The sequence below is a fragment of the Numida meleagris genome, chromosome 4, assembly GCF_002078875.1.
Source record: "Numida meleagris isolate 19003 breed g44 Domestic line chromosome 4, NumMel1.0, whole genome shotgun sequence".
In the NCBI taxonomy this organism is placed as follows: Eukaryota; Metazoa; Chordata; class Aves; order Galliformes; family Numididae; genus Numida; species Numida meleagris.
The window spans coordinates 1,251,129-1,393,021 of NC_034412.1; the positions used below are offsets into that span (position 1 = coordinate 1,251,129).

General features: G+C 48.2%; 4 protein-coding genes and 1 long non-coding RNA gene across 32 annotated transcripts in view; 3 read left to right on the forward strand and 2 right to left on the reverse strand.

Moving 5' to 3' along the window:
* The window catches only part of CCNL1 (cyclin L1), a 12,517-nt gene extending 3,644 nt beyond the window's left edge, over window positions 1-8,873 (reverse strand). Inside the window, exons 1-8 of one of the 4 annotated variants that reach the window (XR_002438097.1) lie at window positions 8,562-8,873; window positions 8,369-8,443; window positions 8,153-8,262; window positions 2,214-2,334; window positions 1,757-1,821; window positions 1,525-1,538; window positions 312-411; window positions 175-194 (exon numbers count right to left, since the gene is read on the reverse strand). Coding sequence is in view for 3 of the 4 variants with exons in the window: in XM_021395015.1 (XP_021250690.1) it covers window positions 90-194; window positions 312-411; window positions 1,757-1,821; window positions 2,214-2,334; window positions 8,153-8,262; window positions 8,369-8,443; window positions 8,562-8,858 (873 nt within the window). In the remaining variant the exon portion in view is untranslated. Of the gene's footprint in view, window positions 1-89; window positions 214-311; window positions 412-1,294; window positions 1,539-1,756; window positions 1,822-2,213; window positions 2,335-8,152; window positions 8,263-8,368; window positions 8,444-8,561 lie in introns of those variants that run through there. The other 3 variants (XM_021395015.1, XM_021395016.1, XM_021395017.1) reach the window with 3 other exon arrangements.
* On the forward strand, window positions 9,025-15,014 carry LOC110397942. 2 transcript variants are annotated; one of them, XR_002438099.1, is made up of 3 exons: window positions 9,025-11,907; window positions 12,327-12,460; window positions 13,387-15,014. It is a non-coding gene; the product is annotated as an uncharacterized LOC110397942 (long non-coding RNA). The 2 variants fall into 2 exon arrangements; XR_002438098.1 differs by having other exon boundaries at window positions 9,031-12,460.
* On the reverse strand, window positions 24,424-88,917 carry VEPH1 (ventricular zone expressed PH domain containing 1). Of its 11 annotated transcripts, none has more exons than XM_021395789.1 (15): window positions 88,769-88,917; window positions 81,216-81,271; window positions 77,184-77,479; window positions 75,765-75,980; window positions 72,252-72,426; window positions 60,341-60,507; window positions 58,611-58,820; window positions 53,562-53,782; window positions 48,635-48,844; window positions 47,505-47,899; window positions 41,895-42,034; window positions 39,239-39,373; window positions 35,064-35,181; window positions 28,172-28,308; window positions 24,424-25,228 (listed from the first exon to the last, which is right to left on the reverse strand). In XM_021395789.1, exons 3-15 carry the CDS (start codon window positions 77,319-77,321, stop codon window positions 24,992-24,994), a joined length of 2,499 nt encoding a protein of 832 aa, XP_021251464.1. In that variant the 5' UTR covers window positions 77,322-77,479; window positions 81,216-81,271; window positions 88,769-88,917; the 3' UTR covers window positions 24,424-24,991. The 11 variants fall into 11 exon arrangements, 10 of the variants coding, with proteins under 10 accessions (XP_021251464.1, XP_021251463.1, XP_021251468.1 ...); XM_021395788.1 differs by lacking the exon at window positions 88,769-88,917 and adding an exon at window positions 83,781-83,995 and having other exon boundaries at window positions 24,424-25,224; XM_021395790.1 differs by lacking the exon at window positions 24,424-25,228 and adding an exon at window positions 25,310-27,323.
* PTX3 (pentraxin 3) lies at window positions 64,134-70,145 on the forward strand. Its single transcript, XM_021395799.1, has 3 exons — window positions 64,134-64,948; window positions 65,307-65,846; window positions 68,831-70,145. The coding sequence occupies exons 1-3, from the start codon at window positions 64,801-64,803 to the stop codon at window positions 69,442-69,444; spliced, it is 1,302 nt and encodes a 433-aa protein (XP_021251474.1). The 5' UTR covers window positions 64,134-64,800; the 3' UTR covers window positions 69,445-70,145.
* Window positions 92,088-113,612, forward strand: PQLC2L (PQ loop repeat containing 2 like). 14 transcript variants are annotated; one of them, XM_021395993.1, is made up of 12 exons: window positions 92,088-92,291; window positions 94,498-94,625; window positions 95,282-95,391; window positions 95,491-95,626; window positions 96,855-96,984; window positions 97,561-97,814; window positions 98,056-98,146; window positions 99,471-99,595; window positions 100,450-100,545; window positions 101,474-101,659; window positions 105,802-105,942; window positions 106,075-106,304. In XM_021395993.1, the coding sequence occupies exons 4-11, from the start codon at window positions 95,522-95,524 to the stop codon at window positions 105,931-105,933; spliced, it is 1,119 nt and encodes a 372-aa protein (XP_021251668.1). In that variant the 5' UTR covers window positions 92,088-92,291; window positions 94,498-94,625; window positions 95,282-95,391; window positions 95,491-95,521; the 3' UTR covers window positions 105,934-105,942; window positions 106,075-106,304. The 14 variants fall into 14 exon arrangements, with proteins under 14 accessions (XP_021251668.1, XP_021251670.1, XP_021251669.1 ...); XM_021395995.1 differs by having other exon boundaries at window positions 95,282-95,364; XM_021395994.1 differs by lacking the exon at window positions 106,075-106,304 and adding an exon at window positions 111,029-113,612 and having other exon boundaries at window positions 95,282-95,626.

Genomic DNA, 141,893 nt, shown 5'->3' on the forward strand with positions numbered 1-141,893 from the left:
GCGTGGAGATGCGCCCCAGCATTCCCAGCTGTGAGACAGCTCACGCGACAACCAACACGGAACCGAACACAAACGGGTCGTGAAGTTACCTTCTTTCTGGTGTAGAGCTTAAGGGTCGTTAGGCATATCTCCTGGATCTCCTCCTCCGTAGTGCCAAAGAGCAAGAACCAGTGCGGGCGGGTAGGGAGCGGAATCTGGAAATAAAGAACAAACCTGAACTAGAGATCACAGGTCACGTCTGAAGCATTTTCACCACCTTGAAATCAAATTTCCAGCAATAAAAGTCCATAGGAAGGCAGAAGAGCACTCACCTGCAGAGCTCGAGCAGCAAGATAAATGCAAGCACATGCTATAGTCTCTGGCTGAAAGCGAACAAACACATTTGTTCGCAGGCTGTCATTCATGTAATTCCTAAAAAACAGAATTTAGGCAAGGTTGGACCTTAGGGTTACGTCTTTTTATTTAGAGGATAACAATACTGGAGACTCAATTGACTTTATTATTTTTTCTGTTATTATATTAAATACTTTTGTTTCTTTAGTTACTGTATCTGATGTTCACAGTTCTTAGTTCTATTAAAGAAGTCTGCACCATTCCCATTGTTTTGAAAAGCCAATGCAAGTAACACTATGTAACAGCTTCTTCCCTGCAAGTTACATTGCACCATGAAGTGTCCACTGAGCAGCAAACCAGCGAGTATTTTTCATCCCTCCATTGCTTTAAACACCAATGTTCTTGCATTTCAAAATCAATTTGCTCAAGACTCAAATGCAAGCATGAAAATAGAGCGTTTTTTTTAACCTACCATTTTCCAGAGGCTAGATGCAACCTATAAAGTTCACAGAACATTGCATTTAGATCTTAGGTGTGCTTTGATTAACACCAATTTCATCCCGAAGGAGAAGCATCCAATTTGCTCGCTGCGTTTAAAACCTTCATGTTAAGACAGACCTACAAGTTAGCAACGGATCTCCTGCTTCACTAGGCTACTTCTCTTGCAGCATGGCAGCACTGCCAAGCAAGACATGCCCAGAGATCCGTTATAACTGCAGAGATCTCCATCATTTTTAAAGTTTGAGCTACGGGAGAGAAACGAACAGCAGTCAGCAAGTATTGACTCTACAGAACAGTGCCCATACGGATACTAAGTGAACATGCTTCATGCACTAATTTATTACGAAACACAAAAAAAAAAACCAACCCTTGAGTCTAGCCAAGTGTTAAATCAACTCAATTTACGCTGGCCATCTCCCCAACGTGTCCACGGGCCCTTTAAATAAACTGCAGCATACAGTAGCTAGGCAACAAATACATTTAGAAACATTTTGAACAGGTACTTCTCAAAGCAAATATACAAATCCTTTCGACACCCAGACAGAACTAGAAGATGTTGCCCGATGGATATGGACCACTTCAGTGAATCTCGGATGAGAGCTTGCACTGGGTTGGCTGGAGAGAAGGGCAGCCAAACAGGCCATCCCCAGGTCATGGGCTGAGGTGCGAGGGCAGAGCTCTATGACTTACCATCAGGGACTACCCTTTAATTAAAGAGTAGAAAAAAGAACAAAGTTAAATTGAGTTCTCCATCACAGAGTGGAATCAAGCCATGAAAATAGTAAGCAGAAACAAGCACTATCGTATTTGAGAGTAAATAATTATGTAATAACTTACATCTCATTGCTTTGCATATGGATCATCAGGCTTATTATTTCTGCTACTATTTTCCTGGCTAGGAAGAGAACAGAAAATAACTTACCAGGCTGTCTGTACCAGGGTTTGGTTACGTTCACACTCTAAGACTTGTAAATACATAACAATGATCTGAGGGTAAAGGGAAAGAAAGAAAAAGACTCAGTTTTAACATACAAAGCAACAGGAAAGAAGAAACTACCTATAAGCAAACAGTACTGCAAAACATCGGGGCCTCCTCCTTTTCTAACTGTGCACTCTAAGCCCATGCATCAGCGGCCACGTGCAGACATTGCTCTGCTCCTTGTGATTTTCAAATCCAGCCACCTCTAACGTTTCCCAGGGAAGTAACTTCAGTATGGCTATTTGCTCAAGCACTTATGCAAAAGCATCCCTGACAACAGCTAAGGAATAAGCAGATGAAGTCTGATCATTTTTACATCTGCCTCTGTTGTCTCACAGCCCACAACAGCACTGTCAGGGTAGGACACTACTTACAAGTTACATTATTTTTGATAACTCACCTTATGTGGATGCTTGACATGAACACAAAATCCCAACTCCTTCAGTACCCTCCTTTCTGCTTTGATTACTTGATTTTTGGTGTTTATGTAGTTCTGATCAAGTATCAGGGGGCTTGGAGTCCTATAGTTTGCAAGAAATAAAATCAAAACTGTTTTGCATATCCAAAAAAAAAATAGCGGCATCTCTGTTTTCCCTTCCAACCAACTAATGGCAACAGAAAACGGTTTGCAACTCCTGCAAGCAAGTTTAAGCATTAATCTTGTGCTGTCCAAGTTTAGATAAACTAGTTTAGTTTCTGCTTTTCACTGCCTATGGATTAGATGGCCAAGAGAAAAAATCCTTTCCTATTGTGTACGCAAACTATGCTGCTCCAGCTACTGGAAGGAAGTTGGCTTTATAGCAAAGATCTCAGAGAACCTTCACACTTCATGATGGAGGCGGGGAGAAGGAGCACGATGCTGTTACCTTTGCTAGGCAGGACTTCAGAACAAAAGCTAGGAGAGCTTTCACAAGGGTTTTACTCATGGTAACGTAGCAAGCTTGTGCTTTCTAAGTTGCAGTTTCCTGTGCACCAGAAGGCGAAATTATTCAGATCTTGACAGAAAGACAGCCCTACCGTGATGTACAAGTCTAACACAGCTAAGAATTTAAGCTTTAAAACTCTGTGGTTCTGCAGCACTGCAGCCATCCATCAGTATCTGTATAGCAATCACTCATTTGGCAAGGCAGAATTCCAAAGTCCAGTACTATCAAGTCAACTCCTAAATCCTTCCAAATCCCAAACCTGAACTCTTCAGAGCTTTTTCCTTTTTTTTGAATTTCAGCTGAAATAACGTGCTATGTGGTTCAGGCACAAGTGTCATGCCCCAATTTGTATTCTTTCCTTTATCTTTGCTTGGGCTTCATCTGTCATCACTCCCCATGCTGTACCCACTGCCTCAGAAAAAGATGCTTTCCTGTTTGCAATGTGCCTTACACACCCCATATGCTTTCCAGTGCAGAAAATAGTTTGGCAACTAGTTACACCCAGGTAAACCACAGCTGCTTACCCCACAACTCTAGTTCACCCCAAGCACCAGTGACAATTTTACCTCAAAAAGAAAATAGTATTGCAAAGTAGATTCAAAATATTTCATGTTTCACTACTAAATTGGCTGGAGTCAACACAAGTTCCACAAGTTGATCACGCTGCTTTTTCCACCATCAGAGTGCAGCAAACACTCAAAACCCCCTAGGCTCCCATCCCAGGAAGGAAGGGTCAACTCAATTACAAGGGTAACCAGAATGCTCCCCAGCTGCAGCAAACGTGGCTTTAAGACAGGAAGGGTTTCTGCAGTCCCCTGGCAGGATGACCATGACCACTGGTCAATGCATACACGTAGCCATGCTCTCCACTAATAAAAACACTGCGCTGCATCTCCATGCACCTGAAGCACGAAGCTCCCCCAGCTCTTACCCAGGGGCTGAGGAACAGCTCCCAGCAGCTTCGTGCAGCCAGGAAGGGCTCCCAGCTCCAGCAGGAGCAGTACTGCTGCTGTCAGTGCCCTCCGTGCCACGTAACAGCACTTCTCTCATTAACCCTCACTCAGAGCGAGTTTCTGAGGCTTGTGATTACAGATAATTTAAATGCAACTCAGTCAAAGTGTGTCGTTTTTCAGAAAGTAACTGGAGGACGTGAAGTTTCCTTAAGGTGACCTGATCCATGGAGAAGTTACAATTTTACCAAACACTGCACGTGCAGTTTGAACATAGTGCTCAGAGCGGGAAGGACTGCTTCAGAGAACCAGCTACAAGCTCTTCCAATCAGCTGGAGCCAGTTCACTTCCAATTGGTGAGTTCTCTAACAGCGTTTGTACCATTTTATCTAGAGATCACTGATGTACCAGGATCTGAAGGGCATCACTGAGAGCAGGAACAAGTTTAGGTTCACTAGCAGAACACTTCAGAGGTGTCAGACCTAGAGGAAACAGCTCGAGCAGCTCTGACTTAACTGCCACAGAGCTCAACAGGGAGCCCACGGCTACATGGACTCATTGAACATCCCGCAGTGGGGTCACCTCCTTCCATAAGGGTCTGCTCTCTCTAAAAGCCATTTCTAAAAGTCAGGAAAATGAGAACGAGTGCAAGAGGAAAGGCTGCCAGCTTTACTGCACACCAAGTTTCGCTGTCATTCTGTAGGGCAAAAGCATCAGCACAAGCACTTTGTATGTGTTTGACAGCTGAGTGCCAGGAAACTTCACGTTGCTGTACACCTGGAAGCGTGCTTGACTCTGAGTGCCCTGAGTTACTACCCTGGTCACCTATGAGACAAGTTCCAGAGATCTGCAGACCTAAGGAAGCCACAAAAATAACAGTTGATTCAAATATTTCTAGAAATAGATAAATGCAGCCTTTTATCTGCAGGAGAATTCACTCCATCTTACTGCAGGCAACAGTTAAGTTCCCCATCAGGTAAGATCTATCAACTTAGCACTTTTGTCAGCAACTCCATAGTGTGGGGATGGGAAATTATTTACGCATTGTGGGCCTCAGAGATTTCCCTGTGCAAAACGTTTTAGCATCCCCACTGAAAGGCAAGGAGAGGAACTGGGATACTGCATTTGCTGCCCTTCCTTCTCAGAAGCAGGAATAAATCAGTTTGGGGTCCAAGTAACAAGTCAGAAGCTTTTAAATAATTTTTCTACAGAAAACATGAGCTTCAATCCCCATCCAGCAAAGCAGTATTAAAAATTCCTACTTTCTATCTGTTCTTATAAACCAGAAGTAGCACTCCGGACAGGACTTCATACTTAAGAGCAGCATCCAGTGCCCGTTCTGGTAAATCAGTCCAACAGCCACAAAACTGAATGTGGATTTAGACACAGCCCAGCAACTCGGAAGGATAAGCACGCTGCAATGCATTTGTAACAGAATAAATTAAACATGCTTTTTTAAAATCCCTCTGACAAACAGGAGCTGTGTGCTCGACAGAACTACAGCTTCATCAGATGCAATGTTCAAGTTTGACACCTTAGGAACAGGCAGTAAGTTGGAGGACAAGCTCCCTGCGTGTGCTTTGGTCTGAAATGCAACAAGTACTTCTGAGCAGCGCAGCGGAACGTCAGCATCTCGTTTCAAAGAGCACATCTCTCTTACACCAGCCAGTACCAGATGAAACAGAGTTCTACATTCGTCCCCAGCATTGCAAATACAAGCACTGTAGATTCATAGGACAGTTATGAACACCAGTGTGAATTAATACAGGCCACCTGAGCACAAGTGTGGGAACTGTCTGACTGCTGCAACAGAAGCGAGGAGCAGCCGACCACGCGTCTCACAGCAACACTTGTGAGGGTACAATGACAGCAGTCACACTTGGTGGAAGCCTCATCAAGACTCGCTGCAGCTTTCAGGCACATTTAAGAGAAGGAAAAATGGACTTCAAACTACATTCCGCATATTAAACATTAGTAATGCTTGTCTGAGAACAGAGAGATTTCAGCACACAAGTTTGTTTAAAAGCAGCATTTTCATCATGTGACTTTTCTTCATGCACACAAACATTTCACATGCAATACTACATGACATACGCTTGTGAGAGATTCAAAAGACAACATGCTTGCCCAAAACACTTCTTTCAAAGTTTTTTCTTATTTCCCCGCATTAGAAATACCACCTAGCAGTAACTCAGAGTTGACTACATGACTTACAAAAGGGAATCCCAATGCATTTCCCACTTCTGCAAACACACACATAAGGGCTGCTTACATAGTCGTTTATATAAATAGCTTTACAAATGCAAGACTTCTGCACCCTTGGGATGAAGGCACGTTTTACTACGAATTCAAACTGCACTTATACAGATCCACAAAGTGGAACTAAGAACCCAAAACTGTTTAAGAAAGCAAGTCTACTCAAACTCGACGTGTGGGTTAAGAGCTTTAGTTAATGGAAAAAAAACTAGACTACAGGCAGAAAGAAAGTACAGCAGCCTAACCATTCGTCCCAGCTCTGGGTTGGGTGTGAGAAACTAACTACAGCCTAAGTGTTAGCTTCAGATAAAAGAAGATTAAGCTAGTATTCTAAAAACCTGGACAGCAAAGAAAAAAGCTTATAACAAGATACAGGAGTTCTTCCAAATGGTTCACCATCGGCCAACCTGTTAGTCCCCCGATTCCAGTGACCTATTCTCAGAGCACTGGCTTCTCCTTGGGGATTTTCGATACTTCACTCACTGTTGCCATGACGACAGCTTCATCTTTATGTACCACTCCACATCACCCAGGCTTTGGTAAATGTAGCTGGTCGCTGTATAGTCGGTTGCAAGGGAAAAAAGAGTTGAAGTTAATAACATGTACAGATCATGTACTGGTAATCTTGTAAAAAGTACAGAAAAACGTTTACATCCTGTTTAAAAAAAAAAAAAGCAAGCCTGAATGTCAGACTTGAGCGTTTTAAGATTAATTTCATGCAGATTCACTCAGAATCTCAGACCAACAATAGCCATTTTTCCAGAAAATAACGGGTAGAAGTGCATGACTTCTCGACACGATGCATTTAAGGCACCATGTAACATGCGTAAGTGACATTCTGATTTGGAACAGGCTAGCTGGAAGGACTTAAGTTCACAGGTTAAGTTCAACTTCTGATCCTTTGTACAGCACAAAAGCAACTAATCTGTGTTCTCCTTACAAAAAAAACCAACGCTGCATACAATTAATCAGGCTTCCATACCCAGATGGAGGCCAAAATATTAGGAATGACTGCATCAGGTTCAGTAATCCAACAACCACTCCCTCGCCATAAAGGAAACCACCACAGAATCCATATTCTGCATGACTTCACAGAACTCTCTCTGGGCCATTGGGGACAACAACTTCAGGTGGAAATGGAAAAAAAAAACCCCACAACAAAACTAAGCTCCGTGTGAACTTCAACACTGAATGATTCTTCTTTTATCTGAAGCTAACTCCAAAGACATGAGCACAAGGCAGTAAGAGCAGAGGTTTTAGATGCCACAGAAGCACAACCAGGATAAACGTCCCAAGGAACAGCTGGCCTCCCTAAGTGATCTCTACTCCTTCAAGAAGGTAACACAAGGCTCACTTTGAACTCCTGCTGTGACCTGGTGATACAAAGCGATACAAGAAAATGTGAAGTCAAAAGCCTAGCCGAAAACTAACCCTACCTTCAGAACGATGGATCATCTTAAGTAATCAGACTCCAGAAGCAAAGCTACTACATCAAAGCTGAAGCCTCCCACCTCAGTCTGTAATGCTGCTGCACAACATACTTAAACAAATGGCGTGTTTAACGGGAACTCTCCTTCCCTTTACCCATTCCTTTCCCCTCTTCACCACACGCTGTTAATCTGCGTTACACGTGAAAACAGACATCGCTTTCCACACACGAAAAAAAAAGCAGAATTAGGCACTCACAACTGAAAACAGCTCCGCAGCTACGGTTACCCAGATCCGCACGCAGATCAGGTGAGCTTACACTCCAACTCCAATGACTTACGCAAGCACACAGTACCGTAAAAGACAAGCCTCGCTTTTTGCAATTAGAGATACCTCCAGTTTCCCAGGCTCAATCACACTTCCTCCTGGTTGAGGTGCTGTCATTACAGCTGTACGCACCGTAGGCCAAACCACGCTCTGTTCAGATTCTTTCCCCCCAAAAAATCACCGTTTTTAAGAGAGCGACAGCGCTACCACTAGAAGCTCAGCTTTCACCTTCTGCCAACTGACACTTGGCCGTCACCACAACCACAGACTACCGGGAGAAAGGCAGCAGGACTGACGAATACTGAAGGCTGAAGAACGGAGGCTCAGCGGCTCATCGTACCTAAGGCCGCGTCCCCAGAGCTAGCAGCCGTCAGGGAGCGAGCAGGGCCCTACAAACAGCGCCGGGCCCGGGCGGTGGCACAGCGCGGACAAGGAGCCGGAGGCGGCCTTACCTTTTGGCTCTGAGCTGCCTCAAGTGGTGGAACACGTTGATCACGTCCCTTATCCGCCGAGGCGCCTCTTCGATTTTAGACGCGAGGTTAATGCACGCCATGGCGACGATCTGCAGGGAAGGCCGGCTCCGTCAGACCCTCGGAAAACCCCGACAAAACGCGCCGAGCGCCGCCCCCTCCCCTCCCCTCCCCTCCCCTCCCCCCGGCCCCGCTCACCTCGAAGCTGTGCTTGACGAAGGACTTGGAGTAGAAGAAGCGGTGGAACAGCACCTGCCCGGTCGCCATCGCCACCTGTGAGGGCAGAGAGGAGGCGGCCGTCAGCGCGCGCGCCCGCCGCCATTTTGTGTCAGGCGCCGCCGCCCCCCGCCACAATGGCGGCCCCCCCCGGCCCGGCCCGGCCCGGCCCCACCTGCGGCAGGCGCAGCAGGATGCCGGCCGCCTGGATCAGCTCGCAGCCCAGGATCCGCAGGTCGGTCTCGCACTGCAGGTCCAGGCCGTCCTGCATGGACGGGGTGGGCGAGAGGCGCTCCTCGGGGATGAGCGAGTGGTCGATGGTGAGCGACACCTCCGAGTACAGCCGGTCGCCGATCAGGATGCCCGGGGCGGCGGCGGCGGCGGCGGGGGGCGGCGGCGGAACGGCGGACGCGGCGGCGGAGGCCGGGGCGGCGGCGGGCGGGGGGGCCGGGTGCGCGGCGGCGGAGGCCATGATGGCGGCCGCTCCGCTCCGCAGCCACGCACGGACTGGCGCGGCCCGGCGCTGTGACGCAGCACTCGGCGGCCGCGCGCGCGGCGCGGCGGGAAAAAAGAGTCCGCCCGAAGAGTCCGCCCGCGCCGGCCCCGCCCTGAGCGGCTGAGGGGACTGCGGGCCGCGGCGGGGCAGCGGGATGGGGCCGCGCGCTCCGCGCCTCCTTTTCCGCTGTTGGCGTGACGGGCCCTGCGTCACACAGCGGTCGGAGCTGCGAGGTCTTTTCTAGCCGTAAAGATTCCGTGACTCTGTGGTTTGCGCTCCGCCAGGCGACTCAGTTTCTAGCCTAAGTCATTCTAAACCACTCGGAAGAATCGCTCCGAGACGTGAAACTGTGGCCCCCCGCGTCAGCGTGTGCGTTCCGTCTCCTGGGGGGTTCTCTCCTTCGGGCGCTCTTGTAGGGAAATGACCCGTTAAAGCAGGAAAGCGAGCACTTCAGCGAAGCCGGCGGGGCGGGGAGCAGTGCTGCCGGGCTGCGGGCGAGCGGAGCTCCGCTGCGTTACGCGAACCGCAGCGACCACAGCACCGGGCGTTATTTACAACCGCCCCTCCACCGCGGCAGAGCTCCGAGGGCCCCTGCCCGCCGGGGAAGGACACAACGCCGCGGTGTCGCAACCGTCCCGCACCGCAGAGTCGGGGAAATTCCGCCCGCTTGCATCATTTCTCGGAACGGCCGCACCGCGCCCGTATCGCTGCGCGCCGCCGCCGGAACTACCTCCCCGCAGCTGGCGGAAAGCCCCGCCCCTCCGGGCAGCTCAGGAATCCGATTGGCTCCCTCGGCTTGATTGACACCGGTAGCCGTCCGCCATGTTGTTTGCGGGAGCCGTGTCCCCGCGTGGCCCCGGGGCTTTGCGGCGCCGCGTCCCTTCAGCCGCGGTTTCACTGGGTTCTGAGGGCAGGAGAAGGGCGCCCCGGTGCGGAGAGTGGGGCTGCGGACTTCCTGTGGATTGACGGCTGTGCTGTGGGCAGGGGACCGGTTAGGAGGAGAGCGTGGGGCCGGGTTTCCTTAGGGCAGCCCTCTCTCATGCCAGCGGCTCTGAGCCCTCGTCCCGCAGCTCAGCCGAGCGCCGTGGGGGTGTGGAGCAGGGAAAGCGTGCTCCAGCAGGGAGCCCTTCAGCAAGGCAGGCCCACAGCACCGCCAGCGGGTCGTGCTCTCATAGCTGGCGGGTGTGTGCCTGTGGGACCTGTCAGCCAGGCGTGCCCAGCACTGGAAAGTTGTTATTTTCCCTTCATTGCTGAGGAAGAGCAAACCTGAGGGCTCACGGAGCAGGGCCGGGTTGTAGCATCATCCTTAACTGAGCAAAGAGCCAGCGCCGCTCCTTGCTGCCAGGGCTCCTTGTGCTGGTACGGGTGGGAAGGAGCATTTGTGGGGAGATACAAATCCAAGATGCTGGTCCATCAGTTTGATCAGGGCAGTGTTGCCAGGCTGTGGCAGGAGGGCTGTGCCGAGGAGCTGGCGGTGCACGAGGCCTGGGTACCATCAAGGGCAGCAAAGGAGGTGAGAGCAGCCGGGTGCGGCACTGGGCTCTGTGTCATGGTCAGGGTGAGGCTTTACAAACAAGGCTTTCAGAGTCCACAGTCCACAGTGCTTGTTTGTCAGTCTCCCCTTCCGTTTGTATTTGGGGTTTGAGAGCCAGTCTGTAACTATCGCTGAAATAGTGCCTTTTCAGAAGGATTTAATTGCTTTTCCCGTTTCCCCCAGTGCTGGGTGGTGCTGCAGTTTGTGGCTCAGCAGGGGTTTGGTTAGCTGGAAGGGTTCTGTACCCACCCTATTTCCTGGCCCTTTCACAACTTCCTTCCCTTTAGCCGCACACTGCACAGCCACTGAGATTTTAAAAACAATTTTACATAGATTTAAGAAGCCCACCATCAACCTGGAGGGTCGGAGATCTTTCGTTTTAGAAACTTCCAGCAGCTCTGTTTGGTGCGTTGCACAGCCAGTGAACACACAATGCTCGTGCTAAGCATCTCTGCAACGGCGAAAGCCATTTACAGATCACCAAAAGTACTGCAGATTAAAGAAGTAATAAAGGGGAGCTGGGTAAAGAAATCCAACAGTTGTATTGATTCTCTAACCCCCAAGTGCTGAAGGTGAGGATATCAGGTTCCTGCTATTTGCAGGGGGTGAGCAGCTCTTTCCATTTCCATGCAGTGAGCAGAAGGTGCCAAAAGGCTGGGAAGAAGGAAGAGCAAGAGTCATGCAAGCAGCAGGTGTCTGTCATCACTGTGCAACTTGCCTGCCCATTTGTTTTTCCCTTCCTGCACACAGCCTTGGTCTATTGGTTTGAATTTGTGCTGGTTTTCCATGTTGTACTTTGATGGTTTAAAAACTGAAGAGAAGAAGATTTGCTTTACTAGACGCCTTGATCTGCTTGTACTGTTCTTAAAGATTCTTCTCATTTTGGAGCATATATTTTTCAAATCAGTAAAGTTGAGCAATGATGTTGTCATCATTGACGTTGTCCCCATTGCTGTTGTGCAACTGAAAGTCTTAGCAGCACCACAAAGTTTGGTGGTAGCATCTTTAAAAAAAAAAAAAAAAAAAGGGAGCAAACAGACTGCAACACCTGATGAGCTGGTACCTGATGCCTCCACGCTGGTAGAGTGGAGCTACATTAATACATCATAGAATGTCTTAGGTTGGAAGAGAACTTAAATGTAATCTAGTTCCAACCCACCTGCCGTGGGCTGGCTGCCCAGGGCCCCATCCAGCCTGGCCCTGAGCACCCCCAGGGACAGGGCACCCACTGCTCTCTGGCCTCACCACCCTCCAAGTAAAGAATTTCTTCCTAACTTCTAATTAAATCTTTAATCTAATGCTTTATTTTGTAACACCATCCACAGGAGGTAGAGCCCCTGTGGTCACCTTGCTGTAGAACCATACCCAGATGCATGCTGTAGACAGCTTAAACTGATTAGCACAGCAGTTAATAAGTTCATGCGTTTTGCCAGGAACCAATGCGTTGCTGGAAAACAGTGGCAATCAGTAACTGCTGGCTGAATCATGGAGGTGAGTACATTAATGAGTCTGATGTGCCCTTTGGCCTGGAGTCATATTTGGAAGCTCTTTAAGTTGACTATGTGTACATAACTACTGGCATCAATGTGAACACTAAAATACCCGTCTTTGGTTTCAAAAGTTCACGCAACAGGCTGCAATCATGTACAGCATTTGCAACACCCATGCCCAAGCACCGGGCTGCCAGGAGGCATCGTCAGAGCCCCCACCAGCCCCACTGCTGGCTGTGGATTTGGGGCAGGATGAGTCTCTAACTCACCTGAGCAAAGCGAATAGTCCTGGGATACGGCTGCAGCATTGTATGGCACCTCCCAAATCTGTAGTGTCTGTCCTGCTCCCCTTTGGTATCCACACCCTTGCACGCTTCTGCAGCACCTTGCGATGCTGTTGCATTTTTCCCTTCTGTGCAGGTTCAGACTCCAAAGCTGAGCAGTGAGCTGCACTGGCAGAGGATGGGCAAAGCTGAAAAGAAGGTGACACCAGTTTCCGAGTGAACCTCGTGGGAAAGGAGCTGCAGGGTATCCAGAAACCTCCATCCCAGTGGGTAAGTGGACCACCTCCATCCTGAGCATCCCCTGAGGATTTTACAGGTTTGTCAGCAAATTTTTCACTGAAGGAAACACAAGAGTAGGTTTTTGGAAAAGAACTGCAAATTGAGGCATGCAGATACCTTCATAGGATAGAAAGGATTTGTTGGGGAAAATGAGAATCTGTGATGGCAGAAACATCTAATTTCCTTTGAGAATGAGGTCAGTATATAAGAAGACAATGTGACAGGCGATTAAGCAGTAAAATGTTTTGACATTAGGTGATATCTGAAAGTTTCTGCTGTCATATCGAATAAATCAGTTCGAGAGAATGGAGAATGTTACTAAATTAATTTACCCAATGCTTTCAAATAATTTTTTATTTCAGAGATTTTGGATTTTTTTTAGTCAAATCTTTTAGGAGATTGATTTCTCTTCTGCAAATCAAATCCGATAAATTAACAAAGAATCTATAAGAGTTATAGGCAGAACCTGTATTATAGAACCTGGCTGCAGGAACACTTGCAGTGTGGATCAAATACCAGGTTGGCATCAATATGAAAGAGCTTGTCACCAAAGGACGTGGCAACACAGTTTACTCAGACTGGAGAAATAAAGCTTTACTCTGTCAAATTAAGACTTTATAAAGAATTAGGTAGGTACTTCTATAAAAGATTTATAGAGACTGCAAGTTTGGACTCTAAATTAACAGTTCAGAGAAACAACAAAGGTTATTTGAAATGGTCCCTAGATAGTGGTTACATTGGACTCTTACTAGCTTTGAAGGGGAAAAGAAGAATTCAGCAGTTGCACCCTGCAACTTTTACCATAAATAACTTGGTACAAAACCAAAAGCGTAATTATGATCGCAGCCATTTATACGAGCATTTCTGTTTCAGATTAATTGATTCTTTACCTTCCATTCTCATTTTGTTGGTTTCAGTGCATTCCTCGTTTCTTGCCGGTGGAGCCACTGCTGGTGTCTGGCTTAAAGTCCTTAAAGTCTATCAAGAAAAGATTCCAATCAGCAAGCATTTCCTACCATCTGATCTCGAGCAGCTCACGTATTGGCAAACAGTAGTTTGGTGCATTTTCAAACTGGACACCGTGCTTAGCGTCCTTTTGGTTCAAACCTGTGTTCCAGCACATTTAAAACTCACGCCTGTTTTTCCCATGGACTCACATCAGTACTCAAGGCAAAGCGAGTGGAATTTATCAGATCTTACCATCAACAGACAACGATGTGGAGGCAGCAGGCATTCAGATGCAGATCAGCGAGCACGTTTCATCTTTGTGCACGTTTTGTGGCTGAAGTGAACTGGTTTGAGAACTGTCATTGAATGTGTCCAGCTAATACCAACCCTGGCACTTAGTGCACCGGCCTTTGAACTGCAGCAGGCAGCTTCTGAGGAAGGGCAGGGCTGGTGGCAGCGCCATCACTGCAGTTTGCTCATGCAGCTCTGAGTGCTAAGTCACGTCTGGTTTTTGGGGAAGGCAGCTAGCTGGGCAAGGACACCTTAAACCACTGTAGATAGTCACCCAAAACGTGGGACTGTGGTACAGTGCCTCTGCTGCCAAGCTGGCTCTGAGCAGCAGCTTCTGTTGCACCCAGGCTCTGACTCAGCCCCTTCCAAAGGCCAGCAGTGCCACCTACCAGCTTTTGGAGTGGGGAAATGAGCAACCAGGCTTGGTGTTATCCACACTGACTGATCACAGCGTGCTTTAAAACAGCAATATGCTCTGCACATGTGCTTGCACACGCATCTGCCTTGGCTTCGTCTTGGGAACATTACCATCACCGATAGCATTTCCATCTGGAAGTAAGAAAACTGGGACAGTGTCAAATGGAAGAATGTGACATTGAGCTTGGGAGAGGTGCCCTGAGCTCACAGCATGGCCCTGTGCTTTGGCGAGAGGCTCTTGCACCCGGTGCCATCAGCAGAAGACCTGAGCAGTTCATTCTTTACACCGCGCACCTCTCCAGAGCCGATGCTCCGTGTGCAGATGCGCTTCTCACAGATTATCACCACCGAGCAATCTGTAGCTGCAGGCATGCGAGCAAAAAGGCAAAGGGTCAAAGCTTCAGCCTGGAACAAATCACAGCGAGCCACCAGCACGGAGCGCGAAGAGAAGTGAGCAACAGGGGAGATGGAAAAGAACAGGCTGTGTCCTGACAGGCAGACCTCAGCAAGACAGATTTAGCTCGCGTTCAGACAGGAGGATATTTGTCACTGCGAGGACAGGCCTAAATTATTTTTAGTGGATGCATCATGAGTCCGCAGCTTTAAAGGACAGTGAAAGAAAGATCAGCTTGTCTAGTGAGAGCTTATCCTGTTCTCTTCGAGTATATGCAGCCCTGGGAAGCTGAGGAATGTGTCAGTACATGCAAGACACCATGTGCTGCTTCAAGTACAATGTCTGCTTTTATTGCTGCTGGTTGTGTGACACTAGCAATCAGCAAACCCTGACATCACACGTGCTGTCCTTACCCTGGGCCACGCACACAGCAGCACGCCTGCAGGCTGAGCCCAACGGAGCATTTCCCAATAAAACCCCCTGGAGTTTGAAAAAGATTGTCTTGTTTTCTATCAGTCCAGCTGGCTCCAGCTGTGACAAGACACCCCGCCCTGCAGTCACCTTGCTGCACAGCAGGAGAGGTGATTCCCTCCTATTGCTGCCAGCACCCTGTGCTGTAGCCACGCACCAGGCAGGGCAAGGCCATGCTTCTGGGTGCCTACTGTGAGCTCAGCGAGGCTCCGTGCCGTGATGGGAGCCCCAGAACCACATCCTGCACGGGGCCTGAGCAGTATCTGATAGACACGCTGCACCAGCGTGAAAGCATCTCAGTGCAATCAGTGAGCAGCTTTGCCAGGTGTTTCCCCTGCAGACAGATGCAGTCAGCGCCGAGATGCTTCATCTCACGTAAACATCAAGCAAATCTGTCAGCACTTTGTCCATTTGCATATTGGGATTCCTGTTAGCGGGGGGTGCTGTGCTCTCTCCTGACCTGCAGCTGCTTGTTTGCAGCAGGAGCTCCCCTCTGCATCAGGCTGGGAGCAGCCCTCTGTGCCGGCTGCTTTTTGTATCGCACCAATTGCTGAAGGCGCAGAGCAGGGAGGGGCAGTGCTGGGGTGAGCTGCACCCATCATCCCTGCTCCTTTTTCACCGTAGGAATTGTTGCCGCAGCCCGTGGAGCTGTTCAAGCAGTTCTTCATATCTTTACAATCTGATACTGCCCTTTGAGCATTCTGGAGTGTCTCATTAACCTCAGGTGAGACGCTGTACCCTTTTTTTTTTTTTTTTTTTTGTCCCCCTTCTCTGGAAGAGGGTTCAAAGAAGAAAGAGCAGCTCCATCAGGCCCTTCCCTCCTCACCTCCGCTCCCCCACCAGGGACATTATTTCTCTTCCAGTGACATCCCCGCAGAGCTCTGAGGCTGCAGCACGAGGCCCTCGGGCTGCAGAGAGAGCAGAGCAAAAGAGCAAAGCTGCAGACAGTTTGTACAGCGCCGTCCCAAGAGCAGCTCCCTGGGTAGAGAGTCACCTTCAGCAGAAAGACACCTTTAGCGCTCTGACTACGAGAGCGCATTAAACACGCTCCTCTTCTCACGACCTGAGCTACGCAAGAGCTTGAGGTGTAGCTCATGGTGCGAAAAGGCCTCGATAACGCGCCCTGCTGCTGGGCAGCAGTTGCTGTGCACCCAGCTGCGGCCGCCAGCAGAAGCCGAATTCCCTCGGCTGTTACCGGCGGCCGCGGCCACCTGGGAGCGCGTCCCTGCGCTTTTGAATGGGCAGTGCGCCACCTAGCGGGCAGGCCCCGCGCTGCAGGGGGTGCCGTGCCGCGGAGCATCGCCAGCCGAGGGACGGGCAAATCAAAGCGCTGACACACGGGCAGCGTGTTTCTTTCCGCTGAGATGACCAACTGCGGGATTCGCCACACGCAGACATCGCCTCTGATTGAGCGCGAGCCGTCTGCAAATAAAAGGAGCTGCCAACAACGAGCTGTCTGTCCCTGCAGCGCTGGGAAAACTGGCGCATAAATGCAGGCAGGGTGCACAATGGGAATATGGGATATAGCACACCAATAGCCACGACTATTTCCAGTACCAGCTAGCTAGAAAGAGGGGAAGATCTGAAAGTCATGCTAGCAGGTCATTTGTGAGCTACACTGCTTTTTCCATAATTGACATTAATAGGGATTCCTGCTTTTGTAGTTCCTTCATACTGTACAGTGCAGTAAGTCAGAGTCAGGATTGTGCTTCACATAATTCAAATAATTCTGTTATTTCTGGAACAGAACATAGACTGAACTACCAGATTCTTAGAGATGCTCGAAACCTCGTTTAAGTACTGGGAAGACCCACAATACCATAGGCTAATATTTCCCTAAATAGATTTAAAAAAAAAAAAAGAAAAATCAACCAACCAAAAATACAGATTTTGGCAGGTACTCACTTGCCATTCATTTCGTACTGCTTGGGTATGAAATGCAATCAGGGAACCCCCTCCAGAGCTCTTACCCCTCATCCTCATCCCTCATCCCAAACTTCAAGTGCAAAACACTTAATGATAACTTACTGCAGACAAGCTTTGTTACAGATCCTTTTACCCAGCAGGAGGCAGCACTTTGATACAGAAAAAAATAACAACCCACAGCCAAAATTGGGAAAGTTTTGCTGATTACTCAGCCTGTCTCAGCAGCTGTGCAAAGCCTGTCTGGTTTTAGGTTCAAATACAAAATTATTATCGTTAGGGTTGGAAAAAAAGACTTTTTCATTTCATCCTGAAACTGAACTCATGCTGCCTCAGAAGGCACCTGAATTTTGCTTCAGTGTTACAACGTAATCAATAGAAGTGATCAGCAAGGTCAATTAACTTCTTTTAAGCCGCCTTGTGTCCATCCTCACATACAAAAAAAAGTATCCTTCCTTAATGCAGCCACTGGTCCGGGTGCCCTGAGTGCAGCCCCGCATTTCAGTGCCCCCAGCAGCCCACCACTGCCCATGGTGGGTTTCCAAAGGTCCAGGAGCAAGGCAGGCCACGCAGCAGCTCTCTCCAGGTGGCTGCCCAGCTTTCAGCAAACATATCCCTCACAGTCTGGGTGTGACAGCCTTACATCAAGGGGAACTTGACCTGTTGGACATTTCCAGCTTTTGAGTCCACGTGGAGGTTCATCTTCCAAAATACCACATAAGAAGGAGAACCAGCAACCCCAAGCAGAAACCCCAAGCTGCTGCCTGTGCTCCAGCTGTAGGTTTGATAGCTCAGCCAGCTGCAGCTCGTTAGCCAGATCCCTCCATTGGCTCAGGCACTCGCTCCTTGTACCTACCCTGAGTCAGGCTGCTCCTTGAGAGCTGGGAAAAGCTATTTTGCTCTCTCATTAACTGGAAATTTCAAGAAGGTTTTGGCGAAGTCCATCTGACCGCTCTGCAATGCCTTTTTTACCAAGTCACGATTTGGGATGCAGCTATGATTAATGGGGAGTGCATTGTGTTAGCTCATGTGTCAGGCCAAATAAATGAAGGGTGTCCCCAGTGGGCCATCCCTGGCCTGTCACATCTCAGCCTGTCTGAGCAGCCTGTTAGCATTCAGCAGGCTGCTGAAACCCGCTGGTGAGCAAGGGGCGTTCCTGGCACGTTGGGACTTCCCATCAAGATGTGTTCGTTAATCCAAATTGGCAGAGCCAAAACAACAGGCACACAGCTGGAACTATCCTAAAATGAATGGCTCCCGTGGGAAATGCATGCACCCGCGGTGTTGGCGTTCCATGCAGCAGGCCCTTGCTGCACTGTCTGCACTGGTACATGGGAATAACATGAAGATCCATGGCAGCTCTTCCTTCCTTCCTATCTCCTTACGGTATTTCACAGAATCACAGATCCAATGTTCCAGTTTGTGCCCGTTGCCCCTTGTCCTGTTGCTGGGCAGCACTGAAAAGAGCCTGGCCCCATCCACTTGACTCCTGCTCTTCATATACTTACAAGTATTGATAAGATCCATTTTTCAGTCTTCTCTTCCCCAGGCTGAGCAGTGCCAGTGCTCTCTGCCTTTCCCCACCAGGAGGTGCTCCAGGCCCCCAGTCATCTCTGCAGCCCTCCAATGGACTGTCCCCAGCAGTTCCCTGCCTGCCTTGAACTGGGGAGCCCAGAACTGGGCCCAGTGCCCCAGATGCAGCCAGAGCAAAGGGGAGAAAAACCTCCCTCACCCTGCTGGCCACACTCTTTGTAATGCACCCAGGACACCACTGGCCTTCTTGGCCACAAGGGCACGTAGCTGGCTCATGGTCAACCATTGGTCAACCGTTGGTCAACCATTGGTCAACCACTGGTCAACCAGGACCTCCAGGTCCTCCTCCACAGAGCTCCTTTCCAACAGCTTAGCCCCCAACCTGTACTAGTGTGTGGTTATTCCTCCCCAGGAATAGGACTCTACCCTTGCCCTTGTTGAAGCTCATCAGGTTCCTCTCCACCAAACTCTCCCATCTGTCCACGTCTTGCTGAATGGAAGCACAGCCTTCCGGTGCCTCAGCAACCTCTGCCGGCTTCATATCAACAACAAACTTGCTGAGAGTGAACTCTATCCCTTCATCCAGGTCACTGATAAAGATATTGAGCAAAACTGGGCCCAGTACCAACCCCTGGGAGACACTGCTAGCTGCAGGCCACCCAGACTCCGCTCCCCAGGCGCTCCAGTAGCCTAGTGCTGCACACAGGGCTGCTGGCACCGTGTGACACTGTTCATCGCTCACTGCCAGTGTCCTGGCAGCCATCCGCCTGCTGCTGATGCCTTCTGAATATTCACGCCTGTCCCAGAGAGCCTCCCTGCCAAGCGAATGGGATGCAGATGGCTGTCTCTGCCAGCAGCTCTGCTGTTACCCGCCCAGTGTTCCCAGAGCAAACAGGTCACCTCTGCCTGCACCTCAGTGCCAGCGCCCAGGTGCTCGCCTCTCTGCTGCCTCCATTAATCACAGTGCAATCTCCTAGGTGGGAAGGCAAGGGCTAAACTTTTCAAAGAAAAAAACGAAAAGAGGAGTAGAGTAGAGAAAGTGACTAATACAGGTCACGCTGCATAGATATTACAGCTGTAGATGTAAAGGGAGGGAGCTGTGAAGGTTTTGGAGGCCCTCTGTCTTCTTTGGGACGGGAGGAAATACCTGTTTTGTTCCTTTTTCATCAGGCTTGTGCTCTGTGTGAGTATTACAGCAGGTGATAATGGGGCTCTGTGCTGCTCATTGTGGCTGAAGGAGTCAGAAGAATGGATGAGAGGATGTCCTGGGGAGCCTTTTGATGAACTTTAAGGTCCCTTCCAACCCAAGCCATTCTGTGAGTCTCTCATTCTATGAACTTGTTGCATTGCAATGCTTAGCTACAACTTTCAGGTAAAAGGCTTGGGCAAAATCCTGCTGTTAGGCACGGCATCCTCTCCATCACAGCCTCTCCCAACAGCTCTATGGGCTTCAGAGCTTTGTACCAACACTGAAATCTGGCACATGGCTTTTATTTCTCTTTTCATCGTGGTATGTACAGCAGGCTAAGAATAAAACCATTGTGTTCCCCATCATCCTTCCTGTCCCACTGCATTGCCCATGTTGGAGGTGACTGGAGCAGCAGGAGGCTGCTGTGAGCAGGGAGCTGCCATGGGTGTGGGGAGCTAATGGGGGACAGAAGGGGAACCCAAACTGAGCTCAGCTTTCTGAAGAGGGCGGCTGCTTTTCCCTTGGGCTCTCGTTAGTGATTACATGGGCCGGGATGCAACCAGATGTGATGCACTCAACACAGCTGAAACCATTTGCGAGAATAGTTCTGAGCACTCAGCTTCCATTCAATTTGCTGCTTTTTGTTTGGCCAAAGAGAAAAAAAAAAAAGATCTCTGGAGGGCTGCAAGGTGTTTACCAAGCCACTGATGAATTCCGGCTGGAGTAACTTTACGCAAGACAAATGGTTCTCCCCGGCCAGCATTTACTGTCTCTTTTCTCCTGCCTGTAAACTTCAGCTGCTCTGCTGGGAAGCAGAGGTGGCCAATGGCCTGTGAGGCAAAGTGAGCAATTTCAGGTCTATTATCCACAAAGGTTACGAGGTGGTTGCAGCTGCTCTGCAGAGATCTCTCAGCAATTTCTCCCACACACCTGTGCTTTGTCACCCAGGTGCCTTTGGCTGATGCAATGAGGTGAAGCCACGGTCCTGAGGTCCCTCCTGGAGCTCCCATGCAGGGGGCAGAAAGGTGCTCCCCAGCATTGTGTTGTTGCCCCACGGAGCGTCCTGGGGCTCACACAGCCCCAGCATTAAGCCAGCAGTGCCCCTGCGTGGTGTGCAGTGAGCTCTGCAGAAGGCACAGCACTCAGCCTTGCTGCTTGGGAGCAATCCTGGTGAGAGGGTGGCTGTGTGCCTGTCTGTTGGTGGTGTCCCATGTCCTGCACAGCTCCGGTCCCAGCAGTCCCAGCCCCATCTGAAGAGCAACCATACTGATTGCTGGAGGGCTGCCGGAGAGCAGGGCGCTCACGCAGCTTCGCTTCTCAAATAACATCCCACCTTTCCACAGCAGGTCTTCTGAGCTCTGCCCTTGTTCAGCAGCCTCCATCCTATCCCTAACCCTGACCTCAACACGAGTGCTCCAGCCCAGGACTCGAAGAGTGGCTGGGGCCATGGTTCCACAGTGTCAGAGCTCAGGCACAGCCACGGACAGCTGGAAAAACATCTTCTGCTGTTGCCTAAACACCACCTGCACCGAAGCAAAGGATCATCACACTCACGCTCTTCAAAGGGAAAACAACAGCACTCATCACGAGTGTTTTCACTTGGGCTGGAGCCCCAAGCCACAGCCAACGTCAGGTCTTTGGTTATGGATCCACACAGCGCCTTGTGACACATGGCCTCCTACTGCTGTGTGCTCTTGGACAAAGTCACCGCATCAGATACACGTGTGCACCCACTGACAAGTGTTACCTGCTTATGTAAAGTTATTCTGTCACAAAAAAAAAGCACGAAAACAAAGAGCCCTCTTACAGACACACACATTTTCCACATGCAACTGCCAGGAACCAGCGAATGGCTTTTTTTGCTCATGACCCGGAGATGTTATGGTGCCTTCTGTTACAGAGCTGTCCGTGGGGACGTTGCTCCAAGCTCCAGGCTGAACCCAGCATGGCCTGGAGGGCTCCCAGATGGGTGTTTTGTTTTCCAGTCTCTTGGAAGGGAGCTTGGTATGCTCGTTGCTGGTAACAAAAGGCATTGTTTGATTTGTGATGGCCCCCCCCCCCCCGATTCCAATTTCCTCATGCTTTGCCCACAGGACACACAGGACGTGTGCCTCCATGTGATTCCCTTGCTGGGGAAGAGGCAGAAGAAGAGGAGGGCAAAGGTGGAGGGCAGAGAGCAGCAGGCAAAGCTGGCCCTGAAACAACAGCTATCGCTCAGCGGAACAGCACTTCTGAACCACCACGATCTCAGCTGGCAATGAACGCCACGCGTGATCAAGTGCCAGGATCACCTCGTGAGTGCTTTGTGTCCGCAGAAAATGGAGAGGGCACTGAGAATCACAGAACCGTTATGGTCAGAAAAGACCTCTGAGATCCCCAGCCCAGCTGCCCCCCACCCCACCATGCCACAGCCCACAGCCCTCAGTGCCTCATCCCTGTGGTTCTGGAGCACCTCCAGGGATGGTGACCTCCCATCCTGGGCAGCTGTGCCAATACTAGACACTCTCTTGGAAGACAAATTTCCCCTTATATCCAACTTAGGAAGCTCCGTGTCATTTCAGTGAAGCAGTGAAATGGGTCAGGTCTGAATCTGCTCCTTTCTTCGCCAGTGGGGAGGTGTATGGTGTCACTGGGGCAGCTCTACCACGCAGTCATTTGACATCTAATCCATTGCTGCCTGCAGGTGCAGCCTGAATGGGAGTTCTTCCCTTCCTACAGCCCGGTGCCAGGCAGAGACCCGCAGTGGTGAGAGGATGCTTTAAAGGTAACACTGAGACAGGTGATGACCACAGCAAAGCTCTGCCCTATGGGAGTTAACCAGTTTGGCTTTTGACCTCAGTGGGGCTGCAGGTTTCATCCTCATTTCATCCTTCATCCTCGAAGCACTGGCTGTGAGCACTGGGACGAGCTGGCTGAGCTGGCAGCAGCTGGGAGGCGAGAGGATCCCTGTGGGATCAGAAATGCTGGGAGCTCTGAGAGTGAGCGAAAGGTCCAGCGTGTTCCGCTTACACCCACAGTGCCTGCAATACCTACACATTTATCACCTATAGAGGTGCATGCCAGCTCGTGGCAGACCCATCAGCTCATTCTCTTTGTCATCAGTGATGCCCGGTGCTCTTCATGCAGCCCATGGGAGCTGCTGGAAATAGTTGTTGTAGCTCCCTGCAGGAGCAGGGCTGCTTCCCTTCACCGCACATTGCCTGAGCACTGCACCCTTCAGCAGAGGTCAGCTCGGCCAGCAACAGGGTGAGAACCATTCTCCTGCACCAAGCACTGTGCAAATCCCTCCTGGAAGGGCAGCAACACCCCCTGCCGCCAGGGGGAATGCAGCCAAAGGCAGCAGGAGTTTGTCTTTGTCCCCATCCCCATCCCTGTCCCCATCCCTGACTCATTCCCCATCCCTATTCCTGCCTCTGTCCCCATTTCTGTCTTCCCATCCCCATCCCTGTCCCCATCCCAGGATGGCTCCTGCTGGGGACATTGCACGGCCAGGAAGTGAGGAGTGCCCTCTGCTCCCCGCTCAGAACACAACACTACTCAAATTTAGAAAACTCCAATGCACACCATTTTAAAAAAAGAAACAGGAAGGACTATTTATGTATTTGCTCAAGAAGAAAATTTGCAACAGCGCAATTTGCAATTATTTCTTTCATTTTTATTTTTGCATCTCCCCGCTCTCATCACAGCTAGATGGATGATTTCTGCGTTACCCCTTTTAGGAGGTTGACTAGAATAAGCTGCCAGCTGAATTTCCCTTTTATTTTCTTCCAAGTTTTAATTTAAGACAGGAGAAGTGTGGCGAAGCTTCTTATTCTATGTAATCATTTCTTGGCATGAAGCAGGGCCACTAATGACCTGAATGGGTTGTACTGCTCCAAGCACGCCGAGGTCGCAGGGCAGTGCGTGGGGGCTGGCAGCAGCAGTGCTGGTGATGAGCTGTGGCCTGGCCAGTGACAAGCCACAGCCCAAGAGGTGACACGGCCACAGCCCAAGAGGTGACACGGCCACAGCCCAAGAGGTGACACGGCCACAGCCCGGCCCATGCCTGGGTGCTGCACTTGGACATGGAAACCTGTCGGTGCTGTAAGTAGGTCAGAAAAGGCGTCTGAGATCCCCAACCCAACCCAACCACACCCCTCCATGCCCATCACCACGGCCCTCAGTGCCACATCCCCGTGGTTCTGCACACCTCCATGGGCGGTGACCCCACTGCGCCCTGAGCAGCTGTGCCAGTATAACTCTGGACATGAAGACTGCAGATTTACACCCACTAATTAACTTCATCCCCATCCAACTCAATGGTGCATCCTACCTGGGTAAAGGAAGGATTTGCTGGTCCCAAGCAAATGGCTGAGAGCTCAGGCTGTGGAAATCCCCACTGTGTCCCTCAGGCTCGGATCTGACTTTGTGATTTCGAGGCATGAAGTGTCACAGAAGCTGCAAGTACTAAAACAGCCTATTACTAAGATGCTTTTTTTGAGCATCAGTTCTAGTCAAATTGGAAAATATTATATTTTATGTCTACCCCATCTTGGCCTCCCGGTCAATTTTTTCACCCACAGGTTTCTCACTCACTTTTCCTCACCTTTCCTCCTTTTGTTTTCAATCTTTTCTGTGCTATTTCCTCCTCTTCGGAATCATTTGAGAGTAACAACAACAAAAAAATACAAATAAAAAAAATAACCAAAAAAAAAAAAAAAAAAACAGCGCCCCAGACCTGGAAATGATCCCATTTCGGAGCCATTTTGAAAGCTTACAGAACAGTGAAGACAAGGAATTAAAAAAAAAAAAAGAAAGGAAAACATTTTTTTTTTACTTATGTTTGGTTACAAATGGGGGCAAGGCAGGAGAAGGCGGCAAAAAAACCAAAACATTTAAATATTTAAATGCATTTTTCTGCACTGTCACATCTTTAAAATCGCCCCATCTCTGACCTGAAGGGAGAAGCAATTATGATTTGTAGCGACAGGAAAAAGGTGAGGGAGGTTGGGGTTGAATAAGGAGCAAGACGATCATTTTGCAGACAGACGGAGGAGGAGCGCAGGAAGCCCTGGCACATGGGGTGCACCCAGCAGTGCTGGGGCCATGGACACCTGCAGCTCCCAGGAGCCGTGGGATGGACCTGGGCTGCTCTCCAGCCATGTCTCCCAGCTTTGAGGCCATCAGGCTGAAGGAAAAGCTGCATTTTGCAGTGGATGGGGCAGCTCTGTCTCTACCAGCATGCGGACAGCAGCACTGGGTCCCCCAGCAGTGTTACAGCCAACGTGCAGCTGCCCCACAGCCTCCCACGTCCCAGCAGCTGCCCACCAGCCCGGGCAGCCCACAGAGGGTGCAGAGCAGCGGGGTGCTCGGTGCCCTACAGGTAGGTGGTGGTCTCTCTGCTCTCCCTCTCCTTGGCCTGCGCGACGGCGACGTTGATGCACTGCAGCCACTCCTCCGTGCTCTTCTCGTCCTTGGCCTTGAAGACGTAGGTCTTGTTGTCGGTGAAGATCTCGAAGGCCCGGGGCAGGCTGCGGTCCCGGCGCTTCTTGGCCACCACTTTGACGCTCTGCACCTTGCTGAGCTCAATGGGGCAGTCGTCGGGGTCGTCTTTCTGAAACACAGGGTGGGGAAGGCAAACAGAACCAAGTTCACGCACCGAGGCTTCCCCCCAGAAGGGAAGCAGCCACTCCTCGTGTTGGTTTGGAAAACAGAACAGATATTTCGTGTCTGACCCTGGAATGAGAGGGAAGCCACGGCAGTTTTCAATGGGGAATGGAGAGTGTGGCACAGCTCAGTTGTACTGCGGTTTGAAAACAGACAGAGCAGCACATCTGTGAAACCTTAGCATCACTGTAAGAGCGGGGATGGGATGCAGAGAGCAGCAGAGATGGCTGTGCAGAGTCACAGGAGTTTCCTGTGGGAGATTGGTGAGCTCACCAAACAGACACGAGCTGTGGTCTCCAGATGAGCCACATGAGCCCCGATCCCCCAGCGCCGTGTATGTTTCTCCTGTTGAGATCTTTCTAGCAAGAGGAGTAAGGCAGGTTTTGCAAAAGCTTTCTGCTCCGACCACGCAGATTCCCTGTGCATGAGCACAACACCAACTCCGGCTCAGGCTCTATGGACAGCAGCAAGCTGCTCTGCACTGAAATTGGACCCACGTTAAACGCTGAGAATTTTATCGCAGCAAATGCAGAACAACAAGCAGCTCAGGAGGAAAGCTGTGCACCCCGCGAGCCAGACCTGCCAACACGTATTGAGCAAAAGCACCGTGTTCCCTTCGTGGGACGCCGTGTACGCACTGCGTTCGCCCTCAAGTTGCTAAAGAAAGCTGATTGTACCCTAGGCACGGTTCTGTGAAAGCTGCTTACCACAATTTTCCAGGGCTGTGGGATGTGGCTCATTGTGAACCTCTTCTGTTTTGGTTTGCTCCTGCCCCCCCCCCCTTCGCCCGCTGGCAATCCCATTGCTTACTCAGAGCAAACAGCACCCACGTGGGTACTTCTGTGGGGGGAAGGTTGGCGGTGGGGCTGGGGAAGAGGCACGCACAGCCAGCTGGCCACCCCACCGTGCCTCCTCTGTGCTGCTTTGCATTGCCAGGCCAGCAGCACGACAGTCCCAGCACCCACGTGTGCCCGTCCCTGTGCAGCAGTGCCAGATCTGCTGCACAGCTGGAGCAGAGCTGTCCCGCTCAGCCATGCTGCACCAGGCCCCAAGACAAGCACCAGATGGGGCAGAACGTCTCTCCTCCTTTCTAAATGCAGAGCTATTTACCAGCCCTCGTGGCCACGGTGCTACCGGCGCATCCCGCTGCCTGTGACACCTCCCTCCTGCTGCTCGCTGCCCCAGCACAGCATCCTGCTGCCCGCTCCTGGTCCCACGCTGGCCAGACTTTGTGGCACTGAGAGCAAAGTGTCCCGTCCCAGCAGACAAAGATGTAGAACAGGAGAGCACCATGCACAGCCAGGCAAGCCCCCCTGCCGTTGCACACAGCAGCCAGCCCCAGGCCTGCATGCAATGCAGGCTGCAGGGCACGGGGAGGTTCCTGGGCTGCGGCCCAGGCAATGGTTAATGTCTCAACTCTCTATTTTAAGCAAAAAATGTAGTGGTAACAGGATATAAGGCAGCAGCTTGGAGGACTGGTTGCCCAGGCACAACCACCGCAGTCCCTGGGGGCTGGACGCCAGCCTGCTCCTCTAGGAGCCAGATACTTGTGTTCAGCTTGAGAGGGGGGGAAACAAAGAAGCTTGGAGTCTGCCAGCTAAGAAAGGGAAGTTAACCTACGTGAATTCTGCCATTTTGCAAAATCTGCTGTCTGACAATCTGATCTGCCAGCTCCAGCCGGTGGCAAAATATTCAGCACCCCTCACATGAACCAGGAGAGCACCGAGAGCACAGTGCCACTGCTCCGCACCAATCGCATCCCAGGGGGAACCAAGGTGTTCCGGTGTGGAGAAATGACATTTATTCTGGTGCTGCAAGAAGTGAACCTCAACCAGTCCCGAACTGAAGCTGAGGCACGGTATGGATGGAAATGTCTTCAGAATCTCGGTGAAGAAGTCACCAGAAAGTAAAGTCAAGTCAAGGCTGCTCTGTGAGGGAGGACGTGCTCCTCCTCGGCTGCAGCCGATGCCCTCCCTGCTGCACTCCTCGGGGGAAAGGGCTCAGGAAGCCATTTCAGAGGCTTAAGGAGCTTTGCTGAGTTTCTGCAATGAAAAAGATTATTTACCAGAAATATTAAGGCTTGCCTGCAGCTGGAGGATGCTGCTATTTTTGGCTTACCGAAGAGAGTGCTGTTGCAACAAAAATGAAAGGCCTGTTTTGTGCCATGTTTGATAATCCTCATTGTGAATGGCTGAGGAAGGTTAGTTTCTACTAACTGGCAAGTAATAACTAATGAGGGCTGGATTTAATTACCTGCTCGTCCATGCCCAGCAATGAACTTGTCTCTGAGTCACCCTGTTGTCACTTCCCAGTGATTTCATAGAAATTTCAGCAGAGTTGCCCTGAATTTAGATGAGGGCAGAAGTGAAAGACAACACTTGGTTCCTTTGGGAGAGGAGCACTTTGGCATCACCTCGCCTTAAACAAACCTGTATTTCCTGCACAAACAACGCCGGCTATGGGAACACTCTGCAAGGGGGAAAATATATTTATCTAAGGGGAGTTTATTGAAATGGTGTTTATGCAGTGAAATAATCGCTGGGCAGGACGGACAGACAGATTTACATGGCCATTCCATCGGTGATGGATGCACTCGTGGTGCTGGCGTGCCCTGGCTTCAGCTGCGAAAGAGCTGGTTGTCTTTACTCTGTGTGTGTGTGTGATGCCATTTGCCCCGTGTTAGCTGAGCACCAGCACCGCCAGCCCTGGTGCAAGCCTCATGCTCCTCGTCCAGAGAGAACAACACCAGCAGGCACCAGGAGCAAAGGCTCGGCCGGAGGCGGCCGGGTGGAGCACGAGGTCCATGGAAAAAGCCACATGGTGGAAGCCCTGGGAATGGTGATGAGGAGCAGGGAAACACGGGAGGCGAGCCAACATGCCCCGTACTTACAGATTTCCCTTTCCGAAAGAGCAGCTGGTTGCCAGCGAGGGTGAAGTAGCGAGTTTTCCACCTCTTGATGAACTTCCAGCGGACCTGCTTCTCCTTCAGCTTGCCTTCCATCAGCGGCTGCCCGTCCTGGTTCACCTCTGGGGGGGCGAACATAGAGCAGGGGTTATCTCTGCTCTCTTTCAGGCAGGGCAGGCTCTGCTGCGGTGCTGAACATCCGCAGTTTGGCTGCCAGCATTGCTCCTGACCCCAGCGCCCGGCCTTACTCATACATGGTCTGGGAGGCCTGGCAGCTGGAGCAGGCTGCAATTCTTCCTTCAGTCCCTTGTTCATTGCATACTTATCCCCAGCATCATGCCTCCCAATTGTTCCTCAGCCCTGCAAGAATTTATTACTTTGTGCAATTGGAAACCAGCACTTATGCTGTCTCTATGGCTTCACGCCACGCTGCAGAGTTCAGCACAGAGTTCTGCTCCTGCTCTGCAGTGCTATGGGCAGGTTACCTCGCTCCCCACTCACTGCCATGTGCCCACCAGCACAACCCGCCTGTGCTTCCAGCTGCACAGACACAATTTTACCCTTTTGCAGCAAAACTTGCTTACTTATCATCAACCAACACCGCGGCCTTTCTGCTTCCCTGAGTGGTAACAGCAAAAACAGCACCTGTGCAATGCGTGGGTGAATGCCATCTGTATGGAGCATGTGTTAAACGAAAGACAGGGTAGCTCTGCCCAGGTCAGTGAGGAGGAAGAGAGGGAGAGACACAACAACTTCTGCCCTCACCAACTGCAGTACGGTGCTGCCTGCAGCTAGAGCAGAAGGCAGTGGCAGATGCACGGTGTGCAGCACAGCTCTCAGGGCACAGCAGGAGCATGCATGGCACACTCAGCCCCACTGTCATTCTGCAAAGTGACCTCAGCCTGCCGCAGAAAAATAGTTCGAGTCTGTCAGCACGGAAATAAAAGTCCTTAAGAAGGGAGATGAAACTCTTATTTCCCTCCGTGAGGAAACAGCGCTGTATTCAGAACCCCTTTGAGAACTTAAAGCCCTGCAGGAACACCAGGAAGTGCTTTTACTGATGTGTTTGTAGAGATGGGGCCACCTCCACGTGCAGAAGTGTGCAAGGCTTCGGGGCGTGGAAGAACATTCCCAAATCTGGTGTGCAGGAAGGCATCTCCCAGCGTGGGGAAGACCAAGGGCATCAGATGGGCTTCAAAACACTGCCCTGGAGCAACCTCTTCACATATGGAGCAAGCAAGAGTGATTCTTCCTTGCCCACTGTCCTCTGTGCAGGGCCTTGCAGAGCTCAGACTGCAGAAGGGCAGCGTGATGCTGAGGATGCAAGGTGACGGGGCCATGGGCAGCACTGGTGGTGCTGGGAAGAGCCTCAGCTGGGGACTCGAGCTGCGTGGCTCTGGGACACGCGGCTCCCTGCACTGTGTCCTCCCTGGGAGCAGGAAACAACCTCAGTACGATGCAGCAGGTTTGGATCAGGAATGTGGTTTTTTCCCCAGCGCTGTTTACATTGGCAGAAGCACATGCTTTGGGGGTCTTCAGTGTGTACTGCTTCAATTTCCTCATGAAAGACCGTAAATATTTCTGTCTCTGGAAGGAGATACACTGAATGAAAAGGGGGGTGGCCAAGTTTCAGCCACAACAGGGAACCATGCCCACGATTTCTGTGATAAAGAGAGGTTGTTCTGCACGCCTCGCAGCCCCGATCCTCCATCATTCCCATTATTTGCCATTCACGTGTGCAGCCTCTTGGTGGAGGGTGCATTATCACCGTGAGACTATGCAGGAAATACCTCCTCAGTAGCGATAACCACAGGGCACGGTGCCACGCCATCTCCCAGGATGAGGTGCCAGGACTGCTGTGATGAAGGCCACGCGGTGACAGACAGAGCAAAAAGTCGTGACTCTGAGAAACACCGGCAGCAGCAAGCAGCACGCCTTCCCAGAGCGTGCAGGAAACAGGGAGAACTTCCCTTTAATAAAAAAGGACGAAGATAGGACAGGAATAGAGCCTTTACTTCTAAATGAGAACTCTAAATAACTCATTACGTGCACATTAACTTTCAGACATTGATGTTGGATGTATAAACATCTGGATAGAGCTAAAGAAAGATTTGATATGGGAAGATAGTTGCTCAAGGGTTAGGCCTTGTGCAGCAATGCTGATTTCAGGGCAGTAGGAACACGTTTTAAGCCAAACTAAGAAGCTTTAAGGCACAAAACATTTGGGCACTGAGATGGTTGGTGGTCAGGAAAGCAACATGGGAAAGGAAGTTAATGTGCAATTTTGGCCTAAAGTGGATTTTCATGGCCAAAGTCTTTCCCAAACAGGATTTACTAAAGAAATGCTGGTCTGTCTTCAAGCACTCGGGGCTGGAACCAATGATAACAGAGCACTTCTCGCCTACATCCACTAAGAGGTCTGTGGGGAATTCTGATGTCAGCTTCCAAAGTCGTCATAACGAAGCAGATGCCAGTATGTCTGAGGGTCTGATTAGAAGAAAAAGATTCATGAAAGATAAGAACGAAGCCCTTTTCCAATATTTTTCTAAGTCCTTTCGCTTGTTTTGATTGCAGTTAACTTCACAGAGAGACAGAATAATTCAGCTGGAAGGGAACTTGAGGGGCTTCTCATCCCACCTCCTGCTCACAGCAAGGTCGGCTCTAGGGTCGGACTAGGTTGCTCAAGGATTTATTGACCTGGGACGTGAAAATCTCAGCGACCTCTCCAGGCAAGCTGCCCCAATGACTGACCATCCCCGTGGTGGGAAAGCTGCCACTTGCAGCCGATCTGAACTTCTCTTATTCCAATAGATGCCTCTCACCTCCTGTCCTCGTGCCACGTGGCCCCACAAAGATCCTGGCTGCATCTTCCCAGTGCCCTCTTGCAGGGTGGGCAGGCTGCTGTCGGGTCCCTCCAGATTGAACCAGCCCCAAACCTCCCAGGGCCACCTGCCCCAGTCCTTACTGGGATTTTACTCAGCCACCGCTGCAGCCGCTGAGCGCACATTGTGTGCAAAGCAGGATTGGATGCATGGGGCTGTGCTGGCGCAGGGCAGCGGGAGAGGATCCACACTGCCCCGGGAAGGCACAGATTTACTCTTTGGGTCTTGCCAGACCCAAACTCAGTTGCTGGTGACCCCGTGGCTTACCATACAGAGCATCGTTATATGGAAGAAGCATCTGCATTTTTACTGCAGTTAGAAGGATTAAAAAGATGCGCTCAGCTGCCAGGTGTTGCGTATGCATTCCCTCCACACACACCGATCACCGGAATGTTGTGTCTCCTTTTGGTTTGTTCACCTCTAGGCAAACTGAGAATTCTTCAGCAGAGCGATACAAAAATGTCTGAAGGCTCATGTCATGGGAAACGGAGTGCATTCTCTTCAGTTTCGCAAGCAAAGATCGAGATGTGACGTGATAAAGCCCACACAGAGCCACTTTCCTCATAACAGGGAAGGGCACCGTGAGCTCCAGAGCTCAGAGACAGGGCAGAAATAATCCCACGTTTGAGCAGGAGGTTGATTTACCTAAGCAACAACTCATCAGTTCTCCTTCTCTTACTTTTAAAGAACAGGTTTGGTCATCTTTAGAGAAATACACTAACGTGATGATACTGACCAAAGAGGAAAGATTTCCTTGACATAAGCATTACTGGAGTGGGTTCTTGGCTATTGTTTTACAGAGGGTCAGACTGGGCGGCCACGCGGTCTCTGGGGCTGGAAGCACCGTGCAGTGGTTTATTGACGTTCCATGAGCTCTTTCACTCAAAGAAAGGAGGGAAGGACTCAAAATGTTGTATCTACCACATATTTTTCACTACATTTTTTTTTTTCCAAAGAACACCCGAGAGGCTAAAAATGCTAAAAATAGTACCCTGAAACTAGAAATGATTTTTTTTCCTACTATAGTATCCATTGCTTCCTAAACCGTCTCAGTGGAGAGAGACTAACTCCAAAATCAGTTCAACCTTGAATAATACCCACTCATGTAAGCGTCCGCCATGAGGTAAGCTGGAATTATTTTCTATTACTTCCATCTTGCTTTCTTTGCAGAATTACAATGTGCCAAACTCCGAGTTGTTTGGGTACTGAACAAAAGTAATAAAACAAAACAAAACCTGAAACTCTTCCAAGATGAACTCAAGAAAAAAGCAAAGCATTAAATCTTCTGTTTGATGAAACGAAGCCATCCACAAAAATTCAGTCCGATCATGAATGATCTCAATGATAATAAGCCCCTCTTAACTTGAAAGAATGGAATGTGTGGGTGGCAAGCAGAAGATAAATGCAATTAACCTAAGGGAATATGGATTGGCTCTCCTTCATTAATCATCGCATTTGGTTTTGTTGAAAACCTGGAAAGGACACGTTACTGAATGCCACATTTTATAATTTTCAAGCAAGCATTACAGCGGGGATATTTCGGTTCACCAGATAATCACCACTGCTCGCAAAAGATAAATGCATTCAGAACTTAACACGGTGTGGGCTCTCCTGAGCGAATTGCTTTTTTAAGGAGGAATTCATCAAAAGCCCTCAGTTTTACCCGAATCATTGCCCATGGGCACAGTGTCTCTTCTGCAGCCCACGGGGATTACTGCCATGTCTTTGTAAGCTCCCAGAACAAGGCATGCACTGCAATTCCCTCGCAGGCTATCAAGTGGTTTTACTGAATTTTTGGTGTGCGAGGGCTTGCGAGCCAACTGTCAGCGCAGGAGGTTATGTTGAAATGAGGCTCTTAAAAGCCAGCTTTTCCCAACGAGAGGCACGCAGTGCTTACTAACATCTCTAATGCCTCGCATCCACGCTCGAATGGTTATTGTTTAAAAAAAATAAGAACAGAAAATAGTGCAGTTTGGTTCTCCTAGCTCTGGGACCAGCAACAGAGCCAGTGCGTGTACGTGTACGTGGGCAGATGAGTCGGGCTTGCAGGAATGCTCTCTCCCTCCTTGGCTCAGGGATATCGGGAACAAAACAATTCAGGACGATTTAGCAGCACTTCTGGAAGAGTGCGGTTGTCTAAGCCATGCTTTAAAGTGTGAAGAATGCGTGTGAAATGGTCAAACTTTCTCTGGGCTAACTGCTGCTTTGGGTACATCCACCGCATTGCTGAAGCACAACGATCAGAGCCGCATCTGCAAGCAGCATCACGGAGCTGGCGTCCCGCAGCAAGATCCAGGCTTCAGGGCATAATCCTTCCCTAAGACCCCAGGATAAATGGCATCTTGCAACACGGCATCCAAAAAAAAAATGTCACAAAACCCAACATTAGCAGAAAACAAAAGAAAATAATGGAAAAAGAATTTGCCTCTGAATTCCTGCTTTAAGAACCGGGTTGCTAAACAGCATTGCTAAGAGGGAGAAGTGACTTTCTTGTCTTTCAAAAGTACTTGAGATTTCAAAAGGGTGCATCCCAGTGCAGAACGAAGATAAAAGATGTGCCACAGCCCTTACAGTCCTCACCCATTCCAGGAGCCCTTTTTTCTTCCTCATCTCACAAACCCCCAAAGACCCCCGAGTGCCTCCCACTCTGACCCAGCTCTTCCCATAGCTCCACATCCCCGTTTCAGGAACGTGCCATTTACCTGCAGGTTTTCACCCATTAACCCATTCACCCATTCACTTCCTTCCTCTCGTGCATCTGAGCTGTATTGCCACTAAGCCATTCATTTGCTTGGACTTCTCAGGGCGTTTAGAACCGAGGAGGAAGCTGTGGTATTCACTATGTGCCTGATCTTTTATATTTTTATTATTATTTTTTAAGCAAAACCAGAATTGGCTTATAAAAAGGGCTGTCATATTCCAGAAATATTCTGTGCTCGCTTCTTCCTGCTCCTGGCCATCCCCAAAGGCATCCCATACTTTGCAGCCCTGGCTCCAAAACAAAGGGTAAATGCTCCTTTTTTTTTTTTTTTTCTTTTTTTTTTTGAATTTTCAGGCATTTAATGTGTCAAAACAAAGCCATTCTCATAAGCTTTGGCATTTTAAACAAGGTGGACCTATTTTCCTCATGGCTTGGCATCCATCTCATTCTAACATGATGGACAAAGCAGGGAAAGGCCACTGGAGCGAGGTGAAGTTTTGGCTCAGAGCATGACTTCTCCTGTGGTAGATGAGCCCCACATTAGAGCTGTGGAAGGAGGAAGATTGGGGATGCCCCATGGAACGAGTGCAGGTGCTGCCCTGATGGGACTTCATAAGCTCTGGGCCAACCAACTATAGAGAGAGGGCAGCTGCCCGAGCAGATATCTGAAGCAGCGAGTTATTCAAAGGCTTGGCCAAACTGTTCATAATTCCCAGCCAGAGCTGAGCATGCTGTCAAGTTGCGACAAAACTCCTCCAAGGAAAAGGCCATCCCTCGCCAGAATCTTTTACCTGGGACGAAGTCCATTTCCCCTCACCCTGTTTTCTAACGTAGTTGAAGCATTACAGCTGTCCTGAAGCACTGCCTTGCTCTTAAGACACGCACTACAGACACAGCGATGCTAAAGGAAGTAACACAGTCACCCTGGCCACCCTCCCTCGATGCCCTGGCAGAGGACTTGGGTTGGGTGCAGTATCAGTGCCAATGTCCCCCCAGGGGTGGCACCTGGGATGCGGCCCAGCAGAGGCAGCCCCATTATCTGGGTGCTGCAGGATGGGCGCAGAGCCCTCCCCCTCCCCAGGCATTAGCAGCCATGCAACCTTCCAAATCTCACCGGGAACATTGAGACAAGAGGAGTTTCACGGAGAGCTGCAGTGGAAACAGACAGCGTCTCTGCTATGCTGGGGGGTTAGCTTTACTTTTTGCACAGCTGCTGCCACCAGCAGCACTCCTGCACAGTGCAGAGCCACAGTGTTACGCAGCCCCGGCTGCAGCCCGCCCGCAGAGCACTCACCTGTTGCCTTCTCAGGGTTATTGCACATGAAGCACTGCCAGGCTCCCGCTTCCTCGCTGTAGCCAAATAAATCAAAGAACCTCACTTCTTCCAGGTGCATCTGCACGTGGTCCAGATCCTGGGCCAATAAGGAGAGAAACCAAACCCCCTTACACCTCGGGACCCCATGTCACAGCGGGCACCAACAAGTGCACTCTTTCACTCATCTCATGCTGACAAACAGGCTGCCTGGGTGAACTGCTAAGCAGGGCACCTCCCTCTGCCTTTGGCATTGCCCATTATACCAGCTCTCTGGAAGCAGAGGACAGGGCTGGGTGCTTTCTGCCTCCCTTCCCCCAGTGCCCACAGCCGAGCCCCTCCTTCCCTCCAGCCCTCAGAGTGTTCTTCAGGACCCCCAGGGCAGTGGTCCCACGTGCTGGGGGCCTCCTCCTGTCTGACAGCAGGTCACGTCTGTCCCACGGGTCCCCAGCTCAGCCAGGGGGAGTGGCTGTTCTTTTTCTTTATCTGTTCTCTTTTTTCGTTGTTGTTTGTAAAGAAAGAAGTTCCGAAACCACCACCCTGCAAGAAGCACTGATGAGAATGTTTTAAAATGTTAATGTGAATGTTTCCAAAAATGAAGCAACAACAAGATGGATTAATCTTGCACAAAACACATCCAGGTACATGCGGTGCTGTCCTTCCACTGAGAGCAGCCAGGAAAGTAAGGGCTGGGCGTCTGCAAGGCAATGTCATGTCTGATTCAATGAAAGGCCTACAGAAGGCACAGCTGCAGCTCCCAAGAGGAGCTGGGAGATGCTCTGTCTGAGGCAATTAAAACACAGTGTAATTTGTTGTCATTTAAACCCCACCATTTAATTTTTATAAAGATGGTGATCTCGCATTCAAACAATCGTGGGCTTTGGATAACACGCTGCTCCCTGAGCAGAAGGAATTGCCAGGAAGGCTCAGAAAAACCCATTCCAGCTTATTTCCTTGGGGCCATCACTGGTATGCAGCGCAGCCCAAAGAAAACAGAAATTCACATGGTGGATGGGAACAAAACCTTCCATTGCCAGGGACACGGGCTTATCCCGAGCAAGGAGGAGCTGTCTGATTCTCACCTTTTCCATCTGCTGGGGCAGGAAGGGCCACAAGCCTCCTCCAGCAAGAGGAGCTTCATGCACTCCAGTGCGGCTTGCTGCCGTGCTGTGCAATGGGAGAGGTCCCAAGCCTTCCTCCCACCCACCTGGGGGCTGTGGGGTGGACAAAGCACATGGGGCACTGCTCCCAGTGGGTCTGTGCAGGGCACTGTGAGGATGGGGCTGAACAACAAGGCCAGGATCCTGCGGGAAACCTTCCGGTGTCTGCAGTGAGCCATGTGAAAGAGGAAAATGTCGGAGAAATACCAAGGCAGCCGTTGTCCTTTTCCACACTGTACTCCTTGTACGCCGAAACAAGGAGCTGATTTTAGGAGACGACGCATGGGGAAAAAAAGCCTAATTGGAGAGGAGAGAAGCATCTCACGCTGCCCTCCATCATCTGGGAAACGTCAGTGACCGCACCGTGAGAACGCGGCACCTCATTCTGCTGCGCAAAGGGAGATAGCAAACAAAGAGCAGGGAAGGACGGAGCCAACAGTGGCTTAAAACTGTGAATGATTCTCTCGCAAGGCAGCTCAGCAAGAGGCTCTCAGAGGGAATCACACGGCTGCTCTGACACGCCACGAGGCAACACAGCGCGCTGCAGAGCTGCAACCAGCACAGCCTTCCTACTGCAGCCGTGCACACTCGGGGAGAGAACGGTGAAGCAACGGAATGGAGATCTGTAGGGATGCACATCTGGAAGCACTTTACTCCCGGCACGTTTTAAGCTGTGTTGAATCAATATTTTTTTGTGGCACCGTCCCGTTGTCCATTTGGCTTTCGAGAACGCCGCTGCCCAGCGGTGCGGGCGTTCTCGCTGTCAGGCATTCGCTGCAACTCCTTGCATCCACAGCTTGGCCTGGTTCCGCATTCTGACAGCGAGGTAAAGCTGGAAATATTTCCCAGAATTTACTTCGGGATAAATCACTGACGCAGTAGATTTTCCTCCTGGTTTGCAACACTCTTTCGAGTACACATCGAGGAAATGTCTGTGTTGATTTATAGCGGAGCAGAGGTCTCAGCATTGGCTTTGCTGGGCTCCCGCTGGCTGCCGGCCCGCAGCATTCCCCAGCTCTTCCACATCGGCGGTATTCCCGATTCTGGCACGGCCATTCAAGCAGTGCTGTAACACGGGGTTCAGGACTTGGGTAGAGAACACGGCGTTCGTTCTGCGGCAGATTCCCAACGTCATCGAGAGATTTCAAAACATTTTAAAGGAAAGCATCCAGAAATCTGCTTTCCACGCTACTGGAAGAGGAGTAAGATGAACGGCAGCGATCGTTCTGTCAAATCATTCGCTATGTTTGGAGTCCATTGGTGACAGGAAGAACTTTGGACACCAAAACATCAGGTTTTTGGGAAGCTCGGCCTGCCGGGCAGAGCGATGGCTAGGTCACATCACGAGTGCTCCCATCAGGTTTTTGGCAGGTTGAGGTCAAAGGAACCTTCCTTCCAGCAGGTCCAGGTCGTGCTCCCTGAGAGCTCCGTCGAACTTCTCTCAGTTGCTCAACAGAAACGTCACCAAACCCAAATTCAGATTCTATGTCATACTCAAAACAAAACCGGAAGCAGTAGGTGCAGCGGCACGCTGTGGGGAGCACCACTGAAGTTCAAGCCTTTCCCCTCTCAGTCGCATTACGTCCAGAGCACTTCCCATAACCTGTGGCTTCCAGAGCTCCCGCTGCCCATCCACGCCTCGGTCGTTACATCGGTGAAGATCGGTATCTCGTTTTCCAGCCCCACTGCTTTGGGAACTGGGAGATACTCTTCCTGTCGGGCAGCAACGGGAGTTCCCCAAATAGGCCGAGTGCCTCTCTGACAGCAGCAGGATTGTGCAACCGATGCACTGGGGACTAATCACATTTCGAGGCTGTTGGACACATTCTTCAGAATGGGAGCACACGGCACACTACACCTAAATCTAATGAAAGCACGCTCTTTTCTAAGCCCTCTATTCACCCCAAACCCTCCTGCTCTCCACCAGCTCCAACCTGACAAATGGCATGGAGCCAAGTCAAGCAGCTACCGGACAGAAGGACACCCCTAATGGCTCTGCATGACTCTGCCTGGGGTTTCCAAGCAGCTAACAGGCCAAGCTGAGCCTATGTCCAAGTGGCCCATAAGCTGCGACCCACTGCTCTCACACCACGGTGGCAGCTCCCCCCTCCACACATAGATAGCTTGGGGGTTCAGAAGGTGTTTCTAATGAAACTTCTGCTTTTAAACCGCCCATAACTTTTGTAAATTCATCTTATTCTTTCAGACTATTTATGCCTCAAACGTCCGGAGAGAGAGTGTTTTAAAACCATGTTTGACAGCGCATTTCATCCCATTTCACTGCATGGAGATGTTTGGGGATAAATAGATACTTGTTTCACAATCCTATAGCGTCCTTTTCCAAGAAGCCCGATTAATAGCTTTGAAATAGCATTCCCCGAAATCCTGGAGACAGTAAACAGCTTTCAAAGAGTAATCTTTTGTACCGGTGGGGGTAACCAATGGTGCATGTGAAAATGATCATCTTCATAAAACCAAGTCTGCATTTAAGGAGGCGAATTTCCCGGCGGCTGCCAAGCAGCCCGTAATGGCAGCTCACTTAAATCCAGAGTTTTAAACAGTGAGCAGGAAAGAATCCATACGCAGTATCAATAGCTTCCATCACTTTGGGAACCATCCACGCAAAGTGTGCAGGAGGGGCTGCAGAACAAGGCTGGGGACCCTTCAAAGCAAGGAACGAAGTAACGCTGCAGACCCTCTGCAGAGAAAACAGAGCCTGGGGAGGGCTTCCCCTGCCCCCCGAGCTGAGTGCTGCCTGTACAAGGGCAGCCAGAGGCACGCTCTAGGAGCTGCCATATGCTTAGCCACTGTTGGTTGGCAACTACTGGATGGTGACTCCACCACCTCCCTGCACTTCCTAATTTGCAGAACTTTAGATGGATGGGAAGGGAAGAAGGAAGGGGAAAAGGCTTGTTTTTCACAACTGGAGCACAGCAAAAACCCGTTAGAGCTGTTTTAAAGCTTTTTTTTTTTCCCTCAGAGGAAAAGCACACTCACCTTTTGGTGTGGGAACGTGGACTGGATCATGGCAGTTTCAAAACTGTGCGTCCCCTTGAGCTGTGTCTTCTCCCACAGGGCCTTGAGGACTTGCACTGGACTACTCTGTATTGACAAAGGTTCTGCAAACAGGCTCTGAAAAAAAGTTGGAAACTGCATTTTGAGTATTTTTGGCTCGGCCATTAACCAAGAGCATCTTGTTCTTTTTTCTTACTGGGGCAGCCATGCAGGTAACCAGCAACTAGTTCATTTCCCTTTGAGGAGTTACAATGGGTCTACATGCACACCATTAGATGAATGCCCACAGGTTTCACTTGCTTCCGGGGCTTTTTTCTCGTACATAATGCCTTTAGGATCCTTGGCTCATTATTACTATGCGTAGCAATCTGCATGCCGTGCTGGTATGCAAATGCTCATCTATTAAAACATATGGTTGGCTTCTGGAGACACGCATCTCAGCAATGGGCGCCTTTTTGGAGCTGGCAGGGAGCTGCCATTCAGCAGGGCCCATCAGCACTACCACAGCCTGCACAGGCTTTGTCCTTGTGCTTTGCAGGGCTGCAGCACAGCACACCATTGCACTGAGCAGACAGGGGGACGTGCTGAGTGCAGGAACCACCATCCTCTCCACGCCCAGTGCATGCAAAGGAGCAGCACGTGATGAAAGCTGTCAGGTTGGGTGCTATCACCTCCAGGGCCACCTGCTTCAATGGAGTGGGATGCGACCCAACCCTGCCTTGAATTATTCTAATGGTGCAGTGCTATTAGGCTCTTCACTGTTTGAACTGCACACAAAGCCAACATTAAAAAAGTGGTTATGAGAGCTTAGCATTATTCCTCTACTATATCTATGATGCGATCTCGTAAATAGAAAATGCATTTGCATGCAGGAGCCAAGGTAAGAGCACACAAGCAAATCCAATGTTCATTGTGCAATGTGATTGCACAACATGTGCAACCCAGCTGGATCGCTCTGCCCAAATTAGAGCTGAGAAACAAAGCACCTGGCGCTGCTGCCAGGCATGAGGAGCCTGCAGCCCATTAGCTGGGGTTTGGCCCATCTATGAGGGGCTGCCAGGGGGTGCTGGGGAGGGCTGGGTATGGTGTGACACTGCACACCAGTGGGAGAAACCAACCCAAAGTCCTACAGCAGTAAGGGATGATTTTAATGATTGAATCCAAGAAATCAAGCACCTCCTCTATCACATACCCCTGTTCTCATTTTCTTCCTTTTGTTAGTTATCATTCTTCTGTCTGACAATCAGCTCTGCACTGAAATGCGCTGCCCTTCCCTCTGACTGAGAGCTGCCCAGTTGAGAAAACAGCAGTATGTGAGTTTCACAACTTCCATCTGAGGGGTTTGAAACACGATACAGCTACCCATTAAAATTTCTGCAATTCAATAAAAAGCAGAGCCTTGACATTGAGGATCTATTCTGGAGACCTGATTGAAAAACTACTTCTTGCTTCTACTGCTGCAGAGTCCAACAGAACACAGTGCAACCGGCAGACAACGAACAGAAACGCGGTGACTGGTGTGGAAATCTGCAGACACTGTGAATTAGATGTCTGTGGGCCCGCAACTACTCTGCTGAAAGCTGTTTGAATCACCAGTCTTCCATTTAACTCATTATTAATGCACTATAAAAATATCTTATGCCAAATCTGGAACACAATTCTTTTAATCTCTCCAGGTTCTGTTCAACCTCTCCCATCAGGTTTTCGTTTACGGAGCCACTCACTGCCTTTACTTTCTCCTTCCATATTGCTGTCCCATTACTGGCTCTGTCACTGCCCTTTTCTGCTTCCTTTCCTCCGACCTTTCCATCCTGTTGTGCACTGCCCATGCATCACAGCCACGCTGCATTGTTATTTTTCCTGACCATTTCTGTACTTGTTTCTAGGAGCAAACAGAGGGAGGAGTGACCTGACCTGCAAACTTCACAGCATCACTCACCGTACGAGCTCCGCATTCCAGAGAAATCCTTTGTATTTCGGAGGGCACAGTAGGGTGGGGCGAATAGCAATGGTCAACGCTACGTAGGTTAAAAAAACGGAACCCAGTTGTTTTACAATAAGTTCATCCTGAACTGTGAACGTGAGGCATTGTTTTACCACTTTGTACCATTTGTAACCTACTAGGAAATCCCACGTATGTCCAAATAATGGGCCGTATTTGAAACACTGTGAAAGGCAAGACAGTGGCTTAGGGTCGGTAGAACAGCGCTGATCTGATTTGCAAATCCTGCTCAGACAAAAATTTCACTTCCCAGAGGGCGCTGCCCCTTGAACCTCACCTACAGTCTCTGGGTCGATTCTGCTCCCATACCAACCCACTGCATTTCCCCTGTTCATTTCTGAGGTGGGAGGGTGGCAGCTGGGACTTGCTGCAAGCTTCGTTTGAAGCAGGACAACAGGGTTTTGTGCTTTTCAGGGTTTGCAATCATTACAGAGAGTTGGAATTTGTAGTCATTAATAGAAATCCTTACAAACTGCAAAACCATTTCAATCTGCTATGATGTACCCTCAGTGGTGAGCAGTCACTGAGGTCAGGAATGCTCAACCAGCGGGTTAGGAGCTTATTCCGACAGATTAACCCTTAAAACATCGTTCCAAGCACACCGTTAGAGAGGTGCTGCTGGTGCCCCGCACACACCTGCTGGAAGAGGAACATGATGTGGATCCACAGCGGAGGCTGCGAGCTGAGCAGCGTGAAGCTGGATTTGCTGTACAGGCAGTAGTGGCCCTTCAGGGGACAGCTGAAGAACAGCTTTGCTACGCAGCTTCTCACGGTATCTGAAAGTAAATAAAAAGAATATGAAAGTCAGCTGCGTACCAGAGGCGTAGCTGCCTCCTAGCTGGGCTCTGCCCCACGTGGGGATGGCTCCGGTGCAGAGCAGCTCCAGTGCACACAGTGCTCAGTGCCTGTGCACTGTTTCCTTTTGAAGGGAAAGGTTGTTCCCTTCAAGTTTCCTTTTCCCTTCATTTTGGGTTATAGATAGGGATGCAAAGAACAACCCTAGGAGAAAAGGGTAAAGGTTGGAGCAGTCAGCTTCAGGAAACGATCACCTTTGGGAGCACTGCCAGCTGCGCACGCACGTGGCTCAGTGCAGCTGGTGTTACCAGCAGCAGGGCACACGCGCTGTCATGCAGACAGCACAATGGTGATGGGCACTGGGCAGCCCCTGCAATGCCATCAGGACAGAGCTCAAATCTGGGCGGCAGAAGCCACATTTGGGAGCACACAGATTTGCTCAAACTTCATACAGTTCTCCGCCTTCCTTCCCTTCGCCGTCAGGGTCATGATGCACCTGGGAGGGTGACCTCATGCACCTGCACCGAGCGCTGCTCGCTGCTGCCTGGGGCCGGGATGGGGCCAATCCCATGGCTATGCCCCCTGGCTTCTGCAGGAGGGGATAGCAAACCCCAGTGAGAGGCTGCTACCACCGGGTAAACAATGTCCGGAGATTGGCCCACAGGAGGTCTGTGCAGCCACAAGCACCTCCACCTTCCTGCTGCACTACCCTCTGCCCTGGGGACTTCTCCGCAGATCCTGCATGCACAAGGGCTATTCCATGCCTTCGCACTTCCATTTTCACTGCTCACCCCACTTTTGGGTTGAATCCGAGTGTCCACAGCAGCTCGGTTGGATAGAATCCCCACCGGTATTTCTCCAGCCCAGCAGAGCAGAGCCCTGGCAGCACCCAGGGCCCCGTGGTCACACTGGGGCCGCAGCTGCTCCCAATCAGCGTGGAAGCACCAGGCTGCAGCGGAGGCGAGCGCTGCAGGGGAGCTGTGAGCTTTTCCATCGCCTCCGTTGTATGGTACCAATTACACCTCGGCACAACAGAACGCTTAACAACAACCAGATTGAGGACCAGCGGGCTGCAACCTGCTTCCCTGCTGCCTCCTCCTTTATCAGCTCTCTCATGTGCGTGTATGGTTCCTCCTGCAGAGCAACACGGAGCTGGGAGCAGCCCATTATACCCAGGGGCTGCGATGTTGTTCATCGAATTCAGCTTCAGTGCCCAAGAACTGAATGATGCATTGTGTCTTCTTGGTCTCCGCTCTTCTAATGCAGAGATGTGCCTCCACTACCTCCTCTGTGCACATTACCAAGTGTTTCTTTCCAGTGGCTCACCCAGCACTGAACACTAGGTACTAATGGTGACGTTTTATCTCAATCAACTAGTCTCAAGAAGATGGAGCCCACCAACTCCAAGCAGGAGGAACTGGGGATAAACCAGGTAGAAGAGTTGATTTAGGCCTCAGCTGGATACCAGCTCCAGATGGTCACAGCACAGCGTGGCCCAATGCAGAATGCAGTTTCTTTCTCTCAGTCACTGGAAGCCCAGTGGCACCGAGGTCCTGACCAGCACATGCTGAAAAGCAGCAACAAAACTGGGGAAGAGTTCAGGAAATTACAGCTGCATGACTCCAGGCTGCTGCCATCAGCAGGATCCCAGAGGTACCAATGTGACATAAGATCACAAACCGCCTGGAAATGTACAGGCTGATGAAAAATGCTTAGCTCCATGGAAGTCAAGGAGTTTGACCTGGAAAAGGTCCACGGGTTGAAGAGGTTTAAAGTGATGAGCATGATATAGAAGAACATCTCAAGCCATTTAAAGCACAGCAGAGATGTGAATCTCCTCAAGGTGGTTCTAACTAAGTGGGAACTGAACCAGACCATCAGCCCCAAGCTGAAACAACCTAAAGGAAAAAGATTGATATAGCTCCAGTGCCTTCTTTCTGCCACATTTCTGCATCTCCTATTAAACTGCAGCGTTAGTTCCAGAAGATTGGTTTATGCACACGCATACACAGGTCCGGTAAGCTGTTGCATCTTGTCTCTTCTTCAAAACATTATTTTCTTGAGCATTTCCTTAGCGTAAGACATTCTGTCCAACAGCCTGATCTTAACCCTGCGTGTCCTGTAACATAAGCATCCCACCCACACCTTCACATTCACCATCACAGATGGACTGTCGGCGTTACAGAATTCCCCCAGTCAGTGTGGCATCAGAATAGCAAGCTTTTTTAATAGCAAGTTCTCTGAATAGCTAGTTCTCCTTATTGTGTTTTACACACACCTTATATATCCTTCACTTGTAAGCAGTAAATCCACTCACGGTTAATTATCCTAAAGTTCTTCACAACAACGTAGATAACAAACAAAGGGTTGCTTAACTGTCCCAGAAGTGACCACATTAGCTGTGCGTACTAAAGACTATTCTGTTTACACCTTAGCCCTGTCTCCAGACTCCGGAGGCCTCATAGAGATAAGATCTACCAGAGTCTGTTGGGCTCTTTGTTGTTAAATCACCCCCACAATAGACCACAAATCCACTCGTGCAGTTTTTAACTAGTTTCCCTAAAGAATGGTAAAATCTGCCACTCGAGTCAATACTACATGCTTTTTGGCCATGGTATACATTTGAAGGAGCTTATAAATTGACCAAGAGTCTGAAAAATGCACCCTGCAAAGGAAAAATATTTTGCTACGGCTCTGAAATACGCATGAATGGACAGAATGGGCAAGAATGCATGAATGGACAGAAGAAAAAAGCAAATACGTTGAACAGAGGAGAGATGCAACCAAAACACGCAGGGGAACTCGTGCAGCCACCAGATCTGCCCCGTACCCACCCCGGGGTGCAGCCTGTGGCACTGGGGCTCCAGGATGCAGCAAGGCAGGGTTCAGAGGTAGTAAATCCTTGTGTTAAACTGACAGATGGATGTGGAAGAAACAGGAATGGTGGAGGAGACACCAACCTTTCTTCAGATGTGACCAACCCAAAGCCTCTTCTATGCCAGATCAGGTTTTGGACTGTGGACTTTTGGAAGTCCTCCACAACCGTCAGGGGAAGGATCATTGTGATAACGTCTGAGTGGCTCTCGGCCAGGAATTCACCTAATCACTTTTGAAAGCAGGTACCCTTTCAGTATAATTCATGCACTGTAGCAATCAGTTCTGCCACGAAATGACATGCGGCTAATTATGTAGTGAGAGGCACCTATTTTGTATATGTTGAATTTGCTTTACATCTTCTCTCATACACGTATTAGGACAGACAGTGAGCACCACTCCCAGCAAATCTCCTGTCATCTGTGATTGACAGAGCCCTGTCAGCTGGCTCCTTTCCGGACCGCACAGTCCCAGGTCAGTTCTGCATTTAGGGGCTCTGATGATCCCCATACTCCTCCTCCAGGTCTGCATTGTCATTCAAGATTCAGACTGTAATCAATGTAGACAATCACTTAATGATGTCATCATGATGTGTCTGTTTTTCTTAATAATTCTTCTCTGCTCCATTTGCTTTTCAGCCCGCAGAGGACATTCAGTTACACCATACGTGGAAAACCTTCAATATGTCCCAGCTAACGGAAGCTGATGCTCTTGGTACTGGTGTCCCATAGCTGGCAGGAGCTCTAAACTCTAATTCTGTGCCTTTCCAAAAGTGCATGAGCATCTCCTGCCCCAGCCAGCATGCCCTAGGCAATGCTTTGGGGGATGGTGTCCGGGCTGAGCGCTGAGGAACTCCCCACGGCGGCAGACAGCTTGGACACCTGCACTCAAAGTACAGGCATGGTTCTGAATCCTGCTGAAGTGAGCAGAGTTTGGCCTGTCGTTAATGAGGAGTTCTTACAACCAACACTGAGTGAGCTGCCGCCAGAGAGCCCAGGAAAAGCATGACTTGCAAAGCGGCGTCTGGGAGATCTGCACTCCCCAGTATGTGCCAACTGCAGCACTATTTGGTTACAGCACAGACTGCCACTACTTCCTGCAAACGCTCTCTTTCACAATGTGACACCGCTCTGAACTGCCTGTATTGTATGTTTTCTCTCTTTTGTATACTACATTTCCAGCCCAGCAAATTCTGACGTGGCCAACATTAGCCAACTGTGCATATTTAGAAACGTGTTAATATTTGCTAAACATTTTACTTAGAAAGTGTAACAGACATGCTTGAATGAGCCCTTATACTGTGCGGGGATCACGCAAGCCCACGATCTGCCAGGTTTTTGATGGAGTGGTTTGTGTAATATCCGAAATATGAACAAAGTTGTCCCCTGTGTAAGGAGCCAGACATTTCTTTGAGCGTATTTCGAATGAGTCACATAAATCTCCTGTTCTGCACATGTGCCCCTGCTCAAGGAATTTCCCTAAGAATGCTAGATGTGGATTTCCAGGAAATTACAATAGTTTGAATGAATTTTGAAATAGTCACATGCTTAGAACATATCATAATAGGTACTTCAGAAAGGAAATGGAGCAATATATTTTAGAATATTCAGTGTCTTGCGTTTGATTAATGTGAGGTTGCAGCCTTCAGCACTTCCAGCCAGATTGCTCCCTCTCACCTTTCCATTCTGATTCTATGAAACATAAGTTTCATCAAGAATAATAGCAATTTCAAATAGAGGACCTGTCATTTTTGCCCTTCTTTAGAAATTCCTGCAGAAATATAGGCTTTTATAATATATAGGTGCGTCTCTTTTAGGAGTGGAGACTTGTTAACTTACTGACCAGAGAAAAAGTAAGCAAACAGCTGGTGAGATATTTGATGGAAGTTAAAATGTCATCTTCTAATTTGCTGTAAGAGACTTCAAATTCAAATTAGGTGTTCGATGCGGGTGGTTCGATGCACACCTCCTTGTGTCCCAGTAACCAACAGCTGCTCAGTGTGAGCAGAGGCTTACAGCCCAACCTCCATCACTTTCCTTCAAGGAGCATCAAGGACATGTTTAGCAGCACACTGCAACCCACCCCCACCTCCACGCGGCCTCACAAAAGCAGCTCTCTCACACTCCAAGACAAATATCCTCCCTTGAGGAAGGCAGGAACCATTAAAAAAGACAAGGGATGTGGTGAGGTAGAATCCAGCCCAAAACAAAGCACCCGGACCTTATGCTGTTGCTTTCAAGCAGCGTTTTTTGAGGACAGAACGTGGCAGCCCAGCTCCACAGCTCATGCTGTCACAGGCCATACACTTTCTGGAGAGCTCACGTTTTGTTCCCTGTAGCACAGCCAGGGGCAACTCTCCCACTAACGTTCCTGGGAGCCCGCTAGGCAAGAGCAGCATCACAGCCCCATCCAGCCTGGCCTTGAATGCCTCCAGGGTTGGGGCATCCACAGCATCTCTGGGCAGCCTGTTCCAGTGCAGTCCTGCTCCTTTTCCATGCGCTGCCCACTTGCTCAGACCCTGCGATGACACTGTGCTGTGTCAAAGCTGCCGTAACCAGAAAGGCTCAGGCCTCTTACCTTCGATAACACACTGGTCGGGGACAGGGATCCTCCTCCCCATCTCCATGACGTATGCTTTCACTTTACCCAAGTTTTCCTTCAAGTGCAGGTAGAGCTTGTCGTGGCACTCTGCAGGGCCTTTCCCCACCTCCACGCTTCCTTCCTGGGCCTCTTCTCCCTCAGGTGCTGGAGAACATTCCGATTCTGCGCAATCCATACTTTGGTGTGAAACCAGGGAATTTCCCAGTTGCATTTCTTCATCATCAACAGTAAAAGGCATCTTGCCATTTTCTTGGCCGATGTAGATCTCAGTGAAGGAGATCCCAGCAGTTACGTCCCCGTTCTCCTCTTCTTGTCCACTGTCTGTGTTCACCCCCTTCATGCGGACTGCATGCAAAGCCAGGCTCTTGGACCTGGAATGCAATTAGGGAGAAGTGTTTAGGAATGGAGCACCATGTGGTGAGCATTGAGAAAGGACTCATTTGAACACGTGCTCTTCTGAGTCAGCCCCATGCAGCCAGCTCTGTGAGCGGAGCACGGGGCTTGCTTAGCCAAGGGAAATACCTTCCATAAATATGCATTTCAAAAGCAAATGCAAGGCAGTTTTAATAAGCAAATGAAACCAAGCCATAAACATATATCACAACATCTGCATGCCGTAGAAGGAGCCAATCGACCTATCTGCAAGGATCTTATGACCCCGGCTCTGCAGTGTGTGCTTTATTGATCACATCATAAAGATACCATCCAAAAGCGATTTAACTGAACCAAACCTGAACCACAACTCAGCCTCCAGTTCTGCATTACCCACACCTATACACTGAGCACAGAACTAAGGTCTCCATAAGAACAAGGAGGCTGGAAGGGAAGTGCCTGAAAGCGTTCACAGAGCTGATGCATGTTCATATTTTCTTTTCCACGGTCATCTGTGAACATTTTCCATCCTCCCTGCTATTTCAGAGTGCAGAACAGATTCAATAAATAACTCGGACATTTTTTGTCAGCCTTTAAATTCGTGGATGTGAGACTTGTTTCAAACTCCTTACAGTGCCCACAGGTATCACAGATCCATTTCTCAATATTTGGATAACGTTTTATTACAAAACTGATAATCCTGAAAACCACTCATGCGTTTAATAGAACCGTACCTGTTAAATCTCATGTCCTTCCTTTCTTCTTTAGAAACCTGGCCTAAGCTGTATCTTCTCACTGAGCCAGGGGTACTGCCGTCGATATTTATTTTTTCTTCAAAAGCCTGTATTTTCTCTTGAAGCCTTTCGTCTTCTTCATTTCCATTCACAACAGCTTTTAAATCACCCAGTGGTACAGGAGATTCCATGTCGGTATTGTTTTCTGTCCTGGGGAAACAGAAAGCAGAGATTTAGCTCCAGCACACTTAGCTCCTCGTGATGCTGGCGCTGCATTTCCACCCTCGACCCACGTTATGTGCCTGGGGAAATAATTATGTTTCAGCAGAGATTTGCCTAGAGGTTGATTAATCGTATTCAGAAACATCTTCCAGATCAACGTCTCTGTCAGATGGATCAGAAATACTGAACATCTCTGACAACATTGGATTAGAAACTGTGTGCGCTGTATCTGCACAAGCAAAAAAACTCTTTTCCTGATAGTCCCATTGGGAAAAGTTTTTCAGCTGAACTTAAACCATTCCCTCAAGCTTGCTAAACAGGGACTTCTTACACTATTCTCATAAACCAAAAGCAGAGCTAATTGCAGGGTTTATAGAAGTCTGTGGTTTCGACAGTTTGACGAAAGCACATGCAGTTGGTACTAACTTAATGTACTCTGAGTAAGAAAAACATGTCTTGGAACTCAGCACGTGGAAAGAAATGGGATCAGGAGAAGTTCTAAATAACTCTACCCGGAGTTCTGAAACAAGCTCACGTTGCTTCTGGTCCCCCTGGCTTCCTTCTCCACCTTAGGAGCAAACATCCGAGTGGCGCAATCCGTGAAACGCAGATACAGGAAAGCCACAAACGAGGATTTTAACACACCATTTGCAAAGCAACAGCGTCTCAACATGTCACGCTCCCAGCTGGGAAGCCCCTCAACAAGTCCCAAGCACTGCAAATCAGCAGTTGTGGAAACCAAACGTGCCTGAAGAAAACAACTGCGAGGACTGCATCACAGAACGCGCTTTCTATTGGTTTCGATAAAGGCAGCTCAGGATATTTCTCAGGGGACTTAGCCGGTTTTGTCCCGTTTTGTTGCTAATTCGGGCAGTAACACATTAACACTGCAGAGCATTTTTGACAACAAGTATTCTAATGACGATTTGCGGTATGACCTTTGCTAAGGAACCCTTCTGGAGATGCAGGACAGGATGGGGAGCTGGATGGGACGACCTTTTAAGGTCCCTTCCAACTCATCCAATTCTATGATTCATTTGAAAGCTGCCCCCCCAGCAGCTCTCTCAACATTGCCCTCGCTGTTGTTGCTGAGCACTGAGGAAAGCTTCATGCACATACATATGTGTATACAAAGCCCCAAGTGGGGATGGAGGAACTGGTGGCTTTGTGAACAATGCAGCCAGGCCAGCAAGCCTTGATGATGGCTGGAAGTAAGAGCACGCTTTCATTACAGCACCTTTCTTTTCCAGCATTCCCCAGCTGAGCCCTGATGGCCTTGTGATGGAAACACAAGAGAATGCTTCCGCTAAAGAGAGGCATCAATGAAGCAGTAGGTTAATAAGTACAGAGCTCCTCATGGGAGCTCGCACCCACCTCAGCCCTGACCTGGCTGATACCAGGATCTCCAGCAACCACTTGCTCTCATCCACGTACCAGCTCTACCCAGCATCCCAGGAAGCCAAAAGCATATATCTCAGGAGAAGTGTGCAGCAAACCCCTGCCCTGTGCCCAACGGGGCGCTGGCAGCCCTTCCTGCCGGCCTCCCCTTGCAGCAGCAGTAAAATAAACTATTGTTTGAAATCTTGGCAAAAGGCATTCGGTACATTGCTGAGGTTGCTGGAGCGGGATCAGCTTACACCAAAGCTCGGACTGGTTTCAAGAGGAAAAGGATGCACAGACCTACCATGGGTCACAAGGACCTTGCTTGCAAAACCTTCAATGCTGCTGTGCTCCTCATTGTTTCACTGCTTTTAGGTTCTCTTTAGACAGCTTTAGAAAGCCACCTAACTACACAGCTCAGCAATCAAGAGTGATATGTTAATTTAAAGAGTGTCTCTCCAGATCACCGTCACCATTATCAACATCATCCCTCTTGTGCTTAGAGTAGGCAGAAGAGTGCCCACAAATAGAAATTACTAAAAATACACCGGGATGGGATGGCTTCCAGATCCAGCTGTGCTTGGGAGCAGCATGGACGGATGGAGGGCAGGTCCTTGTGACACATTAACGGACAGCTTGGAAGGCAGGGGGGGGATGGTATGGGGCAGGCAAGGAGAGGCTGCAGCTCAAAGCCTGCCTCCACTCACAGGGAGGAAGCTATCAGGAGCTTCCAAATATTGCCAGAAACCAGTTACGGAAACAGAATCAGCCAGATAACGTTGGAGGGGGTGAGGTGCTACGTGGGGCTGGAGCCTCCATCCTCCTGCACTCATGGGGGTTAATGGTGGGGTTTAAACATGTTTTAGAAGCTACACAGCTCTCTTCATCACCAGAAGGGTTGACTTAAGGACAAACGCCGCAGAAAACAAGGCAAATGAACGGTAAATGAACAATGCCATGTGCTCGAGCTATCCTCTCCTTGAGGGAGGAAAGGTACCTCCAGCTGCTGCTGAGCTGAGCAGCACTGCTGCCACCTCTTACCCCCACTCCTTACCCAGAACGATGGCTTGGAAACATTAATTTTTCTTCCCAACTAGTCCTGCCTACTTTTAATTGACTGTGCTACACTTGTTGGTTGGATCCGCCCGTTGAGACTCTGTATGTGTTCCTCAAAAGCCCCTCTGAGAAGGAATAACTTGCAGTGGAGCATCACATGGTTTTCATTACACTCTCCGCTAAATGCACGTAAAATTCCCAGCGTCAAACAACTCCAAGCAAGCCGTCATTCCGAAGAAATCGGTTTCCCCTTATGTAAACACACGATTCTGGAAGGAATGGTTACAATCCAGCCACACATTTTAAAACCCTGATTTCTTTCCACAGCACAAATGCTCTGGACTGCTGCTCCTTGAAGCACGGCAGCAGTGACAGCAGCAGCGCTGCAGCTGGCACAGATTGCCATGGATCCTGATCGTTCCCACTGAACATCAGTGCAAACCAGAAGCAGCTCTGTGTAAATCAGTGGAGATCCCTCAATTTCAGCCTTAATTTGCTGCTCAATACTTGTCTGACTTAGCTGATGCCACGCTTGATATAGGCCTGAAATTGTATTTTAATTTCCTTCCACCGCAGACACAACTCTGCCCTCCCCTCTCCTCCCTCAGCTCCACACACAGTGCAGTATTTTGCATCTGTAGCCACTCTCACACACACACACCAAGCAGCTTCTATCTTCAGCAAAGCATGTCCCTAACAAAGTGGTGTCTTATAGAGAAATGGGGCAAGAACATTTTAACAAAAACCTTTTCCTGTACTTTGGACAAATGTTACGTGCAGAAGATAATAAGGCATAGAAAATCACTGCATTTTAGCAAACAACGTAAGTTTTCTACCATAAATCAAGAGAGCAATCCCAGGCTGCAGGCATAATCCTTGTGCTTTGCCACTGAAGCCCCAGCTCCCGTCCTGTTGCATCACAGCTTCCATAACACAGGACACGTTTCTGCTCTCCTTCCCTGTGACAACCTGCACGCTCTGTTGTCCTGGAACCCCCCTAGTTAGAAGTGCACACATCACTTTGTTACTTCCCCTTAAGCTTTTTTTGCTGCCCTCAGAGGAACGTTTCCCAAAGGCAGTTTGGAGGGCTCAGTCCCAGCAGATCTCTGCCTCCAGGTGAAGTGTGTTCCCCACAGCCCTGTGAAATGAGCAGCGCCAGCAGGGTTCCTCTCCTCTCTGGTTTCTAACTCTCCGGGATACCAATTAGTTGTTTCTCAAATGACCTCGATGTTTTGGCTGCGGCCCTACGTCTGTCTCCAAGGCTGTCCTTCATGGTTATGAGTTTTCTGACATCTGTTACGTTTTACATCGCAGCATTACTATCCCTTTGTGCCCTCTTGACCTACGTCAGTGTACACAATGCCAATAATAAGTCTCTCCCTAATTAAAAGCGACTACTACCAGATATCTAGGTAGCACCTATATCTTTATTGTGACAAACGCAGCAGCACTCCGTATGCTTTAATCTTCAGATGCAGATTCGGAGGAGCTGATTGCTATGACAGTGGGTACAAGTTAAGGATATTTACTCAGAGCTCTTTAGCAAGCCCTTGTCACGGAGCTGTGCCAGTCATTGTTCTTCTGAGCCTCGGTGGTTATCTCCTACAGTAAACCCGCCGATAGCTGCACAGCCTGACTTCACTGGTTTATTTTTAACAGAAGCTTTGCAGATTGCCCATGTCTACTGATCTGGGACGCTGCTCTCTTTCAGTGCTTTTGGAAGCACTCGGACTTGAACAGCTTCTTTGTTCCCCAGTGCCAACGACACAGCTGCTGCTGTGTGATGTGCAGAGGCCGCCCTGCATGGGAGCGGGCAGCTGGCATTGCAGGCACCTGGGGATCATCCTCACAGCCGCACGTGGAATGGGTGCCTCAGGTTCCTTCTCCAAGCAGAGGTGCTGTCTGTTAGGTGTAAAGGTGATCTTGCACACGGACCTGACCCTATAACCAATGCAATCCAACAGCTGAGTGAGCATAAACTAGAACAAACCACGAGGGATCATAGAATCATAGAATGGCCTGGGTTGAAAAGGACCATAATGATCACCTAGTTCCAACCCTCCTGCTGTGTGCAGGGTCGCCAACCACTAGACCAGGCTGCCCAGAGCCACGTCCAGCCTGGCCTTGAATGCCTCCAGGGATGCGGCATCCATAACCTCCTTGGGCAACCTGTTCCAGGATACTGAGATCAATCTGCAAACAGCAACATAGCAGCTCCCAGGAGCTCCCAGTGCCTTGCACAGCCCCCTGTCACACCCACCGGCTCTACCTGGCTGCTGGCACGCTGCTGCTCTCCAGCTGTCGCACCAGGAGCTTGGCTATGGCAGTGAAGCTGTTGCTCATGCGGTAGATGTCTCTGCTCTGGGTGCCCAAGATGCCGGAGAACGCGTCGGTGAGACTCTTAATTTCCAGCAAAAGGGTGTGGTGAAAAGAGTGCTCCATGTTGGCCAGCTGGTTCACCAAATACATCAGGCACCTCCTGGCTTGCTCCTGGATGACACAAGGAGACAAAAAGAAACAGCTCTAAACAAATTCAATGTTTGCTCATGCAAGGCAGGCTGTGTACGTGCTGCTGATGAAAGCATTGTCATTGGGAAATGGTGGTACCCCACGAGGCCAAGGGCAGGCACACGCTGTGCTCATGTGCCCCCAGCTGAGTGGGGAGCAGACCCTGTGCCAAGGGCTGTGCTGCACAGCTCGTAGCTGGTTCCATCTTTGTGTCTTGTGGCCCCATTTCATGAGCGGGCTTGTGTCCAGGTTGCCACCGCATTCCCCTCCACAGCTGCAGGCACTCTAGAGAGACCAGGCAGCTACAGCCAGCTCCGTGCATGCCACCAGCGGCCAATCTCTCTTTTTCCAGAGCACAAATATATTTCCTGATCACAGCTTCCCTTCTGGATCCACTGGGTGTTGCTGCACATAGCAGTGCCCCCAGGACCAGCCTTCAGCAGCACTCCCAGCCCCAGCAGGGCTCAGCGATGCAGAGTCCTGGGGACCACCACAGCTCCCCCAGGTGTGGGGCTGACAGCGAGGGGTGTGAGCACCCTGTACACCGCAGCAGCTCTCCTTGCACTGCAGTGCAACGCTCAGATGAGACTAACACTGCAGCAAAGAGGAGTTTAAAATGAGATTTCATCGTAAGATCTCAGCACCGGCTGTAAGCTGCTGCCTGGCGGCCCTACCAGTCATGCCACACACTGCAATCTGATATGCCCTCTGTAGCCAAAGCTCTGCCAGGCAATTTATCCACAAGATCACATCCCTGCCAATTAGGATGAAAGGTGCTGCTTCAGATCCTAATCTAAAAAAGCACAGACATTTTCTAACAAAGATACCTTATCTCTGCTTGGCAAGTGCACACAAATCCATTTCCAACTATTTCTGTACGCACACGTGCAAGTTCTCATACTAAAATACAAACCCTGAAGGTAAAGAGATGCGTGGGGGTTTCTGTGTTTTATTATAATTGTCCTAAGCATATTGGGTGCCACAGTCCTGAGAGCACCTGAGTGGCAGAAGCAGCAGCAGAGAGTGAAGCCAGTAGCTCAGCAGCTCGTATTGGATCCAGTGGGACAGCAGGGCATGGGCCCAGGGCAAACCCCGTCCAACCCAGCAGATCCTTACAGAATCTGGGAGAAGCTTTGCTGTTAGAACCTGTGCCAAAATGCAAGCAAAGGCACTTCGGGAAAATAAAGCATTCTCATCTTCTTCCCAAGCATTAGCAGCTAAGGGGTGGAAGCAGCACGTCACATGCAGCCTCCCTACGCTGCAGGGCAAGAGCACTATTGCCTCGGATTTCAGAAGAAACGTCGCATTCTTCTGGGATCGTGTAACAGGAGAGAAAGCACTGCTGAAGGTTGGGTTCCAAGTACAGCAGGGCCATAAAAGCACACGGGAGGCTTTGGCAGGATGTCGCCCGAGCGCTGCAAGTGAGACACGTTGTGAGAAAAAGTCAACTGGTCCCAAACAAAGGGAGAGCAGCTACCCCGTGTCACGGCACAGAGGAGCAGTGCAGCAACTAGAGGAGCTGCTGCCCTTCATCCCCACGCAGAACCAGTGCAGGCACCATGGGGTGGGCTGAGCGCTGCGGCAGAGCCATTTTCTCAATGGCTTGAAGGAGGCTGGCTTTCGGGTAAATATTCCCTAGCTTATTTGGAAGACATTCCCCCCCTGCAAGAGATAAACACGGGCTCAATTAACATTTAAAACACATTTCTGTTTCCTAAACAAACGGCGCAGCAGACGTAACTGGAAGAGAAGTTCTGACCGTTGTCGCGTTGCTTTGATCCAGCTGGAGCGCCTCCAGCCCGCTGCAATGCTGCTGCTCGCCTGGAGCGAGCTGAAAGAACAATAAACTCCTCCAGTCATGTCATGGGTAACTGTTAAACAAAACAGAGCCACGGCAAAACAGCTCGACATGAAAGCCGTTATTATCTCCGCCGCAATATTTTATCCCCCCCCCCCCCCAAAATAAAAAAGAATTCAGAAAGCCTGTTTGGACGTACAGAGCCCATTGTTGTTGTTGTTGCAGTGGGTGTTTTCTGTTTTCGTGTGTTTTATCGCAGGCATCGCTCGCGTTTCATGGCGCTCTGTCTGCCAGGAGGTGAGGATCCAAACCATGTGGCGAGGTGTGGCCAAGCTGTACCTGAAAACAGGGCTCGTGAGGCCACCAAAGAGATCACAGGGATGGCAGAAGGAACTCCGGTTTCCAGCCGGTTCAAAACAAACACTGATTGGAAGAATGAAGCTGAAATACCCAGCTGACCTGTGCCCCGAGGTGGGGTTTTGCTTTGCACAAATGTAGGGCCAAGGAGCCAGGACTGATTTCAGCTTCACGTGCTGGACCCTCTGCTCGTGTTTGCAGCCCGTATCATAAAGGGCCAGCCCTCAATCCTTGCCACTTCTTTTCGCCAAGTGAACCTCCCCGTGAAATCAAATATCAACAAATAAAACTCCAGCCCTACCAATATCGTTTCATTTCTCACTCGCTTTGCTTGGCTGGGAAGGGGCTGCTGGTGGGGGCTCACGTCTGTAACCCCATCACTGGGGCAGGATGAGGGGAGCAGCAGAGGTGTTCCAAAAGGCATTGCCATGGTGTCTGGTGTAGGAGATGGCCATCCGGGCCCACTCCACTGCTCACAGACCCCGTTGGACCCAACCTACGCAAGCTAGCTGGCAGCAGTGATGCCTGGAACCCAGCAGTTCCGCTTAAGTCAGAGTAGAACTTCAATACTTTCTTGTGGTGCGCTCATTTTTATCAGCTGAACCTTTAAGGCCGGTCCAGCTCTCGTGACGCCAGACGTGCTTCTGCTTATCTTGTTGCAGGCTGAGTGCCTGTGCTGCAGTGAGCAATGCCCAATAGAGCAGTGAAATCAGTGCTTTTTCCCCTTCTTTCAAGGTGCCCAATCTGCACAGCAGTGCCCAGAGACACCTCTCCCTTTGCTTACAATGAGTGGGGGCAAAATCCACAAAAGGAAAAGAGTGTTTTTAATTCCTACAAGACAAATTTCCTATTAGATGAATACAAAGCTCAGGATCAGTTGAAATAGCAAGTATGGGCTCTTCCCACACTGCATCCAGCAACCAGACACCTTCTAAGCAGCCTTACTGCAGCAGGGGAAAACCAAAGAGAGAAGTGAGCTCGGATGCGTATTTAATTCTGTTCTTTATCAGCTGAAAGAGACATCTTTAGCACGAAATGTTCTGAAGAACACAGAGACACCACCTGTATTATCTTCTCTGGAGATCCTCTGATGACCACTATCATCACCAAGATCACATTGGTATCTGCACCTCATCAGCAGTAAGCAGAACCACCATCCTGAGGGCAGAAGTACGTGGAGAGTTTTCCCCTACAGAGCAGAACAATACCATTTTTCTGCCCCACTCCCTCCCAAGCTGCCCGTGGCAGAGCCAAAGGAAGGAGGAAGGACAACCAGAGGTCTGGCTCAGACGAAGCTTTACCCAGCAACGACTCAATAACCCTGATATGATAATAACAAGCCCCCAGGCAGGACCCCACCTCCGAGGGGAGTCTTTAAAACCTTGAAGACAGTGACTGGGCCCAGTCTATACACACAGGACTGTGTCCTCCAGCCTATATGGAGATAAACTCCTGTTGATTTGGTGCAAGGATCACAAAGTCCAGGGGGACAGCGGGATTCAGCTCTGCTGAAATTAATTATCCAGGTCACTGCGTGGCAAGCATCAGTGTCACACTCCACAAATGGTCTGATTTACTACATACCACTCATTCTCTGCCTGCATAGCCAAGTTTTATCACGGCCATAAAAGACTGACTTATTTAGCCAGACCTCTCTGATTTCAGAGCATTAGTTTTGCCTTCATAGGACTGTGATTTGAGGCAGGAGGAGAACATCTATTACTAGCAGTGAAAGACAGTAAACTTGTAACTGGGAATGAAACCCCAAATCTCATTATAAGCCGGGTATGTCATACATGAGCCAGGACAGCGTGGTGCCTTTGGGACACCCAGGAGTTTGGTCTCTGGGCCCGGGCTGCCCAGCAGTGCTGACCACGCTCCGAGCCTGTTTGCATCACTTGGCTCAGGTGGACATCACTTCCACGTCCACACTGCACACTTATGGCAGAAGCAAGAAGTCCACTGCAAATTCATTACTCTGTCCCAAGGGTCACAAAACAGCTTTTAGGAGTTTGCCACTGCGCGTCATTTTACAGCACAGTGTTCCCACGAGGTCAGACCCCAAACCCAGTTAACATGAAGATGTTCCTGTGATGAGGTTAAGCCCAGCACTGCCGCTGGGCACTTTCATTATAAAGACATTTGTCAGAAGTATTCAATTAACTCTGGCTACAAATCCAAAATAGCTGGATTACATGATATTAGGATATTAGGAAGTTCGTATATCAGCGCATGATTACAATGTTCCTGAAGGCTATATGCATTTAAAATTCAATATCATACCAAGGAGTTGCAACATATTTCTTTGCCTTTCATTTCTCTTACTGTAGATACTGCAGTGTAACTGAGCTAAGCCGCTGGGATAATGACAATTGTGTGCATTTATCAAACAGGAGCTTTAGCCATTCCATAAAAGACAATAGAAAGTATTCACACAGAGAATGGATGCACAGTTAATTAGGAGAGCTCCTTGCTCTCCTAGCCATAATGGTATTACAGTTTAGACATCCCGTCCTCTTACAAACCGTGGAGATATTTCTGGTAGGGTGCTCTGGTTACTCCAGAATATTTAGTACGAAGTTTAACAAAAGCAGCAAATGAACAAGAAAACACACACTGAACCAACCAGCCCGTTCCTTTAGTTTTCCAGCTCACCTCATCAACGTGTCCAACAGCTCCAAAGATCTTTGCCGTTTGCCCAATCAAATGTGGGAAACTCTCACCAATTTCTTTTAGCTCTGGAAGAAAAGCAGCCAAGGCTGTTGGGTCATAGCCAGATACTTCTATCAGTATGTTCAGGATAATGTCACTGTGGTTGGGGTCTCTTAAGTGTCCCAATAGACACGGAATACACTCTTTCAGCACCTATTTAAACAAAAAAAAGAAGAAAACGGTGAATATATTTGTGAATGGTGAATACACACAACCAAAAGAGATACTGTACACTGGAGGGTTAGAAACAGAACGTCAGACTTTGATTCAGTAAAACAGCTTTTCACCCTCGCTGACCTCCGCACATAGCTATTTGCTGGGGTCAACAGAAGTTCAGCTCAACATATGGAATAAGGGTAAGCTGTAGCCTTGAAATATTACAGTTATGCATATAAAGTAAGAAAATACTCATCTGTTAAAAAAAAAGGCAAAAAAAAAAAAACCCTCAACCCCCTCACCAAACATTTCCCTTGCTTTAGGCCTGTTCTATACTCAAAGGATTAAAACAGCATAGGTCTTAGTCATCCCTAACGATACAGTAAATTAAAGTACTAGTAAAAAATGTTTCGTTTCCTCCAGAAACCAAACAGCATGACAAGGTTAATAGTGGGCACGGAGCTAAAATTAAAGGGCAGCCCCTTGCTGCACAGAAAATGCTGCGGGCAAGCTGGCATTCCTTGTAACAACACAATTTTCAAGAGGCTGAGGGTCTAGACCTTAAAACGTCTTACAAGCAGGATGGAGCACATTCAGCTATCTACTAAAGGATTCTTTTGCACCTATACTACCAGATCTCTACATGTGTGCTAATACACCTCTGGGTCAGGGAAAGTGATGCACGCACATAGAGCACATTTCAGAACAGACTGGTGAGACTTTCCACCAACTTCCCAGGGCCTGGGAGTGGGTTCCATGCGCTCCCTTGGCTCAGACACCAACGTTCCAGCGGGGCAGCAGCCCCTATGCCCCAGCCAGGACCTGCCAGTGGCACACAGTGGCCTCAGACACGCTGGCTCCAGCGGAGCCCCACCATGGCCACGTGGGGCTCTTTGGGCTCTTGCTTCCAAAGGCAGCTCTATTTCATCTGAGACAGCGCATTATGATAAAGCTTCCTCGGCTGTCTGGAGGAAGATATTAACCACTGCTGGGTCTTCTTTTCCAAAGGTTTTGTAGATTTAATAAACTTACAAATCTTTGTCTTATTCAAATGAGCTGGATGCTGTCGATGTCATGCTATTTTCAAAGCTGTAAGCAGAACGTTTTCATACTTTTTGCCTTAATTAATCTCCAGCTCGCTCTTAATCAGCTCCTAACTTATTCTGGTTTTCCTTGATACATTCGTACAGTTCTAACAGGAATGTAGTGATGGGAATTAATACTCAGGTGACAGAGGAAGAGCCAAAAAAGTAGAACACAGTCCTGGTTTATAACAACAACGACTGCCGGCCCACAACGGTTACTTTCTCTTTATGATCGGATGGAGAATTTGGAATGGAATTAAAGAATGGAATTAAAGAAACTCATAGGCAAATCACAGGAAAGCACCGTTGTGCATGCTGTGGGACTCCAACCACGAGAGCCACCGGCAGCTGGACCTAGCCAAGCCATCTGAAAGAAATAAACCCCCCCAAAGGAGGTGGAGCACGGAGCAGCTCGTCCACGCGCAGCCTTACCCCGAGCTCTTTCCTCCGTGCCACGAGCTGGAGCAGGCGCAGGAGGTGGTGCTGCTCGGCTGGCTGCAGGTGGCCCATCAGCGCCAGCAGCTCGGGCAGGCGGCGTGCCATCGGCCGCGGCTGCTTCTCGTACAGGGCGGGCAGGACGCGCAGCAGCAGCGAGTTCCCTGCCAACAGAGCAGAGGAGAGCGTGGTGCGTTACCGCACGGCAGTGCCATGCAGCTGGGGAGCAGCCCAGCCCATCGGCATCCACCTGCAGACAGCAGCTTTGAAGAGTCATCGGCGCAAAACTGAGGAGGTGTGGAATTCACTGTAGGGAATTGTGGACCGGGCCAACGGGCCCAGAACATGGCCCAGATAGAGTGAGTCACAGCAGGGAGAACAACGTATGCATATAAAGATATTTCCTATTCATTACAGTTTTCATTCCCAGCACAATGCCGTGAGAGGGCTGCTTACAAGCTTTCAGATTTGGATCATACTCCACTGAGCCCTACACTCAACACTTGTGATTTAAATCACTTTAAAAAAAAAAAGGCCAGAAAACACATACAAGCTTTATTTCTCCTTCGCTGAGATTCAGACTTTCAAATTAAATAAGCAGCATATTGAAGGAATAATTGGTTATTAAGAGAGCTAAATGTGCATGACAGTAAATTTGAACATAAATAGTTAAGGATGCCATTTCCAGGAATAGAAAGGAGCCAGAGAAAGTCAACTGCAGACAGATGCAGATATGCAAAACCCTCTCTCACACATTTTCTTAAGATGTCTGCGCATAATTCAGTTTGAAGCCCGGGTTCATACCATAATATATAACTTCACATCGCTGTACATGCCTGCCTCAATATATTTAAGTCTCACTCGAACAACATATGGAAAACATCTGCCTATTGCAATGTAGCATGGCTTCTTTTTGTACACGCTTGCGAGTCCTTAAGGTCTCCTTGAATTTGCTTTCCAATAGGAACTAGCACTCTGGCCTGCTGCTTTTTCTCCCACTTAAACCCAAGCCCTGTAATTTTGCAAGAGAAGCAGGTCAGTTCCCAGGTGGCAGAAAGAGGACCTATGCGTCAGACTTGACCACACCACACTCGTGCCAGATACACAGAGAGCAACCCAAGGCACTGCCTTGCAACACCACCTCTGAGCCAAGTAACTGAAATGCAATTAACTGCAGGCTCTGAAAATGTCCAGGCAGAGCCTTTCAGGGGTCCTCAGCCCTGTGAGAGCCTCTGCACTGCTCAGCCTCTACCTGCACCCAAGCCCAAAGCATTTGTTCTGCTCCTAGAGCTGCTGGCTTCTCCCTGAGCCCTGCATACAACACTGTGGTGCTAACGGCAAGGACCAGCCCAGCTCTGTCCCCAGGGCTGTGGGGGATTCCTGTCCTGTTCTGTTCCACGAATGAAGCACAAAGCCAGCTGCAAATGAAGGAGATTTGCTGGTGGTTACCCCAGCAGGTCAGCGAGCAGCTCCGTTCTGGCCGCTCTCCCCATACCTTTGTGCCCATCTCTCCCCGACACTCCAAGTGGGGCTGCACAATAATTAAGGGGCACAAGTGGCACTGACTTACCATGGGATCAGTGCTCCTAAGTCACAGAGGTCCCTTCGAAAGTGCCTCTTTAACTCGTATATTCGACATGGATTTGTTGTGCTGTCTTTTCTTTTTTAACTAACCAGAAAAAGTAACCCAAACTAACCAAAAGTAACCAGCAAAGCACCAAAGTTGGAATTCAGGTTTTCTAGATTCTCATATGAGTCCGAAATTGAGCAATTTTGTAATCAAATGCACTGAAAATTATTTTCTTCTCTGGATAATTTTGTGTTTGCAGAATTAAGCCTTCTTGGCACTTGCACATGTTTAGTTTCCACTGGAAGGTTTCTGTCCATGTAGAACAGATGCCTTAAGCACCAGTCACATTCCAGCAAAAGACAAAATTCCCTCATTCCTAGACAGGGAAAGTTCTTAGCTATAGAAGCATGTAGGGAAATTCAACAGAGAAGAACAAGAAGCAGCATCTCAGACGTGCTACTGCCTGTGATGGGACATCGTGGGTAGGAAGACATCTGGAAACTCAGGCTAACTCTTCAACCTGAGAAAAACACCAATTTAACTATCGGATGTACCAGAGGGGAAACGTAATTTGGCATGACACAGCGTGGTGGATTGCAGCCACTTGTGCTAGAATACTTGGTACCAAAGCAAACTGGGTAGCTTGTCCAGTCACTATTCAACAAATGTTACTGGGTTTGCAGTCATTAACCAGGATGAACGAAAGGCAAGGGCAGACTGCAGGCAACCCCATCGCTTTGGAGCGGTATTTCAGTGACCTCACTGACATGGAATTCTTTTTAATTGGATAACCTGTATATACAAACCTGTAAACAACCCAAGCAGAAACCACAGTTTGTGCCTGTTCTTTGTACAACTTCAGAAGGGTCACGAAGCACGACCCTGTCCCCCACATTTTCGTGTTTGTGTGTTGCCTGTCAGCTCCAGCACGCCCCACCAGCTGCCATCCCTTCCCAGCTTCCACGTGACTCACCCACCAACCCTCTGCCTCCTCAGAGCTCAGCCATCGGAGGTGACACCCTGCCCAGTCCCAAGCAACTCCTTCCATTCCATCCTGCCTCATCTGGCTCAGCCTAAACAAAGAGCCTGAGACGTACATTTGCTGTCTGAGAATGGAAAAATGCGATACTCAGTTCCTCAATTATCTTCTCTCCCTCTTCCTCCCCTACCACCATTATCCCCAATGCTTTCCAGATTAGACTTTCACAGGCGTTCCAGGCAGACCACACACTGGGAGTTATGCAATTCCAGCACAAACCAATGTACAGTTGGGGACATCTGATGGCTGAGCCCTGCTGGCTGCCAGTCAGGTGGGGCAGAAGCACCAATGACAGAACACAGCCCAGGACCACGTTGTACGCACACAGCTGATCTATCTGCACGTACAAAAAGCTACAAAGATTGGATGTTAGGAAAGATTTCTTCTCCAAAAGAGCAGTGATGCGCTGGCACTGCTACCCAGGGAGTGCTGGGGTCACCGTCCCTGGGGGTGCTCAGAACCGTGGGGATGTGGCACTGAGGGATGTGGGCAGTGGGCACGGTGGGGTGTGCTGGGGCTGGGGATCTCAGAGGTTTTTTCCATCCATAATGATTCTATGAAAGGCTCTGTGCGCTGCCTCTGCTCTGCCCCATCCATAGCCCAGCCCTGCAGCACAGAGCCTGTAGGAGGATGAGCCCCATAGCGCTCTGTGGATATGGTGTGGGCAGAGCTGTACAGCAGCAAGTGGTCTTAGAATCACAAAATGGCTTGGGTTGGAAAGGACCTCAAAGATCATTTAGTTCCAGACTTTCAAACTCAAGGGGCAATGGCTGAGGCCATGAGCACCTCTGCTACCCCTTCTGCAGCCACATGTCCCACTCTCATGCCACCACCTGTGGTACTGGAGCAGGGCAAGCAAGCACTACAGGAAGCACTGGCCCCTCCTGAAGATTCTAACCAGAAAGGGAACACGGATTGCAAATGAGACGCAGTTCTGTTTACTTTTGTATCCTGTTCTCTGAATACTTTGTGGCCAATATGTAACTTGTACCGTCAGTGTGTTACCCTTAATCTCAATTCTGGAATAACCGAAGGCCCATTAAACTGATAAGATCTCCAGCACTTAAAAGCGATCAACACCAAAAACAGTAGGATTTGGCACTAGATTAACACCTAACCCAAGAGTCTCTCCTTTTGTTTTTCTCCACATTAACAGACACAACTCCAATCCTGCAGCTGTAGGCTCCCCAAAGAAGAAACTAGACAGAATACATTACCCGCCTGGCTACAAAGTTGCTATTGGCAATTCGGGCTGGAGAAGTAAAAACCCAACAAGCTGCCTTTATTTCACAAGTTCTCCTTCGCAGCTCAAACCACTAGCATAGCAGAAGTTGTTCAACAAAACAGCCCCGAAAGCCACAGTATGGAGGTTAAACCAGACACGCACACCCAAACCAGCTCCAGGTAGACGTGTTTTCCTGCCAGCCCCCTCCGGAGCCGCAGCACATACCAACTGCAGACAGAGTTTGCACAAAGAACACGGAACAGCCCAAGCGATGCAGCTCAGGCAGCAATCCCCTCTCCCCGCTCCCACCCCACGGCGCTGTGCATTTCTGGCACTCTGCTCTGGGGGAAGCGGCAGCGTACAGAGCAGCTCTCCCCGTCCCCCCCCCTTTTCTCGCAGACCTGGGGGCTGACATTGAGCAAGCTGCACGCCCCTTGCTCCTGGCTGCCAAAACCAACAACCAGAAGTGCTCCTATTACAGCGCTGGCACTCGCAGAGCTCATTCATTCAAGCTGAGACACTCGGAGCATTTATTAGGGGGCTGCCCCTGGCTCCTCACAGTCCCGTCCCCGCTGCGGTCCCACTCCGGCCCGGCCCAGCTATTCGCAGGGAGCAGCTGCAGAATGCTGCCTCGAGGAGTGCTTACTCTGCTCACGCTGTTCTGTGTTTTCAGGGCTTCTGCTTCTGTGCTGGATGAAGACGACGACTACGATCTCATGTATGTGAATCTGGACAATGAAATCGAAGGTCCGGTTCTGGGCACTGAGGAATGTGAGTAGATATCGTCTACGTTCCTGTTAAGCGCAGCACTGCATTCTTTGTTGCTTAGCTCTTGTAACAACCACAAGCATTATTTTAAGAGGAACCGTGCGCTTGTAGCAGTAGGTTATTGCAGACGGCAATGCTCCGGTGCTTGGATGGCGTGCTGCAGAGTTTGCTGTGCACCATTTTTCTGCTTTCCTGCAGCAGGCGGCGGGTGCCACTTGGTTTTAGAGCTGCTGTACTGAACACTGCTTTGCCTTCTGCTTTGACACAGAAATAAATGCGGGGCAGGCTGAAGCCTTGCACAGAGGCAGATTTTGGGAAACACCCCTTCTGTTTAAATCTATATCTGTGCCTTGCCTTCCAGCTGCCTCGTGTGACTGCCAGCGGGAGCACACGGAGTGGGACAAGCTCTTCATCATGCTGGAGAACTCGCAGATGAAGGAGAACATGATGCTGCAGGCGCTGGAGGACGGGCTGAAGGCGGACGTGCAGGCGCTCAGAGCGGAGCTGAGCCAGCTCACCGCTGGCCTTGCCGGCACCTTCAGCTCGGCGGTGCAGCAGGTCACCTCCCATGCCTTGGCCCAGCTGCAGCAGGCACTGCAAAGGAGCAGAGACCAACCTGAGGATGCCGAGAGGCTCTGCGAGTCCCAGCAGGGCAAGGTTCTGGAGCATGTCCTGCTGCTGAGCCACAACGTGTCCGCCAGGCTGGGCCGGCTGGAGAACTCCTGGCTGAGATGGGCTGAGGGGGAGGCCCAAGAAACAGCTTTCCAGCTCCAGCGGGACAAGCTCGGCCCCAGCAGAGAGGACAGCCTCCTCTTGAACACCTTATGGAAGGAGCTCCAGCAGACCAGAGCCGAGCTGAAGGCATCACAGAAGTGGGCCACCCAGCACCTACTGCCAGCAGGTGAGTGCAGCGCGGGGCATTTCCCAGTTGGCTCTTCAGGGTCCTGTGAACACTTTCCTCCTCGTAGGGCTCCAAAGCAGCCTTATGAGCAGCCCGGAGGCCCTAAGCAGGCTGTAGATACAGGGGAGCAATTCAGTAGGCGTTCTTGAAAAAGCAGCTCTGAGCTTCCCAAAAGTGGGATCAAAGAAAGATTTAATCAAAGCCCTCACGCAGGGCAAAGCAGCCACCCAGCCACCAGCCCACCTCCAGCAGCTCTCACAGATCCAAATGGCTGCCAAAGAGCAGCAAACGTATTTCAAGCATAGCAAAGCTATCCTCCCTGGCTGGTAACTCCTCCATGTGCTCATTGAGCTCTCCTGTCCCCCTCGATCACGTTCCTGCTCCTTCCTCCCCCTCCTCCCCAGCTCACAGGACAATGCAGCAGGGCATGGACCAGCTGCTGACACCCTGCCATGGCTACATTCACTTTTTTCTTTCTGAAACATCAGTGAGCAAGCGAGGTGCCCATAGAATGATGGGCACACTTGCAGATTTTGCACAGATTTCCTTGGGGTCCCCCTGTGCTCTGTAACAAGACGCCCAGCAGCAGCGACAGAACAGGGTATGGCAGAGCAGAGCCCAAGCTGAGGAAAGCACACACTGCTGCGTGCACAGCAGAACTGGGGGTCTGTGCAGCTCTGCCAGCCAGGTGACTACGGCTGCATATTTTCTGAATGCTGCCACGTCTTTAATGACTGCATTTTTCCACAAATAAAAGTTCCTGGAGATAAAAAAAAAAAAAATAAGGAAACCCCACAAACCTGCACTTGCATGGTCCTGCACATGTGCCAACGGGAAGGAGGAATGTGGTCACACCAGCATTGTCAGTGACTGCTCAGCAATGCCACCAGCTCTCACACAGCTGAGCAAGGGCACAAAGCTGTATTTTAATGGGGAACGTGAATTCACCCTTATGAATGCATTGCTTTTATCCCTTTATCTGCTGCAGCATTTTTAGTAAACCGCGTGTCCTGGGAGCAGACCTTCCAGCACATCCCTTTCCCCATCCCAAGCACATGGATCTTGCCTTCCAAAAGGCATGAGATCATTCCTTATCTCCCCCCGTGGCACAGCCAGCCTTGCACCAGTTACTGTGCGCTGCAGGAGAGTCAAATCTTGATCAGCATTAGAGACCTCAGCCTCGCCACTGGAAATTCAGAGTATTTCCACTGGTTGCAGCACAATTTTATAGAAAGCGTTCTTACTTTTTACTTTAAAATACACGTTTTAAGTAATCCCAGCGTCTCTCTCCCTGGAATTTCTTTTTCAAGGGAATTTTTAGCAACCGACTTTAGTTTCTCACATCTTGAACCGCTGCCAGACATCTCTTGAGGGATTTCCTAATCACACTTTTTGTTCTTCAGCGAGGCTGGATTTAATTTTGTTTAGCCCTTGATAACGAAGCCAGAAAGCTTGCTAATTAAAAGCTGCTTCGCAAAAATGTTCCTTCGCAGCTTCTTAAGGAGCATCCCCAGCAGTTGCTTGCTGCCTCTCAACTCTCCCAAAAGAGAGAATCCCAGAACCATACCATACGGGTTGGAAGGGACCTCTGCAGCTCCCAGCTGCCCCAGAGCAGGTCTCCTGCAGGATGTTATGCAGGGAAGCGTCCAGGTGGGTTTGGAACATCTCTGCCTCTGGAGATCCCACCACCTCTATGGGCTGCCTGTCCAGGGCTCCGTCACCCTCATGGGAAAGAAGTCTTGCCACATCACAAAATCTGCCCCAGGTTTGAAAGAAGCGGGCTGAAATAACACAGCAGCACAGTCCTGGAGGACACAGAGAGGCCTTCATTCACTAAAGCAGAAGTTTCCACACATTTAGACCTTCCAGATGCTCTAGCTGAAGAGGAAACGAGCCGGCATAATTGCAGGAGGGGGCTGCTTTTTCCCTATGTAACTTAGAACATCCACTTCTATATGAGGACCAGGGAACAGCACATAGGACAATAAGGATATTTCATGCTTAGTAATCATCCGGTACTTCTCTAAGCTTCATGAATTCCTGAGAGCAGCTTTAATAATCTAGTTCCTATTTCAACATATGATCAGTTGGTGATGGGAGAGGATCTGCCTTACAAATGTTTATATTCTCAGCACTTAGCCAGTGCACAGTTCCTGATGGCCCTTACAGACAGGGTCACAAAAGGGAGTCCTTCTAGGAGACCCACAGCTCAGTATGCTTCTGCCAGTACTCCCTGCTCCCAGTTTGGCTCCAGGTAGGCTCCTGCACCAGTAAATTGCGTTGCACAGAATGGATGTGCCCAGCCCTGCTGCTCAGAAGCTGTCAGTGACATCCAGCCCTGCAGGATGCTCTGCAGCTGCTCCTCACACAGAGATCCAGCAGCTCTGTCTCACTGCCTGCTGCAGCAGCTCCATGCTGCTATCCCAGGAATGCCACAGTATCTCAGGCTTCCGGAGGGATAGAGCAGCAAACCCATCTGCTTTCCACAACACTGTTGTTCCCACTGCATTATGAAGAGGGCATGGAGGCTAAAAACAACCTCCATGAGACAGAGCTGATGCTCCATTCACCTCTCAACACCAGACAGAACTGCCCAACGCGAAGTGCCCATCTCTCTGGGTGACCCATGCAGACCACAGGGTTCCCTGGTGCAGAGGGAATGCCAGCCATCCTGCACCAGGACAGGCAGCTATACCAAAGTATGATGTGTACAGGGCAGGAACATGCTTTTGTCGAGAAGGGAAAGCTGCGCCTTGTTCAAGCAGCGTGACTTGCCCCTAGGCTCATTGCCATAAAAACTGCAAAGCAAATTCATCCATCGGATCTGACAGCTTCTTCAAAGCGTGCTGCAGGTGGGTTCCTCCATCCTGCGGGATGAGCCGAGCTCACAGCCCTCTGAAAAGCCCAAAGTGAGCGTGAGCCAAGGGTCCTACCTGGGCATGTACCAACAACTTGTGCTGATGTAATCTAATTAACATTTTCAGGCTGCGAAACAGCGATTCTGTTCCCGATGCGTTCCAGAAAGATCTTCGGGAGCGTTCATCCGACCGCTGCCATGACCCTCTCCTCCTTCACCGTTTGTGTCTGGGTCAAAGCGACAGAGGTTTTGGACAAAACCATCGTCCTCTCCTACGGAACGAAATTCAATCCCTATGAGATTCAGCTGTACCTGAGCCGGCAGTCCGCAGTGCTCGCCGTAGGCAGCGCCCAGCACAAGCTGGCTGCCAGGAACGTGGTGGTTCCTGGGAAGTGGATCCATCTCTGTGGCACCTGGAGCTCGGACAACGGCACCGCGTCGCTGTGGGCGGACGGAGCGCTCACGGCCACCACCGTGGGCATTGCTGACACTCACGTCGTTCCCGACGGAGGAATTCTGCAGATCGGCCAAGAGAAGAACGGCTGCTGCGTTGGAGGAGGGTTTGATGAAGCTTTGGCCTTCTCGGGAAAATTAACGGGGTTGAACCTGTGGGACAGAGTGCTCAGCGCCGAGGAGATAGCAGTGCAGGGCGGAGAGGACGCATGCAGCTCGCGAGGCAACATCGTGGGGTGGGGGGTCACGGAGGTTCTGCCGTACGGAGGAGCCCAGTATGTTTCCTAAACCCTGGTCAAGCAGTTTCTGAAGCAGAGCACATTTCGTTAAGAGCAGAACACCAGCATATGCACAAAGAATGGAGCTGAAGGAGCCTGCGTCTCTCCAGCTCCCAGGGCAGATTAGCACCACAAATTTACGCAGTGAGATGCCGCGGGGGTGGGATTTGATCACCGCCTGCTGTTTTGGCCAAACACTGAAAATGCTACAGCCAGACTTGACATGGGATAAGCCATTCCCGAGGTCAGACAACAACCATCTCTTAACTTATGCTGAAAGCCGAGTGCCACTGCGGGCACTGCAGAGCTGCCCCGGGCTCCTGCCCACCCCAAGCAGGAGCTGTGCATCTCCCAGCCTTCCCTGGCCACTGCTACTCGGCTGCTGGTTGAGCTGCACAGGAGAAGCCCATCAGCCAAGAAGCACGTTGTTTATTAAGTGTTGTTAGTAATTTGTAGGCTACAATAGATCTAGCTTCTTGTTTAAAGCATTTCTAATGCCACGGATTGACCCAGCGTATAGGAGTAATACCCACCATCATAATCTGATGTTACGTCTCGAGAAAGCGCGGCTGTATTATATTGTAAATTGACTTTGTCGTAATTTTATTGAAATTATTTTTGTAAAGTTGTTTTGTAAATAAAGATACTTTACTAAACTAAGGCTTCCCGTGGCTTTCCTCAATGGAAACTCTGAATAAATAGAAAACTGGATTTTTTTCCACGTTTTTGATTTAAAACTCCGTTTGAATTGCTAATAGAGAAGAAACAAATATCAAGCCTGATACAGATGGAGAGCCCTGGGAGGGCTGAAAGCAAACCCTTCCTTCCATGACACGGAAGCAGTAAGGAATAAAAGTGATGACAATGGCATTTCCACTTCGCTATTCCACTGGGGGGGTTGTGCTTTGTGGCTAAAGCTACGTGCTCTGCTTCAACATTCCAGCGATGCTGTACATTTAAGGCAAAAATAAGTGCTCAGAGTGCTGCAATTTCCACTGCAATAAAAAAAAGTATCTGAATTCTCAGAAACAGAAAGTCCTTACAAAATAATGTCTGCAAATAACCTGAATTATGGGACAGAGAAAGGTTACCTCTGTTCATCTACTGGCAGCCAGGAAATGTGTCTTCAGAGGAGCACTCAAGTTCCCAACATTGTGCAAGCACAGAATCACTCTCAAACCCTCCTTCCATACGCTGCCCTCCATTAAGTGAAAACAAATGTCCCTGAGATGCAGCAGAACAAGCAAAATCCTCACGGATTACCACAAGTGGTTCCTGGCTGCTTTTCTTGCCGTTCCTCATACCTGGGATGCTTTGGCTTTTAGGAAGCCTTTTGCTATCTCCGCACCAGTTTGGCCAATTACCAAACACAGCCCAGTCCCATCATTCCCACTGACTCAGCTGGAACGCTTTCCAAACTCTCTTGCTCTGCAGCCTCTGTGGACCAGCACCGCTTCCCCACCGGCCGGCAGCCCCTCGCCCCGTGCCAGCAGTCACCTCCATCAGCACCCATCCCTTCCTTCCCACCCCAGCTGAGCTGTATCTGTCTCTAACAGTCCCTTCGCTTGCTTGGAAAACACAAAAGAAGTAGTATTTGGGAGAGCGTTTTGGGAGCGTTACCAGATCCACCCCCCAGGAGATGGGGCAGAGTGCAAAACAGAGCGCTGCCAAGGCAGAGTGCCCTCCTGCAACCCGCAGCTTCCCTCTCTGATGCACACAGCAACATCTGCTGGTGGAATATCATACACACAGCAAGACCAGCAGGCACAGCCAGAGCGAGGCTGTCAGCTGTGGGTGTTTGTCACTCTGCTCCTAAATTTATGACTATACCATAAAACTTGTCACACTCCATGTTTCTATTCCTACCCGGTGGTAACACACCACGTAAACACACAAATACTAATGCCACAAGTCCTAAAAGAATGATCACTACCGACTCACAAAGCCACAGGGATATCCTGTTCTTGGACTAGTCAATTCCTATTATCCCACAGCTCATCATTATTAATCACATTTGTCCTTAACCAAATCAGACAAATTTGTAGCGTCTTAAGCACTAAATTACTTCCTAGCTCAGGGTATCCCTCCCAATAATAATCATAAAAAATAACTACGCTTTTTGTTGTTGCTGTTATAATGCACAAAATTAATTTGAGGGCTTAACATTTTCACAACAATATTCCTGGAATAATTAGACAGCTGTTGGCTCTTACTGCTATTACCTGTGCTTGAAAAAACAAACAGCGACTTTACCACTGCAGCAGCAATGTATCACAGCTGTGAAATTCTGTGGAATTGACAACGTTAGCCAAATTGGAATTCCTTTTTTAGAGCTCTGAATATTTTTGGCTTCTTTTTAAACCACAGAAGTAAAATTTAAAGAGCTTAGCAGCAGAACCATCTGAAGCTACTGATGTAGGCAACACTGCGGCATCACCACAAAGCCTTTATATCTGACATCTGACACAGGGTGGGATCCATTTCATCCTCATTTCTGTTTTGGAGTATTGCCAATGACACTAACAGAAAGGATAAGAGCCCACTAACTGCAGCCTCCTATCACGGCTCGTTATTTGCAGTCCATTAGTACAATGCACTAACAGCTACAGATAGATTTCCTGCCCTGTGGGTCACCCAGCCTACAATGAATCTTCCGTAGTCCACAAGGTTCATTAAATTCACCCACTCTTGAGAGGCGTTCCTTCGTACATTCTGTTAATTTAGATTGCGTCTGATATACTTAATCACAAGTATATGCATGTCTGTGTGTTTCATACACGCATGTCACAGGGCGGGCTCGGTGGTCCGTGCTCATACCTTGAAGGACACTTTTGACAATGGCATCTGCGTGATCAGCCAGCAGCTCTGCTTCAGCAATGGCAGCCAGGGAGAGGTAACTCGACATGTTCCTGCACAGCTCCTTATTGCCCATCTGAAGGAATTTCACCGCCACTGGGACAGCCAAGGCCATCACCGGAGGGCGGTTGTAATTCTGTAAAAACATGAAGAAGCTCTGAAAAATAAGCGGCTGAAATGAAATAAGACGTCTCCTGCTGACCGGGATTGAAAAATAAAAATCAGAACAACGAGGGGGGCACAGAAAAAGCAAAACAATGGGTCAAGAAAGCTTATGCTTTGGTGACAGCACTGACAGCGGGCTTCAAAGAAACAGCAAGGAAGGAAATCTGAAACTGCTGCAGCAGGAGACGTGCGTACACGCATTTCTGTATTTTGCAAGAAGAGGAGAAAACATGATGTTTAGTACACTCCTTACACGTCAACTGCTGCAACATTTTGCCCAACGCTTTTTGTGTTCAGTGCCATCAGAGAAGACAGCAGAAGCCATACCCACCGTCCAAACAGAGCAGGCCACTTTCACCCCAATGCACAGCAAACCCCTGGGAGCAGTTCCTCCCAGTGTGATCACACTCATGCTGCTCACTGTGCCAGCAGAGCCCAGCCCGGCAGCGTGCAGGCAGCGTGTGCCTGCTGCTCAGAGCTCAGCTTCCTTTCCTCTGCCCTGCGTCCTCCCCTACCCTGTCCCAGCTCTCCAACCCTGGAGGTCAGTTTTCCCCAGTTGGCCAGGTCCGAGCTGCATTCACTGCAAAATAGGGCATCACCATGGGGGATAAACACACAGGAGTGCAGGTCTCCCTTGTGTTTGGCCCAGCAGTGCATTCCTTTCTGAGCTTCTCGTCTGTTGTGTTTTTAGGAACTTGCAGCAAGGCATGAATATGGCAGCCACGTGTGGTGGCAGCCCACAGCCCTACAGCACCAGTCACCTCACTCTGTTCAAACTGCAGCAGTCCTGTGACATGCTTGTGAAGCATGTGAGAACAGAAAAGATCTTTTTGGAAGGGCAGGGGAGAGGCGAGAAATAACTGATGTACTGTGAAATCCAAGGCATACCTGTCAAATGAGGAAGAGTACACATGAGCAGGTGCACTGGTAGGCTTGCTCACAGGGTAACCATCAATTTTCCTTTGATAATTAAGACTTCCTTTCTTAAATTCCGGCCGATTTCTCTGAACACCAGGGTCAGTGAAAATTGTTCTTACACGTGGCACTGAAGAAAGCTATCTTCTGCCCTCACAGTGGTGGGGGTCAGCCTCTTCTCCCATGCAATTACCGCTAAGATGAGAGGGAATGGCCTCAAGTTGCACCAGGGGAGGGTCAGGTTGGATATTAGGAAAAATTTCTTCTCCTGAAGAACAGTCTGGTGCTGGCACGGGCTGCCCAGGGAGTGGTGGGGTCACCATCCCTTGGGGGTGCTCAAGAAATGTGTAGATGTCATACTGAGGGACATGGTTTGGTGGGGAAATACTGGTGTCAGATGGACAGTTGGACTGGATGATCCTGGATGATCTTGGAGGTCTTTTCCAACCTTAATGATTTTATGAAAGCAACACCAAGCTTCAGCAATCAGAGGGCTACCTGCACATACACCTGGGTTTGGGGATTAGAGTGGGGAAGGATTTTCTGCAGTTATGTGTGTAATTGTATGCACAGACTGTACACATCTAGTGCCCGTTAAGTTCCTGTACATAACCGCCCCTGAAGCAAGTAGGACATATTTGTTTATGTGCAATTGAGGACCAACATCCTTTCTGAAACCTCCTTAATCAGTGCTTTTCTCTCATCTTCCCTCACTTTTGAGCATCTCTTTGAAACCAGAATGCAGTGTTTCTGAAAAGAATCCCGCAATATGATTATATTTAATTAGCATCTGAAATCACAGGCAACCGCTGGGCCCCAGATGTTCCAGGAAGCAACAAAACAACAAGGGTAGTCCAGACTGAACACATGCTCATTCTGGAGTAGTGTTGAAAAAATATATATATTTAAACCCAAGAAAAAAGCAACTCTGCTGTACATATAGCCAACTCTGCCTCTGCAAGTGGGATCTGCCCTGGCCATTAGCCTCAGCAGAGCAGGACTGACCCTAATTAAGGCCACAGCTTGCTGCTCAAGGCCAGTTTAAGTGGCTACAAGGACTACAGAGACTACTACAGCCCCTTTCCACCGGCCCCAGCATAAGGATGGGCTGCAGCAACTCCTGGCAGTGAGGCAGCTTGTTGTGGCAACTGCTGTATGACCAAAACTTGCGTTTCGATGAGAAAAGCCCTCAAAATGAATAGATCTTTAGGCAGCAGCATGTTTAAATCAACATAATGCCTCATTACATTTTGGATGAGAGATAACGAGCAGGAGCCAAATTCTGCCTCCAAGTTACACGCTAGGACTGCGTGCAGAAAGAATGGGAAGATAAGGCTCAGCCCTCCGATGAGTGTTCAAAAAGATCTAAAAATTCTGAAGAATGGGATATTTTTTTTCCTATAACAAAGATAAAATACTGAGATAAGAAAAGGCTTTAATTCCGGCAGAAGAAAGGTTTCATTTGTTCCATTGTAAATATCAGGGCATGACAGCACACTGAGGAAGTTGTGTAGGTGACAATGAAAAACAGATTTTAATAATATGATATAGTGCTGTTTGCAAACCTAGGGGACCTCCCTGCTGCTAATATCAACAGAAACACGCTGTGAGATTCAACCCAGCTGTCAGATATTCATTACAGCTCCAACCAACCCTTACGCACCGCATTAAAAACTCAGCTCATGCCTGCCTTTGTGTTTTCCTTTATGCAAAGGAACTTGCTGATAGTGGCTCCGTTTCAGAGAGCAGTAAATGCTTTTATAACTTTCTCATCTCATTTCAGTGAACTCCTCTCTCAAAGCCATCTGTAACAGAGCAATCCCTAAAACATTTGGATAAGGGCACGCAGCTGCAGACAGCGCAGACTGAGAGCGTGGGCAAGCCATTGCTTGCTTCAGTGTGGTTTTTAAGAGTACTACAAAGAGAAGATATGTCTCCAGTCTGGAAAGTTTAAGCTGTGCTGCAGCCAGTGTCCAAACCCAGTTACTCCATGCTGGTTTTTTTTTTGTAGGTTTTAAAAAGCAAAACAAAAAGCCCACAGCAGTGCACTCCGAAGCAATTGTTTCTCCAAATGATAGTCCTGTGGCTCCCCCTGTAATCCTTACATGTAATGCAAATAGTTAGAATGAATGGAGCATTAAGATAGTGAGATCTGGCACTAAGTAGGTGCAACGTTTCTAAAGATAAGGAATCTGCCAACAGTTTTGATTTGTTGCAATAGATATCACGTACAATTCATAATACACATGAGCATTTGGGGTCGAATTCTTGGTTTGAAAGAAATGCAGCCACACTCACACATCCTCAGAAAACACAAAGTGCAGCTACTTTTTAGGAGCTAAAGCCAAATACCCGAGGAATGGAGGACACTCCTTGCTTTCAGCTCGCTCTCACCTGCAAGATGCAGCTCATGATATCAGATGCGATTTTTGCATGCGGCGTGTCCTCGTCTTTGCCAGAAGGCTTCAGGTTGTGCTCCAGACACGATTCCCAGAGAGCCACCAGGGCCTTCCCGTGCTTCTCTATGGACTCCGTCTCCCTGATGGCAGTGGTGATGCGAGTGATGCAGATTTCCACAACGGCCTGGTCGTTGTCGTTAGTTTGGTAGTCCTGGTTCAAATAAAGAGACATGTGCAAAGCACATCTGTGAGCAGACCCCACAGCGCTAACCAGAAGGCATGAAGGTTTTGGGACTGCCCATTTTTTGCTCACTTCCACCTTTACAGTGGATGCTTATCTTGACTGAACACAAATCAGCTGTGTCATAGATGATATGCTATTCCAAGTGCTAATGTTCATTACTGCTACGATACGGATTATGCTAACACATGATTTTTAATAGATTGGCCTTCTTGACAAGAGATTGAGGTACATGCCTCAAAACCACTTGCATGGGACTTTCCTCCCATAAACATCCTAAAATTTCAAACCAAAAGAGTTATACCCACATAGTGAAATAAATGCTGGGTCCAAATATTTCCCATCATGCTGAGTCCCTGGTGTAAGCACAGTTAGTTTCCATTAGTATGAACATAACATGAATAAGAAACAAATAAATAAACTTTGTCACAAAACTCTATGACCCCCCCCATAATTACTGGCACACATCCCACATGGCTATGGAATGGCAGCACCTGGCGACTTAAAAGGCTGCTGGGGAGAGTGATGCCTAGACACACCATCACCATCCCTCAATCTGATCCGTGCTGTTCCACCCTGAAAAACAATAAAGATGAAAGGTGGACCAACGTCATGCCACAGCTGTGCAGATGTTGGAACATGAATGTGTTGCTTGCTGGATATCTGAGTGCTTTGAAGCTTTCCCTTCCTGCTGCAGGCTGGCACATACCCCAGCCAGAAGCGCATTTGTGGGGTTTGAGGCTTTGGCTCGAGTCTCCCATAAAATACAATCAAGGAATGGGTGGGCTGATCATTAAACTGGATGCAACTTGTTCTGTAACCAGACACGAGTAAAAGGCAAAACACAAGGACATAGAGGTGGCACGAGGACAAGATACAAGGGGTTGGACTCTGGCAATGGCAGTGTTCTGCCTTCCTTCAGGAGCTCACCAAACACTGTGTAACCACACGCTTCTCCACAATGGAGCCAGTGGAGCACTGGTTACAAGGCTCCAGCAGCAGCCTTGGAGCCTGGAGCTTGCCCCAGACAAAGGAAAGAAAGCAGGATGTTTATTTTACATTTTGCTCAGCATTCTTGGGTTTAAAACCTTGAATTGTGCACGTCCCCATCTGTAACAGTTCGTTTACACAATACATTTAATCTCACGAATTACAGGACAGCGTTTCACTTACCGCAGATGAACTAATTATTCTTATTTGTTCAAGAGCTTCGGAGAGGCTTCCTTCGATTTCAGCATCATCCAAGGAGAAGAGATCCCCTGCACGCGACAGGTCCCTTTGTGCCAAAACCAGTCCAAAGAGATGGTGCATGGCTGCACCTGCTGCCACTCAGCTGGGCCTCTGCACGCACCATGTGCTCGGAGGAGTTAGATGAGGGCAGAATGGAAACAATCCTGCCAATCAGCCATCCATTCAACACGAAGGGTAAATCCACGGTGTATTTCAAGACTTACTTCCTCAGCCACAGCCTAAAAGGGGGAGAGAAACAAAAAGGGAGAAGTAGCAAATGTACTCACAACCATCCAGTTTAGCAAAGATTTTTGAATGGTACGTGCAAGCAGCACGCAGAACCCCCTGACCTAGGGACGCCCTTAAGCACCTACCATGAACTGCATGCTGAAGGACTTTTGCACTCAAACACTAACTAGCTAAACAACACAACTTTTACTAATAAAAAAAAAGAAGTTTGTCCTTTGTATCACCAGGAAAAAAAAAAGGGTGACTGGACTAACTGAAAAGCAGTGCAAACCTTCCTGTGGTCAGCAGCAGAGCGGAGCTGGTGTGCAGAGCTGCTTGGTTTCCTGGGTTTGTGTCCTGACTCAAGAAATACGCTATTAGTAAGATCGAGATAATGACTTTTGTTTAGAAAAACAGTCACTTTTGATGTCAAAACGATCCCTGCAGTCTTTCCAACTCATGTAAAACAAACGCCTGGCTGAGCTGAAGCTATGGACATCTCCTTGGCTGGGGAGTGCAGCAGAAGCCAAGCCAAGCAGGACCAGGCTCAGCAGGCGCTCACGAAGGACAACAGGCCTGCACTTGTGTCCCAGAACTGTGGTGATTAAAGCTTCCACAGAGGGGACGTTTGACTTAATTACAGGAGAGGTTTGTTGATTTTCTTGCCATTTCAGAAGTGCTGTTTGATATTGCAGGACTGCCAGGTCTTGCCTCATGCGGATGGGACCCTCTGCTCACCCACATTCAAAGCAAGAGTCTTCATGGCCAACCTCAGCCTCACACTTTGGCAAGCAGTGCACAAGGAAGGGACAGAGCCCCCTGGGTACAAATCTCTGCCTGCAGAGAATATCTGTCCTTGAGTCTTCCAAGAGTCTGCATGGCAGCCTACTGGTGGGAGCGGGACAAGGGTGGTCCCTCAGCTTCAGGTTTCACTTCTCCTATTCTTTCCCACCAACACCATGCAATTTTAAGTAAAGCATCTTTCTTCCTCCAAATTCCTGAACTTTCACTACAGGCAAAAGCAACGACACACTTTCCCAGCACAACAAACAGTCTGTGTTTAAGGTTTAGAGAGGGCCCCATCAGCTGGAGATGGCTCCCTACCCCCAGGAGCTGCACCCCTCAGCTCCACTCACCCCAAACGCAATATGCCCAGTGTTCACCTTGACCTCCCTCCCATGGAGCTGCATTGTGCTGACCACCTTCTGGAACACAAATGATCATCCTCACTTCTGGTTAATTATAAATAATATAATCCCAGGCTGGATGGGACTTGGACCACCCTGTTCTAGTGGGAGGTGTCCCTGTCTGTAGCAGAGGGGTTGGGGTCTGAGATTTGACACATATAAGCTGAAGTAAAATACAAGAGAATAGGGAATCTTAAGAAGAGTAGGCTATTATCATCTGGACAGACTGACAAAGGATCTGGACAAGCAGGACAAATCGGGAGATCAAACGTGACTGCCTTTTCCACTCAGGTTTGCATTAGATGAACCTGCTACAGGTGTGTAGAACCACCAGGCGGCTCTGGGCACACACATTCATTATTTGGGTACTGCTAAACGTGAGAACGTGCACTAGAACACAAACATTATGCCAAATAGGCAAAGTTCCCCTCTTTCTTCACTTATTCATAAAGAATATTTCCTGATTTTGAGGATAACAAGAGATCCCTTGAGCATACTTCCAGATTGCTCATGTGGTGGGATCATGGCCAGACTCCTCTCACCTAGTTCTTCATCAGAGCTGACGAACAGGGGACAGCATTGCAGCATACTTGATTGGATATAAATATTGAGCTAGGGCATCCTTAGCATACCATAGACTACAGGAGTTATCTGTCAGGGGGAAAAAAAAGCTGAAATGTCAGATAATCAGTAAAAACAATGCAAAATACAAAAAATGTCTCCAGAAATAACTCATTGAAACAGTCTCTATTTCAATAGAATAGACACAACTCTGCATTTCCAAGTCACCAGCCACTGAACTGAAGGTGGCTGTGCCAGCACAGAGGAGATTGGGCCCATCATACTCGTGCTCAGCAGTTCTCAACTTTAGAAATAAAACGTCAAAAAGCTACAAGCTTTCTTTTAATATCTTTTTTTTACCTGTTCACAACTCCACAATGGCATCCTCAATGATGTTTACAGGTGCGAAGTTTGCATTCTTTGAAACAAAGCCTATTTGCTTTGCTCTTCTATGACTGCAGGCAACATCCAAGGGCACAAGTGGCAAGGCAGGGAATCCGGTGGCAGGCAGTGAACCCGAAGCTGTTAACTGCAGTGCCAGGAGGAAGGCATCTCAGGAATGCAGACTAAAGCAGCCTAAAAGTTACCAGTGGCCCCATCAGGTGACTGCAGGCACCTAAACGCAGGGAGGCCTTATCTTTGAATGAAACGCTCTGTTTCTGGGACAAAACACAAAGCCTATTGCACATGAGTGCAGTTGTTTTTCATAGAGAAAACAGATCTCTCTGTGTTAGTGGAAAGCTATCCTTCCCTGGGAAGAAGGTAAAAAAGCCCTCAGTAAGCTGGCACTGCTTGTTCACTTGTTCTTTTCCTTTGCTGTAGAGGAGGTTTTCTGTCCAAAGGAAAAATGCTGTCATTCTGTAACACTTGCCATGAATATAAAAGAGGGTCTGAAGCTTACTTTGGCTTTTAACGCTACTTTCAGAAGTAGCACAACAAAATCTGCACGCAGGATTATTAAAATTCAGGAATGGTGACCCACTGAATCCTCCCTTTGAGCAGTGGCACTGAAACACGGCCGCCCCTCCTTGGCCTTTTGCAAATGATACCTTACCCTTCTTCCACTGCAGAGGAGTTATATACATAACACATGTCTTACACAGTGTGTTGTTGCTCTGCTTGGGTATTAAGAGATGGGCTGGCTGGACAATTAAACTCAGAGCGTGGTTTGTAAAGTGATCAGCTTGACTTCCCATCACCTATCAGCATCATCTTGTTCAGACAGGACAGACATCTCTGCCTGTCAGGGCAGCATCTGAGGCAGACGCCATGTACTCCACCAAGAGGAATCAGGCCAAAGGTGCTGCCAAAGTTCCTGGCTCTCACACGAATCCCCATCAGTGCACTCCCATATCAGAAGCAATACTTTGAAGGAGATTTTTCCTACACCTTGATTCCCTTTTCATGACAAACTGAGAGTTCCCGGGGACGTTGAAGCTGCTCCCCACCAAGGTGAGCCTGGTGACTTGCTGCAGGCACAGCATTCTTACCAAAGCTCCTTATCAGAAGCAATCAGAACAAAAGCTAGCCTGACAGGTTCAGAGCTTGAAGCAGTTGAATTGGTCTGTTTGCAAAATAATTCACCCAATAATAGACGATTAACAATAAAAATTCCACATAAAAAGGGCAGTTGGACCTAAGGGCATCCGAGAGCCAATTGAACTCTAAGCCAAAGAAACGAGTCTTGCAGTTTTATCAGGAACTCCGGTTCTGCAGAAAGACATTAGAAGGACAAAATGCAACAAAATGGTGCTACCCCACTGAAAACAAAAGGGGAAGAATTGTGCTGTGATATTGTTGATTCACTGTAGACTAAGCAGCATACACATGAGAGGAAGGTGCTCTCAGGATTCTCCCTGGAGGAGGGGACATCTATCACAGGGCTGGAGGCCAGCAGCCTTGCTGGCCCACAGCAATCCCAGGTACATCACAACTCAATGCTTCGCCTACTCTATCCATTAGAAATAAATACATACGTCAATAGAATTGATGCCCTTACCTCACAGACGTGTTGCCATGCTCAACACACTGGATGGTACGAAGTGCTTGGGATGCCTTGGGTGAAAGAAGCAAAAGCAAAATGGTATTAGTAACTCGGTGCCTTCTCAGCACTCTGTGTGCAGACAATAAAACATATGTTGCATGATATCACCAGGAGTAAGACCATATATCTCATGGGGTTTAGTATGTAGGACATGATCTTATTAAAAAAAAATAATAAGAAGCAAAATCTCAACTCCACACAAATGAGACCGCAGCTCTACTAAACTCTGTGGGAGTTTGTGATGTTATTCACACATGCACAGATGGAACAAAGAGAGGTTTCCATTTCCATTCTCCCTGGGGGTGGGGACAAATGTTTTCAGCAACTGCATATTTTGTTTTATTTTGCTTCTCTGTGAACAGGAGGAAGACTGCGATCACCGTCAAAGCAGACTTCCATTCTGTGTATACAACAGCATTCCCTTCCCTTGAAATTCTTCTTCCCCATCTCACTACTAATTCCACAGTACAGATTTTCCCTGCATGTCTCAGTTACAGAACCACTGCTTCTGGGACTGCTGGATATCTCCTTCCCCACATGCACCCATGCTGGAAAAAAAAAAAAGAAAAAAGCCTGGATACATTCCCTGGTAATTTTTGGCCTGAAACTTTCCCAAGAATATTCACATACGTAATTTATGGACAGAATATTGCAAGGTGTTTTGGACAACTCCTCTCTCCTGCACACTACACTAATCATCTGATTTATTTTTGCGTTTGAAATGCATTTAACTTCCTAAAACTGAGCACTCTTCCCAAACTTTTAAATAAAGTTCTCACATTTTTTCAGTGAAAGAGAAGGATTAAAGATGATTTTGAAAGAGCATCATTTTCACACAGCGTGAATAGAGCACCGCAGTTCCCATGGGGTCGGCTGCATACATTTAAACTCTACCCACAAGCCCACCATTGTTTGCTGGCAGCCCCTCTGTTTTTTGCTGCCATGACAGGTTTCCACACTTCGTGTCGCCTGGAAATCCCGTGGAGGCTGAGCTGCTCCAGATGACGAAACAAGGAATCACAAAGTCTACTAATTAGGCTATCCTCAATTTTTTTTTTTCCTGCTTTGCTGCAGTCTGGGGAGCTGCGAGTCCTCCCAAACACCCAGCTCTAATGCAAAAGGAAACTGTATTCTTACTGGAAGCAACAGCAAAACAAGGGGAGGCAGCGTGCATCGTGCTGTGAGATGCATCTCTTCTAACAGAGCACCTGCTGGGCAGCAGCCCATCCTTGTGCTGAAGTTCAGCACCCCTAGTATGCTAATATCCTCTCCTCTCATCAACTGCCCGAACTGGGAGGATTTATCTATCAGTCAGATGCTGCTTGCAGCAAGCCAGACCTCACAGATCTTGGATGCAACTTCGGTCGCAAAACCCACGCGGAACAAAACTGATGCAGTGTGGAAAGAATGTACCTATAAGCTCATAAACTAACGCTTCTGCAAACGCTTGTTAACTAGACAAAAGCACCTGCACTTCTTTTACTTGATAACCTAAGCACCGTGGAGACAATTTTCTTCAATTCTCAGTGTATATATTAAAAAAAAAAAGGTTTATATTTGACCACTGCTTCAGAACACACTAATGCTATAAGTAGCACTCCATAAAGCTCATTATTTAAAAGTCAGAAAGACAAAATTTCTAAGAGTTTTGTCTATAAGGAGCTTCATTAAACTTTGATGCTAAAATAAATAATATTACTACTATCTGAATTACTTCATGCAACAAACACATTGCCGCGGCAGTGCTGCCAGAAGTTCACCATTTCCATGCATTTCTCAAGCAGATTTCAGGCACATGACAGACGCTCAGTGCTGTGGCTGTGTTACAGGAAGAGGACTTGTTACAAAGTTGTACACAATATATATAAACAAGCATTTCCATCTGAAGAGCAGGAGAGAGCAAACAGAATAGAGCACCTGGGGCAGGCAGCAGCTCAGGGCTCTCGGAATTCCATTCTGGAAGCGAAAGCAGGATCAGAGCAAGAAAGGGATTCACAGCCCCTGTCCCTTAAGGTCTCCTGCAACAGCAGTTGCAGAACAACCACTGCATGTCCTGAGGTTCCTCCCAGAACAGAGCCAACACCTTTCCCCATCTGCATTTCCAAAGCTCCCCAAAGCAAGGCAATAACCGAGGCAGAATGTCTTCTGAGAATGAGGAGGAAAGCAAAACATGTTTGCAGCCCAAGACGAACCACAAACACCGTAGGACTAACACATGGACTGTGGTACACCCCAATACACAGGCACTGCTTTTTCCTCTCTCTAGGAACCTCTAAACTCATTTACGAGGCGTTTTTCTACAAACATTATTGCAATACAGTTATACATACGATAACCACAGCTTTGCAGTCAACAGAAAACCCAGAAACAGCCGCGCCGTTAAACACCGCATTTCATAAACTCTCAAACATCTCTTCCATTATTTAATATTTGGATGTGCTGCTCAACTTCTTTCCACGCAGCAATTTATTCATTATTGAAAATGTTTCATGAACGCATATTTAAGTTAGTTATTCATACCTCTCAGAAGAGAAACCTCGGAAAAACATTAATAATTGAAGGCAAATTGTCGGTCTTTAGAGAAATTCTGATAAAATCCATTAGAGCTGTCAGTTCCCCTTCCATCCCCCGGTCTCTGGTATGCGAGGCTGCTGGCGCGGGCGCAGCCTTGTCAAACCAACCGTACAGTCTATTCAGTTACCCTGGAGTTGTCATGTGGAATCAAGCAAACAAATATCTTCTCTCCATTTTCCCCAACTCCAGAACTCAAAAACAGATCAGAACAAATTCTTCACAAAGCTTAACGGCGGCAGCAGCTTGAGTGAAAACGCTCGGAGCTGGATATGGAATTTGAATTAGTTAAAAGGATTTATCAACAGCCAGTGGTTACATTCAGTTAATTAATAACCTGCTTAAGAGCAACGAGGAAATTGCAGAAGTTAATGGAAGTTATGGGGCCTCTTGTCAGAAGTCAGTGGGCAGGTTGGCCTCGTTTGGTGTCTTTGGAGGAACACCAGCCCAAAGAAAATTCAGGATTGAGCAGGGCACCTGGTGGGAAATGTGTCTCTTCGGGTGGTGTTGGGGGGGGTCTCACCAACCCCAGCACTTCAGGCAAAGCACAGCTGCCCGTGTGAAAGCAGTGCCTGGGACCTACCCAGGCACCTCTATGTCTTGCCAGCTGCACTGGAGGAATCACGTTTAATCATCCCAGCAGCATGTTGTGTGCAAGCAAACCTGCTTTCCATCTATGCAAACATATCCTTATACTCTTCCCCTTAACCTTCTCTTGATAAGTAGATTTCAGATTTGTAACATACCAGCAGTAACTAAAGCCTGCCCTACACATGGGGCCATTTGGGGCCTTGGCAGAACCAACACAGGGCGATGTCCTCCCCTGGCAGAACACAGGAGCAAACCCACACTGGGGTGTCCTAGCACTGACATTTTTCTAATAACGGCCAAAGCAATATGAAATGAGCCAACTCAGAACAGCAAAGAGTAAGGCCAGGTGCTCTTAGCCAGCTACTAGAAGAAAAGAGACTGCTTGCCCAAAGAGAATGAGGAGGCACACTCATACCATTCTTCTTAGGGCTTTTGTCCCCTCACAGCACAGTGAGAATTTAGAAATCGTAGCTTAAAGAACTCTGTTCCATAGAAGATGTATTCACTCATACAAGTCCTCGATTTTTTACAGAGCTCAGAACAGCTTTTTTTTTTTCCTCCAGATCATTCCAGCATTATCTCCACAACCAAATCAAAAATTAATGGTGGGTGAACACATACTTTTAATGATGCTAAGAGATTATTTATAAGAATGTGATTGCGCATTCTCCACATCTTCCTTCTAACCCAGCGTGCACATGCAGCACACTGTGCTCCTCTCCCACCCCTATGAGGCAGTACAAGACCTGAAAGCTTGGAGCATAAATGTTCACTCTGAACATTGTTTTCTAAACATGAGACATCAAGAAAACGTTCCAAAAAGCAGCATGTCCTAACTATTGGCCTAAGAGAGCACAAAAGAAGATCTTGGATTTTACTTCTGCATCTGATTCAGTTTAAGTCACTGTAAAGCGTGAACTAAGGGGTTGATGCTTTTGCTCACTGCAAATCTACTTTAACTTCTCGTAGCAACCGAAGTAGCATTTCCCCCCCAATGCTGAACAATCTTTTCAATTTTTATTCAGAAGGAGAACAGAAGCACAAGCTGGTTTTGTGCTTACTCAGGCTGCAGTCGCAGCTAATCACGGTCCCAAGAAGACTCCTGCGAGAAAGATGAGCGTTGATTGTCTTCTCAGACAACCCATTCTTTAACGTCACGAGGTGTGCAGGAGCGAGGGGTCCTGCACAGAATACATCTTCCCCTAGAGTGAGTGCTCTCTGCTCCCAGAATCACCTGTGCAGCAGAGAGAAAACCAGCAAAGACAGCGGGCTGGGGAATACATGGCAAAGTAAAGATCAAGCGTGAGAGACCCAAACGAGCTTTGAAAAGAAGACTGATGGCGTTACTGTGGGGAAAGACAGAGTGACATGGCACTTCCCCAGCTAGGGGCTTCGATCCCTTCCAATCTGTCTATTCACTGCAAGGCCTTGCCATGCTAGCCTCACCCTTCACAACCCTGATATATTCATACCTTAATTCTTTTGCTTTCTCACTGATGGGCTCGTTGCTATACACCATTAATACCACCAAGACAAGGAAACTTTCACGGATGCATGATGGCATGGGATGGAATCTACCAGGACGCCTGATACGAGCCACCCACTGCAGTCCTCTTGCAAGTTCCTTGACTCCCCTCCCGCTGTTTATAAAACAAATGTAACCCACTACACAAAGAGCACAAATTACCACTGAACCGAGATATGCTTGGAAAGACAAAAGAAATTAGAGACAGTAAAGAGCATTTGAGCAGCCCACGACTCCAGAGCATATAATGCACATATTAAACAATATACTGCAATAAAGCAAAAAGTTTTCGTGTACATTTCACCATCTGGAAAAGGAGAATTGAGTTTATGAAATGAGTTCTTCCCATCCTAGAAAAAGCTTGCCTTTAACCTTCATAATAGCTATGATTAATTTGTGTCCTTCTTGAACAAAGCCCTGACAATAATGTATTTTGTTAGACTTCTTTAAATAAACTTCTTGTTAGGAAAGAAAGATGCTATTGTTCTCTCTCTGACTAATTGGTGAAGAGAAACAGAATATTCCGTATTCATTGCATTTAGCCTAAATGAGTCATGCTATCTTCTACTCAGACAAAGCAGTTTAATTTTAATAACGACAATGCTGACAGCTACAATACTGTTCTTGCAGAAGTTTGCTTGTAAATAATTAACAATTGTTGTATAATGACAGTGGGTTTTTTGATAGCTCTATTAATTTCACAGTCAAGCTGGAGTCTCTTTAATTTAGAGCATTCATAAAAATCCACATACACCAGCAAACTACTGACATAAAAGGCCAATGGAAAAAACAGGTTTATGTCCCCGCAGATGTCTCAATGCTAGAAATCTGTTCTACACCAAAGTCAGCTGCAGAAAACCAACGAGAATAATACAGAACTCACAGATCATACCCCCAGAGGCTCCACATGTTTGACTAATGATTGCCAGGTATTGAAGGTAAGCCTGCATCCAGAGGAATGGCAAGCTGACATAACTTGCTGTGCAGTGGGGCCTGGTGCTCAGCGCTGCTGGTGGCAGTCAGAGGGCAGTTAGCCCAGGCTGAGTCACACTGCCTTGGAGCTCTGCTTTCAGTGGGCACCCTCAGCCTCTCTAGAGCTTTCTAAGCCAGGTGCTGATGATCGTTCCCTTCATCCACACAGATTTTTGCAACCTAGCAAGGTTCCTCCGGTTCTGATGGGAACAGCGAGAGTACCAACCCCTTGAGGAACACGAAAACATTTCCCTCTTAAGCAAATTCTTTGCCTATAACATGGAGCCTAGTTCTCTAATTCACAGCTGCTTTTTTTCCCCCACAGATATTTGTCTAAGAACTATAGAGCCAGACTCAACGCACTCTCTGCCCTAATTAGATAAATCCAGTTTGACTTTTTTTCCCCTTCAGAAATCCCAGTGTTCCTCTGAGGAACATTTCTACTCAGGAGTAAGAGCCTCTAAAAAGCACCCTAAGTTAACCAAGCAACTCTTACTATTATTAAAAGGTTTTCTATCTTTTGTTCCCCAGCAGGTATTTCCTCAAGTTTCCTTCTGCCTATTTGCTGCCCCAGATAAAGGGGTGAATAACGATGCAGGCATTTATGAAGTAATCTTTGGTGTATGCTGGACTGGCTTACGAGAAGTATTTCTGGGCCGTGCATCGACTGGCTGCAGCCCAGTAATCAGAGCACAAAATTATGCAATTACACTGAAGTGGAACATTCTGGATTGCAAACTCTCTTGCCAAACAGAAAAAGGTGGGCATCAACCTAATACTTCGATCAAGTTCCATATTAACAATTAAGGCTATTTTTTTGACTATTCTAATTATCGTTTGCACACTATGGATTGTTCACACTCCAATTACTGACAAAGCAATCCTGTCTGATGCTTTTAAAGGAGTTGTTTATTTCTGAAGGCCAAACCCTGGGCTTCAGACAAAGCCAAAGCTCCTGTTGATATTAAAGCAGGTTTTACTCAAACAAGGACTAAAACTATAGGATCAGACCCGTCATCTTGGAGGAACCAGGCCCTGCCTCGGCACTGTCCTGTTTGTTGTTGGGTCCGTAGGCAGCCATCGCCTGGCAGCCCCATCTTGTGACAACCCACAGAGCTCATTAGCAGCTGCACCGCTCCAAAAGGCTCAGCTGCATCACAAAAGGCAACATCTCCTGTGCATCTAAGGTCCACCTCATTGATAAACTTTATCAGAAACAGAAAAGTTTACATACTTATCCCGCTATAGCCAGAGCTGTTTTGGAGGAAGCCCCGAAGTATTCACAGGCAACAAACCACTGTCACTGCAGGCCCAGCTGACAGCTCCTCAGCTCTCAGCAGACTCCATGCCACGAGGAGCACACTGCAAACACTCCATCTATTTTTACATACATGCACTTGCCCTCTCACATTCACATTTCGCTTGTCAATTAGTGTATTTTCGTTACCTGCCTGCATCATTTTCCAGTTGAACCATGTCTTTTACTTCAGGCGTCTATTTGCACTCACATTAAGAAAGCCACGGCATAGTTTATGAACTGTGTTAATTGAGCCACAGAACTCCACTGCTGAGTTTAATATACTGTACCAAGCAGTGCACAGAGTGCTGGAGCAGTGCCACTGGAGTTACAAGCTCTGCAAGCTGAGGAGTCCTTTAACAGTTCTGCTGCATTTTTCACTTCTATGCTCCCATATGTTTTCCCTACTTTCCCACCTGAATGGATAGAAATCTACAGCTGGCTTAAACAAAGGCCTTTCTAAGGGTAGCCAAGCAAATGAATTAAACTGTTGATGATGTCCCAAGCAACCCTCATATTCTATCCCTAGGAGAAGAATTCAGGAAAACTTACCTAAGGAGAGCAAAAGCAACTGCTCCCACAGAGAAGAAATTGCCTGACTGCGAGGAACTGTTTCAATAGGCGCTCACACTCTTTGTTTCTGGTTAAGAGCCAGGAGATTTTAAAAGAGTCCTAGAAGCAGGCTGGAAAGGTATTAGTGATAAGAAACCAGGAGGACATGTTGTCCTCAGCTGCCCTGAGTTAACAGCTCATGATCAGGGCATAACTGCTGCAGAGACACAGCACCTGGAACCAAGGATGGATCTGTACCTGCTCAGCATCCAGACATTTCTAACCCTCATGCAGTCTGTAGGCTAACAGTGATTTTTAAACACCCGCACTCTGAAGCTGATAGCTAATCTGCACCGTAGATGCACATTTAAAATTAATACTGGCATTTATGCTAAACTTCAAGAAAGATACAGAGCAAGCCTTGGTGCAATGAGCTCCTGCCTTTCCTGCAAGCAGCTCCTCCTCTTGGCAATGGGTAGAAGCCACAGCAAGAGACAGTATTTAAAAACTACTGAAACATCTGCTCAGGATGTTATACTTCAAAAGCTTACTACCACTAATTCTATACCTCACAGATGAGCACAATGCTTTGAAAAACAGAAACATATGGAATGGTGCTTCCACCAGGAACTCTAATGTCAGCAACAGCATCAGAGCTAAGCAGTTGCAGTTGTTTTGTAGCTTAAGGAAACCAGACAACAATAATCTCACGGGAGAGGTTATTTAAATTAATTAACAGCAGCACTAGTATGCCTATGTGAACTGCTTTCCAGAATGTCATTTCATTAGCTAGATTTGCAGAAGGAAGTCTCTGTGTGGAGTGAGCATGGAACCATGTAAATGTAGGATTGGAAAGGCCTCAAGAGGTGAGGTAACCAACCTCATTATGTTGAGCAAGAGCCATCAGGTGTAGGCACACCCAACATTTTCTGCTCTGTTCTTGCTTCCCTAAGAGAAATGCTTCAACACCTCATAATTAAGAACTACCTGGTTGCCAAGCATTCCTTCCAATTCCATTACAAAAAGACAACAACAGATTACTGCTCTGTGACACAGCCTGACTTGCTTCATGATTTCTGCTCTCTCAAAGGTCTCTGGTGGAGCAAACACCTCGTGCAGATTCTCACCAGCCTCAGCTTTTCTTGCCCCCCTTCCTGAAGCTCTGGGGTCTCTCTTTTCTTGTATGGATGCATTGAAAGTTCATTTCTCACATCTCATCAACAGAAGAGATTTGTATAAACCTTCCTGAATGTCTTCAAATCTTTGGTGAATTTCATTAGAATTATCTCACCTTAAAAATTACAAGATCTACTTCAAATTAACAGTCTTGTAGTACCTTTACTCACACCAGGCTGGACCCCTAGAAAAGGGTTAATGTCACACACACAGACAGACCAAGGACTTTATTTTAATGGCAAGGCAACAAAGAAATTCACTTAATGACAAGTTCTTGGACTAATGTATTATTCATTTTGTTATGTGACAGTAGAACAAAACTGTATCCATAAATATATAATGTTGTACACATCTTTTCAGCGTAGTTTACATTTATGGGATAATTGGCTGTCTATCAGCACATTGTCCTCTCTTTATTCACTTTTTTGCTGCTCAGGTCCCTCGAGGCCTGCTAGTGCCCTCAGGACCTGGCACAAACTGTTCCCAGGTGCATGCTCCTCTCACAGTGTTAGGACCAGAGCTTGCATGTTATTTTACTCCCTCCAGCTGCCTGTGTGGTCTCTGCACTTGCTGCCCTTGCACGCTCCAGGCTCACACCCAGCTCTGGAGTATGTGCTGTGCAGGTTCCTTGCACGAAGAAGGCCTTTCCCCAGGCTCCGGGGAGGTGGCACCAGGCCTGAGCCCCACTGCTCCCTGTGCTCTCGGAGCCAGCTGGGGGCTGAGGGACGTGGTCAGTGGGCACGGTGGGGTTGGGTTGGGGTTGGACTTGGTGATCTTAGAGGTATTTTCCAGCCTTAATGATTCTGTGAAACTGAGCAGACCCCGACCAGCCCACCCTGTCATAACCGATGCTACGTGGGCATCTCAGCCAAACAGTTTTGAGGCATGCAACAAAATCCATCTCTTCCCCAAGTCTGTGTCCTACTGGAGGCGTGCACAAACCTGCATGCCTTTGCTAGTCAGCAGCAGATGAGCCTCATGGACACGAACGGGAGTTCCTCAGTGCCAGGCGAGCGCTGCTCAGCTGCCAAAGCCAACGCGGAGCCACGGCTTGAGCAGCAATTAAACCAGAACAATGCAGACACCCAGCTTCGCTTTAACCATCCTCCCAACCCTGTGTTAATTAGCTAGACTGCAGTAACTACAGAAACAATGAGACTACATGAGAATAAAAGTAAAGTTGTATTAAAAATTCAGTAAATTATACAACATCGCTTCCTATCAAAATATTTTAAAATATTCATGCTTAAAAGTACATATCCCGCGAAGACCCCAGGATTGTTCATTAGATTGCTTCCTTTCTTGGATCCTTAATTGCTGTTACCAATGAAGCAAAAGGGCAGCGCTGGAGCACCACCAGCACCAGCAGGTCTGGGGACACTACAAAGATATTCCTGTTTAAATATAGCTTTACAGATTCTTCGAAGTAGAAAGGCTGAGATGGATAATCAGCCAAAAAAGTTGTTCTTCCCTTGATGGAGGCCTTTTTTTGGGCACCTATTAGACCTATAAATGCCACTGTTATTTATTTCATCTCACTTTTACGCTTAGAGTTTTCAACGGCATGGTCTGAGAGCTGGAAATCTCTGTCAGAAGTCCAACTGGACGTACGGTCTGAGCACCAAAAGCCCAGAATTTGGAATTTAACAGGATATACAGGTCTGACAGTGTGTGGCCAGAAAGTGCAACCTTCCGGCTGTGCTCTCCTGCCCTTGCTGGTTGACTGGATGATCCCTGGAGCTCCATGCCAACCCCAATGATTACTGCCATGCAGCAGGCGCTGCTTTCAGGCCTGCAGCTGGCACTTCTGCAGCTTCAGTGCAGGTTCCCCCCATTTTCCAGAGACCTGGGAGCTCTGGCACAGGGCTGACACCCCAGGGCGCCGCGGTGCAGTCCAAACAACCACCCAACTCTTGAACAACCGCTGCAAGAGCCGTGGGGACAGAGGGACGTGCTTAGCGGGCACGGTGGGGTGGGTGGGACTCGGGGGTCGTGGAGGTCTTTTCCATCTTTAACGACTCTATGGCACCGGCGCTCAGAGCGCCCAGCCCCAGCACGGCCCTCCCAGCCCCAGCACGGCTCGCTCCCCCTGAGAGGCTCCGGAGCGAGGCCCCGCGCCGCCCGCAGAGGGCGCTCCTCTCCCACCGCTGCGGGCGGAGGGCGGGGCGGCCGGGGCGGCTCCGCTCCGTGCGGTGCATGGGGCCTCACCGCGCTGCCGGGGCGCGGGGCGGCTGAGGGGGCCGTGGGGTCCGGTGCGGGAGCCTCCATCCTTCCTTCCCCGCAGGGCTTGGGCCGGCGGAGCAGCAGCAGCAGCAGCAGCAGCAGCAGCAGCAGCAGCCCAGGGCAGGTCGGTGTGTGCCGCGCTCGCGTGCTCGCTTCCCTCCCCGGCGCCGAGCGGGGGCCGCCATGACGGGGCAGCCCCTCCGCGCGGCCCCGCTGCTCCCGCCGCCCCTCTCGGGCCCGTGGGTTGAGCTGCCCGGGAGCGGAGCTTCCCTGAGTGCGTTGGGTTGTGGCCGTGTGCTGGGCTCCTCTTTGGGACAGCGCTTCTTGATCTCTGCTTTTCGCTTTTCTTTTTCTTTTTCTTTTTTTTTTTTTTTTCCTGTTTGATGAGTGGGAAGCGCTGTGTGGGTCCTGCGCTGCGTGCGGTCCGTCCGCCCTCAGCCCTCGGGGGGCGGCGGTCACCGGTGGGAGAACGGAGAGCAGAGAGCAGCCGGGAGCAGCGGGAGGGTTCGTGCTGGGGAGCGTTGAGGAGCTCTGAAACACTCCTGGGCTCCGTGTTGGTTCTTTTTCTTTTCCCCCAGAAGTAATCGAACTATGAAGCCAAGCTGGATGGGGCTGTGAGCAACCTGGTCTAGAGGGAGGGGTCCCTGCCTGTGGCAGGGGGTTGGAGCTCCATGATCCTAAAGGTCCCTTCCAACCCAAACCATTCTGTGAGTAGCACACAAGTGAACGAGCATCGCTCTGGGTTCCAGGCCGTTCCCGGCCGCTGTGCCATAGCTCCAGGGACGGTTCTGCCTCTAATGCACTGTGGGGCTGTGCTCAACGGAGGGGATTTCAATTCTCAACCCTTACTTGGTTGCTTGCTTTTACTCCGGAACAGAGCAATAAAATAAACAGAAGTGTCCAAAATGGAGTCTCACGCTCCTGATTCCTTATAAGTAAATATCTAAAGCCACCGTGGCTTTCTTTCCAGCCAGGCCAACTCTAAGGCTTTGCAGAAAGGTGTGATGTCGGGCTTCCAGGTTAACGTGTCACTGGAAAGAATGCCTCTGCCACAGCTTTTCCAAGTCGCGCTAACTGATGTTAGGGCAGCAGTCTAGGAGCAAAGGTGCAGGCAAGGGCTTGTTAAGGCCTGGAATTATTATAGAAACATAACTCACCTTTTTATATTGTTTTCCTGTCTCGTCAACTTAAAGGAAAGAAACGTCGTACCAATCTCATTCTGTTTTCAGGTGCAAAGCGTTTCACACGACAGAAGTAAAGTGAAAGGTGGTTGGTATTTTTTTAAATGTTGACAAAAAATTCAAGTGTCTGTGGGACGGGGAACCATCCATATTGGTCCAGCTCAAACACCGTGGTACTCTTGCACTGTGTGTGCAGACATGCAGTGTGTTGGTGCCAGATGATGGGTATCTCCTGGTCTGGCACACCCAGTCCAGATGTGAAACTAACTGGAGCTGCCAATGGTACTGACCCTGTTGCCTTTTCCCTTCCCAGAAGTGGCAGGAGGAGTGCAGGTTTGTGGCAGGCGCGTTGAGGTGACAGCATCCAGTTGTTCGAGCCAGGGGTGGGATTCTTGGTTTGAGTGATAGGGCTCTTACTGGGAGTAACGCAGTGTTGTGCTGAGGTTTTAAAAACAGCAACCGAAGAAAAAGCAGTTGGTGTTAAGGCTAAAAATGCAGTTACAAGGAGTGCTCATCTGGGAAACGTCGGTGGCCTGTCTGACTCCCAGCTCCCACCACCTCTGAGACTGGTTTTCTATAATAGCTGCAGGGTTTTGGAGCAGGGTATAGCAGGAGTTCAGGTGACTGAGTTTGAATTGCAGTGTTTAGACTCCTTACCCCACAGTCCATGTTCTCAGAGTTTTTGTATGCACTAGTCAAACTAGAGTGAAGATATTCAGGCATAGTTTTAAATACCATGTTCAACCTTGTTTGGTTTTTTTTGTCTCATATATTTTGCGTATCTTGAAATGGTGAAATGGGCATTTGGGATGAAGTTGGGGTGCAGTGGTATCTGAAACCTAATAAAATTTATGGTTTGTGTCGCAGTGCTTACGGATGGTTGAAAGTTCATGGCGTGAGGGCTGCCCAGCAGCATCTATGCTTTGGTGCTTCTCCCTTCTTAGCGGATGGTGACACCCTGTTCAGCTGCAGGGTGCCAGAATGGGAAGCTTACCTGCAATGCTGCCCACAGATATTTTTTAACTTTAAAAGTTATTTGCAAAGACGGCTACAAAGTCTAGTAACTTCACCAGCATGAGCTGAATGTATCTAACAGGTGAATTCTCAGTGTATGAAAACGTGTTTGTTTTTACTGTCTGTGTGATTTAGGTCCCATGATGACAGTTCTCTCGAGAGGCAGCCAGCTTCTGCAGAAAACTTGTTCCAGCACTGAGCACTGCAGGTACCTGAAATCTGAAAAGAGAAGAAAAAAAGCCAATTTCTCCCTGACTGGCCAAGTGAGTCCTTTCGTTTTGTGGTTGTTTGGGTTTTTTTGAGGAGGTGGGTTTGGGCTGGGAATACCTTATATTTACTTTGTGAATATTCACATGCTTGCCCTATTTCCTCTGAAGTATTAAATAACATCAACTGCCTGACAGTGTATTGGATCCCTAATGAGGCTGATGGGCTACCTAGATTCAGGCAGACATAAGAGCTTGTCTGCAATCTGAGCAGTAAGCGATTTCTTTTTCGTAACGTTAGCTGCAAATGAATTACCTAGAAATTAACACCACGTTTGTGTTTTGTAAGTGTGAGTAGAGTGTTCATTAAAGAAAGCATTGTTACTTCACTGGAATAGTGCTAAGCATGAAAATCAGAGTTTTGATTTTAAATGCATATCAGTTGTTTGGTTTACTTTACCCTGTAGCAGTTTTCTGGCCCCTGAGTGTAACTGGTGGTCTCTGCCTAGCACAGGCTCACACTAAAATGGTGCAGTGGTATAAATCTAGAGTGCTGCAAATACTTGTCAAGGATTAATGAATGTGATGGTCCACAAAGTATTTTTTCTTTCTTGGAAGTCTGACATCTTTTCTGTAAGCAATAAATAAGAGCAAGCATCTTATGGTTAACATCTTATTCACACTGGCTATATTTATTTTGTTGAATTTGGCAGGTTCGTTTATGAGATTGGAAATAACTGTGATCTCAAGCATCCGTCTGCATGCAGAGGTTTTTCACAGCGGATATTCAGCATTGGTAAACGGATTTTCGGATTTGCATGGGGTAAAAATGAAGGCAGAAATAAACTTCTGAAACTGAGTCGCAGTCCAGGAATGATGGCTTCCCAGCTGTATACATATGCTTTCAATATCTCCCCAATAGAGAATAGGAGTCTGTGTATAAATGGAACACCATGGATTTGGCATCTTCTAGAAGAATGTGTCGAGAATGCGTGGGAGTACTGGAGCGTTGTCATAGGACTGATTTCCATTGTCTGTTTTCTGTTTGCTGCACTACCGTAAGTTTAAAGTCTTTGGCAGTCCTCAGATTGAAACATGAGTAATCTTGCCTGAAGCCTTTTTCACAAGCTGCCTTTTTTTAAGTTTATCTTGGATATGTTTCTCTATCTGCATAATACAGATATAATATGCCAGAGAAGCATGTTGTTCATGTTTAGAACAATATTTGGTGGTTGACAAATGAGCTTGATGTACTGTTCTGTTGTACTGACTTGACACTAATCTCTGCCACTTAGAGAAAATGAGAATAAATCACCTCTTCTCTCTTATCTTCCCCACCCTGAGATGTGTGCACACAGCATGCTTGCTGCAGAAACTGGCTCACTGTGCATGTAAACCACACGCCATGTCACCAATACTGTTGAGCTGGCTCCTGCCAGTGAAACTTGGACTAAGACAAAGTCAGGAACAGCTCGTGAGTTAGTGCTTTGGTAGTGCAAGATCAGTTGCTGTTGGGTGGACTGGCACTGGACTCAGATTTCCAATGTGTAGGTAGGAGATGGCAAAAGAAAAGTAGAAATGATGCTAGCATGTGAAAGTGCCTGAAACAAAATGGGATTGACTCCAAAGTCTGTCCCCATAACAGGAATATAATTTACTGAACTAACAAAAGGGTGATGGAAATCAAGCAAAATAAAAACACTCTCAGTAAGCTGTTGAGCTTTTGAAATATGAGTTGAAAGGAGGCTTTACATTCAAACTGTCACGTTAGCGAGTATGTAATTCATCAAGACGTGTCTAATGGATTCAAATTTGGGATTGCTTCATAGTTCCCATTGTGAATTTGGGGAACATTTCTTCAATTTGGAGGCTTAAGTGTAGCTGTCAACTCTCACAGAAGCTTTGTTCATTCTTAGCCCTTCTGTTAGATGTTTTTCCTATTTCAGGATTTCAAAGGCTGATATTTACAGCAGATGAATGTGAAGTGATGAAGGCATAGTTTTGGTGTCCAGACAGTGATATTTCACTGCAGGAGACACGCACAGAAGGAAAAGTACATGCAAGCAGTAATGAGGTTGTGATTTCAGCCTTCTGTTGTGTTAGAATAAGACATGGTCAGCAGCAGCGATAGTGAGTTCTCCTTCGAAGTGTTAATGGATATTGCTGTGATGGGTCTCTTGTAGTTACAGTTTTATTCTTTCTTCACTCAGATTTTAAAAAATGTATTTTCAAACTTGTCAAACATTTTTGGCTAACGGTGTTTCCCAATTCTGGAATTTGTGCCAGTCAAATTTACGTTGCCTGTCGGAATGGAAAGGTGGACCAAGCGCTGTCTTTGGGCTTTCTGCTGTGTTGGATAGCTGGAGATCTCACAAATCTTATAGGCTGCTATTTAGCAAATCAACTGCCAATTCAGGTAATCTGTCAGTAGTTCTATTTTTTGATATATCCTTTTCAGACTGTCTCTTTAAACTCTAGAATAACATAGCAATACACAGGGAACTAGGTACTGGGGAAGAAAATAGTTCTAAATTCTGTTCACTGATCTACTATCCATAAAACAAGTCAGAATTTCTCAGATGTTTGCTTTGATACCATTGTGTGTTGCAGGAACCGTTTCACTCTTGCAGTTAGCATTATGAGACTTACTGGGATGTATTCGATAAAGAATGAAACGGGGAACTCAGTTAACTTGCCTTCAAAGTAAGCTTGCAGAGCAAGTAGGGCTGGAAGAAAGTTGTGCTGTTCAGCTTCTGATAGATTAAGCTATCATGCTGCAACTACTCTTAAAAATTCCTTTTTATTTACTTTTAGGAGAAGTGTTTATTAACAAAAATACCCATTCAAAGAAGCCTTTAATCCCTTACAAATTCAAAGATACAGTTTTTTTCAGTGAAGGGAGGGCTTCTCTGGGGGAAACAGTAGTTGTCAGTGATAGGTCATTTGTGTCTGAAACTCACCTATCTGCTGTCCTTGTTTTCAACTCTTAAAGAAAGATGTATGTCACTCCCCTATGGAAGTTTTCCTAAGCTGGAGGTGGACACAAGAGTGGATGGAGATGTCTTCTGTTTTACAACATCGTGTGCAGCTCTGTTCCATCTCCCTCATTGTAAAGGGGGAAGAGAGACTCTCAGTTCTGACTTCTTGAGGCAGGAGGCACTAAGATGGGGAGATTCCAGACTGCTAGGAAACTGGGTAGAGCAGACTCCAGCATCAGGGCAGGAAAAGATTGATCAGTCTGCCCAGGTAGGAATTTGTGCAGTGCATCCTGGAAAACGGCGCTGTTGTGATTGTGTCAGCACGTCCCTATTGCTTAGGCTTTACATTGCATTCATCTGCTGCTAACTTGTTCCTCTGAATGCTTTTTTCTTCTTTTGGCAGTGGCTTTGTATTTGTTGTACACGTTATTATTAAGAAGCACAACTTAGTTCAGATTATATTTTGAGCTTTTTATGTACTGAACAAGCAAACGTATCTTCTCTTTCAGACTGTCACTGCCATCTCTTACGTTAACATGGATGTAATTTTGATTTCACAATTTGTCTACTACAAGCTCAAGAATCAGAAGATGATGAAATGTAAGATTTTTTAACAATTAAAATGTTCTCCGTAACACAGCTTCTTTGCCTTGATATTTTCTGTAGTGTTTCAATAAAACCTATCTAAAAATAGAGTACACAGATTCCAGCTGGAGTTGTTAGGCCTGTTTCTTCCAATTTTCTCAGTCTTTTGTGAAAATTCTATTCCTCTGCCTTTCTCCGTTCCTCTTACCCACATAATATCCATCAATATTTTCTGTGTAGTACAGTCAGTTTATATAGACAAAAAATGAAGCTGGAACCTGGTTCCATATTATGACTTTCTCCATGGTTTTACTATCTACTTACAGCTACCTAAACATACATATAAACTGAAACTAAGCATTATTTCTTTGTGTAGTTCAGTTAGTTTCTTCTACGTTGATTTAAATGGGACTTCATTTGCTTATCTCATAAAATACCTTGACAGCTTCGTGTGTTCTGTTTCAATGCATACGGTTTAAAATATTCAAGAGGAATGAAATTGCTTGAGTTGCTTTGTAATTCCTGGCAGTAGTTGTAATATTCAGTCTACCAAACGAACTACTGAAATGGAAGGCAGAAAGCTCTGTGCACGTTGCATGCAGTCAAAAACACTAACTCGTCAATCTGAAAAAATGAAAGGAAACCCGTGGTGTAGTGGAGGTAACAAAAAGCTGAAGTAAAACAGATGCCTGCCCAGCACACTAAATAGGATAAATCCGATTCGTTCAATATGGTACTGATAATAAACCTGAGGGTAGGTCAGTGCTGAAGATATTTCCTTCCTACTGCCTTCTCTTATAAACATACACAGGATTTTGTGCATTGTAACCGCCCCTGCCGGCTTCAGCTCATCTCTGCATAGCTGGAGAGGGAAGAACGGTATCTGTGAATAAAGCAGTACAAGGGAGCTTTCAATACCCAGTTCTAGAGCTGTTACTGTAGTCAAGTTGGTCAATTTGATGAGTTGGTCAGTATCCCAGTGCAGGCTGTGAAACCACAGTAATAATTCCTGTCTTTGTAATGTAGGTTGCAGGTCTTCAGGGCAGGCTTTCTGATGCCACACAGCCATTTGTTCCGCTGGTGACAGTGACCGTAGGAGCAATGCCTGTTGAAGGAGTGCTCCTGTGCTGCTCCCTTCTGTGGTGCAGTGAGACACAGAGCGTGGTGAGCAGGGCTGGGGACAGAGCCCTGAAGGAGGTGGGCTCCTTCGGCTTGCATAGTTGGTGAGGAAAAGTTAACTGAAGTTGGACCTTTAGATTTACGTATTTGTGTTGCAGATGAAAAGTAACCTTAAGCGTAGGCGTTATTTTTCAGCTCATTTCTTTGTTTATCATTCTAGGCAGCAAAAGCCTGAAGAATTTCTGTGTAACCTGGATCTTGATGTGTGTAACCCTGTGTATTGTTTTACCCTGCCAGCTGTTAATAAGAAACCAAGATCAGAGTTCAGTAATGGAAAGGAGTAATGTAAGTATTTACCTGCTTCCATTCCAAGAAATGAAACTAACAAACTCACAAGCGTCTTGAAAAGAGTGTGTGCTCTGAGCTTTAAAGAAATTTGGATGACTTTTTTAACAATGCTTTAGAAATCATGAATGTGCCACTATGTGGGTTTCTAAGTATGTACCGTACATTCCAAAATAAATAAGCTGCAAAATAGCTTCTTTTAGCAGCTCCATGTATTTCAGGCTTATTCTGTCCCTTGGGTTATTAGGATGTGCTGCTTTGAGAAGTGACACATACACGTGTTGTCTTTCTGCCTGTGTTGGGTACTGTAGACATCCATGTAGAGACTATGTAGTGAAAAGTGCAATCAATAAAAAGTGGAAAATTACAATTGTGCCTGCTGCTGCTGCTGTCACATCACCAGGAAAGTTCACAGGCTATTCTAGCAATTTGATGGCCGTCATACTAATGCCAGTAAAATAATTGTAATCCAGCAACATTGCACAGCAGGGAAGCAGCTTATTTTCAAAATACAGCTAGAGTGAGAAAACTAACAATTTAGTGGCCCTAGCTCCAGTTTTTAGCTTTGGCTTGAATTATTGTGCCCAGGCTTTTTTAGCAGAAGAACTGGATTGATATTAGTGTTATATCCTGAAGCCTGGTGCCTATTTTGATCTCAGTCACAGCTATGACGCAGCACCGTGCATTGTTGTGGGATAGATTAAACACTTTCTCGCCCTTTTTGGTCATTTGAAGAGCAGCCCTGAGCTGCTTTGAAAGTTCTGTCCAAAAAAACAGCCAGTGGGCTCTCAGTTTTAAGTCTCTGAAATGCTTGAAAACGTTCTTGCCAAAATATATGTACCTTTATTTTTCAGAACTCTCTTGATATGATTGAAATGTCAGGCTTCGTTTGTGGCTATATATCTTGTGTATTTTACTTGGGAAGTAGATTTCCTCAGCTGTATAAAAATGTAAGTCTGTTTTTGGCTGAGTATACTTGTATATTTTACAAAATGCTCTCCGTTGCTTGAGATTTTGGATTCTTCCTGCAGCGAGCCCTCAAAGTGTGAAAGCCTGCTTGGCTTTTGTGACTGTCTAAAACATTAAAGAAGGGTTTTCTCCTCCCTTTCAAAAGAGGATGGTGAGAATTTTAGGAAAATGATGGTCTTTAATCAGTAGAAGTGTATTGATTGAGTAGGAAGGAGGAAGGTTTACAGTTGCATTTACCAGATCCATAAGCAGAAACGTGCTTTGTGTGATTGTTTTCATGAGCAACTGATACCTCCCTCTTTTTTTTCTCTAAATGATTCTACTTTAAGTAACCAACTCCAGGATCAAAAACTAAAATCATAGGAAAAGTAGTTTAAAGCTTTAGCCCTTTTTTTTTCCATCAAAGATGTCATTACTGACTTTAATATGCCAGTATTAAAAAAAAAAAAAGGCTATAGAAGAAAAAATCCTGAAGATTTTACATCATCAAATTTATATGGATCTTTTAGCTGATTATGAAAATGTTTAGTTCATTTCCAAGCTTATTCCTGTTCCCCCTTTCCTTACCTTTTTCATTCCAGCTGGAATGCAACAACATTTTCAAAGGGCTCTACTGTGCACACTGATAGAGCAACAGATTTCCTAAGAACTAAATATCATTTGGAAGCAGATTATCCTTGCTGCTTTGCACCTACATAAAAACTATGTTAAGCAGAGCTGCTTCTAAGAGGTGTAACAATTTCTGTTGCTTTCAGTGGTACATGCTGAAAATACTAAGCTGAGAGGATTCAGAGCCCAGGAAAAGATGGAGAAGAATGACTGAAAAATCTTTCAGGGTGTGATAGTACAAAGTGCCAGAATTATCTAGAAATGTTTACTGCGATGCATCTTAACACGTTTTTTCTTTAGTTTCAGAGAAAGTCAACAGAAGGCACCTCTTACCTGTTGTTTGCATTAGCCATGCTGGGAAACTGTACGTATGGCCTCAGCCTTGTCTTAAAGATGCCTACTACTGAATCTTTCCGAGCCCTCTACTTTTTACACCATCTTCCGTGGCTGCTCGGGAGCTTTGGAGTTTTGTTACTAGATGTTTTTGTATCCTTTTCATTTTAGAGCTAGAGTTTATCAGGTTGGACTTGTTAATCTTTCTTGATAGTAATAAGTTCATATAAAATGTATATATTAAAGCTGCATTGCAGAGGATAAGTTCTATCTTTCAGCATCTTTGCACTTAGCTCTATTAACTCCAAGTATGAAATGGGATAGAATGAAGAGTAATTTCAAGACCATGCCATGCTGAAGGACTTTGTGTTAATCTATTCCATATTCCAAGGAAGATCTTCACCAGATTTACCTGGAACGGTTCATGAAGTTAGGATTCCCAGGCACTGATGTTGTCTTTCTGATTAAAGTAATTTCATAAGCCACTCCAATTAGCCTAACGGCGGGACAGCTGACCCTCGCCTTTGGGTGGACTCTGAAGTCGTGCTGTCATTCAGAACAGCCATCTGTGCTTTTTTGCATCGACAGCCATGGTGGTTTGAGTGGGCAGTTAGTAAAACATTCCATGTGGTGGGAACACAATACTTGTGAGACTGAATGGTGGTTAGCAGCCTGTTTTGAGATTACTTTTTAGTTTTACCTGCAGAGACCAGACAGACTGTAGGGATTTGGGGCTGCTTGCTAGCCCACATGGCCGCCTTGAGTGCTCAGGCCTTTTGTTCCATAAATGAAGTAGTTACTCTTTTTCTCCCTCCCTACCCCCAGATGGAAACGTGAAACTGCCAGTATTTATTTACAAAAAAAAAAAAGTAGAATTTGATCTGGGTAACCCTTACAGTACATTATGTGCATATTTGGAGATGCCTTTCTGTGATGGACTCTGAAAAGAAACTTTTAAATGGGCCACAAACCTCCCCTGTGTCTGGGCCCAGCCCCGGAACTGCAGTGCCAGTGTGCACATGACATTCATTTCTCAGTTCTGTCTTGATTGGAAGCTGAATCCAATCTTGCTAATAGTTTTCCAGTTCAAATTGTATTGAAAGCAGATGCTTCCAAATCAGGTTGGGGAGCTTATAGAAATCTGGTCATGTATATAGTGTTAGTTCAAAATGTATGAAGTATTTGTAATCAAGAGAAAACAAGAGCAGACCTCCAGCTTTGAGAACCCCCTGAGGTATGGAAGTAAATGCTTTTTAAAAAAGAGAGCTTCGTTACTGTCTCTTGCCAAACAAGAAAATCAAAATTCTAACGAAATGCTATGTCGTGTTAGACCAGAAAAGAAAGATCAGGGACGCTTGGCTTTTGGAAAGCAGAGGGATTAAGTGAAAAGGTTGTAATTTCTGCAAGAGAGGTGTTTCATAATTGACCATTTGTGTAACAGTCTCTGTTTTGAGAAGTAGGTCCTGACATTGTCCAATTCTAGTAGGGTTTATTCCTCACAATGTCCAGAGTTTCATTAGGTGGAAAACAAGGCCTCATTTCTCAAGGTCCAGGGAAGGATTAAGAGTTCACTTACTCTGTGTCTGCTGCAGTGTTCTTTCTTCTGCTTCCATCTGACGTGGCTGGCATTGACTATTTTTAGAAGCAAATGGATTCCTGATTGCAGCTGGAGCAGCAGCTCCGGTGTTAGTTAGCACAGGATTACACTGGACTTGTTTCGGCGTGTTTAACAGGATAACATGGTCATCCTGTTTCCTCGGTATCTGAAGTTAGACTTGTCTGCTTGCACAATAAGCCAGTTATTTTCAATGAATAATGGAAGTGTCCAATTGTTTGTCAAGTATGAATTGTCCTCTTTTTTTTTTTTTTTTTCATTTTAAAAGGAGTTTCATAGCATTAGGCATTGGAATTATAAATTGGACGTGATTTTCTTTCCCAGTAATTGTTTCGTTCCAACTGCTGCTTTGCAGTGGAAGTTGGTTGGAGTTTCTCAAGAGGCCACGAAGGCCAAGGTTTAAATGTGTGCTTATTAATGGGTACCTTATCTGTGAGAGACACCAGGTGACCTACCTTAGTGCCTGTGGTGGACCTTATCAGAGCTTTTATTTAGGTGCATGGTTGCTTAATCATTCATTTGTACACAGGGATTTAGTTCTACATGTTCTAAAATAATGAGTTTTTCCACCAGTTCTGCCCTTGGGAACTTGGTGCTGCCTGCTGCTGTAAAGTCTAGCAGACTGAATTTAGTGCAAGTTTTTGGAAAACTTTTTTCCTTTTCTGTAAGTACCGTCTTTCACACTTACATCCTTCTCCTTTGTACCCTCCACCAGGACCAAACAACTCAACTTTGTATTTAGATTCAGGTAAAGCCCTTTACCAAGATTTTTGTGTTTCTTTTTTTGTTTGTTTGTTTGACAGCATCCTATTGTCAGAGAACTGTGTTCAAATCCTCCTCACCTAGTTCTTTTCGTTAAGTATAGCCAGGTTGTTACTAAATAGCCAAAGTATATTCAGTGAGAGCCAAGCTGCTGTACACAGACTATTATCTTGCCCCTTTTGTGAATTGCAGGGCAGCCACTTGGAATCCATTCTATACTTTTACAAAACATCACGCTTTGTAATTTAATTACACAGCGCGAAGAATGTAAGTCTGACCTGACAAGTCAGCAAGGCTTTCCCAGCCAAACATGCTTCTCTGCACTCCTGTGTTTTGTCTCAGTGCTGTTAGATTGAGTTGTCTTTAAATTGTCTGTAGGTTTCGCAAAGCAGATTTGACACAGTAGCCCAATGGCTATCGTAACCATCACTCTGAGGAGTCCATGTGGTTGTCTCCTCCACTTCGTGCTGTTTGCATGCTTAGCCCATAGAGTTTCCCCCAGGAAGTCACAGACTTGAGCAGCAACTCTTTTTCCATATTGTGTTGTCTTATTAATCCAGCGTTTATTTTAAAAGTACGAGCAGACGAGTGCATATGCTAAAAGAGAAAAACCTGATTTCTGGAAATACTCTTGTGAATTCCACATAATGTGTTTGTATCTCATCCTCCTTAAAAGCTCTGTTGCTGTTGCCAGCTTGGTGGCTAACAGTGATAATGTTTCAGCCCAGGCTTGTCCCAGCCTACCATCTGTTTGCAGCAATGTGATCCCCAGTTCACCATGTCCTTTCCTACCAGTGCAGCTATTAAGACTAGGGGAGATGCTGAGCTGCGAGTACAGTGAGGCCTACTTAAAAAGCAGGAAGTTTAAGCAGTAGCTATATATGTTATAAAGCTAATTTGCTAAGCTTTAAGAAGATGATTCCCCAAATAATACTACAGAAAGACTTAAAAAGAGTGCTGATCTGCTGTCTATGAAGGAAATCCTGTCTAATCTTTAGCTGGGGGGCCTTAGAGGTGGGATGCAGGAAAGCTCTGGAAAAAGTAGGACAGTTACTGGGGCTTTGCCTGCGATGCAGAGAACTTCTCCTCCTTCCAGGCCTCCCAGAAAAAAAATTTTCCTTAAAAGAACCCGCAGTTACTTATGGAAGGACATAGCTGGGTAGATTTGTGTTCTATCTTTATCTCACAAATTGTATCTCTATTAGGAAACAAAGTGTTTTGTGTCAGCCTTGGTACTTAACTATCTACCAAAAGGAGTAAGACCTCTCTTGTCCTTTCCAGGTGCACATACCCAGTGATCTAAAGGTTAGGTATGCTGAAAGCCAGTAGTGTTGTTTTAGAGCTGGAGCTATCAAGAAATAAGGACAAGTACGTGGTTGTTAATTCTTTGTAGATTAGTAGCATTTCCAGTGGTCTGTTTTACAATAGAAATAAACAGTTACATCTAGTTGCACCATTTTGTGTTGAAAACAGCATTAAATATTGAGTCCTAGTGTTGTCAGGCTGTCAGTGCCTGTAAATCCCAAATGAGGTAGAATTTTGTGGGAAGTGAGCATCTTGTTTTCTGATCAGGCCCTGCTGATCTGCTGCTAAGGTTTTGCTGACTTCCCTTCCTTCCCAGCATCCAGAAGCGGGGTACCCTGTCCTCCTTGCTGCAGGAGTACGGGGAGGTGTGGTTGCTCCACGATGTAGAACTTTCCACAGTTAGGATTACATACATGGATAATACCCCACAATACATGAATTAGATACAAGTTCTAAGCTTTCCTCTGCTGACTATGGTATGCAGAGTCCGTGCCAGCACTAAATGGAAGGCTGCTCTTCTTCTGCACAGCTTATTTCATCTTTGATTGAAAGCGAGTACTGCGAGTGCTGCCTCTGTATGCTGGTTCATTGCTTCCTTACCCCAAAACAACAGGTGACTGTGCAGTTCCTTCTGTATGGTCAGCACAAGGGGAGACAGCATGCACTGGTGGCACTGGAGGTGGAGCCGCTGCTGCTGGGCGAGGAGCAGCCTAGCACTGTGCTCAGCCCTGCTCACGCCTGGTGAATGCAATGGGTAAGGTTGCAGGAGCTTTTTTTTCCTTGTGTCTTTCCCTTTCTAGCTGTTTCTCCCTGTGGTGGGGATCACAGCAGTGGGTGCTTTGAGGGTACCTACATCTCAATAACAGTAATGTGGCTGTTTTAAAAGCAGTGGATGAACTCACCCCTGTGCCTTGAACTCGACATGGAGTTCTACACTGCTCAGTCTGGTCACATCGTGTGGAAGAAAATTGGCCTTTAATTAAGAACCATCAGCGCAGAGGATCCGTTGCTGATGTAAAAGCAGAATCATAGTGTGAGCTCTTGGGATCCCCATGTACATTGCAGAGTACCACTATGCATTTTGTTAAGTTTAATTAAAACATTTATATACCAATACCTGTGTGTTCCGTGGAATATAATTATGCATGTTGCCGTATACTGCAAATGATTGTTTTCTAGGACTTGCATTTCTTCACAAGCTTCTGATTTGGGTAAGCACCAAAGAGGGAAAAACAACACCACAGCATAAGGAGACTGTACCTTGCAGTTGCCTTGCAGAGCGTGAGGGATTTCTTCAGTACTGTGTTCTGTTTAATGAAATCTTTAATAAGATCCTAGAGAATAAAATTCTAGTTAATATTCCATTGAATACGTGTGTGATGATTCACACTTCAGAAAATAGGCTTATGACCAAAAAGGCTGTTTTCTAAAAGTCAATATGAGTCGGCACATTTTTAGGTTTATTGTGAAACTCATTCCCTTTGATTTCAGATAACTTTGAAGGGATGCTATCAAAAGAGATATTAAAAATAATTTTTAAGATGATAAAAAAAATGGAGTGCAGTTGATCCTGTCTAAATCTCTGTGAAATGAAGCACTTATGTTTCTGGGCTTTCTAGAACTTTGTGCAGTTCTGATAAACAAGAACAAGATAGGGCTGGGGTGTTTCTGGAGGAGTGGAAGGTAGTGTCAGCCCTGCTGTTGAGTATGGAAATGCAAACTGATTTTTAACTCCTGTTCCAGGAGTAATGCATGTGAGTAGTACCCTGTACTGCTGCAATGCTTTGCAGCCCTGCACAGCACGGCCTTGCTGGGGCTGTATGTGAGATCTGGCCACGTGACATCGATTACTTTATCCCTCGGTGTGTGCTGTGAGGGAACATGTTTTTGCCTCTTTCTTAAGCGAGCAGAGGGTATTAGAAGTTAACCTTTTCAGTACATAAATTAAAATGCAATTTGTCTCACTTGCAGATTTATATGCTGTGCGCGGGAGATTATCAAACTCTCGGCTGGCTGGTGATTGAAACCATGACTTGTTACTTTCTAATGCAGTTAGAATTTCGTCTTAGATTATTTCTTCAAAGATTATTTCCCCTTCTGTTGCTCCGTGTAATCCTATTTTGGGTTGCCTTTTTATCCCTATTTCATACTGCTGTTTATTAAAACAGCCAAATACGGGATATATGAAGTTAATAAGATTTAAGAGTTTCAATGGAAAACAATTTAACTTTCTAAATGCAAAGCAGTAGTTGTTTATTTATGGTAGTTCATATATGTATAGTATTTCATATATAGGTTAGCTGAGTATTCGGGGAAAAAATTATTTCCCATCAACAAATTCACTGTTGGATGTTTTTGGAAGGGTGGGGGATAGTGCCATCCCTTCTGCTGGATATGGGAATGTAAACTAACTCCAGCTTCTGTGAAGCAGTAAGTTAGACATGTAATGAACACTCATGTCATCACCCCCCAGGTACATCCCACTGCTCCCTGTGGCTTCTGAAGATGTAGGGTTTCCTTTGTCATCCTTTTGCTCAGCCCTTTTTTCCAGATCCAGACTCCCCCATGTCAAGGGGCAGGTGAGAGCTGTGCCAGCACAAGGCAGAGACCAAAGGGCAGATCCTCACCACCTCTGTAAGGCAAGAAAGTAGTGCACTTACACCACAGCTATTTATTGAAAAGCAAAGTGTCTTAATCTTCTTGCTTTATACTACTAATTCTTCCCCCCACGCTGCATGTAATCCAGGATTAATGGCATTGTTTCCTAATTTTATTTTTTTAGCTATCATGGAAATCTCATTAACTAAAGGAAACATCTAACGTGTCTTGAGGGCTTTATTTTTAAACAGAGCCATCCAATAACTTAACCTAATAGAGTTCTCCAGTCCACAGGAGGTTCTTCAAGTGCAGAGTTACCCATGACCATTGCAGGTTGGGTTTCACTTGTTTCAGTAAAAATAAATGTGCTTAATGATTATCCTGTGCCTTTTAACTATCCTGTGAAGGGGTAAGTTGGCCTGCATTCTTTCCAAATTCACATTTATATTCTGGCTGACAAAAAAAAGTATTATTAGTCTAAAGGAAGCAAGTGTGGTTCATGTAATGGAAAGCATAGAGGTGCAGTTGGCTGCTCTGTGGTTGTGTTACCTCCGTACTAACTGGCCTTTAAGCTCTTTTCAAGCTCTGCAGCACACCAAGGAAGCAACAAAAAATGGTCTCTGAGGGTTTCTTGTGCAATACCTCTGTGATGTCAGTATTTTCCCTGGTTTCCAAATGGTAGAAAGCTGGGAAATTAATGTTTTGCATGTGAAAGAACCCAGTTCCATGGTTAAGGAGTGTGACTGGGGCTCCTGGCTCTGGGTGCCCATGGGCAGCACAGTGTATCCACCCACTGTTGTGCTTTTTAAAGATACTTTAATGATGGTAGGGACAGCTCATGAATATTAATTGCTGTAGTACTTCAGTGTCCATCTGTGCCATTGCTTGCTAAATGCAGCTGCAAATATACGGTGTGCAGCCAGGGCATTGATTCATATCGTGACGAGGGGGGCTGCCATAATGTGCTCCGAACGGCTTTAAATGATAGCTGCAGAGGAATTAAAACCAGTTTAATCCGACTAAATAATACTCCTAATGATGAACCATTAAAATCTAGTTGACTTTTAGATTCTGGCAATTGTATCAGACAAGGTGATTATACTAAACATCAGTATTGATAATCATTAAAATAGATTAAAGTATTGACTGAGCCATAGGAAGCGCTGCCTGGCGCCGGCACAGGGGCTCTTCTGCCTTCCCAGCAGCATCCTCCCATCCCAGCTGCATTATGTGATTTTGTTGGCCTTGCTGATGGGCTGCAGGCTCAGACCTGCTGCTCCTGCCTGGAGCCTGAGCAGTTCTCTGCCCGAAGCAGATCTTCCAGGTCCACAACGCATCCAGATACACAAACAAGCCCTTTGCATCCACCATGGTTGCCTGATGGATCGGCTGTAACGCCGGAGCCTGAGGTCAAAGCGTTCCCCTTATCCAGGAGAGATAAACAGACAAAAATTGATAATGCAGGCTCGCTTGAGGAGAAATTGCTCAGCATTCCAAATGGTTTCTTTAGGGCAAGTGGCCACGGCCATGCTGCATTGCTGCTGGTACTGAGCTGCCCTGCCCTGCAGTTCTGCCGTGCTCTGTGCTTCCATTGAACAACGCTGTTCTAAATTGATTCCTGCCCTGGCTCAAGCTATTGTACGATCCTGTAAATATAGAGAGAAGATGGGCATTTTATGATGTCTGACTTTCCTACAATATTTTTTCATTAAGTAAGCTGTAATGGAAATATTGGGCTTTCATTTCTTGCTTGCTTCTTTTCCAACAATTGCCAGTAAATCAAAGTTGCAAAAAGCCATCTCCTCCTCTGCAATGTCAGACTAACGGCAGCCTAGTGGTCACTTACTTTTGGAAATGATATCGCCCTATTTCGAGGCACTCAGCAGACTTTAGTGCTGATGTATTGACCCTTGCAGCTTTCAGACGAAGGAAATATTAGAGGACAGCATTTCCAGCGGAGAAATGCCCATATTTCAAAATGAGGACTGCAAGTTGTAGTTAAGCCAATTCGCTGAGGTACAAATGTGCCAAGCTTAGAAATAAAGCAAGTATTTCTTCCCCTGTTTTTCCAGCGTCTGTTTGCCTCTTCCCAAGAACACTCTGGGGCAGCAGTTAGTGCAGCGTTCTGCTTGGGGTCACCATCCCGAGCTTTCCTGGAGCACCACAGCCATCGCTTCTCACCTTTCTGACCCTTCTGCAGCTCGGGGCTCTGGCTGCCCTCCTTGGGCAGTGGGGCTGGGTGTGTTTTACATCCCAGGGCTGTGCGTGGATGTTGTGGCACAGTAGTTCACGAAGGCTGGAAAAGACCTCTCAGATCCCCGAGTCCCACCCCAGTGCATCCCCACCGTGCCCAGTGAACCATGTTGTTAATGGATTTAATTATTTTTTTATTTCCATTTCTGCTGGCCCCGAGCAAACGCATTGAGCCGCTGGTGTCTGAGCACATCTACGAGCATCCATTTGGAGACGAGTGCTGAGGTGCAGCACGCTGCCTGGGCCGTGAGCGTGCAAACACCCAGGGAAGGAACATTCCAGAACTTTTTGTTTGCAGTTCTCCGCCCTCTTTTTACTGTAGGACGGGCCCGGGGTGCCGCAGCCCCGTGGCATGGAAGGGCCGAGCCCGCAGCCAGCTCTGCCTCAGGGAACACCGCGGGGCCTGAGGGGCCCGGGCTGCTCCTGGGGGTCTGCGGAGCCGGTTCCCTCGGGAGGCCGCGGAGCCCCGCTCCCAGCCCTCGGGCCCGTCCGCCAGGTGGGGCCGTTGCCGTTCCGGCCGTGCGCGGGGAGGGAGCGCTGCGTGGCCCGGAGGTGCTAGTCAGGCCTGCGGGGACGGGTGGGTGTCCGGCTGGAGCCGTGGGAGACAGGCAGCGAGAGCCGGGCCCGGGGCTGCGGGGCTCTGAGCAGGGAGCTGTTCCACCGCCGACCTCACGGCTCCTTCAGCCGTTTGTGCTGCAGTTTAAATAAGCAACAGTTCTTAATCCACCCCTGTTCCCTGCGAGGCCTGCAGCGTGCTGTGGGCAGATGCCCTCTTCCCCATGAAGGTCTTTGGTGGCCGCGCTCGGGTTCTCCGTCTGCCGGGGACAGAGCTCAGAGGCTCGGGCTGAGCGCCGGGTGTTGCGGTTCAGGTGAATTATAAAGTTATGATTTATTACTGCGTGCGACGTAATTCATTTTTGCATTGAAAGTAATATTACGTTCTCTAATCAGATCTCGTTTGTTATTTATTACATTCTCTCCTTGCACAGATGCAGGTGCTTCGTGCTCTCTCCCGGTGGATAATTTCCCCCGTGCTTCTCCTGGTGGGGCTCCAGGAGCCAGCAGGATGGCAGTGTATGAGGCACAGACAGAGGAAACCACCTTCATTTGCCCATCTGTGCGTCTAAAACTGCAGGAACTTGTGCAGAGCACAGTCTGGGAGCAGCAGCGCTGGCTGGCACAGGACAGGAGCCGTGACGTGTCCTGGCAGCCTTGCGTCTGCAAGATGTAAGGTGCTTGGATGCTGTGCTGCTGTTGCTACAAAACACCCCAGGAAGGGCTGCCAGTGGTCCGAACCCTGCCTGTTTCTTGTGTGTGTAACACTCCCATGCCGTTTTCCTAGTGCTGCTGTGGGAGCATTGCAGCAGGCAGAGCACGGAATGTTGGCTGCCCCAGCTCCTGCTGTGCTGCCCAGGTGCAACGCAGCACCAACCTCCAGCAGGACCACTTTCATCTGCCTCCCTCCCTGCCCAGAAGCTCCAAAGCTGCTTCTGTGTAGCAAGGCAGCTAGCGGTGAGCGGGTGCTGTGTTCTGGTGGTGCCCGCTGCCCAAACTGCAGCTTAAAATCCGCATCTTGCCGAGCAAAAGGGTTTGTAGTGCTAGTCGTGCTGCATTCAGCACTTACCATTGGTGTACGTCTGCTACGGATTGCACACCGTGTCCGGGTCAGCTGAGAGCTGGGATGAGTTAGAGGGGCTTGGAACAAGGTCTGCGTTGTGCCAGGGCCCTTGGTGCCAGCTTCAATTGCTGCGCACTCACAGCATTTAGCTTACAACAGATTATAATACGCATTCCAGTTGTATGATGTGAAGCTTTACAGCGTATCTTTGTTCCTAATCTTCCCCATGCCAACGTGTATCATTGCAATCTTCCTACCTACATCAGACAAATTACTTCAGTCGTTGCTTTGAAGCCCAGTGCAACCAACAAATGCAGCGTGATGCTCATGGTCACTGCCACGGCCTGAAGATGCCCCAAGCACAGCTCAGAAGATGGGTTTTATTTAAAATGCTTTTTATTCGATGTTTCATTTTATAGTTAAAAATGAGTATATGAGGAGGGCATATTAAATGCTGATCTTCTTGCTGAACTATTTGCTAATGTAATTTTTGGTACCACATCACGGGGAAGCTCTGAATTCTTTTATTTTTATGTAAAAGCGCTGTCACAAATCCAAGCAAGTTTTCAGCGTGATGAGACCCTTAAAGAAGAGTTTTTCTCTTTTTGTTGTTATTGATGTCTCCTGAAAAGGATATCCTTAAGATATAGGGACAGCTATAGCTGCTGGTACTCTGAATTGCTATGAGGGCTCGTGCTGCAAAGAGAGCCTTGACAATGATGGATAACCTCCACAACTTCTCAATAGCGGGTTTTGTTTATCCTGCCTCTTCTTTGTGTTTGTGTCGAGTTTTTCACTTGGGGCTACGCTCAGCCTTTAAACACCGGCTCTGCCGCTCTCGCATCGCCTCCCTCCTCCCCCTGCAGTAAACGGGCGGTGGACATGGCCCCAGCCCCACACCAACAGTGGGTCTGGGTGAAAGTGAGGATTCCTGAGTGACTTTGTGTGCGTGCCAGAGCAAGTGACGCTGCGAGAGGCCAAACCTTCAGAGCCTTTGCTCCTGGCTGTGCACAGATCAGGAGCAGAGCCCGGGATGCCGCGGGGCTTCCCACCATCTCTGTGACTTTTCCCCCTCCTTCTGTTGGAGCTCTTTGGTTTTGGTTGAAAGGTTTTAATAAAATCACTGCTCTAATGTAGAAAGACTTTTCCTGACAGCTTCGCAATACTTGTATAAACTCCCTGGTTTCTGGTTCAGTAGTTTTCATTAAGATGATCTGGTGGAAGCTGGGGAGTAAATGTGCATGTGTGCACTCGGGGTGAGGATGGAAGGGAGTTGTGTTGCACTGGAAATCTTGGGCAGGAGACAAGCGGGTGCTTTGACCGTACTGCCTGAGTAATAAAACATTCGTAGGCATGGGACATGGCTCGTGAAACTCTGCAAAACCTTCCTTGCTCAGAAAGAATTGGCCATGGAGCAACTTTAAAAAGGCAGGGAGAGAAGGATGTGGGAAGAGGAGCGATGGGTACCGCAGTGAAGGTGCTGGGGCAGAAGCGTTGTCCTTGGGGTTGTCCCTGGGGTTGTCCTTGGGGTTACCAAAGCCCAATCTGAGCCAAACCCCACAGCGAGCCCCGGGCACAGGGCTCTGGGGTTTGCAGTGCAAGCCCACCTCTAATTAATAGCAGTGTTTGCTTAAGGAGATCAATGTCTGTCCTTGACCTCAATGCACAATTTGAGCTATTACTGTATCACTAGATATGAAATGAACTATAATACATCTGAGAGGCAAACCGCTTATTATCGAACCCGGTAATACAGATGAGAATCTTTTATTATATCAAATGAAAGCCGTGTGGTTATATTTAAATACTCCGTCTGCTGAAGGCTGCAGTGAGAGACTTTTCCGCAGCTAATTCACCGAGCAGCGGCTGGAGGCTAACCCGTGCCCCCGGCTCGCATTAGCTCTCCCAAGAAGAGAAATTGTTTGGGGGGAGAAGCTCTGCTAGCCATGATTAAAACAGTCCTCTTCGAGCGTGCTGGAAATAGTGCTTACAGTAAGCGCGCGGGGCTATAAATTTGCAGGGATAAAACAAGGGTGAGGTTCGAGGCGCGGTGACTGCGGACTTGCTGCCTGCTGGGCGCGGGGCTGGGAAGGGATGGGGGATGTGGGGCAGGGAGCGGGGGCAGCCCTGGGGCCCCGTGAGATGGTGATGGGATGTCACCTGTGTTGGGCATAAGGAGCCGGAGCGGGGCCGATGCGTGCCGGGGGCTTGTCCTCAGCAGCGTGCTTCTAATTAGCGGCAAGTTTGAAAGCCCGCTCCGTCGCATGGGTAAACAAGCTCTTGGAGTAATAGAGGGGTTGTCAATGATGCTTTTATGTTCAAAAAAGCCTGTATTGTACTGTAGGTCAATGAGAAGCTGCGAGAGGTGAGGGCCGCTCAATACTCATGGCCTAAGGTCTGCGGAAATTTCCATAATATAAAAATGGATTCTGCAGGGACAGGAATGCTGAAACGCGGCGTTACGGCTCCGGGCGGTCGCCGCGCTGCTGCTCCGTGCATCGTAACCATCTCTAAACACCAGACTTCCCTATCATACTTTGTTTTAAAAAACCACCAAAGCAGTACCGGGGCGGGCTGAGGACCATGAGCTGTGGGCAATCCTCCTGCTGCACACGGGGCTGCGGGTGTCGTTGCCACCATTGCTTTAGGTCCATACTATAAGTTCACGACAGTGTTGGGGGAAATACAGGGAGCAGGAGCACGTTTCCCTCCATCTCAGACCTTATCTCCTGCAGCGCTCCGCGCTCTGGGGGCTGCACAGAACGAGGGTTTTTCATTTGCGGTCCCGAAGGAAACGTTGTTAGCGAGTGCTGATCGTTCCTCTTTAGTCTAAATTAATTAAATGACACAGTATCTATTGTACAAAATAAACGGGGATCATTTTACATGGTATGCTGAGGACAGGGATTATAACGCACGGTCTTTCTAAAGAAATACAGGGAAGCAATGTCCTTTGCTGGCACACCGAGGTGTTCCCAGGCTCTGCAATAGGTCTCCCCGATAGGCAGTAATGCAGGGCAATCTGCAGCGACTCGGCAGCTGGCGTGGCAGGTGTACAACTGGCACACACAGACAGGCTGTCCTCTTCCCAGATGTGTGTATGTACCTGCAATCCCAGACACCAACCATGTGCCCAAGCTGTCGCCAGCAACCCCCGGAGCGCTCCGAGGATGGAGGTGGGTGGCACTTGCCCTGCTCTGTGGGGTGTCACAGTAGGGGCATGGGTGCTCTGGGGCCGTGGGCTTGGATTGCTGATGTATTTTGTTGATAGCATTTTTTTTTTTGCCAAAAATCTCAGCCCCTTTGTCTTGTACACTACCGCTGTTTGTTTGCAGAAATAGCAAATCTTTTTGCATATCCCAACCATGCTAAGCTTGGGCTCCTGATATGCCATATAAACCCCAGCCCAGCCCAGCTCTTTGCAGTTGCCCTGAAGGAAAATGGAGATATGAAAGAAATATGGAAAAGGGGAATTCAAGCAGAGTACAAAGGAAAGAAGAGCCAAATTTGGGGAGAGATGAGCACTTCAGCACGCAGAACTCCAGCTCCTGTGTTCTCCGTATCCAAATACTCCGATGTGTCATATGTGTCCAGCCATGGAGAACGCTTCTGAGAAACAGTTCTCATATAAATTGTGTTTAAGTGGAGGAATCAATGGAGTTATTCAGCCAGCACAAAGCAGCCTTCGTGAAACAACTGCATGCGGCACTTCAGCCGTTAATGTATCATTCCCCAACAATATTTCTCATTCTTTGGAACAGTAGGAATGCCGGATTTGCAGCCCTCCAGTTCAGGAAAGAAAGTCATGTATGCAAAGGTCTTCAAAATAGTCATTTTAATTAACCTCTGTGAAATCACATGGGAACCCACACAGGGATGCTTGGCCCCATCCCCGTGTGCATTCCTCCTCCTCCTGGGGTCACTGCCCTGTGCCCACCCCGCTGCCCTCTGCAGCCCCTGCCCATGGGCACACGCTTTCACATCATATGTTTATATGTATTTTTAAAAAGTCATCTCCGTGAAGCACCAGAAAGGGGTGCTTTGTGAGTTGTTATTTTTTTTTTTAGTAACGTGGTTTTATGGCCTTGCCACTGTGGTGGAAACAACGGCGCAGAGCTCACTGGGGTGGGAGATGGGATCTGGCCTTGAAACCATAAGCAGGGCTGTAATTAATAATTCGAACCGTAGAGTCACAGAACGGTTTGAATTGGAAGGGACCCCTAAGGGCCATCAGGTCCCATTTGCTGCAGTGCATGGGGACACTCACAGCTCCATCAGGTGCTCAGAGCCCATCCTCTGACCATGGGTGTCTGCAGGGACAGAGCAGCACCGCCTCTCTGGGCGACCTATGCCAACAGACCCCGCTGACCCTGCTGCAGAGCCTGTCCCCTTCCTTCTTCCAGCCCCCTTCAGACACTGGGAGGCTGCACTCAGCTCTCCATGGCACCTCCTCTGCAGCCCCAGCCACATAAGTGCTGCTTTGGTACAGATAGCAGTCCTGGGGTGACTGCTCAGAGCCCATCTCGGGGTACCCAGGTGCCACTGGCCATGCCCCCAATAAGTCATCATAACAGAGCTGCAAGGGAGGTGACTTCCCATTAGCACGGATATGAGAGCAGCCTCTGGCTCCAGCCAGGTGCAGGCAACCCCACCTGCGGGACGCCGCAGCAGGAATCGGTGCTCAAATATTTAACATCAAGACGGAAACTTCGCTTACGGCCCTCGGCGCCTATTGACTCGAAAATATCCCCTTGGAAAGTTTATCCGACATGAGCTGCAAGCCAAACAACTTTTCAAAGGGCGCTCCGAGGAAGGTAGAAAAGAGCAGATCTCCCCCTTGTGCTGCTGTGCCTACCTGGATCCCCGCTTTGTGCTGCTGTGAGAGTGGGTGGTGAGGGTCCGGCGAGGGGCGAGCGGATGGTGGGGGCCGGGGGGGCTGCACTGAGGCTCCAGCAGAGACGTCCCCCGCAGCCTGGGGAGAGGGGAGGCACATGAAAGCGGGGCTGGATTTGCCTTGCAATGACAGCTGCATATTAATCTAAAGAACTTCAGCAAAATCAAAAAGACGTTTTTTCAGCAAAATGCACCCCTAGAGCCCCAGTCGTAAAGCAGGGGAATAAACTTGAAACGGGATTGATTTCATCTTAAAGGGAATCTTCCTTTGAAATGCTACCAGCTGCAGTTGTCTTATTTGGTTTTCAATACTATAACAAAATTGTGCCATATTGTGTCAAATAAGGAGATAATATAACGGCTTTAAACAAATTTTGTAATTACGGGATCAATCGGGAGCAAATTAAACCCACGCGCGCCGGCCGAGCCGTGTCGCTGAATGCTGCTCGGCAATGCACGAATCACATCCATGGAAGTACCCATGAGATTTCAGCTCCCACTGCTGAGTTCCAGTGGTCTGAGGTGCTGCTGGGTGCTTCGGAGCTATTCATTGCCTATTTTTTCCCACTTTTTGTGTAAATGTTTTCAGGGTTTGGGCAAGCTCTATGGCCCCGCAGAGCAGTGGAGGTGTGCAGTAAAGGAGGTGGTGGTTTTGCACGTAGAATCATAGAATCATGAAGGTTGGAAAAGACCCCAGAGATCCCCAACCCAACCCCAGCGCACCCCACCGTGCCCACTGCCCACGTCCCTCAGTGCCACATCCTCACGGTTCTGAGCACCTCCAGGGACGGTGGCCCCAGCACTCCCTGGGCAGCTGTGCCAGTGCAGCACTGCTCTTTTGGAGAAGGAATGTTTCCTGAAATCCAAACTGAACTTCCTCTTGTACAACGTGAGGCCATCACCTCTCGCCCTACTGCTGTTACCTGGGTGAAGATGACCCCCAATATAGGGAATCCTGAAGGATTTGCTGGACTGACTTCCATCACACTTGCACCCACTTTCCCATTGTGAGATTTTTAGGGAAGAATACAAATGGAAAGGAATGAAATTCAACGACGGCCCGGTGGAAATGTGCTGGGGCACTGGGAGCACTGGGAGCACTGGGAGCACTGGGAGCACGTCTCGGTGCAGGATGCCATGCTCGGGGCAGGGACGAGCAGCCCACCAAGCACAGCGTGTTCCCCTGGTTCTCCCCAGGTGTGTGCAGGGACTGTTGTCCTGGAGGCTGTGACCAGCTCAGCCCCACTCCAGGACGATCACACCACACTGCTCCAGAGCCCAGCACGGCCCCGCAGCGCCCATCCTGCTGCCTCGCACGACGAACAGCATTGCAGCTTGTCCTATAAATACAATGTTTGTTCTTCGTAATGGATTTCAGCAAGATATGGTAAATATTAACTCCCAGGTGGGACAAATGCATAATTCATCGCCTAGCACACTCCAACTGCTCTGTCTCTCTCATGATTAACATGTAAGGCATTCATTATATTTTTCAGCCGGTGCACAGACGAGCACAGAAAGTTATGCAGATGAATACCAAACACCTGCGCTCTGTAAACCCATCCCGCCCCAGCACCAGGTCTGCTCCGCAGCCAGCTACTCTGATGCAGCCTGGCTCCGCACTGTAATGCTGCGGGAGGTTTTGGAGGCTGGGTAGCTGAGGTCAGGGCTTTTCCAAAATGGAGTGACCCAAGCTGGCACCCAGCTGGCACCCACAGCACCCTGCTGCAGCACTGCAGCTCCCCGGGCACTCAGGTCAGCACCCCCAGGACCTGCATCCATCACCCTGAAGTCCAAGCCACCTTCACCCATCCACTGCCTCTCACCAAAAACCCCTCAAAACCACACTTGGCCAAAGAAGGCACATCCACAGTGCGTGTCTCAGGATGAACCACGCTATTTCCAGCATCTGAAGGTTACCGCAGTCCTACAGTCCTCATTTGTCCCAGGGCCAAAATAAGACAGTCAGAATTCCCACCTCCTTTCTCCATCTGGAGGGCTTGCTGTGCTCTCCTCTCCTGTGGGTGCTCCTAGCCAAGAACCAAATGCACCACCAATGGGTTTTAACCCACAGTCTCTGCAATGCAGTGCTGGGAAACCTCTGGTGTTTCTCAGACATTTTCTCACAATCAATCGGAAAACTCTCAGGGAAACTGCACGCATTTCTGGTTCTCATCTTTACCCGCACTAATCCACTGCCAAAATGTTAACACTTTTAATGAGTCCTAAAGGATGTGGCCTTGAGCTGATGCTGTGCCCAGGGCGGGTCCTGACCACTTCTTTCTGGGGATAATGGGTCCCAGGATCTCTCCCATCTCTTCCCTCTGGGCAGACTCCCTTCTTGTGCCCAAAGAGCTCCGTTTCCCATCCTGTTTGTCTTCCAAAACCCCAGATATTAGTAGGCATGGGCTTAGCAAAGGGCTGGGGGTTGAAAATTGATCTTTACACGTGTAATTTAACCTGATTAACCTTAGCAAAGTAAATAGGATTTAAGTTGAACTCAAGTGATATTTTGAGTGAGGAGACAAATGCGGGCCCTAACCGACCTACTGTCTGTTAATGCGACGTCAACCCAAGGACGTTGACCTTGGGTGCTGTCACTGGATTTCCCCAGTGGTGATGTCCAAAGCTGAACCCTCTGTGGCATCCCCATATCTCAGGCTGCGTTTGGGCTGAAGCTGTGGGACGGGGCTGGGCTCTGCCTCCCTGTGCCCTGCTTTTGTCTCACACTCGTGTTCTTTGCCTCCGCACACATGTGGTGGCAGCGCAGCAAAAAGCCAACCCAGGAAATGAAAGAAGTGACATTCAGCAATGCAATTCAAGACCTAGGTAAGTCAGATGTCAAACACCTAAGGGGTATAATCTCCTTTTAATGTGAGCACAATTCCCATTAACATTAATGGGGGGTTGTATGACGGCTTCAAAAGGAGAATATGCACCTAAAAGTGCAAATTAGCACTTACAAACTCTATTGATAAATTATTAAAGCATATCATTAAAGCATAACCACACCCCCAGATCATTAGAGTGAGTCCAAACCAGCCAGGTGGCATGCGCGGTGCCCGCTCATTATAACCACAGCTAAAATGCCATTTAGGCCCCAAATTGAATCTAGTGTAAATATTGGTTCATCAGCCCACATTTCCTGCAGAATTTGGAGTTTTAAGAGCTTGAACGTCTCTTCTTTAAATGCAAATGAGAGCCAGGAAATGCCTTTAATGGAGGTCAGCGCTTAGAGAGTGGTGTTTAAAAAGTAAATTAAAAACAAAAGCCCCAAGCCTTAGGGACCGTGCTGCCAGCAGAGCTCTCAGTAGCTGCTTGATGGCACCATGGCCTCCACCAGCCCCTCACTCTTCCCTGTGGGGCTGCTGCAGTTCTTCTTCCTCTGACTGATGCCCTGGGACCATCCTCCAGATCCAAGGCTCAGCACAACTCCATGGATCCATCACTCCATCCAGCGGGACACCTGTGGACATCTATTGACACCTATTGACCTCTGTTGGCATCTACCGACGTCTATTGACATCTATTGATATCTATTGGCATCTATTGACATCTGCTGATGCTTATTGACATCTATTGGAATCTATTGACCTCTATTGGCATATACTGATGTCTATTGGCATTTATTGACATCTACCAATGCTATTCCTCCTTCCAAAACCAGCTTGTACCTCCTACAGCATGAAGAAGCAAAGCAACGCCAGCAAGTGAGCCAAACTCCACCCAGCCCCTGTCTGCTCCTACAATGCCCATATCTATCCGATCTATCCCTAGAAAGTGCTGTCAGCCCATTACCTACAGCTGTTAAATTATTAACTGTCTTCGACGACTCATCCACATTAATTCCTTCCCTTTCAGGACACTGTATCTCTCAGAGATTACCCTTTTACTCTCCCTTTTGTTAGATTAACCAGACTGGGGTGTCTCCAGCTTTCTCCATAATTCATGCCCATAACCGAGCCTCTTTTCGGCTGCCCCTGCAGCACCTTTACAACCTCAGCCATGTCTCCTCCTCACAGGGGAAGCAGAACTGCCGGCACCAGCCTAAATCTCTCTCTCTGAGTTAGGTTTTATAGGCTTGCAAGAACCCTACTGAACAGGGAGGGCTATTCACGTATCACGGATATACTGTATAGTGTCATAACCACTGTCCTTAAGTACAGGTCCCAAACACTGAACTCTTTCCTGAAGCCATTAATAAAATTGTTTTTGAGAGTAAATCTTTTGTATGATTGTAGCAGCACAAGGAGCAGAAGTGTTCACCTCAACAGTGATCCCGAGTTTTAAGTGATGCCAATTCTTTACGTTCCTTCGAATTTTGTTGCAGGTGAAGTGAGTGCAACAAGTCCCAGTTCTTGGAGCCAAATTAATGTGCAAATTCAGCTGCTGAGGTTAAAACAGCAGCAGCAAAAATATATTTTATTGCAATGAAAAAAAGCTGTAAAATTGTAAAAACCATGCCTGACATTCAAATAAAAAACCAAGGAGCTCCTGGTTTTCAGCCTAGGTTAACTGAGAATGAGTCTGGCGGGTGTGGGGCAGGCAGCATTCTGGTTTTGTGGAGCTGGAGCTGCGGCACTGCACATAAAGCACAAGGCAAGGCGAGGGGGAGCAGGGGAAGCAGAGCAGGATGGAGGTTGGAGTGACACCTCCGATGATGGCCTATAATGAATTTTTCAAAGTTTTCCAACAAAGAGCCATAAAGGTCAGCTCCCTTCCACTGAATTCAGCTAATACTTTATTAATACCAATTGAAATTACATGCATATCGCGGAAGAGACAAGTCCATGTCTATTCAGTAGCTGATGAAGTCCATGTTGCCTCATCTCTCCTCCTGCTCTAACCCAGCATTGCTCAGTGTCTCTCACATTCCAGAAGCCTCCAGAAGTGCACATGTTTGTGATGGCAGCTTGCACAGAGCAGAAGCAGAGGATGACTGCTGCCACCTCCCCTTGGTACCTCCCAGATGGGTGCTCCCAGCCCTGCCTTGCAATGAGCCCTCGCTGACTGCTTCTTGCAGCACTTCTCACCCCACAGACCCCAGGGAGCAGCTCCCCATGTTGCAGTGCAATGGGAGATGTGCAGCACAGCCGTCAGAGGATGGGGACAGGTGAGGTACGAGGTGGCCATGGCACTGGTGGCATCTGGTTGCAGGTTGGGTTCTGCCCTGGTGGTATTTCCCATATCGCCATTAAATAATTTCTAATTATTCCACACATTGTGTCCGGAGCAGTCCTTCCTTTTTAAAAATAATTGTCCCGCGAAAACATGTTTTATCCCTCTAATAAGAAACCATTAATTAGGAGATGCCGACCCAATGAGCTATGACGGTTTGGTGGCTGACGAGCACTGCTTCTAATCAGACCTTTTACAAGCTCGTGGATGTTAACTTCTGGCTGTTAATTATTCACACCTTCAAGTGCTAAGACGGTTAGAATGTCTCATGAACGCTCTCTTTTTATTTAATGGTGACATTGGATTTTATGAGCCAGGAATTGCACTTATTAATTTACAGTCATTTTGCGCTTCTATGCGAGTCATTTAGCATTAACTCTCTGTTTAAAAATAATAAATGACCTCTGACTCCCTATTGTCTGTCATAATTAGCATACTGTCTTTTAAAGAGGAAAGCGTGTTTTCTCTTCATTAACAGTAATAATACCTAGGCAGACAATCAGTAAGTCCGTGATCTAGAAGCTGCTGCGGACGCCAAATTACCCTCTCTACCAAGACAAAATCAATTAACACCACTGGGGATGTCATTATTGTCACATTATGTCACCGGATATACTCCAGGGTAAATAAATGATTTGTGGAATTTTTAATGCCGCCGCTCGGAACCTGGAGCCGGGGATGGGAGCGCGGCACCCGGCCGTGGGCAGCGTCCCATGGGCAGCACGGGGCCGGGGGGCAAGGGGATGGCGGAGGGGTGGGGTGGTGGGAGAGGATGGCTCTGCCGCTGGTGCTGGCTGCTCCCCGCACCAGCAGGGTCCCTCGCTGATTGCCGCGGCCACGGAGCCCTCCAACCATGCCAACCCCACGCCGTGCGGATTCTAAAAGTATCCACAACTTTGGCATTTTGGCCCACGTCGGGGGTATTTAATTAAGTCTGTTCTGTCCGACACGATCTGATGTCATTGTACAAGGAGATGTTCTTTGTTAGCGGCGCTCTTAGTTTCAGGCTCCTCTGTGTATTCGAAACCATGGTAACAGAAGAGTAAGCTAAAGCCAATGAGATAATGAGATATTCTCATTGTAATTGTGCTTCATGAGGGCACACGCTCCCATGGGTGGGATCCGGCTGTCTTACAACTGCTCACTGAATTTAAGGAACAGGCATACATTAGCGCGGGGCCGCCTCCTCCGCCGCCGCGCGGCACTGCTGGCACGGCCGCTGCCGTTGTTTGCGGTGCATCACGGGCGGATGTCAGCATTACAAAACACCCAGAACTCCGTGGAAGTCGGAGCAGAGATGCGGCTGTGGGGGATGCGTGGTGCACGGTGATGGAGAGCCAAGGGGAGGCAGCGGGGCACTGAGGGAACCCGAGTGAAACGCGGCACAAGGATCTCCAGCACTTGCACCCCCAATGACATCCAAAAGTGTGCTGGGTGTTCTAATGGCAGGACCTTCTAAAGGCAGCAGTGGAGGGAGGTGTTTGTCCTGCTGCATTGCAAAGAAAGAGGGAACAAAAACAAGCATGTGTTTAAAACAAGAAGGTGCTAGAAAATCATTGGATGTGGTGCTCAGGGATATGATTTAGTGGTGGGTTGTTGGAGTTATGGTAGTATGGTTAGGTTGTGGTTGGACTTGATGATCTTGAAGGTCTTTTCCAACCTGAGCGATTCTATGATTCCGTGATTCTATGATTAAGCACTGTTTTTCCCAGATCCCATTGGATTTGACTTTTTTTTCCATTTTCTGGGCACTAAATTGCCTAGAATCAGTTTGTGTGCTTTAATCACAATCTGCCAACCAGGTTATCCCATGCCGCCAATCTGCTCGGTGCTACAGTGATCTCTGTCCTTTAAAATTTCCAGCACATATCCCTCTGTCTTTTCATGGGGTAGCTCAGCACCTCAGGCACAGGGAACAAAGGGGACACGGGGTGGGGGACCGCTGAGCACCAAGGTCACCAAAGTGCTGTCCCGCAGTGCCTATTTTTGGTTATGTTGAAAGAGATTATTACAATTGCAACAGCAATAAAAAATCACAAGGTTAAGACTGCAAGGTGGATTTCTTCTGGGATCTTCTGGTAGGGCCACTTCTGTCCTTCTTTTTGGGTGCAGTGGCGTTGGAGTATTGCAGATGGACAGACAGACAGATTATATATATGGGTAGAGAGATAGATGCAGATGTAGATGCAGATGTAGATATACAGCAGATGAAGATGCAGATGCAGATGAAGATGCAGATGCAGACGTAGATGTAGACATAGACGTAGATGTAGATGTAGATATAGACATAGATGTAAATATAGATATGTATGTACTAGTAGTCATTATGGGCACGCAGATGCTGCAGTTCATCAGCAGAGGGGACCTGAGTCAGCTTTGGAGCAGGTCCAGCTTGCCCAGCACTGCTCTGCTGCGTGTGCTTTTATTGGTCAGCTGATGGGGCCTCCTTTGTTGGCTGAACACCTCCCTGCTCTCCCACCTTCTGCTGGCAAAGGCAAAGCTGCTTCCTTCCCTGCAAAACTGATTCACCGAGCATTTCACTGACCTCATTGGCACACGTGTGACACTGCAATACAAGTGGGTTCGTTGGCTTAAATGTGATCTCACGTCACATTTTCAAGCTTTCCTGTTAGGATTGTTTTTCTCCTGCATCATTTCACGAGGCCTAAAATCCCCACAGGAACTGGGATACTGACTGAAGAAGACTTTATCCATGCAAAAGAGCAGGAATAATTCAGAATTTACCAAGAGTGAAGCTACGGCCATGAAATCTCAGCCCTCGAAAGCAACAGCAGTGAGAACAGGCGGGATGAAAACGTGGAATTTCTTTGAACTAAGAGGGGAAAATACAAAATCCTCAAGGCTGAGGGATGTGATCTGGAGGAGGGACACCAGAGCACGTAACGCAGTGCTTCCCCCCTGTGCTGGCAGAGCCGCAGTGGGCAGACCTAGCTGCAGACACATCGAGGTCCGTGGGATGTGGCAACTGAGGGCAAGGTTCGATGGTCATGGCGGGCTTGCTTTTCAGCCTGCATTACCTTTAATCCACAATAAATTTCCGTGTTTGCGGCAGACTCTAAAAAGTGAAAAAAATACATTTGCTCACCCCATGGGCTCGAGCAGGCGGGCGAAAGGCTGATTCACTGCCACACAGCTCTGAGCATGGAGCAACTCTCCTCCACTTTGGTGCTGGGATGTGGGGCTGGGAGAGACCTGCACCCACATGGTGTACACAGGAAAGCAATGAATAGACATGTGTATGTATGTACACATACAAATTTTACATATACCTATACATAGACACATGCGCTTGTACCCCACATCCTCTGCTGGGGTAATGGCCATAAGCACCAGGCTGGCTCTCTGTTGGATTTGGTGCTTATTCTATCTGTCCCTGTTTTCCAGAGTCACCAGCAAAGCAAATGGCCAATAAGAAAACTGGGGTGTCCTGCACACCCACGCGGGGATGCTCCACACATTTTGATTAACGTGAGACCTCTGCACTCCTACAAAGGCATCTCATCTCCTGACCGACGTTGCTGGAAGCCAGGCTCATCCCGGCAGCTTATTTACATCAGCATCTAAAAATATTTGTCCTTTCCTTGCCAGCCTGACACGCGCCTTGGATCTCCGTGCCTCAACAACAAAGGCTCCCCGCGTGAGACAAGCTGCGCCGTCGTTAATATGGACGGCTCATCATTGCACCGTGCATTGCAAATTGTGGGACATGCTTCTTCACCGGCTGAGCCGTATTTTAATGTTACTGTCACATCAAATATTTGTTGCTTCGAGTCCGTAAGTGACAGAGTCATAAAGTGCGGTGATAGCCAGCATCCTAAGTGTTTTTGATACCTTGTGCGGATCCTGATATTGAAAATAAACCACACACGTTTAGCACTAATTGTATGCAAGCTACAATAAGAGGTTTATTTTACAAGTGCAGAACTGAGATCCACAGCTGCAGTAACAAGCTGGGGAGAAAATCAGCGAAAGGAGGAAGAGCGGAGCTGGGAAGGTGAGCTGAGCTTCTGCCTGCCCCCGGTTTGGGCTATTCGTGGCTTTATAAATGAGTGGGGGAGAGCAGTTAGATCTCCACTCACCTAACCATGGAATAGAATCAGTACGGCTGGAAAAGACCTCTGACGTCCCCAAGCCCAACCACCAGCAGTCCTTGGCCAAACGTGGGATTTTCAGATGCTTACAGATGCTCCGAGAAGGATTATTTTAGAAATTGCTCAAAAGAATCCTGTCCAGGAAAGAAAGATGAACCAAACGCTCGTGAAGTTCTTCTTTCTCCCTCACTCACAGACCCGAGTGCAGAACAAAACGGCCAGGTCCATCTCACTGAACTCACTGCAGAAAAAGCTATTTGACAGCCTTGTTCAGGAAATCGGAGTTATGTTGCGTCTTTTTTTAATTTAAGCGATATACACAAATCAAGCGTAGGTATTAAATCAATGTATAGTCATTTTTACAAGGAAGTGTAATTTAAAAACAGACATAAAAGATTTCTAAAGTAATGATACACATCTCTTTTGGACAAATGTTATTTCAGGGATTTATGATAATTCCTCTTCTGAAAGAAAAACGAAGCTAATTGAAACAAACTTTGTACTTTATATTAATGCCATTCGAATACAGTATGTGCTGCCAGTTATAAAGTGACATTGAAAGCTGATGCTGTTCTCAACAACACCACGGTTTCTCAGTTTTATGTACTTTTTAATTTCCTCTGTGGAAAATCTGTTCTTCATAAAAGGGCTGCTAAAGAAAATGTGGAAAAAGTTGATTCATTCCATATTTACATTCTTGCCAGTACCTGGAAATGAACCAATTACCAATGTGAGCCAAAAAAGAAGTTAGAAAAGTCATTTAGAAAACTCATCTTCCTACAGGCGCTGCTTCAGAAGTGCCCTGGGAAAGCTCTGCTTCAGTGGCAAACAGCTTTCATCCCACTGGGGTCTGGATTTTCAGCCCACTCCTCGGACCCTCCTGCGCAGGGTCAGGCATGGCACCAGACCAGACCTGAGCCCAGACCCAAACCCAGATCCCAAAGTGAACAGGAAAACAAACAATAATGCAGACAATCCCAAGCCAGACTTGAATCCAAGCCAAACATCAGGCCCAGAGCTTAACCTGAAAATGAATCCTTCCTGAGCTTGAACGTGAATCTGAACCCAATCCCAAACCTGAATCCAATCCACCCCAAACCCAAATCCAAATCCAGCCCAACCCAAACCCAAACTGAAACCCAACCCCCATGCAAGCCCAAACCCAAATCCAGCCCAAACCCAAACCAAATATTAACACAAATCCAGCCCAAACCCAAACCAAACATTAACACAAATCCAGCCCAAACCAAACCAAACCCAAAACCAAATGCAGCCCAAATCCAATCCCAACCCAAACCCAAAACCGAAACCAACCCAAACCCAAATCCAAATCCACTCCAACCCAGACTCAAACTGAAACCCAAGCCCAATGCAAGGCCAAATGCAAATCCTACCTAAATCCAAACACAAACACAAACCAAAGCCCAAACCCAAACCTGAACCCAACCCAACCCAAAACCCAGCATGCTCTGACCCAGAGGAGCCTGAGGTGTGGGGATCCGGGCAGTGCTGAGCCCAAGGCAGCCCCACAACCACTGTAGGTTACCCATGGGTGCTGAAGCTGCCTCGGGGAATCACAGAGGCTGCACTGATGCCACCACAGCCGTGAGCTTTGGAGCTGGGGAGGGCAAACTGGCTGCAGCCAGTCCCCCAGCTTCAGCATCCTCCTGCTCCTTCCAATTCCCATTTAGAGAACACAGGGATGAATAATTAATGATAGCAGGAAGAAGGGTTTTTTTTGGGTTTAGAGCTGAATTTTGGTGTTGTTGATGCTCACCCTGCTGGGTTCTGGCTTTAGGTGACTCTTTCAGCCCCACCTCAATGCTATCACTGTGGCAGGCCCTGGGGGTTCCTTGCTGGTGTCCAGGTGATGCCATGATATGACAGCTTTCCCTTTCCTCCCATCCTCCAAGCTGCACACATGCAGACATGACATGCTAAAAAAGCATAGTCATCTCCAGAGGTGTTTTGTTAGAAATAACAGCATCTGCGTCTCCTGCTTCATTGCTCAGCTTTGCAGAACAGTGACTGTGATTAATTGGAGATAATTGCAGTAGATGAAGCCCAGCAGCTCACTGAGGGTATTTCTGTTCTGCTTGCCCCTTGGAGACAGTGCAGAAAGAGGGTGAAAAAAGGTGAACTCAGCCCTCTGCTCAGAGCCTGCACTGTCATGCTGCCCTGGGGCTCAGTGGGTCCAGCAGCGCTGAGACCAGCCTGGAGCCTTATTAAATTCTGGTACAGGAGGAGAAGTTGGAAGTGGAATTTGCAGCACTAATGTGATTTTTTATTCTTTCAGTTTTTTCTTTTTTTCCCCTCTCTGTCCAGTTGGCTTTTGCACTCGCATTGTGAGTTCCACTGCACAAAGTGGTGATGGACATTGTGCGTTGCACCGCTCCTCGTTACCGGGCTCAGCACCAGGAGGATACGCGCGGGATGAAGCCTCCCTCCTTGAGGCATGCACAGAGCTGTGAGAAACCTCCTACATTTGGAACCAGGACAGAAAACGCTTGGTTTTCCCAAAGAGAGGAGAAAGCCAGGCCACCGTCATGCTCTCAGTGGCTGGGGGCTGGAGGGGAACACAGACCCTGCTCAGGAAAGCAGGGAAAACTAAAATTTCATGATACACATCAGCTTTCCTCTGCAAACTCTGTTGGTAAATCAAGCCTCCTCTGCTCTTCGTCGGGAGCTGCGAACGTGGAATTTGGTTTGCGGCCTCCAATTAAGTTAGGATTGATTTTCTTTTCTTCTGCAGCCAGACTGAAGAAATATCTCTGCTTAAAATTGCTTTAACCTCATTTAAAAGTATGCACACTTACACTGAATTTAGTGGATCGGCTGTTTATCTTGCTGCTTCAAATTAACTAAAAAATCAATGGAAAGAAGGGACCTCCATGAGCACTAAGGAATATCGTAGGAACTGCGGTGTCAGCCCCAGGGATGCACCTGCAACTTCTATATACGACAAGACGTCGCATGAAACTCTGAAAACGGCATCTTTGAACCAGTAGGGCCAAAGGAGATTGCTCTGGGATACATTACACAGTGAGGCGTAGATCTCAAAATAGAAATTCTGTTGTACTGAGAATATCGACAACAGGGAATCCTTGCTCGTCAGGTGGGCTTTGTGTGGTCATCCAAGCGCAGGCAGAGCAGGGGTTGTGGGTGGGGAGGGAGCGGAGGAAGAGCCCCCGCTCAATGGGAGCCAAGCACCACGGTGCTAATTGCGCTGTGACACATCACCTGCCGCGGGGCTCGGCTGCACCCGGTGCATCGACCACAGCTGCTAATGAAACCCAGTGTTCTTCCAATACCATTGACATCGACACACGCCTCAGTGCTGCTCCAGCTGCACCAATCTGAAAGACCGTGAGCTCGTGCCCATTGGTGTCCTACAACTCCAGGAGCTCTTTCTGGTCTCTGAGCTGGCTCCCCCCGACACAGCCCCTTCCGTGCCTCTCATCAAGCCGCTCTCATCGCGCAAATGATCGTGCAGCTTTTTGGAGCTATTCCTGCCTGCTCTTATCAAAGATTTCAGGAGATGGGAACCAGGTAATATGTAGGCTAATGCGCTCCTTCGGTATTAGGGCTGACAGATGGAGCGCTGTAATATGTTTGCGAAATGTAATGAAAGGAGAAAAGTCTCGGATAAGCAGGGGCGGCCGCGGGCTGCTCGCTGGGTTCTCGGGGTTGTGCTCCCCATCCCAGCCCGCTAAGGGCACGGGCTGTACATGGGATGGGTGCACTGGCTTTTGTTTTCATTTTGTTTATTTATTATTGGGTTGCGAATGGAGTTACTGCAAAATGTCTGCTCTGTGATGCCTGGGTATATCACTTCTCACATTTATTGTGTTTTTTGCTGAAGCAGGATTACACAGGCTGATATAAAAAATTGACAGGAAATCAATGTGGCTTAGTGTAAAACATCCCGACTATAAAGATTTTTCAGATATATCAAATATTCACGCGGTGCACTGTGTGCTCACTGTATCTCGAGGCTGTTCCCCTGACACGATGACTGTACTAATTGTCCAAGCATTTGACTTAATTTGCAGCAGGGGCCAGGAAGGAGTGTTCAGTTTCTACTTCAGGGATTTCAATCTGACTTCAGGGGAAGAAAATCCCTCGCAGGCAGCAGTTGCATGATGCAGTCCCCTCTGTACATCTGGTGGGAGCAACCCAGCCCCATTCTGGCTGCTCTGTCCCCCCACTCTGCCCCATGCCTGTGTCTGTGGGGTTGCCACAGGGCAGCACTTTCATTCAAGAAATTAGAAGAATGGAATCTTGGAATCACAGATTGCCAATCATTAGATTGCCAAAGACCTCCACAGCCATCAGCTCCAACCCTCAACCCATCCCCACCATGCCCACTCTGTCAGAGAATATTTAATGTTGGAAGAGACCTCCAAGATCACCAAGTCCAGCCATCGACCCATCACCACCATGCCCACAGAACCAAGTGCCTGCTTTCAGAACTAATTACCTCTCGTCCAGCTCATTGTCTGTGGGGCAGAGATGTCTCTTTGCCCACATTGCTTCTCTTCGTGGTGCCTGCAGAGCGCAGCCCTTCGCACTTCCTCCTCCTCCTCCACCTTCCCCATGGACCCCAGGCTGAGCCAATGTCTCGAGGGCACAGGGGCACAGGGACTGTTCCAAAGGGAAATACCAGAGCAGCTTTAAATATGGCAAAGAAATAAAGCAAAAAGTCATGGAGCTTAATCTCTGTGCTATCCAGTACGGTGACGAGCAAGAGAGTTCACGCGGTGATAGTAAGGGCAAAAAAATTTAAAGCAATCAAAGGACATATTTCTCCACGAGACCCAGCTTTTAAATCCAGCAGAGCTCCGAAGCTGTGCTGGTAATTTCACATATACTGACACCACATGGCACAGTCACTCAAAGCCCCTTTGAAAAATGCTCAGCTCTTCTGGCAAATGCTGGAGCGGAAGATCTGCAGGAGCGCATCCAGGAAAACCCTCTTGTCCTCCCCTAACCACTGTTTGTTTCCTCAGCAGAGAGATATCTGCTGCCATTTTCCAGGAAAAGAAAGCACAGCAGCTGTGCTGTCAGAGCTCAGCAGCCTCGTGCTTATGAAGGTTGTTTTTATGGGAATTACACGGTGCTTCTGGTATTTTTGGGATACGCCACGATATGCGTCCCTAACGAGATGGCCATATGTATGAATGGCTGCATGGCATTATCCTGGCCAGCAGTTAATTGCATCTGCAGCACGGATAGGCACTCTAACCTCTGCCTCTGGAAGGATGTAGAGTGCTTTTTGATACAGAACTGAATTCAGAGTTTGTGGATGGAGATGCATCGTGGTGTTAACTTTGTTGTCGGAAGACCGAAGCTGTACGTGTTACAAAGGCCCTAGAGCTGGATCCCGTGCAGGCTGGAGCATGGGGCAGGGATTTGCGCAGCACTGGAAGCTGACAGCTCACATGTATGGGTGCAACTTGGGTCTTCCCGGGATGGGCTGAGACCCCAGGCTAATTAGCAAGCAAGGACGCTGCTGGATCCTGCTCTGCAGAACCACTGGTGCCCTTCTGCCATGGGTAGAGCACCATGGGGCTGTGCTGGTTGGGGTGGGCTGAGAACGCCGTGATAACGCAGCAGAGCTTTGCTCAGCTCGGCAGGCCGGGCAGGACGTGGATCCCCAGAGCAGCATTGGTTCTGCACACCAACGCTTTGCCCGTCTGTTTTGATAGAAATTAAGAGACCAATTCCAATATTTCAAACATCACTCAGCCGGCCGGCCGCCCCGCTGCGCTAATCGCTGCCGCTAAACCTGCCTTTGGTCACTAATGCATTTAAACATTGCTAACGACACGGAGGTATGACAAGATAAGAACCGTCTCGTAATGAATGACTCCACAAAAGCAAAGTGGCAAAAGTAATTATAGCATCGCATGGGCGGCCGGCCCCGCACGGCTGCAGACATCGGGTTTCATGTGCCGCTAAAAGAGCGGCGAGATAACCCCCGTGGTGGGAGCCTGGTTCACGCCTGTAATGCACTGACATCGGCGCCGGTAACACGGAGCGATCTGCAGAAAAGAAATAACTCCAATTTGCCTCAATTAATGAGACAAATTAATTAAACCACTCTTTGGTATTCTGAATCTATTCAAGGGCCGGTTACTGCAGAGATTTTGTTAAATGGTTCAGAGAAGGCTTATTAACCCTGCAATGAATGCAATCAAACCCCATAAAGCAGCAACTTCAAGTGCATTTGTGAAGACGAAAGCCTTTCAAATCAGACAGGAGAGCTACGAAAAGTGCTGGGTATTATCATAATCTGGCTAGTGTTCAATTTGACACTCTTGTGTCAAGACATTAGAGCAGAATGCGCAATGGTCTGATAAACATGTGCTTAAGGAATGGCAATCCTTATAATCAGTTAATTTCTGTTTATCTTATGATACACTTTCCACAGAAACTCCTATTAGAAAATAAATAAGATTACAGGGTAATTCTGTGAGCTCTAAAAACATGAAGCACTCATCTTCCTCTGAATGCCCAAGTTGCGCTCTATTGTGCAGCACTTTAATAGCAGTATCATCCGTGCCATGGCACCGCATTGCGTTCCATGGGCCCGATGTCATCAGCTCCTCCACCAGCATCAGCATTTCCCCACTTCAGCCATCCCTCATGGATGGGGCCTGATCCTGGGGCAGGCCTGGCGGGAGTGGTGGGATGGAGATGGGACGTGGATCCGTTGTGTAGGGGACGGGATGGGGATGGCACCAGGGATGTGGTGGGATGAGGCAGGGACAGGAGTGCGCCAGGTATGGGGATGCTCTGGGGATGTGATGCTCAGGGCAGTGGTGGAGTCACCATCTCTGGAGGTGTTCAGGAACCACAGAGATGTGGCACTGAGGGTCATGGTGAGGGGCACAGTGGGAGTGGGCTGGGGTTGGGCTTGGGGATCTCAGAGGTCTTTTCCAGCTTTAACGATCCAATGATTTTATGAGGATGAGGCAGGAACAGGAATATATGGAATAGGTGGAGAAATATAATATGATTTGTATGTAGAAGTATAATATGATTTCTTCGTTTAAGTAGCCGAAATATTTAAATGTTTGTTATGAGATCAGCCTCTCTCCAGGACTCATGTTTTGAAGAAAACTCAAAGGCTGGTCTCCTTGCATCCCAAGAACTGGTATGATTAGATAAAACTAACACTGCCACAGGCCTCAGTGCTTTCTTAGGACCTTAATCAATGTTGCATTCAAGAGCAATGCCTATGTGAACAGAGAAGGACAGTAGGAATTGGTGTGTGTGTCTGTGCTGGCACCGTGGAGCCTCTTGGACACGTGCCTGGGAGGGATTTAAGGCGAAAATCCCAATCCGAGAGGCTGAAATAGGGCGGTGTTAGAGGCTGCAGGATATGACCCGTCATAGAAACAATAGCCAGCCCGGAAGAAATGGGTTTATTATCTGGTCTAAAGGGATTTTATTGACTTGCTGAAAAAATGTCATATTTAATATTGAAGTATAACTTTTAAAAACAGAGATGCTGACTCTATAAAAATGCGCTCTCGAGCTGAGACCTTGACTCCAAAGTGTAATCCAGAGGTTTTTTTTTATAGCCGTGCTATAAATCATCAAAATTAAATGTTTGCATTAGCAGCACCGGGAGAAGCCCGCACGGAGCTATGGGGCTGTGTCACGGAGCACGAGGAGCACGGTGCTGGGCACTGCACCACTTTTCTCTTAATGAGGGCATCACCGTGCCCCGTCCATCTGTCCATAGGCACACACGCTGGCCCCAGGACCCCACCAACACTCAGTGAGTAGAGGGGAACTCAGTGCACAAGGCTCCTGCACCTCGAGTATTCTTGCAATCACCTCTAAAGGTGTAATGGGGTGTTGGTGAAGGACCTTCAGAGAGGATGATCTTGTGCATAGCTCTGAAGATTTTTTCTGATGTGTGGCTGTGTCATTTCCACAGAACACCATGGATAAAACCCCCTTATAGGTTGAGATCTGCAATGCTCACGTGAGAGCCCCACGCTGCTGAGAAAAAAAAAAACAGACCCCAGAGCTGTTCAGCAGAGGCCCCATCCCACCTCCCCCAGGTGAGCACAGCCACCACCAGCTGCTGCTGGGCCCTAACAGTGACTGGCACCCACAAGCAGCACCTGGGGCCGGGGCCATCCTGGGGATAAATGAGCCTTTTTCTGCAGGTAATATGTAGCCATAAGGTTTAGCTTTGTGTGGCTCCTCTTGAAGGCTCACACTTGTAGGGAGAGTTATTTCTTCTCTGGTCCCTGGCTGGATTACTTCTTCCTTGCTGAGCTGCTACCTGCAGGACAGCGTCGTGCAGTGCAGTAAATCACTGCGCAGCCTCAAACTGCAAGTGGTTTTGGAGCTGGATCCAGAGCTTAAATCTACCTCTGGTTCTGTGTTTTATCTCAAGTGTAGTTTTTAATTTGCCCATCTGATGTTATTCTAAAGTTGAGGGGTATCCAGCAAGAAGAGGGAAAATCTTTTTAGACGGATGTGGTTATTTTTCTGCCTGCTATTCCCTGCAGGACTCCTCACACTGAGGCCACAGCGACTTTGAGCACTGAGCATCCTGCAGGCACGGAATGTGCAGAAATGCTCCTGGGGTGGAGACCCACGGAACCCAGCGGTGCCATAGGGACACGGCCAGAGTCCCATCCTCGTGCTTGGGATGCAGGAGCAGGACTGCCAAGCCCTTGGAAATAACAGTTTGGAGGCTTCTCTGGGGCTAGCCCCGCTCACCCTTCTCTTAGGGAGCTGCCAAGGAGAAGGCTTTGTGTGGAGTTGTGTTGAAGTGACAGTCATGCTTCTGAGCTGGCGTTGCCTTCCTGCAGTAATCCCCGCTCTGTGTTCTCTGGGCTCTTTGTTACAGTGTGCCAGGGAAGGGCAGAACAGCAGCACCGTCCTGGCCCTGAATTCAGGTGTTGAGAAACCTCTCCTCACAGGTGAGCATCCCTAAACTGCAGTCACAGTTGTACCAAACTGCTTTCGTTAGTACACAACAAAGTTCAATTTATCACATTACTTTAAATGGAATTGAGTTCATAACACCGAAGAAAAGAAAACAATGCAGGACCTTCCATGCCATTCACAAAGCCTTTGTATTAGCAGCAGTGTATACAGCCTAATTTATTTTTTGTTTAATTATCACTGCTCCCCACTGTTCCTTCATCCTCGGGGGCTGCTCCTGCTCTTTCTTGTATGTCTAAGAGCTGAAGAAGCACACGGGCAGATAACACATTACGAAGAGCTGGTCATGATGTTAACACCAATGACCAGAGGAGGACGGCTCTGAGCTGGAGAGGAATTTGGCTCCTTCCTTAACGCAGAGCAAAGCCCGAAGCCAGGGCTGTGCACTCAGGGAACTATTTCGGGCACCTCCAATGGGAGCACACACGTGAGCATCACCCGATGTGGCACAAAGAGCAGATCCCGGAGACGTGCTTCCCCGATGCGCTCCTGCTGGATGCGTGTGTTATCGGCGCCTTGTGTGCAGCGGACAAAAATAATCATTTGTGAATGGAGCCCTAATTACATTATGGCTAATCCATTTTCCTCTCTGAAGCTGGTAGTCAACAGTTTATTCTCTCACCTCAGAGATGAAACCAAATGTCAATTTCCAAGATAACATTGACGTGAACTTATGTATCAGGCAAGTAGACAAATACCATTATAATCATTTATAATCCTCTAAAGCTGTGACTGAGAAGTGGCATTTGGACTGGATTTAAACTTGGCGTTGTCCGTGCAGAAGATTAACTGCTACATAAGACTTTGATTCCTGAGTATTGCCCATTAGAGAGTTTTTACATAGGAAATTGCAGCATTACATATAGTTTTAACGCGGTTAACAGAGTCTGACACAAACAATAACATTCCAACTTCAGTTAATTCTTTCGCATCCCATTGGCAGCAGGGAAAACCATGTTGGCGTCCAACAAGCAAGCAGCAGGACTTGGAGGATTATTCCTGCTCAATGGGAGTTGCACGTCCCGCACAGACTGCTATCTGTGTGCGTGGCTGCAGTGCTCCAGGACCTGAATTGGCCAACATGCTCTGTGCAGACTGCCCCAGTGCAGGGGGACTATAAAGACCAAGTGATGTGCATCCCCTGTGCTGGCCACAGCCTGCCCTTCTAGCAAAGGGGCTCAGGGGGTGAAGCAGTGGGGCTGTGGTAGGATCCCTCTGCACCTCAGTGCCCCAGACCCAACCAAGCAGCTCCATAGGGGAATTGGGATGGCCGGAGGTGGGTTTGTGGGGGTTCACCTGTGGATCTACAAGGGGTGAGGTGGGACCTGATGGACATGAAAGTAGCGCTGGCAGCTCATGAAGGAAAGAATCCAGTCTGGGATGTTCTTAACTTTTTCAATAACGTGGCCAAGAACGAGCAGCACCCAAGCAGAGATGCTGACCCCATTCCTGAGCACAGGGCTGGGGTGCCAGACTGGGGACATGGCTCAGTGGGCATGGTGAGGGGGATGGATTGGGGTTGAGAGGTCTTTTCCAGCTATCATGGCTCTATGATCCTGCTGGTGATGTGAGCTGGGCACCAAGCTGCCCTCTGAGCTCTGGTGGGTTCAAGCTGCTTGCTTGCGTTGTTGCCTGCATTGTGTCCATAAGGCCTGAGGCCCTGCTCTTTGCCATGGGAAGGGATGTGCACAGATGGGTCCCATGGGTGTGGGATCAGTTCCAGTGGGGACACTCGGGTCTGTGAGCTGTGGTGCTGCGGGTGCCCAGCGCTCGGGGACCTGACCATCTGCGGGGCCTTTTGGAACATATTCCAGCCCCTGCAAGCAGCCTGATATCATCTGGGTTCAATTTAGTGATAAATGGGCTCCAGAAGTTTTTGACTATTTGTAAAAGCCCACAGCGCTTCTTATCAAAATATTTCCCACTCGTATTTTCCAGTCTTTCCCCGTTCCCCAGCTACCTCCTCCTTCCCTCCTCTGCGTTGCAGTGCCCCAGCCATTAGCAGTACTATCGTTTTCTCTCCACGTGGGAATTAGGAGGGAGAGCTTTCTTCCAACGAGGGCAGCCCCAGTCCTCCTGGGGCTCCCAACCCATCTGTGGTTGAGCAAGTGTTTCCCCCCGGGCATTATCCCTGGAAATTAAAGAACGCAAACACGCCAGGCTCATTTGTTTTGTGTGTTTAATTTCTTCGTAGGTTTGTATAAGCACTTATCATCTTCTCTTTAGAAGGTAATCGAAGACAAATGTGCGTACAGGACGCAAGCTGAACAAATGGGGCTGCCTTCCGAAAATGTGAGTGCCCATGAAATAGATACGGACGTGAGAGGAGCGCGGCTCCACGCGGCATCCCCGGTGCCTGCGGGGAGCAGAGACTTCAGGAAGGCCACTGAAACCATGAATTCAGCCAAAATCAGCGCTTCTCCACCATCAGTATTCATACAGACCAGACAAAACATTTCATTTTGTTGCTGCTCGTAAATCAGACAGAGAAGAAGGGGGGAAAATGGACGAGGGAAAGAGAAGGATATAAAAGAAGGGAGAGCTGGGGGATGAGTGGAAGACGAGAGGAGGCTCCGCTCGTTCAGGCTCACATCTGCTCCGTCTGAAGTGGAACCACCTGTTAGTTTATTAAATTGCACAATTAATTTATGTGGAGGGAAGGGGAGACTGCAGCTCATCAGTGATCTCCCATTTCACCCCCAATCTCCAGCCCGGAGCCCCAGCGCACCATGGAGCCCTTGTTCCCATCGGAGCGTTCCCAGCACCTCCCTCAAGGCGCTTGGTGCTCCATGGTGTGCTGGTAGAAGATGCGCTCCCCAAGGTCGAGTCCTGTCCCCGGGCAGGATCTCTGCCCCTAAAACATCCCCAAATGGTCCCCATAATGCTCCATAGCGAACAGCACCACCGTGGTGGGGATAAGGTTTCTCCGTTGCCTCTGGCAGCAACACCGCGGTGCTCACCCAAGTCCAAGCGCTTGAGTTTTTCATTATCAAAGACAATAAACACTCTAAATAATTTATTTTGGACGTCTATTTCGGAAGGTGTCCTGGCAGCTCCATCCTGCAAGCCCGTAACACAGGCGGGTCCGCAGCGACGCACGCCTTCCCGGCTCGCAGGACCGTGCTCCAATTATGTGAAATGCTCTCCAGATTTGGTTCCCATTATTGTCTTCCTTTGGCGTGGCTGACTAGAGCACTCGAATTGGAAAGGTCCCAGAATCTTCAGCCTCCTAAAATATTTTCAATAACGTTGAGAGCAATTTTCCTCCGAGCATGTAAGGATTTCAGCGGAGGAGCCAACTTTCCCAGAGGAATGATCCAATTACGGGGACTGGATGCTCCTGTCAATCTCTCCCTCAGGGACGTGGAAAATCAAAATTATGATTTATTTTTTTAATGTGACAGTGAGCGTAAAGGCAGAAATCTAAACCATACCGTTATCTCCCCAGGCACTCCCGCTCCTCTGGCTGATACTGTTAGCTAAAAATACCGACTCATTTCAGGCAGAACCTCCTTAAATTCTGCCCTAATGACAGCGCCGGCAGGGCCCAGCCTTCGGTACGGCGCTGAATTATGACTTTTTAATGGTGACCTTTGCATGTAAAAATTGAGTCAGAACGACTCCTGCTTTCGCTAATGCAATGAGAGAAATGTGGTTCCAAGCAACGGGTTTGCAGTCAATGACAAAGGAAGGGAAAGGAAGCAGCAGACCCCCAAAAACCAAAAATAGCTTCCTGGAGTCAGAGCAGAAGAGCCTTTACTCCGGCTGCTGCGGGGCTGCAGGATATGTCCCCACTGCCAGCTATGGTGGCTGGGGTCCTTGAGTGGGATGGGGCCCTGATGGGGCTTGCTGTGCCCCGCTGCCCTCCGGCCTTCATCCTCATCTTCATCCTCCTCCTGCCCACCGTGTCTCCTCTCCCTCCAGTGCTGTGCTGCCCTACACAGCCCCTGTGCCTCCCATCACTTCATTTCCTGCACTCTGGGGTCTGATCTGCTTCTTTGCTCCACAAGTGTTAATGGCTTGGGATGACAAGAGAGACCCATGGGGTGCAGGGATGTGGGGTGCTGGGATGCGGGATTGGAGGGGTAGAGGCATACAGAGTTTCAGGCTTACAGGGGTGACAGGATTCAGAGTGCAAGGGCATAGAGCTGTAGGGATGCAGGGATGTAGGGCGCCAGAATAAAGGACTGTAGGGATGCAGGAATTCAAGGCGCAGGGGTGCGGGGTGCAGAGATGCAGGAGGCAGGGGTGCTGTGTTGTAGGGATGCTTGGCACAGGGATGTAGGGTGCAAGGATGCAAGGGTGCGGAGCTGTGCCCCAGGTGCTGGGCGCATTGTGAGCTGCCTTTGTGTGGGGCCGGTGGGGGGCCTTTGTCCCCTGGGCTGCCTGGCTGCCAGCTGTGGGGCTGCGGTGCCAAGATCAAGGAGTGGGCAGGGGGCTCTGCGCAGCCACGCGCCTCCATCCCCCTTAGAAGTTGTTGTTGCTATGGGGCCCATTGTTGCCAGCTTTCCCCTGGCTCTTTACATCCCGCACCTTGCTTTTTCACTGTGCGAACAATAATGCAAACTCCTTTGGCTCCCCTTGCTTCCTTTTCACGTGTTTTTCTTGTCTTGCAGTCACTATTATGAGTGATAAACCCAAGGAATTGCAGCATTCTTCTAAATATTTTTCATGACCTGAGCGTACTGGTTTACACTGCACAAAAAGCTCAGGGAAATCTGCATATCTATGGGTCGTCATTAATTACCTGGCACGGCATCTCTAACTCCGCAAAGATTCATCTTGCACTAATGAAGCTGTCGGGGGCCAATCCCATGCTGCTGAAAACTGTGGTTCCAATGCAGCAAAGTGTCTGTGCACTCCTTCAGCCCCTAGGGTTGATGCAGACAGGGTAGAGGAGCAAGACCCCTGCTCAGTGCAGGGAGTGGGACCAGATGGCCTTTAAAGGTCCCTTCCAACTCAAACTACTCCATGATTCTGTGATCCTCGCACCACCCCCTCTTATCCATCTTCAGGACCTCAGCAGGAAACCAGCTGGAGGACAAATCCCTTTGGCTCTATCTGTGAGTCCCTCGGGATCGTGCTTGCAATGGGAGCAAACGGAGATTTGGGGTTTGGGATTGGGCTCCTGCGGTGGTCACTCCTCCGGACACATGGGCAGTGATGCCCCCCAGTCTCCATGCCCATGCCCCACACTGACATCACCCAGTGACCCCTATCAGCCAGAAACTGCACCATGCAATTGCTCAAATGGAAGCAATCTCCGCGCTCAAGTGAATTATTGAAGTCAGTTTTAACATTTCTAATGAGGAAGAGCTCTAACTGGTGAATCGGTGTGCCGGATCACCCGGCTCTCAATGACAAATGTTTTAATTAAAATAATTCTAATTAAATGGATGTCAAGAAAATGTTTCAGCTGGAAACGCGCGTCACATACTGCCATCACATCCCATCAAAGGCCGGGCACCCACCGTGGGGGCTGAGCCTGGTGAGCCCAGGAGCCCAGCACAGCCCCGGGGTGGGGAACATCGGAGGCAGCATCCCCAGGACGTCCTCAAGCTCCACTACATGACCCAGCAGAAATGTAACAGGATCTGAGGCTGATGACCGCCTGCTCTACCCAGATCTCTTGTTCTGCTGTTTTTGGGCTGGGTCCCTGCGCTGCTGCACCGAAAGCGGAGCAGTGGGGTCCCTGTGTGCCCACCCACATGTCCCCATCACCTTGTCCCCACCCCTGTCCCCGTCCCTGTCCCTTGCTGCAGGATGAGATTCTGCCTCTCTGCGATCGCGGCCAACTGTTGTAATTGGATCTTAATTACACAGCTCTCCAAGAGGTTATTTTTATTTCTTTGTTTGTTAATGCAATTATTTAGCTGCCCTATTTTAGCCTTGACCTTGCAGGAAGAGGGTATTTTCCAGTCAGCATAATGCTTTATCTTTGAAAGCTACAATCAATAAGGATAATTAATGATGCCTGCTGCAATGATAGCCTCAGCAATCATTATACCACATTAATCCCTGCAGTCAGACTGGGGTCAAGGCCATCTAAATCATTCACCTAGGGGTGGGGAAATTCAAATAATTTACCAATTTAAATCCGAGGAAACAACTCCGGCTTTATTTTTCCAAGCTGCCCACGCTGTTGCATCTTGATGACAACAGAGCTCGTGTTTTTGGAAGCCTCAAAACGTGGACGTGCCAGCTGTGCCCCAGGTCCCTGCTGGCACTGGGAGCACTGGGGTGTGCTGGGGACTGGTGAGCGGGGCAGGGTTGCTAATACCTGTGTCAGAGTGCGTGGGATCATGGAACCATGGGCTGGCTTGGGCTGGAAGGCAGTGACCCTAAGGCCCACCTGGTTCCATTTCCCACAGCCAGCTGCCTGAGCCCCCAGCCCAGCCCTGAGTACCCCAAGCAATGGGGCACCCCCAGCAGTGCCGTGGTCTCACCGCCCTCGTGGTGAAGAATTTCTTCCCTGCATCCAGTGTCAACCCAACCCATTTCTTCAGCACTCGGTGCCAAAGGGATGTAGGATGTTGCTAGTGGACACTGCCCTGCTCGGACGAGGGGTGATGCCTTTAGGTGAGTTTGAGTTCCCACCCAAGTCCCTCTCTGTGTCTGCACTGGGCTAACTCATGTGAACAACGCCGTGTAATTTATATATGGACACGCACCATAAATTACGGCCTAAGTATATAATTCTACAGATATAATTAATTACATTAAACATCTACATCTTAAACCTACAATTAGATAACCCTCAGAGACAATCCCGTTAGCGTTTTTAATAAATACTTGTGTTTGAAGCTGTTTAACAGAGCACCTGATAACTGATATAGCAGTGTTAACATCTGTTCCATTATTTCCAGAGGACGTTGGTTTCACGTAATGCTGCTCACATAAAATATGCATTTGTTCTTGACTGTCAAGTGCCTCTATTATTTTATTAAAAACTCAAAAAAGAATATAATCAGACTTCATAATTTATGTGTGACATTTTCATTACAGAAAACTTTATGCAAAATTGAATTCTAAAATTTAATTTCCTGTGATGTTTAAATTACTTACTATCTGGCTCCT

Coding starts and splice junctions, on each gene's coding strand:
- PTX3 (XM_021395799.1), top strand. CDS start 64,801: ATGCTGCCTCGAGGAGTGCTTACTCTGCTCACGCTGTTCTGTGTTTTC. Junction 64,949..65,306: donor GGTTCTGGGCACTGAGGAAT/GTGAGTAGATAT, acceptor CTTGCCTTCCAG/CTGCCTCGTGTGACTGCCAG. Junction 65,847..68,830: donor CCAGCACCTACTGCCAGCAG/GTGAGTGCAGCG, acceptor TAACATTTTCAG/GCTGCGAAACAGCGATTCTG.
- PQLC2L (XM_021395994.1), top strand. CDS start 95,522: ATGGATTTGGCATCTTCTAGAAGAATGTGTCGAGAATGCGTGGGAGTA. Junction 95,627..96,854: donor TTTCTGTTTGCTGCACTACC/GTAAGTTTAAAG, acceptor AATTTGTGCCAG/TCAAATTTACGTTGCCTGTC. Junction 98,147..99,470: donor GAATCAGAAGATGATGAAAT/GTAAGATTTTTT, acceptor TTATCATTCTAG/GCAGCAAAAGCCTGAAGAAT.
- VEPH1 (XM_021395788.1), bottom strand. CDS start 77,321: ATGCACCATCTCTTTGGACTGGTTTTGGCACAAAGGGACCTGTCGCGT. Junction 72,427..75,764: donor TCATGAGCTGCATCTTGCAG/GTGAGAGCGAGC, acceptor ATGTTTTTACAG/AATTACAACCGCCCTCCGGT. Junction 35,182..39,238: donor CCACGTTCCCACACCAAAAG/GTGAGTGTGCTT, acceptor TTATTGGCCCAG/GATCTGGACCACGTGCAGAT.